This window comes from Salmo salar, chromosome 15 (assembly GCF_965601325.2).
Source record: "Salmo salar chromosome 15, fSalSal1, whole genome shotgun sequence".
Taxonomy (NCBI): domain Eukaryota; kingdom Metazoa; phylum Chordata; class Actinopteri; order Salmoniformes; family Salmonidae; genus Salmo; species Salmo salar.
Genome location: NC_138305.1, coordinates 69,959,795 through 70,103,973, shown reverse-complemented (window position 1 = coordinate 70,103,973; position 144,179 = coordinate 69,959,795).

The window sequence follows — 144,179 nt, the reverse complement described above, 5'->3', positions numbered from 1 at the left end:
TTGAATATTTGAGCATGGTGAAGTTATTAATTACCATTTGGAAGTTGTATCAATACACCCAGTCACTACAAAGATACAGGTGTCCTTCCTAACTCAGTTGCCGGAGAGGAAGGAAACCAATCAGGGATTTCACCATGAGGCCAAAGGTGACTTTAAGACAGTTACCATTTAATGGCTGTGATAGGAGAAAACTGAGGATGGCTCAACAACATTGTAGTTACTCCACAATACTAACCTAAATGAAAGAGTGAAAAGAAGGAAGCTTGTACAGAACAAAAATATTCTAAAACATGTATCCTGTTTGCAGTAGGCACTAAAGTAACACTGCAAAGAATGTGGCAAATGAACTTTATGTCCTGAATACAAAGCTTTATGTTGGCTGCAAATCCAACACAACACATCATTGAGTACCACTCTTCATATTTCAATCATGGTGGTAGCTGCATCATGTTATGGGTATGCCTATCATTGGCAAGGAGTTGGGTGTTTTTTAGGATAAAAAGACACAGAATAGAGCTTAGCACAGGCAAGATCCTAGAGGAAAACCTGTTTCAGTCTGCTTTCCAGACACTGGGAGACACAGTCACCTTTCAGCAGGACAATAACCTAAAACACAAGGCCAAATATAAACTGGAGTTGCTTACCAAGATGACATTGAATGTTCCCGAGTGGCCTAGGTACAGTTTGACTTATATCGGCTTGAAAATCTCTGGCAAAACTGTCTGTCTAGCAATGATCAACAAACAACTTGACAGAGCTTGAAGAATTAAAAAAAGAATGTGCAAATATTGTACAATCGAGGTATGCAAAGCTCTTAGAGACTTACCCAGAAATACTCACCGCTGTAATCAATGCCAAAGGGGATTCTAACATGTATTGACCCAGGGTTGTGAAACTTGTGTAAATTATATATTTCTGTATTTCATTTTCGATAGATTTTTAAAAAAAATCTAAAAACATGTTTTCACTTTGTCATTATGGGGTATTATGAGTAGATGGGTGACACAACAACATGTGGAATAAGTCAAGGGGTATGAATACTTTCTGAAGGCACTGTATGAATGAGATCCCATTCAATCGAAAATTATTATAATCATTTTTTAGCTGAGCAAGCATTAAAATTTAGGACAGCTTACACATTTTTGTCTATTACACGAAAAACATGATTTAACTAGGACAGTGATATTACAGTCGCCATTACAGGACTTTATTAATAATATAATTATTACATACTGTAGTCAATTTTAATACAGAGTTTTTCATTCATTTTTTTGATAGTACAAGTTTTCTAAATTCATTGTCTTCACATTAATCTGCTTCAAAGCATTTATTTGTTGTAATCCTATGCTCATCCTTTATAGTGTCATTAATGCGTTCTTGTCAGAGAGAGAGTTGAAACTTTTCCTCAGTAATAGGCTCACTATTGAACATTCACTGGTAACTGAACATGAATGAACTGTTCTGAAACCTGAGCTGTGTAAGTAATTTATTGTGATGGCTGTGTTTGTGGGCACGGTGTGTGTGGCGTGCTGCTGACTGTGAGCAGGCACTGTGGACGAGGCAGCTGCTGTTTCGGTGACTGAGGCTGTAATTACTCTTCTGGCCTGTAGATGGCGGTGGTGCTCTTCCTCTCTGGGAAAGACTTCCTGGTAACACCGTTGAGGTTTCAGGCAGGGTATTCAGTCAGCGCTGCCAAAGGAAAGGGTTATGGACCGTTATGGTCAAAAGCTGCAGGTAGGGGGCTCATACGGATTAAGCTTTAATGTGTGCTGCAGAGTTAAGGGACTCAATGACCAACAATGTCAGCTGTGTGTCTATTTTTGCATCGGCCAGTGTCCTACGACTCTCGCTGTCTCACCTTTTCTCTCTTTACTTTCTCACCTCTATCTCTCACTTTTCTCTCTCTCTCTTTGTCTTTTCATCCCACCTTTTCTTAGCGTCACTTGTTAATCGTGCAAGTTCTCGCTTTTATCTTTCACTCTCTCCCTCTGGCTCTCTCCCTCCCTCCCTCCCTCCCTCCCTCCCACCCTCCCACCCTCCCTCCCACTCTCTCTCTCTTTCCCTCTCTCCCTTCCTCTCTCTGTTTAGCTTGGTGTTGGGCAGAGGCCACCGACACTGACCTCACACTCAGTCACCTCACACTCTTGTCTCTTTTATCTGTCTCTGGCTGAGGTGATCATTGTGAAGGTTTGCTTTGAGCACAGATGGTGAGCTACAGGGAGCTATAGGGACTAGCCAGGCTCACAGCCAACTGCTAGCTCACTAGCTCTTCTTTGTGTGGGCAGGTAAATGTAGTGTGCGGAGATACTATGAAAACCAGCAGAGATCAAAAATACAACAATATCAACCGAATGATAAATCCTTGAGGAGGACCGAACAAAAATACAGTTATCACAGAGGAATGTTCTCATCTTATGATCCGGAAAACAAACAGTTTGATTGGGAAGTAAACAATGGTTTCATCAGCAAGACGTGATCATTTTGCAAAGAGAGTGATTAATTCAAGCAGATTGAAGGATTTTAGTTAGTTCTCAATACAATTGGTCAGGTTTGGAGCTGAAATGGGCTTGACTGTTCTGAATAAGTAGCTAATATTCTGATAAGTAGCTGATATTCTACATAGAGGAAAGACATTTTTCAATGCCATACATACTTTTTTTTTCATTTTACCCTTATTTTACCAGGTAAATTGACTGAGAACACATTCTTACTTACAGCAACGACCTGGGGAATAGTTACAGGAGAGAGGAGGGGATGAATGAGCCAATTGGAAGCTTTTAATGTGACATGAAAACATACTGTCATGATATTTTCATCTGATTGTCAAACAAATCATTTAAAAAAGTAGGCATTTTCTTCTACTCCAAAATAATTTCAGCATCCAAACTGCATGTATGCCATTTGATGAATGGAAATAGACATCGGTTGTAAAACACCAAAAAGTGTGACTAATGAGATGAATCGATTGCCATTGATTAGGCCAGTGGTTCCCAAACTGTGTGGGGGTGGGACTAAGTCCGGCTTTCAAAAATGGGTAGTGCATCAAGTTTGACTCTTGTAATGTCAGTCATTGCATACCTTATAACTGGTCAGAAATGTCCAGATCAGTAAACCCATATCAGCTACTGTTTTTCAAATATCACATGAATACACATTAGACATGGCAAAATGTATAGAATTGCAAGAAAATTTGCTTTAAAACGGCAAAATATGATCTGCACCGCACGACAAAATGTGTTAAATTGCAGGAAATAAGCTTTAAACCTGGGGGGGGTTGTGTTACCCAATGTTGGAAGGTGAACCTGAGTTAAAAAGCTTGGGAAACCCTGGATTTGGCCTACATTAATTGATGTGTCTTGCTGACAAATTTATATTATTTGCAGTGTGAAAAGTTAGGACATCTAAAATGGGTCTGAAACTGTCCCGGGAAAAACGGGATGATCACCCTAACACACAAGGTCAACTTACTAGACTAGGCTACAATGTGTATTAGGATGAGCTTCAAAAAGGCCTGATGTAGTGTTAAAAAAAAATAGGTGGGTAAACTCAGAAAAAAGTAACCCTCTATGCTTTCAATGCATTTTTTTTAAAGGTGGGTAAATGATGTTTACTTGTACACTGCTCTAAAAAATAAAGAGAACACTTAAACAACACAATGTAACTCAAAGTCAATCACACTTCTGTGAAATCAAACTGTCCACTTAGGAAGCAACACTTGATTGACAATAAATTTCACATGCTGTTGTGCAAATGGAATAGACAACAGGTGGAAACTATAGGCAATTAGCAAGACACCCCCAATAAAGGAGTGGTTCTGCAGGTAGTGACCTCAGACCACTTCTCAGTTCCTATGCTTCCTGGCTGATGTTTTGGTCACTTTTGAATGCTGGCAGTGCTTTCACTCTAGTGGTAGCATGAGACGGAGTCTACAACCCACACAAGTGGCTCAGGTAGTGCAGCTCATCCAGGATGGCAGATCAATGCGAGCTGTGGCAAGAAGGTTTGCTGTGTCTGTCAGCGTAGTGTCCAGAGCATGGAGGCGCTACCAGGAGACAGGCCAGTACATTAGGAGACGTGGAGGAGGCCGTAGGAGGGCAACAACCCAGCAGCAGGACCGCAACCTCCGCTTTTGTGCAAGGAGGAGCAGGAGGAGCACTGCCAGAGCCCTGCAAAATGACCTCCAGCAGGCCACAAATGTGCATGTGTCTGCTCAAACGGTCAGAAACAGACTCCATGAGGGTGGTATGAGGGTTCGACGTCCACAGGTGGGGGCTGTGCTTACAGCCCAACACCGTGCAGGACGTTTGGCATTTGCCAGAGAACACCAAGATTGGCAAATTCGCCACTGGCGCCCTGTGCTCTTCACAGATGAAAGCAGGTTCACACTGAGCACATGTGACAGACGTGACAGAGTCTGGAGACGCCGTGGAGAACGTTCTGCTGCCTGCAACATCCTCCAGCATGACCGGCGGTGGGTCAGTCATGGTGTGGGGTGGCATTTTTTGGGGGGGCCGCACAGCCCTCCATGTGCTCGCCAGAGGTAGCCTGACTGCCATTAGGTACCGAGATGAGATCCTCAGACCCCTTGTGAGACCATATGCTGGTGCGGTTGGCCCTAGGTTCTTCCTAATGCAAGACAATGCTAGACCTCATGTGGCTGGAGTGTGTCAGCAGTTCCTGCAAGAGGAAGGCATTGATGCTATGGACTGGCCCGCCCGTTCCCCAGACCTGAATCCAATTGAGCACATCTGGGACATCATGTCTCGCTCCATCCACCAACGCCACGTTGCACCACAGACTGTCCAGGAGTTGGCGGATGCTTTAGTCCAGGTCTGGGAGGAGATCCCTCAGGAGACCATCCGCCACCTCATCAGGAGCATGCGCAGGCGTTGTAGGGAGGTCATACAGGCACGTGGATGCCACACACACTACTGAGCCTCATTTTGACTTGTTTTAAGGACGTTAACTCAAAGTTGGATCAACCTGTAGTGTGGTTTTCCACTTTAATTTTGAGTGTGACTCCAAATCCAGACCTCCATGGGTTGATAAATTGGATTTCCATTGATTATTTTTGTGTGATTTTGTTGTCAGCACATTCAACTATGTAAAGAAAAATGTATTTAATAAGATTATTTCATTCATTCATATCTAGGATGTGCTTTTTTTTTTGAGCAGTGTATTTACCCTCAACTAGGCCTACACCACTGCAGGTAGCCTACACTCTCAGCCAAGGCAATTTTAAACACTTAAACACACGCAAAATAGGTAGCCTACAATCAATATAATACATGAGTTGAATCAAAACATGTTTTACACCCTAGTTCATGAGTTGTCCATAATTCATGAGTTAATGCTTGGAGTCTTCACAGATCGTGTGACATAAAACACTACCTTTCTTTCTTTACATGAATGACATGAGTGTTATTTGTCATTATCAAGCATTTAACAATTAAATTAGAACGTTGAACTTAAATCCTGTACAAATCATGGATCTTGGCGATCTCAGAAAATGCACTGTAAGTTTAACTACATTATGTCTGCATAACATTTCATTATGTTTTGTCGTTCTCTTGGGCACACAAATCAAAAATAATGTAGGTCTATGCCATTGCAAAATCGAATGTTTCTAACCGAAAGAGTCAGGCATCATGTCATTAACGTATACTTGTTGGATGGTATGGATGTGCACTGGTGTCTAGCTCTAAGCTAGTTATTTAGTGATATTGTCTACCATCAGGTGATCCAGCAAAGAAAACAAATATTGATAGAAACGAATCAAGCTAAATAATTTGTCTACTTCTTCTGGCCACGGATGGCACAGAGAACACCCTACACACAAAAAGCCTATTTCTCTCAAATGTTGTGCACAAATTTGTTTGCATCCCTGTTAGTGAGCATTTATCCTTTGCCAAGATAATCAATCCACCTTACAGGTGTGGAATATCAAGAAGCTGATTAAACAGCATGATCATTACACAGGTGCACCTTGTGCTGGGGACAATAAAAGGACACTCTAAAATGTGCAGTTTTGTCACACAACACAATGCCACAGATGTCTCAAGTTGAGGGAGTGGTCAATTGTCATGCTGACTGCAGGAATGTCCATGAGAGCTGTTGCCAGAGAATTTAATGTTAATTTATCTACCATAAGCCGCCTCCAACATCGTTTTTAGAGAATTTGGTCTCAACCGCAGACCACGTATATGGTGTCGTGTGGGCGAGCAGTTTGCTGATGTCAACGTTGTGAATAGAGTGTCCATGGTGGAGGTGGGGTTATGGTATGGGCAGGCATAAGCTACGGACAAAGAACACAATTACATTTTATCGATGGCAATTTGAATGCACAGAAATACTGTGACGAGATCCTGAGGCCCATTGTGAGGCCCATTTTTCCATTGCGAGGCCCATATTCACCCCATTTACTATGAAGCCCCTAAATAAGATCTGGTGCAACCAATTACCTTCAGAAGTCACAAAATTAGTTAGATTGCACAAAGGTGGACTTTATTTAAGTGTCACATGATCTCAGTATATACACACCTGTTCTGAGTGGCCCCAGAGTCTGCAACACAACTAAGCAAGCAGCACTATGAAGACCAAGGAGCTTGTGAAATTATTCACTCCCCTTGGCATTTTTCCTATTTTGTTGCCTTATAACCTGGAATTAAAATAGATTTTTGGGGGTTTATATAATTTCATTTCCACAACATGCCAACCACTTTGAAGATGCAAATCATTTTTTGTGAAACAAACAAATAAGACAAAAAAAACTGAACTTGAGCGTGCATACTATTCACCCCCCCAAAGTCAATACTTTGTAGTGCTACATTTGCATCAATTACAGCTGCAAGTCTTTTGGGGTATGTCAATATAAGCTTGGCACATCTAGCCACTGGGACTTTTGCCCATTCTTCAAGGTAAAACTTCTCCAGCTCCTTCAAGTTGGATGGGTTCTGCTGGTGTACAGCAATCTTTAAGTCATACCACATATTCTCAATTGGATTGAGGTCTGGGCTTTGACTAGGCCATTCCAAGACATTTAAATGTTTCCCCATAAACCACTCGAGTGTTGCTTTAGCAGTATGCTTAGGGTCATTGTCCTGCTGGAAGGTGAACCTCTGTCCCAGTCTCAAATCTCTGGAAGACGGAAACAGGTTTCCCTCAAGAATTTCCATGTATTTAGCGCCATCCATCATACCTTCAATTCTGACCAGTTTCCCAGTCCCTGCAGCTGAAAAATATCCCCACAGCATGATGCTGCCACCACCATGCTTCACTGTGGGGATGGTGTTCTTGGGGTGATGAGACGTGTTGGGTTTGCGCCAGACATAGCATTTTCCGTGATGGCCAAAAAGCTCAATTTTAGTCTCATCTGACCAGAGTACCTTCTTCCATATGTTTGGGGAGTCTCCCACATGCCTTTTGGCAAACACCAAACATGTTTGCTTATTTCTTTCTTTAAGCAATGGCTTTTTTTCTGGCCACTCTTCCGTAAAGCCCAGCTCTGTGGAGTGTACAGCTTAAAGTGGTCCTATGGACAGATACTCCAATCTGCGCTGTGGAGCTTTGCAGCTCCTTCAGGGTTATCTTTGGTGTCTTTGTTGTCTCTCTGATTAATGCCCTCCTTGCCTGGTCTGTGAGTTTTGGTGAGCGGCCCTCTCTTGGCAGGTTTGTTGTGGTGCCATATTCTTTCAATTTCTTAATAATGGATTTAATGGTGCTCCGTACGATATTCAAAGTTTCAGATTTTTTTATAACCCAACCCTGATCTGTACTTCTCCAGAACTTTGTCCCTGACCTGTTTGGAGAGCTCATTGCTTGGTGGTGCCCCTTGCTTAGTGGTGTTGCAGACTCTGGGGCCACTCAGAACAGGTGTGTATATACTGAGATCATGTGACACTTAGATTGCACACAGGTGGACTTTATGTAACTAATTATGTGACGTCTGAAGGTAATTGGTTGCACCACATCTTATTTAGGGGCTTCATAGCAAGGGGGTGAATACATATGCACGCACCACTTTTCCGTATTTTATTTTATTTTTTAAATTTTGAAACATTATTATTTTATTTTTTTCACTTCACAAATTTGTACTATTTTGTGTATGTCCATTACATGAAATCCAAATAAAAATCCATTTAAATTACAGGTTGTAATGCAGCAAAATAGGAAAAACGCCAAGGGGGGTGAATACTTTGCAATGCACTGTATCTGTAATAAAACCCTTTTGTGGGGAACAACTCTGCCCATAAATCCATAGATTGTTGAAATTGTTGCATGTATATTTTTGTTCAGTGTATATAGCACCTTTTTTAAATAAAATATTGTAGCCTATAGGATGGACAGCACAGCCACTGTAGAACATATTTATCACTGCATTTTAAACAAATAGGAGAATGGTTAAATTAGCATTATTTAGACCCCCCCCCCCCCCCCCCCCCATACCCCCAAAGTTCGACTTTTGTTGCATTTAGTAGAGTTAACGTCTCATTCAGGGGAGCTGAGCCCCCCCTGGCTCCCCCGTAACTCGCAAGATGATTATAAGTATGTGTGGGGGCGCGCATGTGAGGGTCTAGGCATACAGTTCATGCATGTTAGAGGGATGTAGTGAATTGAGTATGATCATCAGGAGCCACTGGACTTCACCTTTACTTCAGTGTTTTTATTGAGCTGTCTGATTTATAGTATCGTAGGTCACAGAGATACACAGCTGTGGATTCTCCATTTGGGGAAGATAATGGTTAATGGTTTTGCGTTCAGTATACTGGCTGTTGAGACAGCAGTTGAAGAGTCACTGAATGTTATGGAAATGGTTGGCAAGTTAATAGAATAATACCCCCAAATTGCCTTATTGCAGCGATCAGTCGCCGTCTCTTATCTATTATAAAAAAACAAAGAAAATCCAGCTAAACTTTTGCCAATTAATAATTGATCTCTATGCTTGCGATGTTCATTAATTGGAGTTCCTCCGAAGGTCAATGTAGCCATGAATATCCACAACTCATTGTCTGAGCTCGGTCGGCCATAACAGAGAGAAAGGGGTCAGGCAGAGACCAACATCAGGAAGACTGAAGTTCATGATGAACTTTGTGGATTTCTGATTCCCTGTCAACTCCAAGTTTGTTCCCCATCACACAGTTGAAGAGGTAATTTGCTCTTATCCGTGAGGTTCAAAATGGCAAGCAAAAAACAGCAAAAGCAACAAAGAGAGAAAATCATCGCATGAGGAGGAGATCTGTCTCTCTATATCTCCAGTACGGCATAGAGCAGCCAGCTCCTCCCTCCTCACGGTTAATGACTGCTTGACTAAGTCGGGCAATTACCAAAGATAGATTCCATTATACCATTTAAATTGCTTGAAATTTGATTACCTTGAATCTGTTCTATTTGTGGATGATGGTAGGGTAGTAGAGTACGCCAAGGCAAAGATGCACATTATGGTTGTAAGCCTGAAGGAACTCAGAGAAGCTGTGATTTATATGGGATTCATAATTAGGAACTAGTTATCTTAATTGCTGACTAAGTGTGTGGTGTTTCTGTATGTTCTCTCTTTGTTTGACCCTGGCCTATTGGCTATTTCTGTGTCTGTCTGTTCCTCTCCCTCTTTCTCCATTTTGTCAACACTGCAAATCTTTAAGATGTGTTTGAATGTCAGTCATTTCAAATTAGAGTAAGTCCATTTGAATTCAATCACATTAACACTATAGAAAACTACTAATAGGCCTACAGCTAATAAAAACTACTGCTACAACTACTAATACAACACACAAAACTAAGTACCTATCTATTATTACAGCTAATTACTGCCAACTTAAATGGTCATGTCTATGCTATTATCTATATTTATATGATTTCAATAGATTTCCTATGGACGATTGACAGCATTCAAGTCAACATTCTCTGATGTGTGGACCGTTTGAAATTAGAAATGTCTATTTTATTCCCCTTTCAGTACATTTATCAGCCAAAACACGACACCCACCCTGTATTCAAGAGCAGGTTGTTTCTCAAATTATGGCGGGCACAACATATGCGGAAATTAAGAAAAAATGGGAGTTTACGCATTTTTAGATAATTTACGTTTAAGGTAAACAAAAAATACATAATTTTCATTAAAAAAATCTAAAATAGTTTGACAACCCTGTTTGTATGCTTTTAAATTATATCAATCTCAAACGTTTCTCTTTTCCGGTGATGAAGACATGGATGTCTCATGGCATGGTGGAGTATGCAAAATAGGTTAACTTTGAGAACCTTTATCGCTTGAATGTTTTGGCAATCAGGTCCAAAAAGTCCCTTTCTGAGAAATTCTACAATGGGAAAATAAACAGAAAAAAAAGAAACGTCCCTTTTTCAGGACCCTGTCTTTCAAAGATAATTCGTAAAAATCCAAATAACTTCACAGATTTGGGGTTTGAACACTGTTTCCCATGCTTGTTCAATGAACCATAAACAATTAATGAACATGCACCTGTGCAACGGTCGTAAGACACTGAAAGCTTACAAACAGTAGGCAATTAAGGTCACAGTTATGAAAACTTTGGACTAAAGAGGCCTTTCTACTGACTCTGAAATACACCAAAAGAAAGATGCCCAGGGTCCCTGCTCATCTGCGTGAACGTGCCTTAGGTATGCTGCAAGGAGGCATGAGGACAGCAGATGTGGCCAGGGCAATAAATTGCAATGTCCGTGCTATGAGATGCCTAAGACAGCGCTACAGGGAGACAGGACGGACAGCTGATCGTCCTCGCAGTGGCCGACCACGTCTAACAACACCTGCACAGGATCGGTACATCCGAACGTCACACCTGCGGGACAGGTACAGGATGGCAACAACTACTGCCCGAGTTACACCAGTAATGCACAATCCCTCCATCAGTGCTCAGACTGTCCGCAATAGGCTGAGAGGCTGGACTGAGGGCTTGTAGGCCTGTTGTAAGGCAGGTCCTCACCAGACATTACAACATTACACCAGACAACAATGTTGCCTATGGGCACAAACCCACCGTCGCTGGACCAGACAGGACTGGCAAAAAGTGCTCTTCACTGATGAGTCGCGGTTTTGTCTCACCAGGTGTGATGGTCAAATGTGCATTTATCATTGAAGGAATGAGCGTTACACTGAGGCCTGTACTCTGGAGCGGGATCGATTTGGAGGTGGAGGGTCCGTCATGGTCTGGGGTAGTGTGTCACAGCGTCATCGGACTGAGCTTGTTGTCATTTCAGGCAATCTCAACGCTGTACGTTACAGGGAAGACATCCTCCTCCCTCATGTGGTACCCTTCCTGAAGGCTCATCCTGACATGACCCTCCAGCATGACAATGCCACTAGCAATACTGCTCGTTCTGTGCCTGTTTTCCTGCAAGACAGGAATGTCAGTGTTCTGCCATGGCCAGCAAAGAGCCCGGATCTCAATCCCATTGATCACGTCTGGGACCTGTTGGATCGGAGGGTGAGGGCTAGGGCCATTCCCCCAGAAATGTCCTGGAACTTGCAGGTGCCTTGGTGGAAGAGTGGGGTAACATCTCACAGCAAGAATGGGCAAATCTGGTGCAGTCCATGAGGAGGAGATGCACTGCAGTACTTAATGCAGCTGGTGGCCACACCAGATACTGACTGTAACTTTTGAATTTGACCCCATTTTGTTTAGGGACACATTATTCAATTTCTGTTAGTCACATGTCTGTGGAACTTGTTCAGTTTATGTCTCAGTTGTTGAATCTTGTGTTCATACAAATATTTACACATGTTAAATTTGCTGAAAATAAACGCAGTTGACAGTGAGAGGATGTTTCTTTTTTTGCTGAGTTTATGTACGGTTTCGTTCAAATCAAAAGGCGTGCTGTCAAAAAGTGTGTGAATTGAAATAGACTTATCCCTTAGAGTTAACAAACAACACCAAACTGTGGAAGACTATGGAGTTTGGAAACATTGAATGTCAGAAACAGGAGAAGCAAGCAAGTAGAGCAGCCATGATAATTTTGCTGTGCTACTTATTAGCAGTGATCAGAATAATGATGTGTGTGTAGGAGCACCCACTCCAGAGGGTTAGGCACTGGGTTAATGATTAATTATACTGAGTGCCCTCTCTGGCTGAAATATATAACAGTATTATCATATTTTTTCATGAACAAACCTACATAATCCACGTATGTGAATACTCTTCTGCCTTATTGACACAACTTCAAAAAAGGGAAAGAACATGAGGGAGTCGACTTAGTGTTGTGGCCGAGACAGCAGAATAAACTGTTATATCCTAAACACTGTTAAAGAAAACATCTGTTACCTTTAAAGCGTGAGTTCTCACCCATAATGCACCCCTGCCAAACTTCCTGTCTGTACTGTCAGACACATCCTCATTGTACTGCTCATCATATTCTATAATTACTTTTTTTTTTGCTGCTGCATCACTCAAACGTTGTGCTTTAAGTAAGTGGAGTTCAAGTGAGAGGTACCTTGTCAAAACACCTAATTGAAGGAGGTGATGGGGATTGAAGGAGTTGCTCTGACACCAGAATGGGATTTGATTACTCAGCTCTTACAGCACTGATGGGTTGTTTAGAAAAGCTCAGAGGCGGACAGACGGGCAGATCTGGTGAAAATGTTTGGATAATAGCACAGGTATGACAACACAACAGTCAGAGCTACAGCGCTCATTACAGAGAACTCAATCCCCCATGATGCTTCACTCACAGCAAAACACTGCTCACTGAACACTGAACACCACTGTGTGCTATGTTTGAATTTGCCTAAACAGGAGCAAGTCCAATCACTTCTGAAATCATAAATCTATCAAATTCGATCTGGAATACCTGACATTTAAATGCCAACCCTATTACCTCCCGAGAGAATTACCATCTGTTTTCATCGTGGCTGTTTACATTCCTCCCCAAGCCAACACCTTGCTGGCACTCAAGGAATTATACACACAAGTCTACATTATTTTGGATTTCGGAACTTTAAACAAACAGGAAGCTGCACATCCAATTGTCGCATTTATTGTGGCTGGTGACGTCAACAAAGCAAATCTTAAAAACCCTACTGAAATGTATTCCTTTCCTCTGTGAGGCCAGAGGAGGATGGATCATTGTTATTCACCCTTCCCTTCAGATCACACCTCCATCCTGGTTCTCCCCGCCAATAGGCAGACATTAAAGCTGCCTATTGACTGTTTTGACTCCATGCACTGGGAAATGTTCTGGGTCGCCTACAACCGTAACATCTACGAGTACACAGACTCAGTCAAATGGTTCATCAGGAAATGCATAGACGAAGTTGTTCCAACAGTGACAGTGTGTACATATCCCAACCAAATGAAGGATTACTTTATCCTATCCTAGGTATTCCTTAAAGAGGTGGGGTTTCAGGTGTCTCCGGAAGGTGGTGATTGACTCCACTGTCCTGGCGTCGTGAGGGAGCTTGTTCCACCATTGGGGTGTCAGAGCAGCGAACAGTTTTGACTGGGCTGAGCGGGAACTGTGCTTCCTCAGAGGTAGGGGGGCCAGCAGGCCAGAGGTGGATGAACGCAGTGCCCTTGTTTGGGTGTAGGGCCTGATCAGAGCCTGAAGGTATGGAGGTGCCGTTCCCTTCACAGCTCCGTAGGCAATCACCATGGTCTTGTAGCGGATGCGAGCTTCAACTGGAAGCCAGTGGAGAGAGCGGAGGAGCGGGGTGACGTGAGAGAACTTGGGAAGGTTGAACACCAGACGGGCTGCGGCGTTCTGGATGAGTTGTAGGGGTTTAATGGCACAGGCAGGGAGCCCAGCCAACAGCGAGTTGCAGTAATCCAGACGGGAGATGACAAGTGCCTGGATTAGGACCTGCGCCGCTTCCTGTGTGAGGCAGGGTCGTACTCTGCGAATGTTGTAGAGCATGAACCTACAGGATCGGGTCACCGCCTTGATGTTAGTGGAGAACGACAGGGTGTTGTCCAGGATCACGCCAAGGTTCTTAGCACTCTGGGAGGAGGACACAATGGAGTTGTCAACCGTGATGGCGAGATCATGGAACGGGCAGTCCTTCCCCGGGAGGAAGAGCAGCTCCGTCTTGTCGAGGTTCAGCTTGAGGTGGTGATCCGTCATCCACACTGATATGTCTGACAGACATGCAGAGATGCGATTCGCCTCCTGGTTATCAGAAGGGGGAAAGGAGAAGATTAATTGTGTGTCATCTGCATAGCAATGATAGGAGAGACCATGTGAGGATATGACAGTGCCAAGTGACTTGGTGTATAGCGAGAATAGGAGAGGGCCTAGAACAGAGCCCTGGGGGACACCAGTGGTGAGAGAGCATGGTGCGGAGACAGATTCTCGCCACGCCACCTGGTAGGAGCGACCTGTCAGGTAGGACGCAATCCAAGCGTGGGCTGCGCCGGAGATGCCCAACTCGGAGAGGGTGGAGAGGAGGATCTGATGGTTCACAGTATCAAAGGCAGCAGATAGGTCTAGAAGGATGAGAGCAGAGGAGAGAGAGTTAGCTTTAGCAGTGCGGAGAGCCTCCGTGACACAGAGAAGAGCAGTCTCAGTTGAATGCCCAGTCTTGAAACCTGACTGATTAGGATCAAGAAGGTCATTCTGAGAGAGATAGCAGGAGAGCTGGCCAAGGACGGCACGTTCAAGAGTTTTGGAGAGAAAAGAAAGAAGGGATACTGGTCCCTATATATCTACAGAGCTGAGATTGTTGAATGCCCCACATACAGTGCCTTCAGAAAATATTCAGACTTTTTCCACATTTTGTTATGTTAAAGACTTATTCTAAAATGTATTAAATTGTTGTTGTTTTTTCCTCTTCAATCTACACACAATACCCCATAATGACAAAACAAAATCAGGTTTTTAGTAATGTTTTCTAATTCATTAAAAATAAAAAACTGAAATAGCACATTTACATAAGTTTCAGACCCTTTTCTCAGTTTTCTTTTTTTTAAAATTGTATTTAACTAGGCAAGTCAGTTAAGAACAAATTCTTATTTATAATGACGGCCTACCCAGCCAAACCCTAACCCGGACGACGCTGGGCCAATTGTGCACCGCCCTAAGGGTTCCGCCAATTGTGCGCTGCCCTCAGTACTTTGTTGAAGCACCTTTGGCAGCAATTACAGCATTGAGTCTTCTTGGATATGACACTACAAGCTTGGCACACCTGTATTTGGGGAGTTTCTCCCATTATTCTCTGCAGATCCTCTCAAGCTCTGTCAGGTTGGATTTGGAGCTTTGCTGCACAGCTATTTTCACGTCTCTCCAGCGATATTCGATCGGGTTGAAGTCCAGGCTCTGGCTGGGCCACTCAAGGACATTCAGAGACTTGTCCCGAAGCCACTCCTGCGTTGTCTTGGCTGTGTGCTTAGGGTCATTGTTCTGTTGGAAGGTGAACCTTCTCCCCCATCTGAGGTCCTGAGCGCTCTGGAGCAGGTTTTCATCAAGGATCTCTCTGTACTTTGCACTGTTCATCTTTGCCTTGATCCTGACTAGTCTCCTAGTCCCTGCCGCTGAAAATCATCCCCACAGCATGTTGCTGCCACCACCATGCTTCACCGTAGGGATGGTGCAAGGTTTCCTCTAGACATGACGCTTGACAAGAGTTTAATCTTGTTTTCATCAGACCAGAAAATCTTGTTTCTTTAGGTGCCTTTTGGCAAACTCCAAGCGGGCTGTCATGTGCCTTTTACTGAGGAGTGGCTTCCGTCTGGCCACTCTACCATAAAGGCCTGATTGGTGGAGTGCTGCAGAGATGGGAAAACCTTCCAGAAGGACAACCATCTCCACAGAGGAACTCTGGAGCTCTGTCAGAGTGATCGTCGGGTTCTTGGTCACCTCCCTGACCAAGGCCCTTCTCCCCCAATTGCTCAGTTTGGCCGGGTGGCCAGCTCTAGGAAGAGTCATGGTGGTTCCAAACTTCTTCCATTTAAGAATGATCGAGGCCACTGTGTTCTTGGGGATCTTCAATACTGTAAAAAATGTTTGGTACCCTGCTCCAGATCTGTGCCTCGGCACAATCCTGTCTCGGAGCTCTACAGACAATTCTTTCGACCTCATGGCTTGATTTTTGCTCTGAGCTGCGCTGTCAACTGTGGGAGCTTATATAGACAGGTGTGTGCCTTTCCAAATCATGTTCAAACAATTGAATTTACCACAGGTGGACTCCAAGTTGTAGAAACATCTCAAGGATGATCAATGGAAACAGGATGCACCTGAGCTCATTTGAGTCTCATAGCAAAGGGTCTGAATACTTATGTAAATAAGATATTTCTGTTTTCGCTTCGTTATTATGGAGTATTGTGCATAGATTGCTGAGATTTTTTTTTAATATAATACATTTTAGAATAAGGCTGTAATGTAACAAAATATTGAAAAAGTCAAGAGTCTGAATACTTTCCGAAGGCACTGTATATAGCATTCTGTTGGCGGCAAGAATTTTGTATAATGATTTAAATTGAAAAATTGAGGTGTTGAATCAAGTGTTTTTTGTATCTGTTCATAAAATCTCTTCCCATTTATTTTGCAACCTATATGGCGCAGCTGTCAACATTTTTGGTCCCAGCTTTGATGCACCTGTACTGACCTCACCTTCTGGATGATAACAGGGTGAACAGGGCGTGGCTTTCTTGGTTGATGTCCTTGATGATCTTTTTGGCCTTCCTGTGACATCGGGTGCTGTAGGTGTCCTGGAGGGCAGGCAGTGTGCCTCCGGTGATGCGTTGGGCAGGCAGTGTGCCTCCGGTGATGCGTTGGGCAGAAGGTACCACCCTCTGGAGAGACCTGCGGTTGCGGGCTGTGCAGTTGCTGTACCAGGTGGTGATACAGCCCGACAGGATGCTCTCAAATATGTAGCTGTAAACTTTTCTGAGGATCTTTGGGCCAAGCCAAATTACTGTTGCGCCTTCTTCACCACACTGTCTGTGTGGGTGGACCATTTCAGATCGTAAGTGATGTGTACGCCGAGGAACTTGAAGCTTTCCACTTTCTCTACTGCGGTCCCATCGATGTGGATAGGGGTTGTCTCCTGAAATCCACAATCAGCTCCTTCGTTTTGTTGACGTTGAGGGAGAGGTTATTTTCCTGGCACAACTCTGCCAGGGCCCCCACCTCCTCCATGTAGGCTGCCTCGTCATTGTTGGTAATCAGGTCTACTACAGTTGTGTCGTCTGCAAACTTGATGATTGAGTTGGAGGCATGCGTGGCCACTCAGTCATGGGTGAACAGGGAGTACAGGAGGGGGCTGAGCACACACCCTTGTGTGACCTCTGTGTTGAGGATCAGCGAAGTGGAGGTGTTGTTTCCTACCTTCACCACCTGCGGGTGGCCCGTCAGGAAGTCCAGGACCCAGTTGCACAGGATGGGGTTCAGGCCGAGGGCCTTGAACATAATGATGAGCTTGGAGGGTACTATGGTGTTGAAGGCTGAGCTATAGTCAATGAACAGCATTCTGACGTAGGTATTCCTCTTGTCCAGATGGGATAGGGCAGTGTGCAGTGCGATGGCGATTGCATCGTCTGTGGATCTGTTGGAGCGGTAAGCAAATTGAAGTGGGTCTAAGGTTTCAGGTAAGGAGGTGATATGATCCTTAACTAGCCTCTCAAAGCACTTCATGATGACAGAAGTGAGTGCTACGGGTGTGGTAGTCATTTAGTTCAGTTACCTTTGCTTTCTTAGGTACAGGAACAGTGGTGGACAACTTGAAGCAAGTGGGGACAGCAGACTGGGATAGGGAGAGATTGAATATGTCTGTAAACACTCCAGCCAGTTGGTCTGCACATGCTCTGAGGACGTGGCTTGGGATGCTGTCTGGAGTGGCAGCTTTGCGAGGGTTAACACGCTTAAATGTCTTACTCACCTCAACCACGGAGAATGAGAGCCCACAGTTCTTGGGAGCGGGCCGTGTTGTGTTACTCTGTTATCCTCGTTGTGGCACTGTATTATCCTCAAAACGGGCGAAGGTGTTTCGCTTGTCTGGGAGCAAGACGTCGTCTAGTTTTCCCTTTGTCATCTGTGATTGTCTGCCACATTCATCTCGTGTCTGAGCCGTTGAATTGCGACTCCACTTTGTCTCTGTACTAACGTTTTGCCTGTTTGATTGCCTAACAGAGGCAATAACTACACTGTTTGTATTCGGCCATATTCCCAGTTACCTTGCCATGGTTAAATGCGGTGGTTCTCGCTTTCAGTTTTGCGCGAATGCTGCCATCTATCCATGCTTTCAGGTTTGGGTAGGTTTTAATCGACACCGTGGGAACAACATTCCTTATACCCTTCCTGATGTACTCAGTCACTGTGTAAACGTAAATGTTATTCTCTGAGGCTACCCGGAACATATCCCAGTCCGCGTGATCAAAACAATCTTGAAGCATGAATTTCGATTGGTCAGACCAGCGCTGAATCGACCTTAGCATGGGTACTTCCTGTTTGAGTTTCGGCCTATAGGAAAGGACGAGCAAAATAGAGTCGTGATCTGATTTGCCGAAGGGAGGGCGGGGGAGGGCCTTTTAGGCGTCTCGAAAAGGTGAGTATCAGATCTAATGTTTTTCCTAAGCGAGTACTACAGTCAATGTGTTGACAGAACATTGGCGTGTAATGTTCAGAAATGTTTTGCCTCCCAAAACTTCCGGTGAATGAGCACATCAATTTACAGAAATACTCATCATAAACGTTGATAAAATATTCAACTGTTATTCAAAGAATTATAGATACACTTCTCCTTAATGCAACCGCTGTGTCAGATTTCAAATAAGCTTCACGGCGAAAGCAAACTTTGCAATAATCTGAGTACAGCGCTCAGATATCAAAACAAGCCATACAGATACCCACCATTTTGGAGTCAACAGAAATGACAAAAATTACGTAAAAAAATATTCACTTACCTTTGATGATCTTCATCGGAATGCACTCCCAGGAATCCCAGTTCCAGAATAAATGTTAGTTTTGTTCGATAAAGTTCATCTTTATGTCCAAATACCTCCATTTTGTTCGCACGTTCAGTCGAGTAATCCAAATCCACTGTGCTCGCGCACTGAGTTCAGACGAAAAGTCAAAAGTTATATTACAGTTCGTAGAAACATGTCAAACAATGTATAGAATCAATCTTTAGGATGTTTTTTTATCATAAATCTTCCATAATATTCCAACCGGACTATTCCTTTGTCTTCAGAAATTAAAAGGAACACAGCTAACTCTCATGTGAGCGCGCGCGATTGAGCTCATGTCATTTTCTCAGTCATCTGATTCCAATGGCTCTTATTCTCTCCCCATTCACTGTAGAAGCATGAAACAATGTTCTAAAGACTGTTGACATCTAGTGGAAGCCTTAGGAAGTGCCCAATGACCCCACAGACACTGTATACTGGATAGGGAATCACTTGAAAAACTACAAACCTCAGATTTCCACACTTCCTGGTTGGATTTTTTCTCAGGTTTTTGCCTGCCATACGAGTTCTGTTATACTCACAGACATCATTCAAACAGTTTTAGAAACTTCAGAGTGTTTTCCATCCAAATCTACTAATACTATGCATATCCTACCTTCTGGGCCTGAGTAGCAAGGAGTTTACTACGGGCATGCTTTTCATCCGGACGTCAAAATACTGCCCCCTACCCCGATGAAGTTAAAATCCCCAGCTACAATACATGCGGCCTCGGGATATGTAGTTTCCAGTCTGCACAAAGTCCAGTGTAGTTCCTTGAGGGCCGTTGTGGTATCGTCTTGAGGGGGAATATACATGGCTGTGACTATAACCAAAGAGAATTCTCTTGGGAGGTTATACGGTCGGCATTTGATTGTGAACTATTCTAGGTCAGGTGAACAAAAGGACTTGAGTTTCTGTATGTTGTCACAATCACACCATGAGTAGTTAATCATGAAACATACACCCCCGCCTTTCTTCTTCCCGGAGAGTTCTTTATTCCTGTCTGCGCGATGAACTTAGAACCCAGCTGGCTGTATGGACGGGGACAGTATATCCCAAGAGAGCCATGATTTTGTGAAACAGAGTAGGTTACAGTCCTTGATGTCTCTCTAGAAGGAGATCCTCGCCCTGAGCTCATCTACTTTATTGTCCAGAGACTGAACATTAGCGAGTAATATACTTGGAAGTGGTGGATGGTGTGCCCGCCTCCTAAGTCGGACTAGAAGTCCACTCCAAAAACCTCTTCTCCGCCACCGGCGTCTTGGAGCAGCGTCTGGGATAAGTTCAATTGCCCTGGGGGGTATGAACAAAGGTTCCACTTCAGGGAAGTCGTATTCCTGGTCGTAATAGTAAATATATCAATAATACCACACAAAACATTTTCTGATAGTGATTTATTGATACAAGTGGCGCGTGCAGGCTGTCAATCACATAACCTCTCACTCCCACTCTGACCCATTCAGTGTTGTTGTTTAAGTATGTAGCTAATGAGCTAAGCTGTAGCATTAGCAATGTCTTTCAAAAGGAGACAACTCACAAATGTGGAAATTCTGGAGATTTAAAACAATTCTGAATGTCAGGAATCAGATTCTGACAGTGAGGAGCTGTCACCCAGCCTTTGAGAACCCTGAATCTGAGGACCCCTTGTCCACTGACAAAGTCCTAGTTCCATTTGAAGATGCTGGTGGTGATGGAGGCAGACCGATAGTGGATGAAGTACAGGAGTTCTGTGGTAGCTGGAAGGCTGCCAGCCATTTCACCCCTCCTGGCCCTGCTGTTTGCTTTGATGAGTCCCAGTCTGGAGTGCAACGCTCCTTGCCATTTCCATCTGAGGAAGTGCTTCAAGTTGTTTCTGACAGAGGAGCTAGTGGGAGACATAGCAGAGACCAATCGCTATGCCTTGGAGCTACAGGAGAAGAGAGCCAGGAGTGGGGGGGACAACCACAATTAGTGAAACGTATACCTTCCTGGTGACAGTCCTTCTCATGGGGATAGTAAAGAAGAACTCCCTAAGAGAATACTGGAGCAGAGATCCTATGTTTACAACTCCCTTCTTTGCCACCCTCTTTTCCCAAGACTGCTTCCTAGTTCTGCTGCTATGACTGCATTTCATCAACAACGCTACTGCCATCCTAAATGACCCGTTATACAAAATAAGAAGTGTCAACAGCTGGCAGTAAAGTGCCATGAGAAACGAGACGTCCATGTCCTCTCCACTGTCCATACAGCAACCATGTTGGCCACAGGGAAGGTGGACCACCTGACGGGAGAGAGAAACATCAAACCAGACTGCGTACTTGACTATAACCTCAAAATGGGGGGCAGTGGATAACGCGGACATGATAAACAGCTTTGCTGAATGCACTCAGAAAACGACCTAGTGGTATAAGAAGATATTTTTATATTTTTCCGGGGTAGCTTCAAAATACAACAAGCCAGTACTTCTGATGCAACTAGTATTGTTTTACAGAGCTAATATAAGAATGTAGCTAGGCACATAAGCACGATTGAATATAACACCATAAAGGTTATGAAATGAGTAACGTTACCTCGCGTGTCCGCGGTTATAAGGAATACACACAAAAACATTATGCTACAGTAGAAATGACATAACACGACATGCAGAAACTATTGTAACGTAATAAGGCACTTACTTTGATAGAAACGCACACATTTCCAAATTTGTTATTGGTAACGAAAACAACGGAAAATGTGAACACGTGTATGCAGGACGGGAGATGAGCAAATGTCTGCAGACTTGAACTGCACAAACAATTGGGAAGTGTTTGGGGAATTTTGTCTTGGTCAGAAATGTCCCAAAAATGAATTGGTCCGCAAAAGTAAAAATTACTACTTTTATGTGAATGAATGAGACGGAACACACCTCAATTCTAACTGTTATTAGAAAATAATTGAAAATTGACAAGTTGAAAACAGCCTATAAAAAAAACAGGCTGCGTGCCTTGGTGTCACGTCCTGACCAGTAAAGGGGTTATTTGTTATTATTGTTTGGTCAGGACGTGGCAGGGGATGTTTGTTTTATGTGGTTCGGGGTTTGTTGGTATATGTGTTTTGTAGAGGGGTGTTTGTTTAGATTAGTCTGGGGTTTTTGGTTAGGTTCTATGTTGTGTATTTCTATGTTAGATTTAGGGTGTTTAGTTCTATGTTTAGTTAATTGGGATTGGGCCTTCAATTGGAGGCAGCTGTTCCTCGTTGCCTCTGATTGAAGGTCCTATGTATAGGGGTGTGTTTGTTGTGGGAATTGTGGGAGGTTGTTTGTGCACAGCTATGTTTAGCCTGCATTACTGGTTAGCTGTCGTTCGGTTTTCGGTTTGTTGTTTTTGTATAGTGTGCGTCATAAAATAAAGATGAGCATTCACGTACCAGCTGCATTTTGGTCCACTTCCTACGACGGCCGTTACACTTGGCAGCGCGGATTAAATGTACTGTTGCGTAACAATCACATTATGGAATGGCGAGAACGTTCTAACATCACGTGCATAAAAAAACTCGCGCTGGGGCGACCGTTAGAGATATTTGGCACTCACGCATGAATGGGTTAAATGTATTTGGCTAAGGTGTATGTAAACTTCACCTGTATATGGAGACAGTTTAGTGCCAAAAATAAGGGGTTAAATACATGTTTTTAAAAAAATTAATAAAAAAACAAACATTTTCCTGATCTTTCTTATATCTCTCATATATAGGACACACACTTCAGAACAAACTTCATTTGGTTTTTTTGGGGGGACTATCTGTTGTTCCATGTAGTGAATCTGTTATTCAATTAGTTTGTATGGGCCAATAGCAGTAAGATGGAGACAGGTCAAATAAGGATTTTGAAGCCTTGAGACAATTGAGACATGGATTGTGAATGGGCAAGAAAAAATATTGATATGCCTTTGAACGGGGTATGGTAGCAGGTGCCAGGCGTACCGGTTTGACTGTGTGTCAAGAACTGCAGCAAAGCTGGGTGTACATATCCTTTTTATTACTATGCATATTACTTTCTTCTACTTGCTATTTTTTTTATTGACTTTTGACTATTATTGATCTTGATATTTTAACTGCACTGTTGAGGGAGCTGAAAGTAAGCATTCCGCTGCATCGTTAACACCTGCTGTAACCTGTGTACGTGATGCATACACTTTCATTTGACATTCAAATGAAACCAATTAGTCAGGGGCTTAGGACAGACTGGAGGGGAGAAGGGACTGCTTTTGCAAAAACAGCATATTCAATACCCCCTGGTAATTTAACTTGTCTCAGATTTACGCTCTCAGATATTTTATTCAAAGTTTGTTGACTAACAAATTTAGCATATGTCTAACTTTTTTGATGTTGTCAAAGTTCTATTTTTTGTTGTGCATGCAGCAGCCATTACAAAATCAACAAAGCACTCTCATGACCATACCATGACAAAACTTATTGTACAGTATGTAACCCCAACAAGCTGTGAGTTATTTCAACAGACAACATACAGCAGGTGAGCCGTATCTGACACATGGAGATAAAGGGTGAATTATTCAAGCAGTATTCCTGTCATGTTGTGTCAGAGAGGTGACATTTAACAGTGATGCGCATTGGGGAGGGAGCTCCGTTTGCTCACTGGAGATGATTAAAAGACCACTTGAGTCGGAAGAGTTATTGCTCTCGCTCCTCTGCCTAATGCTCAGCCAGAGGAGAGGAAGAAAGGAGCACAGGTAGTGTCTTTTTTTTCTACGCCCTCCCCCTCTCTTTCACACCCTCTTCCTGATCTCTAAACTCTTACGCTATTTCCATATCTCCCACTCTTCCTTTTCTACCTTATTTTATCTCTCCATCCACATCTATCATTTATTGTCCTCCCTCTGTTTCATTAATGAGGGACACAATACAGAGCACAGTTTCATCTCAGCGAGGGTGAGAGGAGGGAAGAGCAGGGAGGGTGTTAGAGAGGGAGGGAGGGAAGGAGTTAGAGAGAGGGTGGAGTAAAGACTTCAGAGCTCTGGGGATAAATAATCATATTTCTATGCACCCATGATGCTGGAAAAGCACCATCTGGGACACATGTTGGATTTGCATTACAATATAAATGGGAAGTCGCTGGAGCTGAAAGGGTGATGTGGAGTCATTCAGCCAGCCAGCCTGACAGGTCGCCTCTCCCTCCCCTCTCCCCTATGCTGGTGCGCGCTGCCTCAGCTCCCCGGAAGCAGACAGACACTAGACGCTTTGTTGGCAGGCGGCACGCCGTCATACTTCACGTCGCTCTTCTGCTTCTCCCCCACCATTCCCACTCATCCCCTGTCTTTTTTTCCACATGCAAGCTTGTCTTCGTCAAATGCCACATGTTGTGCGCAGCCCGATAGCGTGCACTTTAGAACCTTGTTCATAGATGAGGGTGTGGGGGGGGGAGGAAGGGGAGGGAGGGAGGCAGAGAGAAGGGGTGAGGAGAGGTGACAACAAAAGTGTTTTGAGGGTCCAAGAGAAATTAGGAGATGAGAGGGGGGAGAGAGGAGACCAGACACCATACCCATTCGGATCCAATTTTTACATTTTGTGCAATAAATACATTTAAGCCTAACATATTTGGAATAGCTCCAACACCAGGTAAAAGATGATGGACATGGATTATACATTATCTAGTCCAGTGGTCACCAACCTTTTCTGAGTGGAGATCAATTTCTGAGTCAAAATACAAGCCGAGATCGAGCACTCAGATTTTTTTTAATGTAAGCCTATGCAACATTAATCAACTAAAAACAGTTCCGTAGCAATGAGGTTTTTGCAGTAGGCTATAGGCCCAGTACATTATCACTAGTGCATTCGGAAAGTATTCAGACCCCTTGACTTTTTCCACATTTTGTTACGTTACAGCCTTATTCTAAAATAGATTAAAGAAAACATTTTCCTCATCAATCTACACACAATACCCCATAATGACAAAGTGAAAACTGTTTTTTAGACATTTTTGCAAATGTATTACAAATAAAAAACATACCTTATTTACATAAGTATTCAGACCCTTTGCTATGAGACTGGAAATTGAGCTCTGTATTTGTTGAGTCTCTCTCATGGTTTAAAAAGTTTTGTAATCTCACAGTATCAGCTTTGCTGTGCATTCGAGGCTTCATTTTACAGCCTATGGCTCGAGGAAATACCCCATAATGAAAAAGCAAAAAGAGGTTTTTAGAAATTTTTGCAAATGTATTATTCGATCCCAGGCTGTAGTGATGCCGCAACACCGCGATGCAGTGCGCCACTCGGGAGGCCTCAAATTTTTATTTTTTTAATCCATTTTAGAATAAGGCTGTAACGTAACAAAATGTGGACATGTCAAGGGGTCTGAATACTTTCTGAATGCGCTGTATCTGATTGGCCAGCGGAAAGCCCATAGGTGCACTTGATTTGCTCTCTGGGCCTGCCGGGTAGGTGGAGTTCTACCTTCAAACACATTAAATGGTTCAAAATGGAAATACTTTGCCTTCTCGCCACTAGGTATGCTGAATCAAGTGTAACTACCACCAACAGCGCAAAACCAATACATAAAATTGGAACGCAAGGCTTTATTGTAGGGTTTTTTACAGAAATGTTTGGCGATCAACTAGGAACGCCTTGGAGGTTGACTAGATCAGAGGTCACCAATAGGAATGAAATGTGAGCTGAATATCAATCATAGCCTCGCTTACTGTAACTCTGACTAACTTCAGCCAGGCAGTCTGCTGAATAAAGGTATTTCTGTTTTACTTTATTTTTTTTAAGGCAGAGTAGATGACAATGCAGAACAATGAGAATAGAGATGATTCACAATACAAGAGCTTTGTGCAGATGATGGATAGAATAAACGATAGAGCAGCTACGTAAATGGATATTGTGTTTTTTACAAAAAAACATCATATACTCACATGGACACATGGCTCACACACGGTCCCCCCATTATATATTCTCTACTTCAGGACTGTGCTCATTTTCACTGACTTTCTTTGCCTCTATCTCATTTTCCCCATTTGTGTCCTTCTCCCCATTCCTGTTTTCAGCTCTCCATTTTCTCACTCTTCATCCATCAAAGCCAGCTCTCCCTCCCTCTCACCCCTCCCTTTCTCGCCGTGTCCCTCTTGAAACACGTTGCATGTCTTAACTTTACTCGTTGAAGTTGCCAATCCTGACAGTATACAAACAGATTGTAAATACTTTATAGAAGTTCGCATCGTTACTGGTGATGGCATGGCACCCATGCTGGCATCCAGAATATGTGGATTTGAATGGTGCTCAGATGACTGGCTCTACCGTAGCCTTGTTCTAAAGAGGCACTGAGTCTGATGGTGATATCTCTCTAAGTGGTATATTGTGCTTACTGGTGCGCCATAAGCTGTAGTCAAATGATAATTACATTTTAAGAAGGAGCTTGTTGATTTTAACACATCACAAGCTTCTAATTTCCACTGTCAGAGTTGGGTTTTATCTTATACAGGAATAGGTCCTATACTGGTCATCCAGGATAGGATTACTAAAATATATATTTTTTATCACTACATGTATCACTTATTTTTCTCAGAGGAAACATGTAAACAACTCAACAAACTCCCACATATCACAACTCTTAGTTCTCTAATGAGGTGTTTGACCCTGTTCGTAAGGCATGTCACAATGCAGTTTTGGTAACGGAAACAGGAGACAAGTCAATCATTAGTGTATAATGTTGATGAAGTGCCACAGTTAATTGATTTCTCCTTTATGAACCCATTTTAGTCAGTCTGTCAGCATGCAACTCCAAAGTAATTCAGCGAGGAGGCACTGGGTACATTATTACTCTGGGAAATAATGGAATGCACTTACAAACTTTTGAGTGTTTGCTTGTTAGTGCTTATAGCTTTAACCTGGTAACTAGGGGACTATTTTTGAAAGGGTAACTATTCATGCTTCCTCCTCCATACATATTCTGTGAATCTGAATGAATTCAAGACTCACATTCACACTTACCTTCTTCCTGAGGCTTGTAGTGAGGGCTAAAGGACAGTATTTCACTGCGTTTAATAAGACTTATAGGAGTTGGTAACTAACCTTTTCTCACATTGGCTCAGAGGCAACGCAAGTGACTTTTCCTTTTCTATTCACCCTGTCTGTCTGTCTTCAGCGGTGGAGACCTTTCATTCAGCAGTCTCATTGTTTTCTGCTCCGAATCCGAGAAACTCTTTACCTCTGGAAAAAAGGGAAAAGAATGAAGGCTTTTGTTGGACAATCGGCGGCTTTTGAAATATCATATATTAAGGAAAGTCTGTTTTTAGAATTGTAGCAGTGCCTGAGTTTGAATGAGAGCGATAAACGTAGCGAGGGGAGATAAAACTCATTAAAGCACCACCATTCCACACTGAAAGATAATACATGCATTCACTCTCCTCCTCCCACAAAAAGAAAAATAGAAAGAAAAGAGCAGGGAGATGATGGCCATGGAAAAAAGAAAAAAAGTCACAAGCTAAAAATATGAAAATGAAATTATTCAAATTATTCACAGTTTTTGGCTCTCAAAACAATAGAAGAGAGACCAATGATTTTTCTCTGCTTTGTCTCGTCTCGCTTCCATAGATAATCTATCATAATGAAGGAACTGATTTGAAAATAATTTATCTTACATTGTTCAGAGTACATTTCTCATTTTCTTAATTCTTTTTTTCCTCATAATTGAGCTGCTTTCATACAATATGTAAGAAACTCAACATCTTGACATCATCTTTGGTGTGATTTCTTGGTCCAAAGGTTTCTGATACTTTGCATTATAAGTATATAACAGAATATTTTAATATTACTTCTCTTTGTTTCAGTAGATTTTGGAAGAGTAATGAATGCATAAATGCGTTTCTCATTTAGGAAATGTTTAACTGTGTGTGTGTGTGTGTGTGTGTGTGTGTGTGTGTGTGTGTGTAACAACTAAATGTACACATATTTACATAAAACCCTTGTTGAAACAAATGTAAACAATAATCAAATTAATTTTTATCAATTAAATGAGGGCTTATACAGTTGAAGTCAGAAGTTTACATACACTTAGGTTGGAGTCATTAAAACTCATTTTTCAACCACTCCACAAATTTCTTGTTAACATACTATAGTTTTGGCAAGTCGGTTAGGACATCTACTTTGTGCATGACACAAGTAATTTTTCCAACAGTTGTTTACAGACAGATTATTTCACTTATAATTCACTGTATCACAATTCCAGTGGGTCAGAAGTACATACACTAAGTTGACTGTGCCTTTAAACAGCTTGGAAAATTCCATAAAATTATGTCATGGCTTTAGAAGTTTCTGATAGGCTAATGGGCATCATTTGAGTCAATTGGAGGTGTACCTGTGAATGTATTTCAAGGCCTACCTTCAAACTCAGTGCCTCTTTGCTTGACATCATGGGAAAATCAAAAGAAATCACCCAAGATCTCAGAAAGAAAATTGTAGACCTACACAAGTCTGGTTCATCCTTGGGAGCAATTTCCAAACGCCTGAAGGTACCATGTTCATCTATACAAACAATAGTAAGCAAGTATACACACCATGGGACCACGCAGCCGTCATACCGCTCAGGAAGGAGACGCGTACTGTCTCCTAGAGATGAACGTACTTTGGTGCGAAAAGTGCAAATCAATCCCAGAACAACAGCAAAGGACCTTGTGAAGATGCTGGAGGAAACAGGTACAAAAGTATCTATATCCACAGTAAAACGAGTGCAATATCGACATAACCTGAAAGGCCGCTCAGCAAGGAAGAAGCCACTGCTCCAAAACCGGCATAAAAAAAGCCAGATTACGGTTTGCAACTGCACATGGGGACAAAGATCGTACTTTTTGGAGAAATGTCCTCTGGTCTGATGAAACAAAAATAGAACTGTTTGGCCATAATGACATCGTTCTGAAAAAGGGAGATGCTTGCAAGCCAAAGAACACCATCCCAACCGTGAAGCACGGGGGTGGCAGCATCATGTTGTGGGGGTGCTTTGCTGCAGGAGGGACTGGTGCACTTCACAAAATAGATGGCATCATGAAGCAGGACAATTATGTGGTTATATTGAAGCAACATCTCAAGACATCAATCAAGAAGTTAAAGCTTGGTCGCAAATAGGTCTTCCAAATGGACAACGACCACAAGCATACTTCCAAAGTTGTGGCAATATGGCTTAAGGACAACAAAGTCAAGGTATTGGAGTGGCCGTCACAAAGCCCTGACCTTAATCCTATAGACAATTTGTGGGCAGAACTGATTAAGCATGTGCGAGCAAGGAGGCTTACAAACCTGACTCAGTTACACCAGCTCTGTCAGGAGGAATGGGCCAAAATTCACCCAACTTTTTGTGGGAAGCTTGTGGAAGGCTACCCGAAACGTTTGTACCAAGTTAAACAATTTAAAGGCAATGCTACCAAATACTAATTGAGTGTATGTAAACTTCTGACCCACTGGGAATGTGATGAAAGAAATAAAAGCTGAAATAAACCATTCTCTCTACTATTTTTCTGACATTTCACATTCTTAAAATAAAGAGTGGTGATCCTAACTGACCTAAGACAGGGGATTTTTACTAGGATTAAATGTCAGGAATTGGGAAAAACTGAGTTTAAATGTATTTGGCTAAGGTGTATGTAAACTTCCGACTTCAACTGTACATTTTGTGATTGACTGAATGTTCTAGGGCGACATTAGCAGCCATATCTGTTAATGACGCTTAATGGCCTCTGGAAGTGATGACATAGACTTTTTTAACCACCATGCTCCTGGATAAACCATGAATAATGTCTATGCAGAATGCACATTATCATAACATCAGTAGCTCTAATGGTTTCCTGAGTGAGAAACATTCAGGTGTCAGGTTACTTGCTTTATTAAAAGGAGCAGGTAGCCTAGCAGTTAAAAGCATTGGGCCAGTATCCAAAAAGGTCACTGGTTTGAATCCCCGGGCTGACTAGGTGAAAAATCTGTTGATGTGCCCTTGAGCAAGGCACTTAACCCTAAGTGCTCCTGTAAGTCGTTCTGGATAAAAGCATCTGCTAAATGACTAAAATGTAAAGCTTTCATTTTCGAGAGGACTATTACTTTTACAGTCTGCTGTGCAGATTTTTGGGGGATTGTTTCGTTGGCGCCTGGGCTGTCCTTAGAACTGTATTAATTGCTAGCGCTCTCTCCCCGAATTGCTTCATTTAAAAGGTCTCTGGCTAATTTAATGGGTCATAGAATTAGCTTTCTGAAGTGCTGCCGGGTGCAAAAAATTACAGGGACTCGTCATTGGGGCTAAAAATACTTTTTGGGGAGAAGAGGAGCTTTTCTCTTGTGGTGCTGCAGTGTCTTGGCTGACGCATACAGGCGTGTGATGTTCATGTGATAAGTCAGTATGTCCCTCACACATGGACAGAATACTATTGACTTTGTTTAGATATTCTTTCGGCCCATTGACAATCACAGTCAATCCTGAATTGCTTCCATCTTCACTCCGCATCAGCCAACAGATGTGCTATCAATACTGGATTTTAAATGTCTGGAAAGTGGATAATGATTTGTGTAGACTTATGGATCACAAGTCAAAGTGTATTTACGCGTCTCCAGCCAGATTCATCCTATCTAAATTGTGCAAATAAAACAGTGGCAGGGGAGGCGCAGAAGACGGAGCAAGAAACCCAATCATTTGTTTTGAGTTGAAATGAAATCTGAGAACCGAGTGAATCGCAAAATTATTTAGAGGAGGAGAAACGTGGGCATGCACAGCCTTGAGTTGGAGTGTCAACAACACGTCAGTTCGATTTTTTTTTAAACAGGCATTTCCATGGAGTGAGTATGCCTTTGTCATTCCATGAATGTTTACTTCCTGGTACTGTCACAATGCAGACAAACATCAGTGGAAATTAACAAAGTGAATCAGTAAAGAGTCCTACTCGCAGGGACTCTATGCCCTATGTGTTTATTCCCCACAACATTTATTTCAGCACAATGCACCAATTATTTTCATGTTCTCGCTAAAACATGGCATGATTGGTCATTCGTACATTTGAGTTAACTTTGAATTTCATTACCTTGTGAGGGCACAGTGTGTAGGGAACCCAAGAAGAAAGAGAGTTTGGAATGAATTACACCTAAATGACAGTACTGCTTCCTTAGCTGAGATGTCAGAATGGTATGATTAAAGGGGAGAGAAAGTAAAGTAGTGTCAAATGGAATAACCTATCGGTTTTTTGACTGTGGGCTGTTTTTTCCTTTTCCTTACCACTTCCTATTTGTTTTCTACTCCATCCTCTGCATATCTGTATTGCCCTCCTCTTCTTGTGTGTGTGTGTGTGTTCTTGTGTGTGTAGTCTGTGTGCAAGATAAGGCTTCTTGCTCCACCACAGCGATGGTAAATGTGTTTTCTCTCACTTTGTCCTCTCCTGATGCCCCATCCTATCCTGTACTGATCAAACCTGAGGTTGGAGGATAGGACTCTACCGGTATGTACTTAGGAAAAGCTTGCTGCAGATGCATGTGAGTGTGTGTTTGTGCGTGTGTGTGTGGTGTGTGTGTGTGTGTGTGTGCATGCATTCACTGAGTATAGAAAACATTAAGAACACCTGCTCTTTCCATGACATAGCTTTCACCTGGATTCACCTGGTCAGTCTTATGATCCTTTATTGATGTCACTTGTTAAATCCACTATAATCAGTGTAGATGGACAGTTTAAAGAAGCCTTTTTAAGCCTTTAGACAATTGAGACATGGATTGTGTATGTGTGCCATTCAGAGAGTGAATGGGTAAGATAAACGATTGAAGTGCCTTTGAACGGGGTATGGTAGTAGGTGCCAGACGTACCAGTTTGTGTCAATAAATGCAACGGTGCGCTCAACAGTTTTCCGTATGTATCAAGAATGGTCCACCACCCAAAGGACATCCAACCAACTTGACACAACTGTGGGATGCATTGGAGTCTGCATGGGACAGCATCCCTGTTGAATGCTTTCGACACCTTGTAGAGTCCATGCCCTGACGAATTGAGGCTGTTCTGAGGGCAAAAGGGGTTGGGGGGGGCAACTCAATATTAGGAAGGTGTTCCTAATGTTTGGTATACTCATTGTGTCAATGTAGCCGCCTGCTGCAGTCTCTGCTCCTACGGCTCAGACTCATAAATCATTGTAGTGTTTCAGACACGGTCAACTCCCAGGCACTGAACTCCTCCTTCTGGTCTCCACCAACAGCAGATAACAGCAGATAACAGAAATATGAGCCATATGACCATGGCTGTTATCAGCATGACAACCACATCATTAGAGAAGCCAATAGCATCCCTTCCTCCCCCACACTATCTCTCTCTCTCTCTTTCACACTCTTTTCTCTCTCGTCTCGCTCTCCATTAGAATGTGACATCCTGAATCTTTTTCAACCTTGTCACTCATTTGATGATGAATTCATAAGCTTGTGACAGTGATAGCACATTCATTAAACCCTAGCATTTGCCTGTCTGTCTGTCTGTCTGTCTGTCTGTCTGTCTGTCTGTCTGTCTGTCTGTCTGTCTGTCTGTCTGTCTGTCTGTCTGTGTCACTCACTCACTCACTCACTCACTCACTCACTCACTCACTCACTCACTCACTCACTCACTCACTCACTCACTCACTCACTCACTCACTCACTCACTCACTCACTCCTTTCCATCTCTCTTGAGTGGAAAATAGGAGTGGAGAAATACAGAACTGAAGGAAAAAGTTTGTTTGTGAGGTCTCTGTTGTGCGTATAGATAAGCCTATCAGTGCCTGGCTAGTTGATAAGTGCTGTTCTGATTTCTGTGGTGCAACGCGCTGTAGCTCTGTGCAGGGCGCCTGCTTGGGTTCTTATTTCACATCAACTGTTCTGAGACACTTACTCAATGCTCTTACAATCTCATCTCCACATCAGGCAGAGTGTCACGCAAGCCTTGGTGACTGTGGGAAAATGGCAGACACTTTATGTGACAAAGATGCTTTACTACAATGGAACAACATAATTGTGCAGCATGTAGGTGTAATCCAGTTTATCGTGAGCTCGAGTCCTGAAAGGACAACCTGACCCACCTCACCTGGTCTAAGACTCTAACGTAACCCTGTCTGACCATTTCCCTCCTTTCCCATTTCCCCTCTGGGTTGATGAGAAAACTCATGCCCTCCAAAACCTTAAGACTGAATCTTCCCATTACCTGGCTGGCCAAATCTCAGAACCAACTGCTTTTCTGGGCCACTCCTGAGGAGTGGAGATGAAGTGATGGTCTGGGATAACAGCTTTCACGTGCGATCATGTGAACACACGTACATGCATACACATGTACACAAGGGCTGGCAAAATAGTTGTTTAATCGTGTAACGGACAATTATGGAAATAACAAAAATAAATAATCGTCACAATCTTCATACATTCATTTTAGGAGGGGGATGGGATTCAACTTTATTTTCAAGTAGATATAGTTTACCCAATAGCATGTTTTGGCGCTTGAGGGCGCCAGGGACAGCATCATTACGCACACCTGTCATCATCGTTACGCACATCAGCACTTCATTGGACTCACCTGGACTCCATCACTTTATTGATTGCCTCCCCTATTTCTGTCTATTCCCCAGTTTCATCACCGTGTCAGCATTAGTGTCGTTATGTTTCCCTTGCCTAGACGCTGTCCCTGTTTTGTTTCATGTTGTCACGTCCTGACCAGTAAAAGGTGTTGTTTGTTATTGTAGTTTGGTCAGGGCGTGGCAGGGGGTGTTTGTTTAGTGTGTTTCGGGGTTTTTGGTTTATGTTCTATGTTTTCTATTTCTATGTGGTTTTTCTAGTTTTTCTATTTCTATGTTAGTTTTGTCAATGACCTCCAATCAGAGGCAGCTGTTTGTTGTTATCTCTGATTGGAGGCCATATTTAGTTGTGTGTGTTTTCACTGGTGTTTGTGGGTGGTTGTTTCCTGTTAAGTCTGTGCACCTTACGGGACTGTTTTCGTCATTTGTTTTGTGTAAGTGTTTTGTTTTTCCTTCAATAAAAGAAGATGATAAATATACCTGCTGCATTTTGGTCTCTCTGACCCTACTGAAGGACTTGAATAGCCTGTGTTAAATGTAGAGAGTCTGGGAACATCAAACAAATGGGGAAAAGGAACCATATGTTGGTAATAAAACCAGTTGGAAATATGCTTGGGAACGTAATGAGTATGTATGTAAGGTTCGGTTGTCATCTGAGACATTATGACTGATGACAGGACGACATAAACTGTACCTATTTACATTACATTTACATTTTGAGATTTACATTTACATACCTGAGAAAGTATACACCCTCTAGTTATCAGAGTAACATGGAATTGTTATGCAATTGAAATGTTTGATATTGAAATTGTTTGTTAGGAGATTAAATGTAATTTTAGCTTCCAAATGAGAGAATTGGGTTTTCATAAGGAAAGTGCCCTGCTTGATCAGTGGCCCAGCCCTGTGAAGAGGAGGGGTTATAAACGATGAAACACATCCTTCCCCCCTCTCCACTATATAAGCCTGTGACGAAAAGATAACCACGTTGTTCCAGCACGTGAGGTCTGCAGCCTCTACGTTAGAAGGACACACATGTCAAGGACAGAACTAAGCCAACCTCGGCGTGAGCTATGGTATGAACTTTGAGCTTATTCACTACAGAAGTGATACTTCCTAGCCGTTGAGTTAGCAGCGGCCGCTGTAGACGTGGGCTAGGAAAGGACGGATGACGGATCCAGTCTAACAAACAGACGAAGATACCACCACGTATCCAATTTACCACCAGAGACATTCTTCCAAGTACAGGGAGATCTGTTGGCCAATCCGGCCAGCATCTACGACCAATCTACCGAAGCGCAGCTCAGAGTAAATATTTATTGCATTTTCCTTTTCCAAATGGGCGGTAATTTAGAATGCATAAGATAATGTATTTACGATAGCATAGCTGCTGTTTCTTCGTTCCTAAGTCTTCCTGCTCTTTCATTCAAGCCCACCCCCCTTTCCTTTGTGTAACCAGGTTCCGTCCACCGGGACGTTTTCTGTATGATATCATTTGTGTTCTGTGTATTTGTAATTCTGTGTGATTAGTTTAGGTATTTAGTAAATAAATAATTAAACCCAATTTTGTATTGCTGATTCAACTTGTTAGCCAGGGTTAGTGAAGATAGCCAAGAATTTACAACTTTCATTATGAGACTGAAAATAAGATAAGGGTTAATCTTGACTGCTATCGATGTAAAATATTACTAAGTATTTTAAGAGTTTATTCGGAAGATAACGGCTCTATAAACGTTCTTCCGTGGTGCCCCGACTTTCTAGTTAATTACATTTACATGATTAGCTTAATCAGGTAATATTAATTACAGAGGAATCATTTTATAAGTTAGCATGTCATATCACTTAACCTGTTAGGGCTAGGGGGCAGCATTGACATGGCTGGATAAAAAACATACCCGATTTAATCTGGTTACCACTCCTACCCAGTAACTAGAATATGCATATACTTATTACATATGGATAGAAAACACCCTAAATTTTCTAAAACTGTTTGAATGGTGTCTGTGAGTATATCAGAACTCAAATGGCAGGTCAAAACCTGAGAGATTCCTTTACAGGAAGTGGCCTGTCTGACCATTTGTTGAACTTCTTTTCCATCTCTATCATTTACTAAGGATCTCTGCTCTAACGTGACACTTCCCACGTCGTCCATAGGCGCTCAGAGCCCGGGAAAAAACAGAATGTCGTCATTCCAGCCCCAGGCTGAAACACATTATCGCCTTTCTCAAGTGGCCGATCAAGAGACACTGGCTTATGCGCGTGACCCCGACCGCCCCCGCCTTTGGGATTTTTTCCTCTGTTTGCCGAAAAGGAGATTCCCTGTCGGAATATTATCGCTTTTCTACGAGAAAAATGTCGTAAAAATTGATTTTAAACAGCGGTTGACATGCTTCGAAGTACGGTAATGGAATACTTAGAATTTTATTGTCACGAATTGCGCCATGCGCGTGACACTTCTTTACTATTTCGGATAGTGTCTGGAACGCACGAACAAAACGCCGCTATTCGGATATAACGATGGATTATTTTGGACCAAACCAACATTTGTTATTGAAGTAGCAGTCCTGGGTGTGTATTCTGACGAAGACAACAAAAGGTAATGAAACTTTTATAATAGTAAATATGATTATGGTGAGTGCTAAACTTGCCGGGTGTCTAAATAGCGAGCCCGTGATGCCTGGGCTATGTACTTAGAATATTGCAAAATGTGCTTTCACCAAAAAGCTATTTTAAAATCGGACATATCGAGTGCATAGAGGAGGTCTGTATCTATAATTCTTAAAATAATTGTTATGCTTTTTGTGAACGTTTATCGTGAGTAATTTAGTAAAATGTTAGCGAATTCCCCGGAAGTTTGCGGGGGGTATGCTAGTTCTGAACGTCACATGCTAATGTAAAAAGCTGGTTATTGATATAAATATGAACTTGATTGAACAAAACATGCATGTATTGTATAACATAATGTCCTAGGGTTGTCATCTGATGAAGATCATCAAAGGTGAGTGCTGCATTTAGCTGTCTTCTGGGTTTTGGTGACATTATATGCTGGCTTGAAAAATGGGTGTCTGATTATTTCTGGCTTGGTACTCTGCTGACATAATCTAATGTTTTGCTTTCGTTGTAAAGCCTTTTTGAAATCGGACAGTGTGGTTAGATTAACGAGAGTCTTGTCTTTAAATGGCTGTAAAATAGTCATATGTTTGAGAAATTGAAGTAATAGGATTTTTAAGGTTTTGAAAATCGCGCCACAGGATAGCAGTGGCTGTTACGTAGGTGGGACGAATTCGTCCCGCCTAGCCCAGAGAGGTTAACGGGATTTTATCCTCTAGAGGTTAACCTGTTGGGGATAGGGGGCAGTATTTGCACTGCCGGATAAAAAACGTACCCGATTTAATCTGGTTACTACTCCTGCCCAGTAACTAGAATATGCATATAATTGTTTGATTTGGATAGAAAACACCCTACAGTTTCTAAAACTGTTTGAATGGTGTCTGTGAGTATAACAGAACTCATTTGGCAGGCCAAAACCTGAGAAGATTCCAAACAGGAAGCGCTCTCTCTGACTATTTCTTGGCCTTCTTGATCATCTCTAACCAAAACAGGGGATCTCTGGCATAACGTGACATTTTCTAACGCTCCCATAGGCTCTCAGAAGGCGCCAGAACGATGAATGGTGGCTTTGCAGGCCCTGGCTGAAAAACATTAGCACATTTGGATAGTGGTCGATCTGAGGACAATGAGACTGGAGGCGCGTGCACGAGCCGACACCATGTTTACTTTCTCTCTCTTTGAACGAAAACAACGACTCCCGGTCGGAATATTATCGCTTTTTTACGAGAAAACTCGCATAAAAATTGATTTTAAACAGCGTTTGACATGCTTCGAAGTACGGTAATGGAATATTTGGATTTTTTTTGTCACGAAACGCGTCGGGCGCGTCACCCTTCTTTACCCTTCGGATAGTGTCTTGAACGCACGAACAAAACGCCGCTATTTGGATATAACTATGGATTATTTGGAACCAAACCAACATTTGTTATTGAAGTAGAAGTCCTGGGAGTGCATTCTGACGAAGAACAGCAAAGGTAATCAAACTTTTCTAATAGTAAATCGGAGTTTGGTGAGTACCACACTAGGTGGGTGTCAAAATAGCTAGCCTGTGATGGCCGGGCTATCTACTCAGAATATTGCAAAATGTGCTTTCACCGAAAAGCTATTTTAAAATCGGACATAGCGAGTGCATAAAGGAGTTCTGTATCTATAATTCTTAAAATAATTGTTATGTTTTTTGTGAACGTTTATCGTGAGTAATTTAGTAAATTCACCGGAAGTGTTCGGTGGGAATGCTAGTCACATGCTAGTCACATGCTAATGTAAAAAGCTGGTTTTTGATATAAATATGCAAAACATGCATGTATTGTATAACATAATGTCCTAGGATTTTCATCTGATGAAGATCATCAAAGGTTAGTGCTGCATTTAGCTGTGGTTTGGGTTTATGTGACATTATATGCTAGCTTGAAAAATGTTTGTCTGATTATTTCTGGCTGGGTACTCTGCTGACATAATCTAATGTTTTGCTTTCGTTGTAAAGCCTTTTTGAAATCGGACAGTGTGGTTAGATTAACGAGAGTCTTGTCTTTAAAATGGTGTAAAATAGTCATATGTTTGAGAAATTGAAGTAATAGCATTTCTAAGGTATTTGAATATCGCGCCACGGGATTACACTGGCTGTTGAGTAGGTGGGACGCAGAGATCCCCTGCTAGGTGGGATGCAAGCGTCCCACCTAGCCCATAGAGGTTAAACAGCTTGGAAAATTACAGAAAATTACATCATGGCTTTAGAGGCTTCTGACATAATTTGAGTCAATTGGATGCGTACCTGTGGATGTATTTCAAGGCCTACCGTCAAACTCAGTGCCTCTTTGCTTGACATCATGGGAAAATCAAAAGAAATCAGCCAAGACCTCAGAAAGAAAATTGTAGACCTCCACAAGTCTGGTTCATCCTTGGGAGCAATTTCCCAAATGCCTGAAGGTACCACGTTCATCTGTACAAACAATAGTACGCAAGTTTAAACACCATGGGACCACGCAGCCATCATACCGCTCAGGAAGGAGACACGTTCTGTCTCCTAGAGATGAACACACCAACTGATTGAAGAACTGCTGAAATGTTTTTCTCTTGCTTTGTCTGTTATTTTCCATATTATGTCTATCTCTGATAAGCTATCCAGGAAAGGGATAAACATAGCCCATATTAATATATGTAGCCTTAGAAATCAATATCTTGCTAACATCCAATAGCATTCATATATAAACCATTTCTGAGATTCATTTAGATATTTCCTTTGATGATACAGCAGTAGCAATACACGGAAATAATATCTACAGAAGAGACAGGAATGCCTTTGGGGGAGCTGTTTCTGTATATATTCAGAGCCATATCCCTTTAATGTTTAGAGAAGATCAATAACACTCATGTCAAGTGAATTCTACAGACGAAGAACCGTATATGTGACATTTTTCAAAAAAACGAGATATACATGAAAAATCATTATTGGACACCCTTTTTCTATAGTGAACCGGTTTCACAAGCTTTCCACGCGCTAATTAACAATATGTTTAAATTTAAAGATAGGCTCTCGTGGAATAACCGTTTATGTGCACCACTCAGAATGGACGGACAAGCGCACAAGTTTTCTGTTGCTGATGAAAATCACCGAAATGTGGGAAAGAAACGTAAAACAAAACTAAAAGAATGGAAAGACAGGCAAAGGAAGATCTTACGGGATGCGGGAAAACCCTATACAAATCGTAAGGGTCAAGAAAAAACTGGGAAAAGCTGTCCAAAAGAGGTATGTGGAAGAACCGTATATCAAACAATCAAGCTAGCTAGCTATAGAGTACAGTAACTAACATGTATGTTCTGGGTTGTCTAATTTGTAACTATAGAGAAAACATATTAGCTAAAGTTCGTTGGCTACTAACTTATACATTATCGTTACAAATGTTATTGCTAGATTATAGAAGAAACATAGCTAGCTACTTTTTGTCCATCCACCGGATGATTCGACATGGCTACAGTAGCTAGCTAGTTATATGTAACGTTACACTGTATCCTGCAGGGAAGAGCGTGTTCCACGACGTGCAGAAAGGATTGTGGAAAGTTGATTGATGAGCGCAAGCTGCATCTGTTCAACAGTTTCTACACTGTCCCATACGAGAAACAACAAGCACAACCAGCAAAACCATTCAAGGTGATGAGGATGCAATGTGAAGACTTCAGTCACCTCCCAGATTCTGTTCTCAAGCGACCAGCTGGACTACAGATCACTTCAGTGAGGTGGTTAAAAGTCACATGTATTGCACAGAGAATAGTTGACTAACATCCCATCAACATGCAACATGTTGTTCTAACAATAAAATATCCTAATGATTCCCTTTTTTTATTCATTACAATATACATCTCTGTCACCACATTTAGCATCAACTCTAAGCAGTTAATACTTATTTACTGCTGTCACCTCAGTACAGAAGGACGTTTCTTGCCTTTAGCATGGGTTTAACGCAATTCAAAACTTAATTGCAGATCATAGTGTTAAACGCAAAGAGAATGGTTTTCTGAACGTTTTGTAATATTGACCTTAGGGACCTGCATAATGGACATGCATATTGGCACATCACATTGATCCATATTTGATATGTACAAGTTGTACTTCTTTTGATTGAATTAATTTAATTGTATTCTATTTTTGTAGTTATTCTATGGTATGTTCACATTGAGGGCTTCATTTTAAATGAGACTAAGATTTCATGACTCAACTTTTAAGAAAAGTCATCGGTGCTAAAGTTGATAGACCACCTTTAAATGAACCTCCATTAAATGAATTAACTACATATTGCATTTAAGTTATTTACATGAAGGGCATCTGTACTTGAAAGTACTTAAAACATCATATCAGGTATTAAAAAAGGACATCTTACAAGTGTCATGCAAAATGTCACATATACTGTTCTTCCACAAACTGAAATCATCACTGGAGATATACTGTTCTTCCACATTCTAAAAATTAAAACGGCAATAAAAAAAGTCTTTTTTGAAATAACAAAAAAATATCAATTGTTGTTGGAAGATATGAGTATGGTGAATTATTTGTCAACCATAAAACACCCAATGTGGTACACACAATGAATAATATAAAAATAACTGATTATCTTAAAATGGAAAAATTGTCACATATATGGTTCTTCGTCTGTAGGATTCAAGTGTTATTGAAGTGTTGTGGTTGCAGGTTCACCTGCCTCATTTAAAGCCTATTATTTTAGGGTGTTGCTATAGGCCACAAAGTGCTAACAGTCAGCATCTATATAATGTGTGTAAAATGCTTTGTAGTGTTTGTGATGTAAAGAGGGCTACTTTCTTGGGGACCAGAATATTAAGTGGTTTTCATCAAGCAGTCTGCTCAAGAGGAAGCTTCTCACTGTAACCAGTGTCTGTAATCTGGTTCAGATTATTAATCAACCTACCAGGGTCTTTACAAACACTACAGGAACTATATCATTCACATGTTGATCACATTTTTACTAATACTGTAGAACTTTGTTCTAAAGCTGTATCTGTACCCATTGGATTCAGTGATCTCAATATAGTGACTATATCCAGGAAAGCTAAGGTTCCAAAACCTGGGTCTAAAATAGTGTATAAGAGATCATACAAAAGATTTTGCTGTGACTCTTATGTGGTTAATGTAAAATATATTTGTTGGTCTGATGTGAATAATAAGTGTCACGACTTCCGCCGAAGTCGGTCCCTCTCCTTGTTCGGGCGGCGTTCGGCGGTCGACGTCACCGGCCTTCTAGCCATCGCCGATCCACTTTTCATTTTCCATTTGTTTTGTCTTTGTTTTACAAACCTGGTTTCAATTCCCCAATTACATGTTCATTATTTAACAGTCTGTTTTCCCCATGGTTTTTGTGTGTGATTGTTTTATGTATGTTCGGTCCGTTATTGCGGGCTCGGTATTACGACATGTTATTGGAATATTTGAGTAAAGTTACTTGTGTTACTCATCTCTGCTGTCCTGCGGCTGACTCCTCTGCACCAGCTACACCCAGACCACTACAATAAGGAGCATCCAGATGATGCACTTGATGAATTTATGAAATTGCTTCTTCCAATTATTGATAAACCTGCACCTGTTAAGAAACTGACTGTTAGATCTGTTAATGCCCCATGGATTGATGAGGAATTTACAAACTGTATGGTTGAAAGAGATGGGGCAAAAGGAATGGCTAATAAGTCTGGCTGCACATCTGACTAGCTGGCTTACTGCAAATTGAGAAATTATGGGACTAAACTCAACAAAAAGAAGAAGAAACTGTATTAGGAAGCCAAGGAGTACTTTAAATGAAATGATGGGAAGAAAGACAAATTTAACTCCATCTTTCATCGAATCAGATGGTTTATTCATCACAAAACCATTTGATGATGCCAATTATTTTAATGATCACTTCATTGGCAAAGTGGGCAAACTTGGCAGAACATGCCAAGAACGGACAGTGAGCTATCATATTCATGCATAAAAAACTAATAATGAAAGAAAAGCATTGTAAGTTAGAATTTTGTAAATTAAGTGTGGGAGAGGTGGAAAATGATTGTTATCTATCAATAACGACAAACCTACTGGTATTGACAACTTAGATAGAAAGCTACTGAGGATGGTAGCTGACTCTATAGCCACTCCTATCTGTCATATTTTTAATCTGAGCCTAGAGGAAAGTCTTTGTCCTCAGGCCTGAAGGGAAGCCAAATTCATTCCGCTACCCAAGAATGGTAAAGCGGTCTTTACTGGTTCTAACAGCCGACCTATCAGCTTGCTGCCAGCTCTTGGGAAACTGTTGGAAAACGTTGTGTTTGACCAAATACAGTGCTATTTCTCTGTAAACAAATTAACAACAGACTTTCAGCATGCTTACAGAGAATGGCACTCAACATGTACTGCACTGACACAAATGACTGATGCTTGGTTGAAGAGTATTGTGGGAGCTGTACTGTTAGATTTCAGTGCAGCCTTTGATACTATTGACCATAAACTGTTGTTGAAAAAACGTTTGTGTCATGGCTTTTCAACCTTGTGGATTCCATCATCTCAGGCCAGAGGCACAGTGTATGAATTTATGGTTGGATCAGAATCACCTTTATAATCATTGGCCAGTATGGAGTGTTAAGTAAAACCACAAGTCCAAATCCCTATCTCCATCCATGGCTAATTTAGGAAAGGGACAATTGTAGATAGCTAGCTAGCCACCGGAGGACAACAACACAACAAGATGCAACAATTAACATTTTTTTTTCTGTCAAATTATGTTTGGCTTGTTGTGATGTCATTGGTGTGAAACCTAATCCATAAACCTTGTGGATTTAGAGCTATCTAATAGAGCACAGAGGGTTTTCTTTAATGGACGCTTCTCTTATGTTAAACATGCAAATTGTGGTGTAATGCAGGGCAGCTCTCTTGGCCCTCTACTCTTTTCTGTTTTAACCAATGACCTGCCACTGGCAGTAAACAAGCCCTGTGTGCCTTGTATGCTGATGATTCCACCTTATACGCGTCAGCACCCACAGCTAGTGAAATCACTCTTAACAAAGAGTTACTGTCAGTTTTAGAATTGGTGGCCAGTAATAAACTGGTCCTGAATATCTTTAAAACTAGGAGCATTGTATTTGGTACAAATCATTCCCTAAGTTCTCAAAACCTAAGCTCTATCTGTTAATGAACGGTTGTAACTGTTGTGGAAGTTAAGGAGACAAAATCACTTGCTGTTACCTTAGATTGCATAAACATATTGATTCAATGGTTGTAAAGATGGGGAGAGGTCTGTCCGTGATAAAGAGATGCACCGTTTTTTTGACACCACACTCCACAAAGTCCTGCATTCTCTAATTTGATCTTATCTTGATTATTGTGTAGTCATAATGGTCAAGTGCTGCAAAGAATGACCTAGTTAAGCTGCAGCTGGCCCAGAATAAAGTGGCACGTTTTTCTCTTCATCGTAATAAAAGGGTTAATATCAATACTATGCATGCCAGTCTCTCTTGGCTAAGAGATGAGGAAAGATTGACTGCATCACTTCTTGTTTTTATAAGAAACATTAATGTGACCTACTTTTTGTGTGTATGTATTGACATGTATGTGTAAATTATAGATCCATACTTACACGCACACACACACAATGTTTTTAAATGTATGTAAATTGTAAAGTATTTTGTCTGTAATGTATTTTCCATTATGTGTTGGACCCCAGTAAGACTAGCTGTCGCCATTGGCGTCGGTTAATGGGGATCCTAATAAAATAAAATAAATAAAAAAACAGCCTTCTCTATTCCCTTTACTCTGCTTATGATCTCCAAGGGTTCTGCCATGTTTCAAGACAGAGGCGAGGAGACAAGACGATGACCAGTTTGAGAAAAATTCAAGCCCCGCTTCCGAGACTGGCTGCCTGTCGACAGGAAGAACTAGCCGCAGCACCTCCTGTCTCTTGATTCTGCCTCTTCCCTCATCCTTTAATTATTTCTCTTCTCTCACTCCAGTCAAAATTCTGCATCTAGTGGAGATCTCCTCCCATTCCTTACCGCTCTCATCAACCCCTCTGATGTCAAAAATACGAAAATCTGCATCTAGTGGAGATCTCCTCCCATTCCTTACCGCTCTCATCAACCCCTCTGTTTCTAAAAATTACAGACCATTATCCTTTTTTTCTTCTTCTATGTCTTCCATTAACATTATTGCATGGATGATCAAACATTTAATTTAAACTAAATCAATAACTGTATTTTTACATACCTGATCTACCTGTAACCTGTGTGTTTGCTTGTTTACGTCTCTGTCTCCTCCATTTTTCCGTTTAACTCTGCTCCTGTTCTCCATGACCTATGGGTTCTGTCTAACACCCAGACGTGGATCCACCTGATGTCCTAACCACCCTCCAACTTTTCATTTAATCTACAGCTGTCATGTTGTCATTATCTGCTTAGAACATTTGCTTGCCGTACTGGGCATATAATATGTGAGATACACAGATACACAAAAAACACTAGCACTGCAAACACTCAGAACAAAGAGAGCAGCAGTGCCGGGACTCCGCAGTGTCCCTCTTCAAGTCCCCGTTCCGAGACTGTTTGCCTGTTGAGAACAAGTGACTGGCAGTATACAGTATATTCAACCACAAGGGTGTACTAATGAGCTATGCGAGATAGAAAATAAATAATCAGAATAGAGGACTACTAAAATAATATTATTTCAGTGTATACAAGACAATGGGAGAGAAGCTAAATGTAAAAAAATGCCAGCCAGACAAGCCAGTGTATGAATCAAATGGATTTCCATATGAATGAAGTGGGAATTAGCTGACTTTGATCTGTAAGGTAAGGGACATTAATGTGTCAAGCAGATGACACTTTTTCTTAGCTATTTCCGAAATGTAGCAACGTTTAAGACATGGATGTCATGTTGTTGAAATGTTAACAAGGTACCCAAAAGTAGTTTGAAGTAATGTTTTCATCTTATTAGCTAAAAAAACTTGTTTAAGCAGCAAATTTGTCGGGGAAAATCAGCTTTGTTCACATAGCGGTGATGAAAAGAATGTCATTTTGGCTGTAAGGATATTCAAAATTTGATGCATTAGCTCACCACACCGTTGATATAGCAACGGACGCTAATAGCTTATTGAATCCCATTGTGATGCAGGGACAGTAGCGGTGCGAGGGCAAAATCCTTGGGGAAGCCAAGCCAGGAAAAAATCCATATTGCAACCTATGTGTTGTGATAATTGCATTGTTTGCTCTATAACCTGTTAGTTCATATGTCTTGCCACCGTGATATATAGGCCTAAAGCCAAAACAACAAAAAGACACAGTGGAAGAATAAATTCAAAACCAGAGAGCAACATCAGTCCGATGGAGTCCACAAAACATATTGCATGTAACAAACAGTTACATGACCTACAGCATGGTCAAGCAAGTTAATGCTATCAACATTTTCGGATTACTAAACAACTATTGATTTAGGACCACGAGAGTTACCACAAGTCGCAAAGAAAACAGGAGCTCCACTATTTCCAGCACTATTTCAACTTCAACATTTCAAAATCATCAAATCACCTATGCTTAGTCTAATATAGTGACAACTAAAAGATTCCAAAAACAATTTAGTCCAATCAAAGTAAGCTAAATATCATGTGGCTGGCCATGGTACTGATTTCTCTCTCTCTCTCGTGTGTGTGTGTGTGTGTGTGTGTGTGTGTGTGTGTGTGTGTGTGTGTGTGTGTGTGTGTGTGTGTGTGTGTGTGTGTGTAAGTAGAAAAAACATGTTCACTCACCCTACTTGTAGAGAAACGCCAATGCCATCCGCTGTCCTACAGTACACACTTTTAGTTTTTGTTGTCCTAGGCTAACTTGCTAAAATGCTTGCTTGCTAGCCTAACTTCCTTTCATGGGCAACGATTACCCTGCTAGTTAACATTAGCCTACTACATCTAGCTACATATTGACATTTCATCCTCTCAGGCCAGAGGCACAGTGTATGAATTTATGGTTGGATCAGAATCACCTTGACCTATCTCCATCCATGGCTAATTTAGGAAAGGGACAATTTTAGATAGCTAGCTAGCCACCGGAGGACAACACAACGAGATGCAACAATTCCAAAAAAAAAATCTGTCAAATTATGTTTGGCTTGTTGTGATGTCGTTGGTGTGAAACCTAATCCAAAATGTTATTTTTTTTGATGCGCCAGGACCATTCACAGTTGAGCTCACTCAGTTTAGCTCAATGCTGATTGGCTATTATTGCCCCCAAAAAATATAAAGGGGGGCCAAATGCTCACTGGCTTCCCTTGCATTCAATGCTACGAGGCAGCAACAATATCATATATTTTTGACCAGACAGCATCTGATAAATGGGCTACACTTACAGAGAGAGAGGGGCACTGTTTCGCTCGGTCGGATGCTTTCTCCGGTGAGGTACATTCAGCATCTTGCGAATTGAAGGAAAATTATGAAATACAGAGAGACAAAATATAATGACTTTGTTTTTTTCTTTTTTTCTTGATTCTATTTTTTGGGGAAGCCTTGGCAGCAATGAATACACCCCACTGTGTGAGTGTGGGGGGGTAACTTTTTTTGTCGCTTATGCCTGCAGCCGGCCCTGGGCAGTTGTTCTGTACGACAAATGCTATATCTGAATATACTGTTGAGAAAGTAAGAAAACACCAACCCAGTATGATTAAAGATGTGTAAAGATGTAAGAAACAATGGGGATGAGAACTATTCCCTTGATTTAAACACTGAATAAAACTGACTGAGTCTTTCTTCTTCAGAGAGACAGACATTTTGATATGTGCTTTCCGACTTGGCTTACACACTTTTATCATCACCTTTTGTCTGGAGTTCATAGGAAATCACTTAACTTCATACACAGAATTGTATATGTCGGAAAAATAATGTAAGAATATATCAGAATTGCGATGGATTGCAACGGCTGCCCCGCTAAGATCTTTCCTAATTCACAGAGGTCAAAGTCTGGCTGCCATCGCGGCATAGAGGAAAGATAGTTACCTAGATTTTCGGGGAACGGGTACATGGAAGAGAGGAGAGTTTTCTCAGTGCTGATCGAACATGGAACAGAAAGTTCTCTTTGTGTCTCCAGTTTCTGTCATTTCCTTGTGAATCTGCTGCGACTGAGGTAAGTGAGAGCCACGCAGGTAGAGATGACGGCTAGATACCAGCACTTCACAGGCCGGGGGAGACATCTGGCCCATAATGGAGGGAGATTGAGCCGATATGGGTACAGATTGGAAAATGAACGGTTGTTGAGCAGATACATTTCCCTCCCTGTCTCCTTTCCCCGATCTTTAACTATTAGATATCTGCCCCTCTTTCACCATAATTCCAGGTCTCTCTCATGCCTATCTTTTTCTCACGTGCTTTCTGAGCAGCTCTACCACTTTTTCATGATCTTTCTCTCACTCCCTCACACTGTCTCCCTCTTTCTCTGGTCGTCATGTAGGCTTATTCAGGTTTAGCAGAGAAGAAAGGGGGAGGGGAGAGAAAATGAAAGATAGAGGGGGCAAGACAAGGTAAAGGAGGAGTGAAGTGGAGAAAGTGAGATGTGGAGAGAGGGAGAAAGACAGAATATGATGAACCAACTCATTATACTGATGCTTTTGTTATCAGTGAAGTTCAGTATGATCTAGTGCAGTTCCAGCTTAATGTCATACTTTTTGTAGCCAAAATTGGCATTTAAAATCAACTTTGAATGTCAGATTCTGACGATTTTAGCTTGAACATAAAAGTCACATATTGATTATTTTCCTCAAGCTAATGTTTTTCAGTGATACAGGATTTGCAGTGATTTTCATTGTGTTTCAAAGTGTAGCAGTGTGATTCATTGTATTTCAATAAAGTGTAGCAGTGTGATTCATTGTGTTTCAAAATGCTTCGGTGTGTTTCAGTTTGTTTCAGTATTTTGTAGTGGTTCACCGTTTTGCAGTGTGTTTCAGAGTGTAGTCGTGTGTTTAAGTGTGTTTCAGTGTTTTGCAGTGGGGTTTCAGTATGTTTTATTTTGTTGCAGTGCGTTTCAGTGTTTTATGGTGTTTTATTGTGCTTCAGTGAGTTGCTAGAGGAGAATAACCATGGCTCAGTCCCATCGGGGGAACATTAATGGAAAAACAGTCGGACCTGAAATGTCGCCGCGGTTCCTGTCGAAGCCATGCAAGCTCCTCAAGACTTTACGGCTTAGCTGACCAGACAGACAGACCATCACAGATAATGTTGTGCGACGAGGGGAGAAAAACTGATGGAGAGGAGGTGGATATGTTTGTGGGCGAGTTGGGAGGTGGGGATATCGAGGAAAGAGATAAGGCATAAAATGCCAGACTTGTACAGACCTGTCCAGTCTTCTGACCTTCAATGGTAGCGTGGCCATCCCTGACATCACAGAGCCATTCAGTTGCATTTCTACCTCTGAGTCATATTCTCACAGACAGAAAGGATATGTTCATTGGTATTTCACTGACAATCTCTGGTCATAAAAGCATTGTACAACTATTGATGTATGCCTGAGGCTGTATATTTCAGAGGTTTTTGAATGACCTGATTACTCAGAATACCAACGAGGGAATTTAGCGCTCTATTCTGGTTTTCATGTTCATAGAGCAAGCAGTAAATCAAGGTTGTTATACTATCCATGATGTTTTTTTAAAGAGCTGAATCAAGGTACACTTTCACCTGCTCACATCTTTACCTTTAAAGGTGGGAACATTTCAAATCAAAGTAGTTGTTTAAAAAAAAAGAAAGTTGTATCCTTCATGTGCGATCAAAGCCTCGCTGCCTACATTTGAGACGACAGATGCCTGTCTTGAAATCCTCACTGTCTGCTAACTAGCTTGTAAACCCTGAACTGAAAAACACTCTCAACCCCAGGATGATGTTATTTTGTGATTGTGGGTAAGAAATGTAGCCTTGCTTGGATCTGCAGTGCAACATGGTCAAAATGGCCTCACACAAAATCTTAGTCTGTCACCCCTTTCCCCACTATCATTCTTCTTTACATACATTTTTTCACTCATCTACTTCTTATGCACCTCTCATTCTTTCTCTCTTTCCAACACCATCTGTCCCTTCTCTCTCTTCATTATCACAACATTTCTGCCTCTTCGTGTCTTTCAATCCCTCGATTTCACACGTTCACACACATACTGTCTCTATTTTTGACCTTGTCTAGTAATTGCATTAACTACAGAAAATGGGGGCCAGTTTCTATGGAGAGAATAACTCTCATGTTGTGAATAATATATATTTGCACAGCAATTTTGCGCTCCGGTGAGCCTCAAAGTCTAAGCCAGCAAATAAATAAATAAGACAGAAATCCTCTGCTGCCAGAACAGAAGGTCAGTTTTGTTAACAGTCAGACCATGGCTGGTACCTACTAGTGATATATTTGCTATGTACCTACAATAACTTTGAACCAAAATGTAACTAATGTAGCAGCAGCCGTTTTGTATTCAATTTTACTTTTAAGGCAGTACAAACGTCTAGAATCCACTTGAGTTTGTGAGATGATGTTGCGTCAAAACTTTTAGTCCTATTCTTTCGTCCAATGTTCCAAATCATTCAACATGGCTTAAAGTTTTGGAATTACGTTTTGGAATAGTTTTAGAAGAAAATAATGTTGTGATCTTCAGAGGGATTTTCAGTTGAACAGTTTCCAGAGAAGTGGTCTGTCTGTTCATCCCAGTGTTGTTGTCACAGTCGCCACAGCAATGAGAAATCTAGCCCATAATAAGAACCCATTAACCTCTCCTCAAATTGGCCTATCTAAATTTCCTCAAGCCTGAAATTGTAGTAATTAGAAGCAAAAACTTAATGATGGCAGTGCATAATTAATTTCTTCTTGCATGTTAATTCTGCTGCGGACAGAGGGGACAAAGGAGAAAGTGTTTTTAATCGATTCTTCTGAGAAAACCTCCACTGAACAGATCAAACTATCGCAGTGTTTCTGTCAGAAGACAAACAGTCTTGTCTCTAGAGAGATATATTTGAATATTGGTTTCAAAACATTTCAGACAAATATGTTCCAGCATGTTTCACTTTTTAGAGTAATTTACATGCTCATTGTAAACTGAGTCTTTGAAAACAGGCCAATCTTGCTCGAGCACTCCTCCTTGTCCACTCACTCCAGTCCACCTCAGCCTGACTCTGCAACAGAAGTGGTGTCTCTCAGCATGTGGCATGGTACCACCCCTCACCTTCCTCTCCATTTCCATATTCCCCATCTCCCCTATAAAGCACTTCATCTGTGCCGCTGAGCAAATCCCTGTCTCCTGCCTTCTCAATGTAAATATTAATTTCATGCTTTTCAATTTCAATATCCACTTATTTTTCTCCGGGTTGCGCTGTGTTATTTCAATGGGATGAGTTTCCTGCTGTTTAAAGGCAAGGGAAATCATTAAGAGTGGGAAACCCACACACAGACGCTAATTTCCCGAAATAAACAATCGCTTTGGAAAACAAGAGGGGATTAACAAAATTAAACCCTAAAATAACATCATTTTGCCAAGCCTTTTTTGGATTGCATGGCAGGACGGTGAAGTCTCTTCTGTAAATTCTGTGATATCTTGAGGGTATTTACCTCATCAAAACCTGTATATACCATATCAGTGGCATGCTAGTGTGTACAGTGCATTCGGAAAGTATTCAGACCCCTTGATTTTCCCACATTTAGTTACATTACAGCCTTATTATAAAATGTATTAAATCATTTTTTCCCCCTTATCAATCTACACACAAAGCAAAAACAGGTTTTTATACATTTTTGCAAAATGTGTAGAAATATAAAACCGAAATATGACCCTTTTACTTACAGCCTTGATTCTTCTTGGATATGACGGTACAAGCTTGGCACACCTGTATTTGGTGAGGTTCTCTCATTCTTCTCTGCAGATCCTCTCAAGCTCTGTCAGGTTGGATGTGAGCGTCGCTGCACAGCTATTTTCGGGTCTCTCCAGAGATGTTTGGAGAGGGGTTCAAGTCCGGGCTCTGGCTGGACCACTCAGGACATTCAGAGACTTGTCCCGAAGCCACTCCTGAGTTGTCTTGGCAGTGTGCTTAGGGTCGTTGTTCTGTTGGAAGGTGAATCTTCACCCTAGTCTGAGGTCGTGAGCGCTCTGGAACAGGTTTTCATCAAGGATCTCTCTGTTCTTTGCTCTGTTCATCTTTCCCTCAATCCTGACAGTCCCTGCAGCTAAAAAACATCCCCACAGCATGATGCTGCCACCACCATGCTTCACCGTAGGGATGGTGGCAGGTTTCCTCCAGATGTGACGCTTGGCATTCAGGCCAAAGAGTTCAATCTTGATTTCATCAGACCAGAGAATCTTGTTTCTCATGGTCTGAGAGTTCTTTAGGTGCCTTTTGGCAAACTTCAAGCGGGCTGGCAAGTGTCTTTTACTGAGAAGTCGCTTCCGTCTGGCCACTCTTCCATAAAGGCCTGATTGGTGGTGTGCTGCAGAGATGGTTGTCCGTCTGGAAGGGTCTCCCATCTAGGAACTCTGAAGCTCTGTCAGAGTGACCATCGGGTTCTTGGTCACCTCCCTGACCAAGTCCCTTCTCCCCCGATTGCTCAGTTTGGCAAGGCAGCCAGCTCTAGGAAGAGTCTTGGTGGATCCAAACTTCTTCCATTTAAGAATGATGGAGGCCACTGTGTTCTTGGGGACCTTCAATGCAGCAGAAATGTTTTGGTACCCTTCCCCAGATCTGTGCCTCAACACAATCCTGTCTGGGAGCTCTACAGACAGTTCCTTTGACCTCATGGCTTGGTTTTTCCTCTGACATGCACTGTCAGCTGTCAGACCTTATATAGGCAGGTGTGTGTCTTCACAAATCATGTCCAATCAACTGAATTTACCACAGGTGGACTCCAATCAAGTTGTATAAACATCCCTAGTGATCAATGGAAACACAATGCACCTGAGCTCAATTTCGATTCTCATAGCAAAGCAAAGGGTCTGAATACTTATGTAAATAAGGTATTTCTGTTTTTATTTTTAATAAATATGCTAAAATTTCTGAACTTGTTTTCGCTTTGTCATTACGGGATATTGTGTGTAGATAGATTTTTTTTTTTATTGAATCCATTTTAAAATAAGGATGTTACGTAACAAAATGTGGAAAAAGGGAAGGGAGCTGAATGCATTCAGAATGCACTGTAAGTGCTTAGTGTGTGCGACCACAGCTAGAGAAAATAGGATACCATTATCTAAATAGTGAAAGGAACTTGAGACACAGATTCACTTTGACTTTGCTCTGCACCAATGCTTGCTTGAGTAGCACACTCATAATACCCATAAAACCTAACAGTAAAACCTGGAAATGGTTCCAATAGTTTTTCATCAAAGATCTGTGTTTAGCTAGGTGCTTTTGAAAATGTGCTAGTTAACTACCAACTGTAGTTACGTGTACCTTCCATACCTTCCATGCAAAGAAAACCAACAGAGGCTAGCATAATGACTGTTTTGACCTTTTTAACGATATGCCGGCACCATGGCAATGATAGTTGGTTGCTAGCTGTCACCACATAGAAAAGTCAGACTACACGAACGCTGAGCTAATGTTAGTTACCTGGTTGGATAACTAGTTAGGCACCTTGTTTGGCTAGTTTGCTACATTAGCTAAAGTTGGCTAGCTAGCTCACAAAGGACTTTTGGGCTCAATGTTTTCCCCATACAAAACACAGAAACGGTTTTGTTCCACGAGTACATCTGTTGTACATGACTAATAAAATGACATGTGAAGTCAGTTAGACATGTCAGCAGGGATGGAAATTAAGCTAGCCCAAGGCTAGTAGACAATGTGCCAAACTAGCCTGACACAGCAGTGAAATATTGCCTTTACAAACATCGCATGCCACAGATGTAGGACCTGAATGTAGAAATCGTGGTCTGCTGGCCAGTGCCCAAAATCCTTATGTTAGATCACTGCATGTTAGTCCCTTTCAGATGATCCCTCTATCACTGTTGGTTCTCTTCAGTGATCTCATGGCTGAGGGTTTTAACTTTCCTCTTGAGAATTAGAATCAGAAGAACAGTCGTATAGCTCATCACAATACTTAAACTCTTCAGGCAAATAGTATCCTAGACTGTCCTGATCATCTAGTTGAGAATTCCAGATAATTCCTCCATCCCAGCAGAAATGTCCCATCCACATAGTAGGATTTTAGATGTGCAGATAGACCAAGGCCCAGTCTATTTTACCGTTACTATAGTCACGTCTGTGGGTTATGGTATTTAAAATAGATGTTACCATTGTAGTAATCAACTTACCTAGCTAGCAAAAGTAAAAAACAAATATCGTCTTTCAGATGGGCGGACCAGAAATCCATTGATAACACTTGGGTCTGTAGCTGACATTTTCTGTTGGTAAAGAGAAATGGCCCTGTATTTACCAGATAAGGTGGCTCATCCACCATGGCAGAAGAGGCAGATCCAGACTGTTGATTGGGAAACAAGAATGAACATTGAGGCATGAGGATTTGATGTTTAGGGACCACTTGTCACATTGTTCAAGGTGTGTTTGTGTTATGTTAAACAATGTGTTTCCTGGACGGACAGGTCAGTAACTCACCAAATATGATACAATATTGTGTAAAACATTGTCTTCTTTTCCCCATGTTTTAGACATGGCTCACCGCATGAGAAACAGTGCATGGTCAACACCACCCTCAGCAAGGAGATCTGCTGGAAGTGATGAACTCTTTCTCTCACTCTGGGGGTAAGATATCATTTAAACATCACAGATACAGTTGAACCTTGTGAAGATGCTGGAGGAAACAGGTACAAAAGTACCTATATCCACAGTAAAACAAGTCCTATATAGACATAACCTGAAAGGCAGCTCAGCAAGGAAGAAGCCACTGCTCCAAAACCACCATAAAAAAGCCAGACTACGGTTTGCAACTGCACATGGGGACAAAGATCGTAGTTTTTGGCGAAATGTCCTCTGGTCGGATGAAACAAAAATAGAACTGTTTGGCCATAATGACCATCATTAATTTTGGAGGAAAAAGTGGGAGGCTTGCAAGCCGAAGAACACCATCCCAAACGTGAAGCCCGAGGGTGGCAGCATCATGTTGTGGGGGTGCTTTGCTGCAGGAGGGACTGGTGCATTTCTCAAAATAGATGGCATCATGAGGCAGGACAATTATGTGGATATATTGAAGCAACATCTCAAGACATCAGTGAGGAAGTTAAAGCTTGGTCGCAAATGGGTCTTCCAACTGGACAATGACCCCAAGCATACTTCCAAAGTTGTGGCAAAATGGCTTAAGGACAACAAAGTCAAGGTATTGGAGTGGCCATCACAAAGCCCTGACCTCAATCCCATAGAAAATTTGTGGGCAGAACTGAAAAAGCGTGTGCGAGCAAGGAGGCCTACAAACCTGACTCAGTTACACCAGCTTTGTCAGGAGGATTGGGCCAAAATTCACCCAACTTATTGTGGGAAGATTGTGGAAGGCTACCCGAAACGTTCGACCCAAGTTAAACAATTTAAAGGCAATGATACCAAATAGTAATTGAGTTTATATAAACTTCTGACCCACTAGGAATGTGTTGAAAGAAATAAAAGCTGGAATGAATCATTCTCTCTACTATTATTCTAACATTTCACATTCTTAAAATAAACTGGTGATCCTAACTGACCTAAGACAAGGAATCTTTACAAGGATTAAATGTCATGAATTGTGAAAAACTGAGTTTAAATGTATTTGGCTAAGGTGTATGTAAACTTCTGAATTCAGCTGTATAAATGCCCACTGTGCCCATGATAAAATGCAATTTTAATTATATTGTACTACTGAATGAAACTGAGGAAATGCACTCAGACCAGCCTTTGTAATTGAACTAATGTTAAAACTTGTTTGGGATAGGGGGCAGTATTTTGACGTCCGGATGAAAAGCGTGCTCACATTAAACTGCCTGTTACTCAGGCCCAGAAGCTAGGATATGCATATAATTGGTAGATTTGGATAGAAACCACTCTAAAGTTTCTAAAACTGTTAAAATAATGTCTGTGAGTTCAACAGAACTGATATGGCAGGAGAAACCCCGAGGACAAACCATCCCCCCCCCACCCCAAAGAAAATTCGCCCTACCACTATTTTCAATGGCTATCACTTTCATAATAAATCGAAGTGCTCCCAGATTGCAGTTCATAGGGCTTCCATTAGATGTCAACAGAGGATCAATAGCTTGTTTTTTAAAAGTAGTCTAGCAGTGGATTGTAGCCAAATAACAAGGAATAGCCCAGTGGCAGGTAGCCTAGTGGTTAGTGTGTTGGACTAACAACCGAAAGGTTGCGAGATTGAATCCCCGAGCTGACAAGGTATAAATCTGTTGTTCTGCCCCTAAACAAGGCAGTGTTCCTAGGCCGTCATTGAAAATAAGAATGTGTTCTTAACTGACTTGCCTAGTTAAATAAAAATAAAACAGTCTGGACATGAGGCAAATCTGTCAGTGAAAAAACAGCATGCAGACAAAACATTTAAAATACAATCAAGTGAAAACACAGGTTGGAAAGCAATGACTCCTGCTTAAAAGAGAAGACTCCATGCTGTCGGATACCAAAATATTGAATCCAAAACTTCCAAATATTGTTTACAAAAGAGAGGGAGATAGTCTTTTGGCACGAGCTCATCGACAATCACCAGTGTGTGAGCTGTTGCGTCTTTGGGTGAGTCAGTGAAACTGGAAAGCATTTTTAGGACTATAATTTCCTCATATTGTAGATTGCAATATGTCTCCACACGTCTAGGCCTAGGCTATTGATGGATTCAAGACAAGGTTGTTTTTATTCATCTCAGATTCTCCGGTTGTCAGTGTCAAAGTAGCCTGCCATTTCGATCATTTGTACAGTATTAAAACAGATTCTGCCGAAGTCTCCAGTCATGTAAAATGACGTAGAATTGCATGAAATACGTTTTTAAAAGGCCAACATTTTTCCGGACCCTCGGCAAACTAATAATGTTCCCCATGTGTGCAACTTCTGTAAGTGCCTCTACTCTCCTGCTGTATGCCACTATGCAAATGCGATGATATGCTTTACTATATGTGATTTTTTAAAATTTTTATCTCATGCCTTCTGGCACCTCAGAACTTCCCAGGTCACCCTGCTCTAGTACTCACTTTTTGTTCCGACACCTCCCGATTTACAAATTAAGCACTGCATTTCCCCTAACATGGCGAAGACTCGCGCGTGAGCCTTTTACTTTCGGTTTTGGTCCACCAGCTTCAAACAGCTTTAAAAAAAAACATATTTATTTTATATTGAAAATATATTTCACCTCAATTTAGAAGGTAGAATGATTCCCTACACTATTCAGTGCTCATTTTCTCACATAAACTGAAATTGAGAGAACATTGTAGAATTTTATCAAACAGGAATTGACAGAGCGATTTCTACATTGGCAGTTTAACCTGATTTCCACTAGATAACACAGCCAAAAAGTCAAAACAGTTTTTGGATTTTGACAACAGATGCTGCTCCTGCAGGAAAAATCAATAGGCGAATATCACAGCCAATCACATCACTGGCCGGTAAGTAATACTATGAAACACTATCATTCCACTATTACTGCAGATATACTATGGACATTAAATTACAATAGAAATATTATTTAAAAACATATGTGTAGCACCTTTAATAAAATATTTTGGTAGCCTACTACAGACAGATTAGTCTTCTCTTTTCAGAAGGAGCCATTTGCTTTCCAACCTGGCTTTTCCTGTGATTGTATTTCAAATATTGCGAAAGACATGTTTTGTCTGCTGTTTACAGACGGCCACAACATAACAATCAGCCTATTTTCTACACATTCCCTTCTAGGCTACGCCTTGTGATTGGGTTACTCTGTAACCTACACAAACGACAGCAATTTAAAAACAAAATAAAAAATAAACTATTGATCCTCTGTGGCTAAATTATACTTTCTGGTGTAGTATTTAGAATTTCACTTTCTGTGCAGACAGGAGTAGCTATTTCTATCATTTTGGCACATGTATTTCAATGCAGCACCTCCAGCACACTATTATTTTATAAGAACACATTTTAACTAATAGAAATATTAAATAACTGTAAATAAATGATGAAGTGCAACGCTGGAGAGATGAGAGTTGCAGGATCATGTCTATCAGAGCAGAGAATGGGAGAGAGATTATAGAAAGTGAATCTCATTCTGGTTCTGTGAGAGAGATACAGTAGAGACGCACTTGTCTCACACCAGAGCAATGGCCACACGTTGGTCTACAATGTAGAAAATAATAAAAATAACCCTGGAATGAGTAGGTGTGTCCAAACTTTTGACTGGTACTGTATATACACACTGTGCGTTCAGAAAGTATTCAGGCCCCTTCCCATTTTCCATATTTTGTTACTTTACAGCCTTTTTCTAAAATGTATTAAATACATTTTTTCCCTCATCAATCTACAAACAATTGCCCATAATGACAAAGCGATAACAGATTTTTTGAAATGTTTACACATGTATTAAAAATAAAAAAAATAAAAACAGAAATACCTTATTGACATAAGTATTCAGACCCTTTGCTATGAGACTCGAAATTGAGCTCAGGTGCATTCTGTTCCCATTTATCATCTTTGAGATGTTTCTACTGTACAACTTGAATGGAGTCCACCTGTGGTAAATTCAATTGATTGGACATGATTTGGAAAGGCACACACCAGGTGTTTAGCTTATCTGGGAGCAAGATGTCGGTGTCCCCAACGTGTCTGGTTTTCCCTTTGTAATCCGTGATGGTCTGGAGTCCCTGCCACATACGTCTCGTGTTTGAGATGTTGAATTGCGACTCTACTTTGTCTCTGTATTTACGTTTTGCCTGTTTGATTGCCTTACAGAGGGCATAACTGCAATTTTTGTATTCAACAATATTCCCAGTCACCTTGCCGTAGTTAAGTGTGATAGTTCGCGCTTTCAGTTTGGCGCAAATGCTGACATCTATCCATGGTTTTTGGTTTGGGTAGGTTTTAATAGTCACAGTGGGATCAACATCCTCTATACACTTCCTGATAAACTCAGTCACTGTATCAGTGTATACGTCAATGTTATTCTCAGACGCAACCCGGTACATATCCCAGTCTGCGTGATCATAACAATCTTGAAGCATGGATTCCGTTGGTCAGACCAGCGTTGAATAGATCTTAGTATGGGTACTTCCTGTTTGAATTTCTGCCAGTAGGAAAGGAGGAGCAAAATGGAGTCGTGATCTGATTTGCTGAAGTGATGGCCGGGGAAGGCCTTGTAGCCATCCCAGAAGTGAGAGTAACAATGGTCGAAAGTTTTTGAAGTGCAAGTACTACAGGCAATATGTTGATAGAATTCTGATAGTGTTTTTCTCATATTTGCTTTGTTAAAATACCAAGCTACAAGAAATGCGGCCTCAGGATATGTGGTTTCCAGTTTGCACAAAGTTCAGTAGTTCCTTGAGAGCCGTCGTGGTATCGGCTTGAGGGGGAATATACACGGCTGTGACTATAACCAAAGAGAATTCTCTTGGGAGGTAATATGGTCGGCATTTGATTGTGAGGTATTTTAGGTCGGGTGAACAAAAGAACTTGAATTCCTGTACGTTATTACAATCACACCACGAGTAGTTAACCTCTCTGGGATATGTGGGATGCTAGCGTCCCACCTCGACAACAGCCAGTGAAATTGCAGGGCGCCAAATTCAAAACAACAGAGATCTCATAATAAAAATTCCTCAAACATACAAGTATTATACATCATTTTAAAGATAAACTTCTTGTTAACCTCTCTAGGGTCGGTGGGACGAAATTGTCCCACCTACGTAACAGCCAGTGGAATCCTGTGGCGCGTTATTCAAATACCTTAGAAATGCTATTATTTCAATTTCTCAAACATATGACTATTTTACACCATTTTAAAGACAAGACTCTCGTTAATCTAACCACACTGTCCGATTTCAAAAAGGCTTTACAACGAAAGCAAAACATTAGATTATGTCAGCAGAGTACCCAGCCAGAAATAATCAGACACCCATTTTTCAAGCTAGCATATAATATCACAAAAACCCAAACCACAGCTAAATGCAGCACTAACCTTTGATGATCTTCATCAGATGACACACCTAGGACATTATGTTATACAATGCATGCATGTTTTGTTCAATCAAGTTCATATTTATATCAAAAACCAGCTTTTTACATTAGCATGTGATGTTCAGAACTAGCATACCCCCCGCAAACTTCCTGTGAATTTACTAAAAATGTACTAAATTACTCACGATAAACGTTCACAAAAAGTATAACAATTATTTTAAGAATTATAGATACAGAACTCCTCTATGCACTCGATATGTCCGATTTTAAAATAGCTTTTCGGTGAAAGCACATTTTACAATATTCTGAGTAGATAGCCTGGCATCACAGGGCTACCTATTTAGACACCCAGCAAGTTTAACACTCACCAAAGTCAGATTTACTATAAGAAAAATGTTATTACCTTTGGTGTTCTTCGTCAGAATGCACTCCCAGGACTTCTACTTCAATAACAAATGTTGGTTTGGTCCCAAATAATCCATAGTTATGTTCAAATATCCTCTGTTTTGTTCGTGCGTTCAAGACACTATCCGAATGGTAAAGAAGGGTGACGAGCACGACGCATTTCGTGACAAAAAAAATCGAAATATTCCATTACCGAACTTCGAAGCATGTAAACCGCTGTTTAAAAACAATTTTTATGCCATTTTTCTCGTAAAAAAGCGATAATATTCCGACCGGGAATCTGCGTTTAGGTAAAAAGACGAAAGAAAATAAAGCATGGGGTCGACTCGTGCACGCGCCTAAGCCCATTGTCCTCTGATCGGCCACTTGCCAAAAGCGGTAATGTGTTTCAGCCTGGGGCTGGAATTACATCATTCAGCTTTTTCCCGCCTTCTGAGAGCCTATGGGAGCCGTAGGAAGTGTCACGTAACAGCAGAGATCCCCTGTTTTGGATAGAGAAGATCAAGGAGGGCAAGAAATGGTCAGACAGGCCACTTCCTGTAAGGAATCTTCTCAGGATTTTGCCTGCCATATGAGTTCTGTTATACTCACAGACACCATTCAAACAGTTTTAGAAACTTTAGGGTGTTTTTTATCCAAAGACAATAATTATATGCATATTCTAGTTACTGGGCAGGAGTAGTAACCAGATTAAATCGGGTACGTTTTTTATCCGGCCGTGCAAATACTGCCCCCTATCCCCAACAGGTTAAATCAGCCACAGTGTCTGATTTAAAAAAGGCTTTACGGCAAAAGCATACCATATGATTATGTTAGGTCAGCGCCTAGTCACAAAAAAACATACAGCCATTTTCCAGCCAAAGAGAGGAGTCACAAAAAGCAGAAATAGAGAGAAAATTAATTACTAACCTTTGATGATCTTCATCAGATGGCACTCATAGGACTTCATGTTACACAACACATGTATGTTTTGTTCGATAAAGTTCATATTTATATCCAAAAATCTCAGTTTACTGAACATAACGCGCCAATGTAATGTTTTGCCTACAAAACATCCGGTGATTTTGCAGATTGCCACATCAATTTACAGAAATACTCATCATAAACTTTGATGAAAGACGAGAGTGCTCTGAAATCGAAATAGATAGCCTGAGCGAATTTACCAGCTACGTCTATCGACAGTTGTCACAGTGACATCATGAACATTCTATTGATATGGTTACTTGCTCGACATGTAGCTAGCTAGCTAAACAATTAACCATAATCTCAACTCATAACATTACATTTACATTTACATTTAAGTCATTTAGCAGACGCTCTTATCCAGAGCGACTTACAAAATGGTGCATTCACCTTATGATATCCAGTGGAACAACCACTTTACAATAGTGCATCTAAATCTTTTAAGGGGGGGGGGGGGGTTAGAAGGATTACTTTATCCTATCCTAGGTATTCCTTAAAGAGGTGGGGTTTCAGGTGTCTCCGGAAGGTGGTGATTGACTCCGCTGTCCTGGCGTCGTGAGGGAGCTTGTTCCACCATTGAGGTGCCAGAGCAGCGAACAGTTTTGACTGGGCTGAGCGGGAACTGTGCTTCCTCAGAGGTAGGGGGGCCAGCAGGCCAGTGGTGGATGAACGCAGTGCCCTTGTTTGGGTGTAGGGCCTGATCAGAGCCTGAAGGTATGGAGGTGCCGTTCCCTTCACAGCTCCGTAGGCAATCACCATGGTCTTGTAGCGGATGCGAGCTTCAACTGGAAGCCAGTGGAGAGAGCGGAGGAGCGGGGTGACGTGAGAGAACTTGGGAAGGTTGAACACCAGACGGGCTGCGGCGTTCTGGATGAGTTGTAGGGGTTTAATGGCACAGGCAGGGAGCCCAGCCAACAGCGAGTTGCAGTAATCCAGACGGGAGATGACAAGTGCCTGGATTAGGACCTGCGCCGCTTCCTGTGTGAGGCAGGGTCGTACTCTTGATGTTAGTGGAGAACGACAGGGTGTTGTCCAGGATCACGCCAAGGTTCTTAGCACTCTGGGAGGAGGACACAAGGGAGTTGTCAACCGTGATGGCGAGATCATGGAACGGGCAGTCCTTCCCCGGGAGGAAGAGCAGCTCCGTCTTGCCGAGGTTCAGCTTGAGCTGGTGATCCGTCATCCACACTGATATGTCTGACAGACATGCAGAGATGCGATTCGCCGCCTGGTTATCAGAAGGGGGAAAGGAGAAGATTAATTGTGTGTCGTCTGCATAGCAATGATAGGAGAGACCATGTGAGGATATGACAGAGCCAAGTGACTTGGTGTATAGCGAGAATAGGAGAGGGCCTAGAACAGAGCCCTGGGGGACACCAGTGGTGAGAGCGCATGGTGCGGAGACAGATTCTCGCCACGCCACCTGGTAGGAGCGACCTGTCAGGTAGGACGCAATCCAAGCGTGGGCCGCGCCGGAGATGCCCAACTCGGAGAGGGTGGAGAGGAGGATCTGATGGTTCACAGTATCAAAGGCAGCAGATAGGTCTAGAAGGATGAGAGCAGAGGAGAGAGAGTTAGCTTTAGCAGTGCGGAGAGCCTCCGTGACACAGAGAAGAGCAGTCTCAGTTGAATGCCCAGTCTTGAAACCTGACTGATTAGGATCAAGAAGGTCATTCTGAGAGAGATAGCAGGAGAGCTGGCCAAGGACGGCACGTTCAAGAGTTTTGGAGAGAAAAGAAAGAAGGGATACTGGTCTGTAGTTGTTGACATCGGAGGGATCGAGTTACTAACTTAGTTATAACGTTACTACCTTGCATGAATCTACAGGTAGCTAACCAACTAGGTTCAATATTAGCTAGCTAACATTAGCCTATAACTAGCAATATAAATTGCTCTGATATACGAATAATATAACTACACAAATCTCATACATGTAACGTTAGCTAACGAGCCAGCCAGCTAATGTTAGCTAGCTAGAATACAGTACACTTTAACTTGAAATGAAAATGACTTTCTGACAAAATTAGAAACGTGTAATATCTGAAAATTGTTAGCTAGACTCTCTTATCTGTATACATGGATGGATGCTTCTCCCTCTCTGTCACAGATGCCATGGTTTCCATTCATTTGAAGATGTAATCAAGAGGCAGGTGTTTTATACAACAGCCTTCTGTGTGTTCTCTTTTTGACTCATATTTGCAATCAAACGGCAGAATTTTCTCAGTCTCCTTAACTATCATACTCTAATTCCACTGATTTCAAAACTCGGTCCTCCAGAAAGTGGAGAGCATCACTTAGGCAGTTCTACTACGTGATATCTTTAAAAAAAAACTTGTTAGAAAGGATTACCTACACATACTGACCAGCTCATGTTATTGACAGAAGCTTGCTACATGGCAGACCAATCCGAACTCATCTCCAGCCCACTCATTATCTCAGCCAATCATGGCTAGCGGGAAGGTTGCTCACTTTTCTGGGGCTAAACCAACTAGGCTCGTAATTTAACCATTTTATTCGTATTTACAGATGGCATACACGTTTGTTATTAAGGCACATGAAAGTTATGTTCCAAAATGTACTGTACATTAAAATAGCTCTCCTGTGAAGTAGTGGCGCACGACATATGCCAAGTTTCCTGAAACGAGTCACATTTGTCTGTCCAGTGTTTATCCCACATTGGCCTTGTGTGCTCTATTTAGTGATTTCCTCAAAACAGATATTTTTATGGATTACACACACGCACGCACACACATTTGTTTTACTATCCTTGTGGGGACCAAACAAAAATCGTATTTTCTCTAACCCTAACCTTAACCCTGAACCTAAACTTGTCAGAATGTTCCTTGTTTTAGTATCCTTGTGAGGATTTCTGGTCCAAGGATAGTAAAACCAAACAAATACGGTTACATCTCTTAGTTTAAAGGATTTGTTCCCAGAGGCCTCATTAGCAGTGCTGGGCTCGAGGAAGGTTCACAGGAGCCGGAGACACACACAACATTTCCTAAACAGGCTGGAGTGCTATATCATACACACACACTCACTTCTGTCCCCTGATTCCCAGTCTGACCTGGCTTTAGTCTGCTCTGTTCTGTCCCCTGTTTCCCAGTCTGACCTGTCCCCTGCTTCCCAGTCTGACCTGGCTTTACTCTGCTCTGTTCTGTCCCCTACTTCCCAGTCTGACCTGGCTTTACTCTGCTCTGTTCTGTCCCTTACTTCCCTGTCTGACATGGCTTTACTCTGCTCTGTTCTGTCCCCTACTTCCCAGTCTGACCTGGCTTTACTCTGCTCTGTTCTGTCCCCTACTTCCCAGTCTGACATGGCTTTACTCTGCTCTTTTCTGTCCCTTACTTCCCAGTCTGACCTGGCTTTACTCTGCTCTGTTCTGTCCCTTACTTCCCTGTCTGACATGGCTTTACTCTGCTCTGTTCTGTCCCCTACTTCCCAGTCTGACCTGGCTTTACTCTGCTCTGTTCTGTCCCTTACTTCCCTGTCTGACATGGCTTTACTCTGCTCTGTTCTGTCCCTTACTTCCCAGTCTGACCTGGCTTTACTCTGCTCTGTTCTGTCCCCTACTTCCCTGTCTGACATGGCTTTACTCTGCTCTGTTCTGTCCCCTACTTCCCAGTCAGACATGGCTTTACTCTGCTCTGTTCTGTCCCCTACTTCCCTGTCTGACATGGCTTTACTCTGCTCTGTTCTGTCCCCTACTTCCCAGTCTGACATGGCTTTACTCTGCTCTGTTCTGTCCCTTACTTCCCAGTCTGACCTGGCTTTACTCTGCTCTTTTCTGTCCCTTCCTTCCCAGTCTGACATGGCTTTACTCTGCTCTGTTCTGTCCCTTCCTTCCCAGTCTGACATGGCTTTACTCTGCTCTGCCTGCCTGGGCTTAATCTTACAGGCTTTGTCTTTGTCTTGGCATAGCCACATACACATCACAGACATGGGTCCATTTGAAGGATATGTCTTGACAAAATGGGCAAACAGGTATGGTTCTGTACATTGTATATAAACCACTGGAAATAAGAGGGAGTGGGATTAGTTGCATACAGTATTACTTTGTGCATATTGATTGAGTGTGTGTGTGTGTGTGTGTGTGTGTGTGATCTTGGTCCATAAGAATACAGATTCTGAAAGAGACTGATGGAGGAAGACTGAAAAAGATGCAAAACCAGACAAAGGAAAGATCGAACAAAAGACACTTAATTGTATGTGCATCTCAGTCTGAGTATTAGATGGGTCATTCCACTAAAATAATTCCTTTTGCATCCCTTTGATATTTTAAGTAGAACTTGTACACCAATATTGAATTTTAAAAGCCTGTAATATTAAATAAAGTGCCCTTTAATAAAGATCACATGGAAATTTCAATAAATCCGATTGTTGAAGACTTGCTAATGTGCCTAAATTCAGCATGTCCCTGTGTGGGCCCTTCTAGGAAGATTTTAATCCGCTTAATCCAAACATTTCTCCACGTTTTCATCATCATTGTAAAGCCCTAGTCATTTCTGAAGATTATTATTATATCCTGTGATCAGTGCTTCATCTACGACTGTCCCTCATTTTTAGGGACAGTCGTAGAACTGAACTCTTTTTTTTAATATGGTGGAACTATTCCTTTTTAAATGTTTTATTAAAGAAAAATTGACCATCTAATATTCAAATCATAGTGTAAAAGCAGGTCAGCTGGTTCTACTGTAGTGGGGTAATAATGATCATATATGGGTATATTATACGCACAGGGCCTTCAGATAGTACTCAGATCCCTTGACTTTTTCCACATTTTCTTACGTTATAGCCTTATTCAAAAATGGATTAAAGAAGAAAATAAAATCCTCAACCACTTACGAACAATACCCCATAATGTCAAAGAGAAATCAGGTTTTTAGAAATGTTTGCAAATTTAAAAAAACAGAAATAGCTTATTTACATAAATATTCAGACACTTTGCTATGAGACTCGAAATTGAGCTCAGGTGAATCCTGTTTCCATTGATTATCCTTGAGATGTTTCTAAAACTTGATTGGATGCCAAGAGTGTGCAAAGCTGTCGTCAATGCAAAGGGTGGCTACTTTGAAGAATGTCAAATATATTTGGATTTGTTTAACACTTTTTTGGTAACTACATGATTCCAGATGAATTATTTCATAGTTTTGATGTCTCCACTATTATTCTACAATGTAGAAAATAGTAAAATAAAGAAAAACCCTGGAATGAGTAGTTGTGTCCAGACTTTTGACTGGTACTGTATAAACATAGCTTCAGATTCCTATTTAGGTGACAAGTTTCAGATAGATACCAGACATGGATACTATAGTATCATTCTATCACACATTCAATAGTCAGTCCTCAGGATACTGTAACAGAGATATCTTTTTGGCCCCTCAGAGGGGGATGGCTGTGAGAGAGAACATAAGTTAGGGCAGAGCCTAAAAATCTCCTGTGGAAAGAAGCTGTATATATATCTTGTTATGGATAGGGGGCAGTATTTTCACGTCCGGATAAAAAACGTACCCGATTTAATCTGATTATTACTCCTGCCCAGAAACTAGAATATGCATATAATTATTAGCTTTGGATAGAAAACACTCCAAAGTTTCTAAAACTGTTTGAATGGTGTCTGTGAGTATAACAGAACTCATTTGGCAGGCCAAAACCTGAGAAGATTCCTTACAGGAAGTGCCCTCTCTGACCATTTCTTGGCCTTCTACACTCTCTTTATTGAAAACTGAGGATCTCTGCTGTAACGTGACACTTCCTACGGCTCCCATAGGCTCTCAGAAGGCGGCAGAACGGTGAATGATGACTTTGCAGGCCATGGCTGAAAAACAGTAGCGCATTTGGATAGTGGTCGATCTGAGAACAATGAGACTGGGGGCGCGTGCACGAGCCGACACCATGTTTTTATTTTCAGTCTTTGAACGAAAACCACGACTCCCAGTCGGAATATTATCACTTTTTTACGAGAAAAATTGCATAAAAATTGATTTTAAACAGCGTTTGACATGCTTCGAAGTATGGTAATGGAATATTTTGAATTTTTTTGTCACGAAACGCGCCAGGCGCGTCACCCTTCGTCACCCTTCGGATAGTGTCTTGAACGCACAACAAAACGCCGCTATTTGGATATAACTATGGATTATTTGGAACCAAACCAACATTTGTTATTGAAGTAGAAGTCCTGGGAGTGCATTCTGACGAAGAACAACAAAGGTAATCCAATTTTTCTTATAGTAAATCTGAGTTTGGTGAGGGCCAAACTTGGTGGGTGTCAAAATAGCTAGCCCGTGATGGCGAGCTATCTACTCAGAATATTGCAAAATGTGCTTTCACCGAAAAGCTATTTTAAAATCGGACATAGCGATTGCATAAAGGAGTTCTGTATCTATAATTCTTAAAATAATTGTTATGTTTTTTGTGAACGTTTATCGTGAGTAATTTAGTAAATTCACCGGAAGTTTCAGTGGGTATGCTAGTTCTGAACGTCACATGCTAATGTAAAAAGCTGTTTTTTGATATAAATATGAACTTGATTGAAAAAAACATGCATGTATTGTATAACATAATGTCCTAGGAGTGTCATCTGATGAAGATCATCAAAGGTTAGTGCTGCATTTAGCTGTGGTTTTGTTTTTTGTGACATTATATGCTAGCTTGAAAAATGGGTGTCTGATTATTTCTGGCTGGGTACTCTGCTGACATAAGCTAATGTTTTGCTTTCGCTGTAAAGCCTTTTTGAAATCGGACAGTGTGGTTAGATAAAGGAGAGTCTTGTCTTTAAAATGGTGTAAAATAGTCATATGTTTGAAAAATTGAAGTTTTCGGATTTTCGAGGACTTTGTATTTCGCGCCACGCCAATCTATGGATATTGGAGCAGGTGTTCCGCTAGCGGAACGTCTAGATGTAAGAGGATATGGACAGCCTGTGTCCAATACTGGAAGAAATGGCCCGCACCACATGAGAGTTCCTTTTTGAGACTTCAGTCAAACTTATGGAACCCAACTTCTAGTACTTGGGCCCATGACATCTGGAGTGTCTTCCGGGGGATCGTTGACAATGTGGTCATGCAAATGTCCCTTCATACACATTCTTTCAACCAAGCTCAATAAAACGTCAATCTTTGTTGAGGGCAGAAAGATTACACCAGTTCAATCAGTTCTCAACATTTGATGAAACATTATTACAGTCAAGATTTACTTGGCTTTGTATGTTGGTCAGATTGGCTGGTCTGGTCAATGGTATCTTCAAAGTTTATTAAGTATGAATCAAATGGATATAAAATGGAATGAAAGGCCAATAAATGCATACTTAGTTACACTGTACTTTTCTTTGAGAAAGACAAAGTTCCGTTGAAAAAGCCTCTCCCCCTGGGAGGAAATTACCTTGAAAATATGTCAACTGGGACCCCTGAGTTGCACAGTGGTCTAAGGCACTGCATTACAGTGCTTGAGGCGCCACAGCCGGCCGTGACCGGGAGACCCATGAGGCGGCTCACAATTGGGCCAGCATCCTCTAGCAACTCCTTGTGGCGAGCTGGGCTCCTGCAAGCTGACTTCGGTCGCCAGTTGTATGGTGTTTACTCCAACACATTGGTGCGGCTGGCTTCCGGGTTAAGCGAGAAATGTGCCAAGAAGCAGTGTGGCTTGGTAGGGTTGTGTTTCGGAGGATGCATGACTCTCGACCTTTGCCTCTCCCGAGTCCGTACGGGAGTTGAAGCGATGGGACAAGACTGTAACTACAAATTCGATACCACGAAATTGGGGAGAGGGGTAAAAAGTACTAAATAAATAAATATGAAAACAAATCACCCTAAGATCAATTATTGAGTGTAGATAAATAGAAACAGAAAATAATACTAACACATCATGTTAAAGGCAAAAATCAATAAACTGTTCTGTAAAACAGTTGAATAACAATTTTAAAGGTAGTGACATACAGATTGTGTGTAGTTAGAATAAGCATAAATCAATATTAGAATGTATAAAAGTATTATATCCATGTTCCTCGCCAACAGGTCATAAAATAAAAAGTAATTTGCAACTGGTTTCTAAGCAAGCAGAGGGTCTACAAAGTAAATGTGTTATCTTTAGCAAGTAACTTTCTACAAGATGTGGATAATAGCAAAATTCTAAATAAAACTTGGGAGTGAGATCCAAAGCTCACCCACTGCTTGTGTAAATCAAATATGAATAACTCAGTAGTTTGTAAACCCAATCTGAGCCCCCCATTGAACACACACACATCCATAGATGTGGTTGTGGCCAACAGGAAGATTTAATCATATGTGCCACATCAACATGAATCTGATCCCTTGCACAACCACATAATACATTTTGTCTAGCATTGTGTGTGACAACAAAGGGAGAACAGTTCAATGTCCTTTTATGCTCTTGGTGCCATATTCTCTTTGTTAAGGAGGGTGAAGAATGGTCCCTTTGTCTTTCTCTCTTTCAATACACATCTCTTGGCCCTCAAATTGACTGACTGGTTGTTTCCTTTGTAACCCATGCAGATCACAAGACAGTCTTTTTTTCTGTCTGCTTGTCCCCTTCAGAGCTATTCAGAGTCGTAAACTGGGGAAAAGAGAGGAGTTTATTTGTCCAGTACTTAAAAAATATCCTCTCCTGTTGTCCTGGTTTCCAGTGGTTTGCAGAAGAGGATGTCTTCCTTAATTTAACCCCCCCATAAACGTACATTGCCTTGCAAAAGTTTTCATCCCCTTGGCGTTTTTCCTATTTTGTTGCATTACAACCTGTAATTTAAATGGATTTTATTTGGATTTCATGTAATTGACATACACAAAATAGTCTAAATTGATGAAGTGAAATGAAAAAAATTACTTGTTTCATAGATAATTTTTTTTTTTTTACAAAAACTGAAAAGTGGTGCGTGCATATGCATTCACCCTCTTTGCTATGAAGCCCCTAAATAAGATCTGGTGCAACCAACTACCTTCAGAAGTCACATAACTAGTTAAATACGGGAAAACGCTATGGCTGGCGCAAACCCATCACTTCTTATCACCCCGAGAACACCTCAACCCACAGTGAAGCATAGCGGTGGCAGCATCATGCTGTGGGGATGTTTTTCATCGGCAGGGATTGGGAAACTGGTCAGAATTGATGGACTGATGGATGGCGCTAAATACAGGGAAATTCTTGAGGGAAACCTGTTTCAATCTTGCAGAGATTTGAGACTGTTTTGGAGGTTCACCTTCCAGCAGGAAAATGACCCTAAGCATACTGCTAAAGCAACACTCGAGTGGTTTAAGGGGAAACATTTAAATGTCTTGGAATGGCCTAGTCAAAGCCTAGACCTCAATCCAATTGAGAATCTGTGGTATGACTTAAAGATTGCTGTACACCAGCGGAACCCATCCAACTTGAAGGAGCTGGAGCAATTTTGTCTTGAGAATGGGCAAAAATCCCAGTGGCTAAATGTGCCAAGCGAATAGAGACATGCCCCAAGACTTGCAACTGTAATTGCTGCAAAAGGTGGCTCTACAAAGTATAGACTTTGGGGTGGTGAATAGTTTTGCACGCTCAAGTTTTCTGGTTTTTTTTGTCTTATTTCTAGTTTGTTTCAGAAAAAAATATATTTTTTATCTTCAAAGTGTTGTTTAAATCAAATGATACAAAACACCAAAAAATGTTCTCATCATATTTGCGCCTCTTTGATGGTCCAACGTCCCTGTCTGTTGTTCGGTGCTTTGTTCGGTAGTAGCTCTTCGGCTGCATTAGATTCACAACTGTCAGTGTCCATGCTAGCTTGGCTAACAACAAATGTAGAATTACTGATGCTAGCATTGGATGTGCTCGTGGAAACAGAACAACTTGTGTCATCGACAGGTGCAGGTGTAGTATTGCTGGAATGTGTCTCTATGGATGCGGGCCTTGCTTTTTTTAACCATTAATCTATTTTTGAGCAAATGGAATAAGCAGCAGCTGTGATTGGCAACATACAGACCATTCCCGCGAGAGAGTAATGGTTAATGTGATTGGATGTAAATTATTTGAGTAGGCTACCTGTATTTGACATTGTGTTGGTTTCATTTTATATTTGGCAGTGAAACGAGGCTACTCAGGCCAGGAAAAAAAGTCACCCAAATGTATAGCCCCATTGGAAAATCTAAATGGACTGTTTGAAAATGTAAAATTATATAAAATAAAAATGTTAATCACATTTTTATTTGGCGTACCCCCGACTCCATTGCGTGTACGTACCCCAATTTGGAAATACCTGATCTAAGTTATTGATAGGTGTTTCCTATGTTTACATTTATTTGATTGTTGTTATAATGATGATTGACTCTTTTCTGTTACACAGCAAATACGACATGTCCGACCAATTCAATTTCAGATTTGATCTTTTTATGGTTCAACCTTCGGATGTTGATTATTTTTCTAACATTTTAGCTAATTGCTGACACTATGCAAAGCTGATTCCTTGGATGAATTTCTTAACTTCGGCTCGACGCCCCTTTTATGTGCACGATAAAAGAGAATCAAGTTGGCCTGGCTGGTTTTCCATACCAAACTCATCTCTCAATATGAAACAGTAGATTTGAATGCGTTTTTAATGGAGATTATGATTGAGAGCCTTGAGACAATTGATACATGGATTGTGTGTGTGTGTACCATTCAGAGGGTGAATGGGCAAGACAAAAGATTTAAGTGCCTTTGAATGGGGTATGGTAGTAGGTGCCAGGCGCACTAATTTAAGTGTGTCAAGAACTGCAACGCTGCTGAGTTTTTCACATTCAACTGTTATGCGTGTGTATCAAGAATGGTCCGCCACCCAAAGGCCATCCAGCCAACTTGACACAACTGTGGGAAGCATTGGAGTCAAAATGGGCCAGCCCTGCGGAATGCTTTCGACACCTTGCAGTCTATGCCCCAATGAATTGAGACTGTTCTGAGGGCAAAAAGGGGTGTGACTCAATATTAGGAAGGTGTTCCTAATGTTTTGTACACTAAGTGTATGTTTCATGTCTTACTTGTTGACTGTTTCTGTCATGTCTTGAAAATAACCCAACATTTTACTCAAGAATTATACTGACAAGCTTACTAACACACAGCTAACGTCTTGTGCTAGGTTATGCCGAAACAATTTCAACCCTTGTGCGGTGGCCACATTATTAAATTGAACTATTCTCCCTTTGTTGTCACACAATGCTAGACAAAATTGCCTATGTGGTTGTGCAAGGGATCAGATTCATGTTGATGTGGCACATATGGTTAAATCTTCCTGTTGGCCACAACCACATCTATGGATGTGTGTGTGTTCAAGGGAGGGCTCAGATTGAGTTTACAAACTACTGAATTATTCATAATTGATTTACACAAGCAGTGGGTGAGCTTTGGATCTCAGTCCAAAGTTTTAGTATTGTTAGGTTCTTATTTTTCGGAGTAAATAACTCACGGACACTAGAGAAGCTTTAACCAAGTGTAATTCTTGCCAAAGCTTCTGTACAGCTGTAATCAGACAACCCAACATTTGTCCCATCCAGATATTTATATCCCACTTAAGACACTCCTACTTCTCTTCAATCCTTACATTTTATGGCTCTACAGGAAGCTAATAAAGAGGGTAACAGGATACCAAACATTTATTACTCTCTTAAGAGAATCTGTCCTCACCTCTTGACCTCAACCCCTCCTTCACCTAATCCACAGATATCCATCTGTCTTCCCTATATCAACACGTCGCTCTCCTCTCCCCCATCAAACGCATTCCAAAGCCTTCGGGCTTTCTATGCTTATTCTGTATCATTTATTTAATATCTCAATGTTCAAAATGTCGAACCCAACAGTATTTTGCTATTATCCTCATCTTATAGAAGGTTACTTGATAAAGATAGCATAGTTTTTAATCCTTGTATGTGATTTTGTCAGGTTTGAAATTAATTTGGTTAGATATGACAGCTCTGTCTCCAGAGACAGAACAGTGACTTTGTCACATACTGTACCATTTAATCCATGTTTAAAGATACAGTTAACCTGTTAGGGCTAGGGGGCAGCATTTGCACGTCTGGATATTTTTTTTTTACCCGATTTAATCTGGTTACTAATCCTACCCAGTAACTAGAATATGCATATACTTATTATATATGGATAGAAAACACTCTAAAATTTCTAAAACTGTTTGAATGGTGTCTGTGAGTATAACAGAACTCATTTGGCAGGCAAAACCCTGAGACATTTTCTGACAGGAAGTGGATACCTGATGTGTTGTATTGACTTTAAACCTATCCCATTGAAAAACACAGGGGCTGAGGAATATTTTGGCACTTCCTATTGCTTCCACTAGATGTCACCAGCCTTTACAAAGTGTTTTGAGTCTTCTGGAGGGAGATCTGACCGAACAAGAGCCATGGAACGATGATGTCCCATTAGACACCTAGCGCGCGAGTTCATGTTGGGTACCCTCGTTCCAATACGTTATAAAAGAGTATGCATTCGTCCACCTTGAATATTATTCATGTTCTGGTTAAAAAAGGCCCTAATGATTTATGCTATACAACGTTTGACATGTTTGAACGAACGGAAATATATTTTTTCCCCTCGTTCATGACGAGAAGTCCGGCTGGCTTAGATCATGTGCTAACAAGACGGAGATTTTTGGACATAAATGATGAGCTTTTTTGAACAAAACTACATTCGTTATGGACCTGTGATACCTGGAAGTGACATCTGATGAAGAGAATCAAAGGTAATGGATTATTTACATAGTATTTTCGATTTTAGATCTCCCCAACATGACGTCTAGTCTGTATCGCAACGCGTATTTTTCTGGGCGCAGTGCTCAGATTATTGCAAAGTGTGATTTCCCAGTAAGGTTATTTTTAAATCTGGCAAGTTGATTGCGTTCAAGAGATGTAAATCTATAATTCTTTAAATGACAATATAATATTTTACCAATGTTTTCTAATTTTAATTATTTAATTTGTGACGCTGACTTGACTGCCGGTTATTGGAGGGAAACGATTTCCTCAACATCAATGCCATAGTAAAACGCTGTTTTTGGATATAAATATGAACTTGATAGAACTAAAAATGCATGCATTGTCTAACATAATGTCCTAGGAGTGTCATCTGATGGAGATTGTAAAAGGTTAGTGCATCATTTTAGCTGGTTTTATGGTTTTGGTGACCCTGTCTTTGACTTGACAAAACATTACACACAACTCTTGTAAATGTACTGTCCTAACATACTCTAAATTTATGCTTTCGCCGTAAAACCTTTTTGAAATCGTAAAACGTGGTTAGATTAAGGAGATGTTTATCTTTCAAATGGTGTAAAATAGTTGTATTTTTGAAAAATTTGAATTTTGACATTTATTTGGATTCAAATTTGCCGCTCTTGAAATGCACCTGCTGTTGATGGAGTGCACCACGGGTGGCACGCTAGCGTCCCACCTAGCCCATAGAGGTTAAGTCTCTACTTCCTGATTGGCTCTAAACACATTTCAACAGATTTACTTTCCAGAACCTCTGCTTGCTTATAGAAACCAGTTAGAAATTGCATTTCCTTTTATGTCCTGTTGGCGGAGAACATGGCTATGGTCACTTTTTTAAATGCTAATATTGATTTATGCTAATTCTAACTACACATAGACAATCTGTATGTGTCACTACCTTTAATATTGTTGTTAAACTGTTTTACAGAACATGTTATTGCTTTGTGCCTTTAACATGATGTGTTAGTATTATGTTCTGTTTCTATTTATCTACACTCAATAATTGATTTTAGGGTGATTTTGTTTTCATGAATATGGTTTTCATATTTATTTAGTACTTTTTATTACTTCTACTTCCCAATTTCGTGATATCAATTGGTAGTTACAGTCTTGTCCCAACGGCCAGTCGGAGCGTGCCAATCAGGACCTGGAGACGACTCTTCGGTGCCTCGTCTCGGCCAACCCCACCACCTGGAGCCAGCAACTCTTGAGGCAGAGGCAGTATTCCTGGAACTCATGCGTCGCTTCACCTCCGCTCTGGTCCTTACTCAGCCCAACCCAGAACTCCAGTTCATCGTGGAGGTGGATGCCTCTGACACCGGGTAGGTGCTGTTCTGTCTCAACGTTCCCCCTCTGATCAGAAGGTCCATCCATGTGCATTCTTTTCCCGTAAGCTCTCACCTACAGAGAGGAATTTTGACATCGGAAACCGGGAACTCCTGGCAGTTAAGCTGGCTCTGGAGGAATGGCGTCACTGGCTGGAGGGCTCTGTAACCCACTTCATCGTGTGGACTGACCATAAAAACCTGTCCTACATTCAGACCGCCAAACGTCTGAACTCCCGACAAGATAGGTGGGCCTTGTTCTTTGGTAGATTCAATTTCACACTCAATTATCGCCCTGATTAGCAGAATACCATGCCTGATGCCCTCTCTCGCCAGTTCACCCCCGACAACACGGGTACCGAGCCAGAAGCCATTGTGCCATCCACCTGCATCGTTGCTGCCGTCACCTGAGAGATCGAGTCCTGTATCCGCCAGGCTCAGCAGAACCAGCCTGACCCGGGTAACGGTCCAAGTAATGCTCTGTTTGTTCCAGATTGTGTTCGCTCTGTTCTTCAGTGGGGCCATTCTACCCACCTCACCTGTCACCCTGGTATGAACCGGACCCTCGCCTTCCTGCGTCAGCACTTTTGGTGGCCCAGCATGGAGAGAAACTTCCGGGAGTTTGTCTCAGCCTCTTTGGTTTGTGCCCAGAAACAAACCTCTACTAAACCCATGTACGGTCTGCTCCGCCCTCGTCCCATACCCAGTCACCCATGGTCACACATAGCTCTGGACTTTTTCACTGGCCTTCCCCATCTAACGGTAACTCCGTCATCCTCATCATTATGGACAGGTTTTCCAAAATGGCTCACTTCATTCCCCTCTCCATGCTCCCGTCCTCCAGGGAGTGCGGACCTGTTAGTATCCCATGTGTTTTGTCTGCATGGCATCCCCACTGACATCGTTTCCGACAGAGGACCCCAGTTTAACTCCCAGGTATGGAGATCCTTCTGTTCAGCTCTTGGTATCAATGTCAGTCTTTCTTCTGGATATCACCCCCAGACCAACGGCCAGACCGAACGGGCAAACCAAGAGATGGAGACTGCCCTACGCTGCGTGACTTCTGCTCACCCTTCCTCCTGGAGCGCTCAGCTACCATGGGTTGAATATTCCCATATTACGTTCTCCCCTCGGGTGTAGCTCGTCTGAGGAGGAGACGTAAATGCCTGGGCCTAAACACACCAGGTAATACAGATGAAAAGGGAAGAAATGTGGGGTGCAATGAGCGATAAATAAATCAGACCACAACCAGAACTCAATTTTAACCCTCAGGGGATGTTTAGTGAATTAGTTAAATAAACAATATAACACACCCATAAATAATTAATAAGAAACAAAACAACCACAACAAGGGAAGGTAAGAAAAGGGAAATGTTTGGGATCGGGGTCCAAGTAATGAAAATAAACAAAAGGTCCCTCCTCTTCTACACACCTAATCCTTCCTAACACACTCTAAACCCTAGCCCACTGTCCAACCTGGTTCCAAGAAAATACAAGGGTGACACCCGCCCGGCTAACCTAGTGTATAAAACAATGGGTTATCTACGTGAGAATGTACACCCATGGGCAGATCTACCTTTTCCCTTCTCCAGGACCTAGGTAGGGTGGAGCGCCTCAGGAGGACAGGCTGAAACACAAGGAAATTAACACAAATAATCAAACAAAAAACAAGTGTCCTCTCTCTCTCCCCCCTCCTCTCTTCTCTTCTCACACGGCAAACAGATATCCTCTCTGTAATCAGCTACAGCCACGCCCACCATCGTTAGCCGCAACTCGGTACACCTGTAATGCCCAAGACAAACACACTAGCAGGGGAAAAAATGGGGAACAAGAAAAACGTAACACGTAACACGCCCCCCCCAAAAAGAGTAAACCCCTGGGTTTATGATAAAACCCTTACATACATATATATATTTTTTTACAACAGCAAAGTTATCAATGCCTGGTGCTATTAGTATTTTTTTAATTTTTTACTAGGCACGGGACAAAGCATCCGCAACGATGTTTTCCGAACCCTTTATGTGCTGAATTTGTAAATTATAACCCTGTATAACCAACGCCCAACGCATAAGACGTTGGTTGTGGTTATACATGCGGCTCAAGAAAGTTAAAGGGTTGTGGTCTGTGTATACCACAACAGGCAACACACTGGAGCCAACATAAACTTCAAAAAATTGTAGGGCAAATAACAGCGCCAGGGTCTCCTGTTCGATAGTGGAATACCTTGACTGACAGCTGTTGAATTTTCGAGAGAAGTAGCAAACTGGGTGATCTAGACCATCGTGTTCCTGTAATAGTACAGCACCTGCACCCACTGAACTGGCATCCACCTCCAACTTAAATGGTTTCTGGAAATCAGGGGCAGAAAGAACAGGAGAAGTACACAATAGTGCTTTTACAGAGTCAAAAGCAGATTGACACTCAGCGGTCCACTCAAAGGATACTGAAGGACTGAGTAACCTAGTCAGTGGGGCTACAACTGTTGAGAAATTCCTACAAAATGTACGATAATAACCCGTCATGCCTAAAAATCTGCGTAATTCTCGGCGAGTGGCAGGGGCAGGAAACCGGGTGATAGCATCCACCTTAGCTGCTACGGTACGCACCTGACCCCGACCTACCTCTTTACCCAAATATGTAACAGTTGCCTTTCCAAACTCACATTTGGCTAAGTTAAGGGTCAAAGAAGCGTTGGCCAAGCGTGCAAACACAGCCCTCAATGTGCTCAGGTGATCAAGCCAGGTAGTCGAATGAACAACCAGGTCATCCAGATATGCAGTACAATCAGGAACATCAGCCAACACAATATTTACCAAACGTTGAAACGTGGCTGTAGCATTCCTCATTCCAAAAGCCATCACTGTGTACTGACAGAAACTGTCAGGAGTTACAAAAGCAGACACCTCAGAGGCACGAAGGGTTAAAGGCACCTGCCAATAACCTTTTAACAAGTCAAGCTTAGTAACATACGCAGCCGATCCAATGGTGTCTATACAGTCATCCATGCGAGGTAAAGGGAATGAGTCAGGTATAGTAACATTATTCACTTTCCTGTAGTCAGTGCAAAATCTTTGAGTCCCGTCAGGCTTTGGAATCAGCAGACAGGGGGAACTCCAAGGACTGCCACTGGGGATTGCCATCTCATTTTCCAGTAAATAAGTTACCTCTTTCTTCATCACTCCTCTCTTGATTGAATTCACACGATAAGGGTGCTGTTTGATTGGAGCAGCATCACCTACATTTATATCATGTTTCAACACATTGGTACGACTGGGAACATCCTGAAAGAGACTTGGAAAATCAGTGATTAGTAACTCAATATCAGATCTCTGCTGATCATTCAAATGCAACAACTGGGTTGGGAGAGACGCCACCATCTCAGAATTACACAAACGAGCACACTGCTCAGGAGTATTCCGCATCACCAAACCGTCCTCATCATTTAGGCTGACTCCTGGGTGAGTAACCAGGCTCACAGAAGCAACAGAGGATACAACAGGTTTTTCACTGGTAATGGGAGACTCGGTACCACCTCTAACAAGATAGGCTTTAATCATGTTAATGTGACATACCCTAAATGGTCGTCTACGGTCTGGCGTTTTGATAACATAATCAGTATCACTGAGTTTTCGGTCCACTACATATGGGCCAGAGAAACTGGAAGAGAGACACGAGCCGGGTACCGGCAACAACACCAAGACTTGGTCACCTGGTTGAAAAGAACGAAACACAGATTTAACATCAAAATGACGTTTCATTTTCTTTTGTGTGGAAGACAGATTTTCTCTGGCTACAGCACAGGCGTCATGCAACCGCTCCCGGACTTGACTAACATAGTCTAGTACATTAGTAGAGGACCCAACTGAATCATCAGCCATAAGTTGTTCTTTCAGTACCTTGAGAGGCCCTCTCACGGTATGACCAAAGATTAGCTCAGCTGGGCTAAACCCAAGAGACTCCTGTACGGTCTCCCGAATAGCAAACAGCACGTAGGGCACCCCCTCATCCCAATCTTTTCCTGTGTCCATACAGTATTTACGCAACATAGCTTTTAGCGTCTGATGCCAACGTTCCAGCGCGCCCTGACTCTCCGGGTGATAAGCGCTAGACATCTGATGGGACACTGACAAGGACTTCAACACACTTCCAAACAATTTTGATGTAAAATTTGTGCCTTGATCTGTCTGTACAATTTTTGGAAATCCAAAGGTAGAGAAATACTTAATCAGCGCCTTCACAATTGCCTTACTTGTGATTTTACGCATAGGAATCGCCTCTGGGTACCTTGTAGCAGTGCACATTATTGTTAACAAGAATTGATTACCCGACTTAGTCCTGGGTAAGGGACCAACACAATCAATGATTACCTTCTCAAACGGCTCTCCCATGACCGGAATAGGGCAGAGAGGAGCCGGGGAAATTACCTGGTTAGGCTTCCCCACCACCTGGCAAGTACTACATGTACGGCAATAGCGAGCCACATCCCGTTTCATTCCCGGCCAGAAGAAATGACGGAGGAGTCGGTCGTAGGTTTTAGTCACCCCTAGATGACCAGACCAGGGAATATCATGAGCTAGGGACAACACCTTTGTCTGAAACGGGGCAGGAACTACAATCTGGCTAACGGAACTCCAATCATTTTCTAGGTCAGCACGGGGAGTCCATTTTCTCATCAGAAGCCCCTTCTCAAGGAAATACGTGACACCTTTCCTGTTTTTGTCACTCAAAGGTAACACGGAGGAAAAACATTTGGCCAAGCCCACATCCTCTATCTGGGCAGCTATTAGCTCCTCCCGAGTAACTGGCAACCTTAAACAGTCCACCGAGGAAGCCATTGTCTTGTCTTTATTTCCATCATCATGATCAGAACTCACTGGGAACACAGGAGTAGAACACTGAATATCTTCCCCATTCAACATAGGTGCAAGCACAGAGTCAGCTAAGTCTACCATGGTACCTAAGCAACGTGACTGCGCCCGCGTAATGGCACACGCTGGAAATGCGTCGGGAAACGTAGTTCCCAAAACATCAGCACTTAACTGAGCATCAGGCTTGTCTAGTACTTCTAACACAGGCACAACTTTGCCTCCTGCTAGATCGTTACCCATGATTAGGTCAACCCCATGTACGGGAAGCTCGGACTGTACACCGATTCTGAAATATCCACTCACTAGATCAGAAGTCAAATGGACAGTATGTAACGGAACAGGCACACAACCCATTTCGATCCCCCTCAATAATACACTAGAGCCACAATAAGACTCTTCTGACCAAGGCAGAACACTCGAGAGAATTACAGACTGAGCCGCACCAGTATCTCTCAATATCAAAACTGGCTTTTGGTCTCCAGAATCATCTGTCAGGGAAACAAAGCCTTTAAATATGAACGGGTCGTACGTTTGATCAGGACGACTTAGTACAACTTCAGGACTCTCCTTTACAGAGCTCTTATTGGTTACTTTAATCAAACCCACACTTTTATGGAGTTTAGGGGTTGAAGCTGGTGACTTGTGTTTTAGAGACATACATTCTGAAATTACGTGTCCTACTTTATGACAGTAAAAACATGCGCGTTCCTCCTTTTGATTCAGCCGTGTACTTCCTGAGTAACGGGGTGAATAGTAGACAGAAGAGGATACAACCGGTCTAGTCTCACTACGGTGTGTGGGAAACACCGTTTTATGTGTTAACACAAATTCATCTGCAAGCACCGCGGCGTCAGATAACTTTAACACTTTCTGTTCATTAATGTATACAACCAACCGCTCTGGGAGGCTGTTTTTAAATTCTTCCAATAACATTAATTCACGAAGACCTTCAAAGTCATTGATTTTACTCGCTGAGCACCATTTGTCAAAGAGAGACTCCTTCTCTCTAGCGAATTCAACAAAAGTTTTTATAGAGGATTTGGAGTGCTTTCTAAACTTTTGTCTATAAGCCTCTGGCACAAGCTCATACCCACGGAGCACAGTAGCCTTAACTATGTCGTAATTAAGACTATCAGCGAGAGAAAGAGTACCCAATACCTCCTGCGCTTTACCGGACAATTTACATTGGAGTAGAAGCGGCCACACGTCCCTAGGCCAATTCAAAGCCACTGCTATGCGTTCGAATGCACAAAAGTAAGAGTCAACCTCAGACTCACGGAATTGTGGAACTAAAGCAATATGCCGGCTAATGTCAAAGGTAGAGGCAGATCCTGGGGTGGAAAACACACTATTGGAAATGGCAGGGACAGCGGCCAGCCTCGCCATCTCCGCCTCTAATTCCAATTTGCGCATTTCGAAGTCCATCTGCCTTATCTTAAGGTCCTTTTCTGCTTCCAACTCCAGTCGGCGCATCTCCAACTTGAGATGTAGCTCATCCTTTCGGATTTGTGCTCGCTCTTCTGCCTCCATCTGCAAATGTATAGCCGTAGGCACAGGAGAAAGAGGGTCAAATCGTGGCAAGCTGTCCGGGGCCTTATACTCGACCTCATCGTCGGGCCTAGACGGGGTACCCAGAGCATCCACCACCTCTCCAACCGTAGGCCGAGGCAAAACCAACACCTACTTTTCCATCAGTGCCGCTAATACCAATGCCTTTACCTCCGCCTTAGCAAAACCACCTAGGCACGGAGATATCGAAATGGTCTGCCCAAAGTCTCTAAATCCACTCTCCTACAATTCTCAAAACCCTCCCACGTTGGGTTATCCAGAAAAAACTTCAGGTTAAAGTTGGCCATATTCTAAATCCAGCACCTAACTACTACACAGCACTAAACACTACACCAAACACAACAACCACCCAATCCACCTTTACTACCCTAGTGTGCAGGCACAAGCTGGATCAAAAATATCCCGGATGAGCCCCCATATTACGTTCTCCCCTCGGGTGTAGCTCGTCTGAGGAGGAGACGTAAATGCCTGGGCCTAAACACACCAGGTAATACAGATGAAAAGGGAAGAAATGTGGGGTGCAATGAGCGATAAATAAATCAGACCACAACCAGAACTCAATTTTAACCCTCAGGGGATGTTTAGTGAATTAGTTAAATAAACAATATAACACACCCATAAATAATTAATAAGAAACAAAACAACCACAACAAGGGAAGGTAAGAAAAGGGAAATGTTTGGGATCGGGGTCCAAGTAATGAAAATAAACAAAAGGTCCCTCCTCTTCTACACACCTAATCCTTCCTAACACACTCTAAACCCTAGCCCACTGTCCAACCTGGTTCCAAGAAAATACAAGGGTGACACCCGCCCGGCTAACCTAGTGTATAAAACAATGGGTTATCTACGTGAGAATGTACACCCATGGGCAGATCTACCTTTTCCCTTCTCCAGGACCTAGGTAGGGTGGAGCGCCTCAGGAGGACAGGCTGAAACACAAGGAAATTAACACAAATAATCAAACAAAAAACAAGTGTCCTCTCTCTCTCCCCCCTCCTCTCTTCTCACACGGCAAACAGATATCCTCTCTGTAATCAGCTACAGCCACGCCCACCATCGTTAGCCGCAACTCGGTACACCTGTAATGCCCAAGACAAACACACTAGCAGGGGAAAAAATGGGGAACAAGAAAAACGTAACACGTAACATCCCACAATACCCTCACCAACGCCTCATCAGGTATGTCACCCTTCGAGTGTGCTCTGGGTTACCAACCCCCCTTGTTCCCTGCCCAAGAGGTTGAGGATGCGGTTCCCTCTGCCCAGGACCATCTGCGCCATTGTTACCTGGAGGAAGGCCTGGGCTGCCCTTCTTCGTGCCTCCGACAGGACCCAGTCCCAAGCCAACCATTCACGGGCCTCAGCTCCAGTCTACACCACGGGTAAAAAGGTATGGCTCTCATCAAAGGACCTGCCATTGAAGGTGGCATCGAAGAAACTTTCCCCCCCGAATCATTGGTCCCTTTGAAATTGACCGTGTCATTAACCCCTCTGCGGTTCACCTGAAACTCCCAGCCTCTCTCAGGATCCATCCTACCTTCCATGTATCCCTGAGTAAACCTGCCTGCTCGAGTCCCCTGTTTCTTGCAGCAGCTCCTCCACCCCTTTGGCTCATCGATGACCATCCTGCCTATACCGTCTGGTGGCTTCTGGACGTGCGCCGTTGGGCTCGTGGCTGGCAGTACCTGGTGGACTGGGAGGGATATGGGCCAGAGGAGCGCTGCTGGGTGCCCCGCCATCAAATGTTTTGGGTAGCCTTCCACAAGCTTCCCACAATAAGTTGGGTGAATTTTGGCCCATCCCTCCTGACAGAGCTGGTGTAACTGAGTCAGGTTTGTAGGCCTCCTTGCTCGCACACGCTTTTTCAGTTCTGCCCACAAATGTTCTATGGGGTTGAGGTCAGGGCTTTGTGATGGCCACTCCAATACCTTGAATTTGTTGTCCTTAACCTGTTAGGGCTAGGGGGCAGTATTTACACCGCCGGATAAAAAACGTACCCGATTTAATCTGGTTACCACTCCTACCCAGTAACTAGAATATGCATATACTTATTACATATGGATAGAAAACACCCTAAAGTTTCTAAAACTGTTTGAATGGTGTCTGTGAGTATAACAGAACTCATTTGGCAGGCAAAAAACTGAGAAGGTTTCATGCAGGAAGTGGCCTGTCTGACAAGGTGTCGTTCTTCTTGTCTCTGTTTAATGAAGAGTGAGGATCTTAGCTGTCCCGTGACACTTCCTACGGCTGCCATAGGGTCTCAGAGGGCGGTAAAAAGCTGAATCGTGGCTTTGCAGGCTCTGGCTGAAAAAAAGTAGCGCGTTTGGGTAGTGGCTGGTTACAGTACTGTGAGACTCAGGCTCGTGCCCGCGTCGACCGAAAGCTTTGTTTACTTTCCTCTGTTTAGCTAAATGGACATTCCCGGTCGGAATATTATCGCTTTTTTACGAGAAAAATGGCATAAAAATGGATTTTAAACAGCGGTTGACATGCTTCGAAGTACGGTAATGGAATATTTAGATTTTTTTTGTCACGAATTGCGCCATGCGCACGACCCTGATTTACCATTTCAGATAGTGTCTGGGACGCACGAACAAAACGCCGCTATTCGGATATAACGATGGATTATTTTGGACCAAACCAACATTTGTTATTGAAGTAGCAGTCCTGGGAGTGCATTCTGACGAAGACAACAAAAGGTAATCAAACTTTTATAATAGTAAATCTGATATTGGTGAGTGCTAAACTTGCCGGGTGTCTAAATAGCTAGCCCGTGATGGCTGGGCTATGTACTTAGAATATTGCAAAATGTGCTTTCACCAAAAAGCTATTTTAAAATCGGACATATCGAGTGCATAGAGGAGTTCTGTATCTATAATTCTTAAAATAATTGTTATGCTTTTTGTGAACGTTTATCGTGAGTAATTTAGTAAATTGTTAGCGAATTCCCTGGAAGTTTGCGGGGAATTTGCTAGTTCTGAACGTCACATGCTAATGTAAAAAGCTGGTTTTTGATATAAATATGAACTTGATTGAACAAAACATGCATGTATTGTATAACATAATGTCCTAGGGTTGTCATCTGATGAAGATCATCAAAGGTTAGTGCTGCATTTAGCTGTCTTCTGGGTTTTTGTGACATTATATGCTAGCTTGAAAAATGGGTGTCTGATTATTTCTGGCTTGGTACTCTGCTGACATAATCTAATGTTTTGCTTTCGTTGTAAAGCCTTTTTGAAATCGGACAGTGTGGTTAGATTAACCTCTATGGGCTAGGTGGGACGCTAGCGTGCCACCCGTGGTGCACTCCATCAACAGCAGGTGCATTTCAAGAGCGGCAAATTTGAATCCAAATAAATGTCAAAATTCAAATTTTTCAAACATACAACTATTTTACACCCTTTGAAAGATAAACATCTCCTTAATCTAACCACGTTTTACGATTTCAAAAAGGTTTTACGGCGAAAGCATAAATTTAGAGTATGTTAGGACAGTACATTTACAAGAGTTGTGTGTAATGTTTTGTCAATTCAAAGACAGGGTAACCAAAACCATAAAACCAGCTAAAATGATGCACTAACCTTTTACAATCTCCATCAGATGACACTCCTAGGACATTATGTTAGACAATGCATGCATTTTTAGTTCTATCAAGTTCATATTTATATCCAAAAACAGCGTTTTACTATGGCATTGATGTTGAGGAAATCGTTTCCCTCCAATAACCGGCAGTCAAGTCAGCGTCACAAATTAAATAATTAAAATTAGAAAACATTGGTAAAATATTATATTGTCATTTAAAGAATTATAGATTTACATCTCTTGAACGCAATCAACTTGCCAGATTTAAAAATAACCTTACTGGGAAATCACACTTTGCAATAATCTGAGCACTGCGCCCAGAAAAATACGCGTTGCGATACAGACTAGACGTCATGTTGGGGAGATCTAAAATCAAAAATACTATGTAAATAATCCATTACCTTTGATTCTCTTCATCAGATGTCACTTCCAGGTATCACAGGTCCATAACGAATGTAGTTTTATTCAAAAAAGCTCATCATTTATGTCCAAAAATCTCCGTCTTGTTAGCACATGATCTAAGCCAGCCGGACTTCTCGTCATGAACAAGGGGAAAAAATATATTTACGTTCGTTCAAACATGTCAAACGTTGTATAGCATAAATCATTAGGGCCTTTTTTAACCAGAACATGAATAATATTCAAGGTGGACGAATGCATACTCTTTTATAACGTATTGGAACGAGGGTACCCAACATGAACTCGCGCGCCAGGTGTCTAATGGGACATCATCGTTCCATGGCTCTTGTTCGGTCAGATCTCCCTCCAGAAGACTCAAAACACTTTGTAAAGGCTGGTGACATCTAGTGGAAGCAATAGGAAGTGCCAAAATATTCCTCAGCCCCTGTGTTTTTCAATGGGATAGGTTTAAAGGTAATACAACACATCAGGTATCCACTTCCTGTCAGAAAATGTCTCAGGGTTTTGCCTGCCAAATGAGTTCTGTTATACTCACAGACACCATTCAAACAGTTTTAGAAACTTTAGAGTGTTTTCTATCAATATATAATAAGTATATGCATATTCTAGTTACTGGGTAGGATTAGTAACCAGATTAAATCGGGTACATTTTTTTATCCAGACGTGCAAATGCTGCCCCCTAGCCCTAACAGGTTAACGAGAGTCTTGTCTTTAAATAGCTGTAAAATAGTCATATGTTTGAGAAATTGAAGTAATAGCATTTCTAAGGTATTTGAATATCACGCCACGGGATTCCACTGGCTGTTGAGTAGGTGGGACGCAAGCGTCCCACTGGCCCAGAGAGGTTAACGTGCGTCAAGATGAATGTTTCTGCATAATTTTTGACAGAAAACTTCTGATTTTGGAAATGTTACGTAAAGGGAAAAATCTGTCCTTGAAACAGTCTTGATATGTTTGTCAAAAGAGAGATCAGGGTCCAGAGTAACAGTTTTCACAGTTTTCTTTGAGACTGCTGAACAACCACCAAGATTAATTGTCAGATTCAACAGAAGATCTCTTTGTTTTTTGGGACCTAGAACTAGCATCTCTGTTTTGTCTGAGTTTTAAAGTAGAACATTTGCTGCCATCCAATTCCTTATGTCTGAAAAACAGGCTTCCAGGGAGGACAATTTTGGGGCTTCACAAGGTATCATTGAAATGTACAGCTGTGTGTCATCCGCATAGCAGTGAAAGTTAACATTATGTTTCCGAATGACATCACCAAGAGGTAAAATAAATAGTGGTCCTAAAACGGAGCCTTGAGGACCACCGAAATGTACAGTTGATTTGTCAGAGGACAAACCATCTACAGAGACAAACTGATATCTTTCCGACAGATAAGATCTAAACCAGGCCAGAACTTGTCCGTTTAGACCAATTTGGGTTTCCAATCTCTCCAAATGAATGTGGTGATCGATGGTATCAAAAGCAGCACGGAGGTCTAGGATCACGAGGACAGATGCAGAGCCTCGGTCTGATGCCATTAAAAGGTAATTTACCATAGGAGGGCCAAGCACAGGAAGCAGTGAAGTGTTGGTGGAGCCTCTCATATTCTCCCTCTAAATTGATAAGACCCTCTTGTCCTCAAAAGTCTTGTGAATGTATTGTTGTATTTGCTGGGTTAAGTACGGGAGCTCGCTTATATTGACCTGTGGAGATTCTCACCTCAATAACTGTGTTGTATTCTGTTAGCCTATACTATGCCTTACCATCATATCTGTCAACGACAATTTTCCAACTTATTTTGTCTGGTAAATGAAGCCTTGAAAATGTATTATCTGTGCCATTGAGTTCATTTACAAGTGATTGGGTCCTTGAAGTTTCTGAGCTTGATGACTTTCAAAATGAGAATAGAGTAACTGACCGTTGATTAAGACTATTGTTGATATAAGATTGATACAATGGTTAATGATTACTACTGACAGAATTAATTAACCTGTTGGGTCTAGGGGGCAGCATTTGCACGTCTGGATAAAAAAAATGTACCCGATTTAATCTGGTTACTAATCCTACCCAGTAACTAGAATATGCATATACTTATTATATATGGATAGAAAACACTCTAAAGTTTCCAAAACTGTTTGAATGGTGTCTGTGAGTATAACAGAACTCATTTGGCAGGCAAAACCCTGAGACATTTTCTGACAGGAAGTGGATACCTGATGTGTTGTATTGACTTTAAACCTATCCCATTGAAAAACACAGGGGTTTAGGAATATTTTGGCACTTCCTATTGCTTCCACTAGATGTCACCAGCCTTTACAAAGTGTTTTGAGTCTTCTGGAGGGAGATCTGACCGAACAAGAGCCATGGAACGTTGATGTCCCATTAGACACCTGGCGCGCTAGTTCATGTTGGGTACCCTCGTTCCAATACGTTATAAAAGAGTATGCATTCGTCCACCTTGAATATTATTCATGTTCTGGTTAAAAAAGGCCCTAATGATTTATGCTATACAACGTTTGACATGTTTGAACGAACGGAAATATATTTTTTCCCCTCGTTCATGACGAGAAGTCCGGCTGGCTTACATCATGTGCTAACGAGACGGAGATTTTTGGACATAAATGATGAGCTTTTTTGAACAAAACTACATTCGTTATGGACCTGTGATACCTGGAAGTGACATCTGATGAAGAGAATCAAAGGTAATGGATTATTTACATAGTATTTTCGATTTTAGATCTCCCCAACATGACGTCTAGTCTGTATCGCAACGCGTATTTTTCCGGGCGCAGTGCTCAGATTATTGCAAAGTGTGATTTCCCAGTAAGGTTATTTTTAAATCTGGCAAGTTGATTGCGTTCAAAAGATGTAAATCTATAATTCTTTAAATGACAATATAATATTTTACCAATGTTTTCTAATTTTAATTATTTAATTTGTGACGCTGACTTGACTGCCGGTTATTGGAGGGAAACGATTTCCTCAACATCAATGCCATAGTAAAACGCTGTTTTTGGATATAAATATCAACTTGATAGAACTAAAAATGCATGCATTGTCTAACATAATGTCCTAGGAGTGTCATCTGATGGAGATTGTAAAAGGTTAGTGCATCATTTTAGCTGGTTTTATGGTTTTGGTGACCCTGTCTTTGACTTGACAAAACATTACACACAACTCTTGTAAATGTACTGTCCTAACATACTCTAAATTTATGCTTTCGCCGTAAAACCTTTTTGAAATCGTAAAACGTGGTTAGATTAAGGAGATGTTTATCTTTCAAATGGTGTAACATAGTTGTATTTTTGAAAAATTTGAATTTTGACATTTATTTGGATTCAAATTTGCCGCTCTTGAAATGCACCTGCTGTTGATGGAGTGCACCACGGGTGGCACGCTAGCGTCCCACCTAGCCCCAAGAGGTTAAAGGGATCTCTATATATCAATGCTGCCCACCATTTTGATTAACTTGGATAGGATAACCAAATGAATTACAAGAATTAGATCAATTGATTATTCCAGTAATTAGTCAATAAATTATCTTCAATATCCTTAGCCAAAGTCACAGCAATACCCCTGCATTGTTTTCAATGCCCTAATGACTGAAGCATGAGCTGCTACTGCCCTAAATTGACTTGCTAGTCTATGAGGAGTGCGACATCGGCTGCGAATTCGAATATGTGGGCGGCAGACCGTGCGTTCGAGTGCGGCTGTGCTCTCCACAGTTGCCTGTAAAGCCAACACCACTATTGGTGTCTGAAATGTCAGAAGTGCCTGAATGGTGAGCCTGAAAGCAGAGCTATGTGCTCCTGTGTCTTGACATCTTTTTCTAGCACTTTACTTTGCTGCTCCAAAAGCATCATCTCTCCTTCTAAAGAGGCAACATGTACAACATTTTGCTCATGTTTCTTTTCCCAATTAATATTTTTTGAAAGCATCTCATCAGAGAAGAGTTCCAAAATGCATATATTTCCCTTCAATTCCCTGTTTTGGTGGGTGTTAAGCAAGGACAAAGGGAAAGGGGGATACCTAGTCAGTTGTACAACTGAATGCGTTCAACTGAAATGTGTCTTCCGGAGATAGTCTACCAGAAAAAAGAGCTTCTCTTTGTTCAAAACTCCTAATCTCCAAAAGGGGAGAACTGAACAATATTTATACACTGCTCAAAAAATAAAGGGAACACTTAAACAACACAATGTAACTCCAAGTCAATCACACTTCCGTGAAATAAAACTGTCCACTTAGGAAGCAACACTGATTGACAATACATTTCACATGCTGTTTTGCAAATGGAATAGACAACAGGTGGAAATTATAGGCAATTAGCAAGACACCCCCAATAAAGGAGTGGTTCTGCAGGTGGGGACCACAGACCACTTCTCAGTTCCTATGCTTCCTGGCTGATGTTTTGGTCACTTTTGAATGCTGGCGGTGCTTTCACTCTAGTGGTAGCATGAGACGGAGTCTACGACCCACACAAGTGGCTCAGGTAGTGCAGCTCATCCAGGATGGCACATCAATGCGAGCTGTGGCAAGAAGGTTTGCTGTGTTTGTCAGCGTAGTGTCCAGAGCATGGAGGCGCTACCAGGAGACAGGCCAGTACATCAGGAGACATGGGGGAGGCCGTAGGAGGGCAACAACCCAGCAGCAGGACCGCTACCTCCGCCTTTGTGCAAGGAGGAGCAGGAGGAGCACTGCCAGAGCCCTGCAAAATGACCTCCAGCAGGCCACAAAAGTGCATGTGTCTGCTCAAACGGTCAGAAACAGACTCCATGAGGGTGGTATGAGGGCCCGACGTCCACAGGTGGGGGTTGTGCTTACAGCCCAACACCGTGCAGGATGTTTGGCATTTGCCAGAGAACACCAAGATTGGCAAATTCGGCACTGGCGCCCTGTGCTCTTCACAGATGAAAGCAGGCTCACACTGAGCACATGTGACAGACGTGACAGAGTCTGGAGACGCCGTGGAGAACGTTCTGCTGCCTGCAACATCCTCCAGCATGAACGGTTTGGAGGTGGGTCAGTCATGGTGTGGGGTGGCATTTCTTTGGGGGGCTGCACAGCCCTCCATGTGCTCGCCAGAGGTAGCCTGACTGCCATTAGGTACCGAGATGAGATCCTCAGACTCCTTGTGAGACCATATGCTGGTGCGGTTGGCCCTGGGTTCCTCCTAATGCAAGACAATGCTAGACCTCATGTGGCTGGAGTGTGTCAGCAGTTCCTGCAAGAGGAAGGCATTGATGCTATGGACTGGCCTGCCCGTTCCCCAGACCTGAATCCAATTGAGCACATCTGGGACATCATGTCTCGCTCCATCCACCAACGCCACGTTGCACCACAGACTGTCCAGGAGTTGGCAGATGCTTTAGTCCAGGTCTGGGAGGAGGTCCCTCAGGAGACCATCCACCACCTCATCAGGAGCATGCCCAGGCGTTGTAGGGAGGTCATACAGGCACGTGGAGGCCACACACACTACTGAGCCTCATTTAGACTTGTTTTAAAAAGGACATTACATCAAAGTTGGATCAGCCTGTAGTGTGGTTTTCCACTTTCATTTTGAGTGTCACTCCAAATCCAGACCTCCATGGGTTGATAAATTGGATTTCCATTGATTATTTTTGTGTGATTTTGTTGTCAGCACATTCAACTATGTAAAGAAAAAAGTATTTAATACGATTATTTCATTCATTCAGATCTAGGATGTGTTGTTTAAGTGTTCCCTTTATTTTTTTGAGCAGTATATTTTGAGAATGTGGGAATGGTCCATGGACATTTAAAGAACAATCCTGTCGAAGTTATTCGATTTTGTGACATCATGAAGTACAGGAAACACACATAAATATATATCTTTATGTGTACATTTTCCAGCTGTCAAGGTTTACATCTAAATATTGTGAAACGTATGTGATTAAACATTAAACTATTTGTGAAAAGATGTAATGTGATGTTAACCTTCTAAATGAGAGTATGGATTTTCATATAAAGATGAACTAGTCATTGGCCACACCCCCGTGAGCCCAGACATCACATAAGGTGTCATATGCTGCAGTAGTTTATGTGTCGGGGGGCTAGGGTCAGTCTGTTATATCTGGAGTATTTCTCCTGTCTTATCTGGTGTCCTGTGTGAATTTAAGTATGCTCTCTCTAATTCTCTCTCTCTTTCTCTCTTTCTTTCTTTCTCTCTCTCGGAGGACCTGAGCCCTAGGACCATGCCTCAGGACTACCTGGCATGATGGCTCCTTGCTGTCCCCAGTCCACCTGGCCGTGCTGCTGCTCCAGTTTCAACTGTTCTGCCTGCAGCTATGGAACCCTGACCTGTTCACCGGACGTGCTACCTGTCCCAGACCTGCTGTTTTCAACTCTCTAGAGACAGCAGGAGCGGTAGAGATACTCTCAATGATCGGCTATGAAAAGCCAACTGATATTTACTCTTGAGGTGCTGACTTGTTGCACCCTCGACAACTACTGTGATTATTATTATTATTTGACCATGCTGGTCATTTATGAACATTTGAACATCTTGGCCATGTTCTGTTATAATCTCCACCCGGCACAGCCAGAAGTGGACTGGCTACCCCTCATAGCCTGGTTCCTCTCTAGGTTTCTTCCTAGGTTTTGGCCTTTCTAGGGAGTTTTTCCTAGCCACCGTGCTTCTACACCTGCATTGCTTGCTGTTTGGGGTTTTAGGCTGGGTTTCTGTACAGCACTTTGAGATATCAGCCGATGTAAGAAGGGCTATATAAATACATTTGATTTGATTTGATTCATAGAACCGCCCCTTCTTCCACAGAGTATAAAACCCACTTCCGTCCTCCGGGACGGAGTTCCCACGCTGACGTTGGACTGGCTACAATTCTTTAGGCCATCGAGACCATACAGCTGTCGTTTTGGCTACATGGCTTGAAATGGTTCAACTCTGAGACTAACGATCACTACAGAATAAGAGCAAATCTTAGACGTATAATTACTAGTCTGCAGCTAGAAATTACGTACAGTAAGTCTACATTTAATGATAGTCCAGGCACAACATTGGGGAATTTAATGGAATACTACACTCCAATTTAGTCCAAAGTATCCATAAGATATATCACCTCGGGTCACCATTTACTGTAGTGGGGTAATAATTATCATATATGCAACACAAAATAAGACTAAGCAATTTGCCCATTAAATGAATTAAGATAAATAGCAATATGCAAGAGACTGTAGTTAAACCATGTGCAATCAAGTATTATGCCTTTAGCTGACTAAGATCAAGAAATGGTCATAAGAAGCAAATATCAAAGCAAGTATTATTTACTAACCTTGTAAAATAAATGAATTCAAATACAAGGCATAAAGCTTAAATTACAAGGCAATACTGATATTAACAAACGTAATTCTAGAAATATAGATCCTATGGTTAACTTACAAGACAAAGCATTAACAAAGAGATGCCTACTAGGCCAAGTGTGGTAACACTTCACAAGAGGCACTGAATTGGTGGAATGACCCAGATATGTATCTGAATCTTACTGCCTCTGGCCCTCCCAAGGATCGGACCCTTTTTTTCAAGTTTCGCCTGAAATGACATGACCCAAAATCTAACTGAAATGACCCAAATCTAACTGCCTGTAGCTCAGGCCCTGAAGCAAGTATATCCATATTCTTGGTACCATTTGAAAGGAAACTCTTTGAAGTTTGTGGAAATGTGAAAGGAATGTAGGAGAATATAACACAATAGATCTGGTAAAAGATAATACAAAGAAAAAAAAAACAGTTATTTTGTATTTTTATGTAACATGATCTTTGAAATGCAAGAGAAAGGCCATAATGTATTATTCCAGCACAGGAGCAATTTATATTTTGGCCACTAGATGACAGCAGTGCATGGGGAAAGTTTTAGACTTATGCAATGAACTATTATATTTATTTTCAAAATTTTGTATCAAGACTGCCCAAATGTGCCTAATTGGTTTATTAATAACTTTAAGTTCATAAATGTGCACTCTCCTCAAACAATAGCATGGTATTATTTCACTGTAATAGCTACTGTAAATTTGACAGTGCAGTTAGATTAACAAGAAAGTAAACTTTCTGCCAATATCAGATATGTCTATGTCCTGGGAAATGTTCTTGTTACTTCAACCTCATGCTAATCGCATTAGCCTACTTTAGCTCAACCGTCCTGCGGGGGACCCACCAATCCTGTAGAGGTTAAATAATGATGATTCTGGAACTGCTTGCTAAAAGGAATGTATTTTCTAATTAGATAAATCTACTTTCCCAATTTGCAGGCTCTTTAACCATAAATAATGGCAGGGAGAGAAGCCTCAGTTGTGTTAGTGTGTGTTTGTTTGTGTGTGTGTGTATGTTCATGTCTGTAAAGACGTGTAGGTGAGAGTGGGGTGAGTGTAGCAATTTTTTACATTCAGCATCACTCCATCAAGGGAAATATAGTATCCCTTCTAACAACAATATCTACACATATTTCAAGTTGTGTATACCTGGAAATAATCAGAATTAATGTAAACATTACAGTTTTGAAAACATAGTTTGTCCCAAAAAAGTGGTAACCCCGGGATGGGGGACAGGTCATTTTAAGCCTCCTACAAATTTCTGTAAAATCAAATCAAATGTATTTATATAGCCCTTCGTACATCAGCTGATATCTCAAAGTGCTGTACAGAAACCCAGCCTAAAACCCCAAACAGCAAGCAATGCATGTGAAAGAAGCACGGTGGCTAGGAAAAACTCCCTAGGAAAAACTCCCTAGAAAGGCCAAAAACCTAGGAAGAAACCTAGAGAGGAACCAGGCTATGAGGGGTGGCCAGTCCTCTTCTGGCTGTGCCGGGTGGATATTATAACAGAACATGGTCAAGATGTTAAAATGTTCATAAATGACCAGCATGGTCAAATAATAATAATCATAGTAGTTGTCGAGGGTGCAACAAGCACGTCCGGTGAACAGGTCAGGGTTCCATAGCCGCAGGCAGAACAGTTGAAACTGGAGCAGCAGCACGGCCAGGTGGACTGGGGACAGCAAGGAGTCATCATGCCAGGTAGTCCTGAGGCATGGTCCTAGGGCTCAGGTCCTCCGAGAGAAAGAAAGAAAGAGAGAAAGAGAGAATTAGAGAGAGCATATTTAAATTCACACAGGACACCGGATAAGACAAGAGAAATACTCCAGATGTAACAGACTGACCTTAGCCCCCCGACACATAAACTACTGCAGCATAAATACTGCAGGCTGAGACAGGAGGGATCAGGAGACACTGTGGCCCCATCCGATGAAACCCCCGGACAGGGCCAAACAGGCAGGATATAACCCCACCCACTTTTCCAAAGCACAGCCCCCACACCACTAGAGGGATGTCTCCAACCACCAACTTACCGTCCTAAGACAAGGCCGAGTATAGCCCACAAAGATCTCCGCCACGGCACAACCCAAGGGGGGGGCACCAACCCAGACAGGAAGACCACGTCAGTGACTCAGCCCACTCAAGTGACGCACCCCTCCCATGGACGGCATGGAAGAACACCAGTACGCCAGTGACTCAGCCCCTGTAATAGGGTTAGAGGCAGAGAATCCCAGTGGAGAGAGGGGAACCGGCAAGGCAGAGACAGCAAGGGCGGTTCGTTGCTCCAGCCTTTCCGTTCACCTTCACACTCCTGGGCCAGACTATACTTAATCATAGGACCTACTGAAGAGATAAGTCTTCAGTAAAGACTTAAAGGTTGAGACTGAGTCTGCGTCTCTCACATGGGTAGGCAGACCATTCCATAAAAATGGAGCTCTATAGGAGAAAGCCCTACCTCCAGCCGTACTGAATTAAATATTACCACTGCCTTTTTGAAACCATTTCTATCATATTTCCCAAACACAATTCAACACAATCACAAAAACGTATTGTCTTTTAATCCTTGAAAGCATTTTTAACACAGGCTTCACACCAAACAAAAACATTGGGCTTTTTTTAAACACTGATCGTACCTCATATCCCAGGGATAATGCCTTGCATTACGTCGGTGACAAAAACACTTCAATTTGCTCAGCCATTGGCTCAACTTACCCCCTGGCCAATGGCTCAACTCACCCCAAGGCAAACATTTTCACTATATTAGCCCACACAGCTACAAGGATGCACATTCATGCTAGGTTAATAACCTCATATTGATGCTTATAGAGAGCCCAACTGATATAGAACCAAGGTTCTTAAAGTTCTATTATTTATTTTATTTTGAATTAATTTGCTAATTTCTATTTAGCTATAGTTGTTTTTACATTACAGGGGCACAACTTTGGTTTTAGAAGTGGGGGAAACATAACTTGGCAGGCGGTCTGGAGCTCTTCCCATTTTTTGGGGCATCTAAAGCTAATTTCTTCCATTTCTACACAGTCTAATATGCCCCAATCTAATATGTCTTCTAGCCATCTCTAGTTAGAACGACAAAAAGTCAGCAAAAATGCCCACAGTCATCAAGCTAGGTAAGAGATCATTATTAAATATGTTTAAGTGATTGATAAGACTGAACTAGATCAATGATAATTCAATAATCAATATTGTGTTGCACCTTTAACCAAAAGCCTAACAAATGAACAACTCATACAAATAAAATACAAAGACTTTATTAAGACATCCTCTATCAGACTGCCCAGCCAGCCAGAGCCGCCTGCATGCCCGACCCCCACCAGTATAGTCAATAACTCAACTCTTTCCCCAACACAACTTCCTTCCCATCTTCCCAACTTTTGTTTTAATGTCTCAAGGGAAAGGTTTGGAAAACAGAAGTCTTATAAAAACGCATATACACCTACACATAAACACACAGAAACCGCATTTCTTGCTTGTCCAGTGTTTGCTGCACAGTGGTAATAAAGTGTTGTATCTGCAAAAGTTCACCTCTGCGCCGTCACAGACTGGCCTTCTTGGCTGCCTGACCCTGATGAGACCCAGGTCACCATCTCATCTTGCTCAGATGAGGCGTGAAAAATAATTACCTTGGTGTACATTTATACATTACATTATCCAAGAATATAATAAGTGGTTCAAAAATGGAAACGACCATTATTCCCAGATCCCAGACTGTAGCCTACCATCAACTCAAGATGGAACTTTGTATCCATTCACTGATTGTTATAGCTAATATACTACAAAATTCTCCTGAGCTCCGTAGACTGGTCTTCCCTGGCTGTCTGACCCTGCAGGGACACCTGTCACCATCTGATCCTGCTAAGACATGATGAGCATAGTGTTGTGTACTGACTGTGCACCATGACAGTGAAGCCTGTAGAGCTGTTTATACCGTGTCAGTGTGAAAGGTAAGGAATTAGCTAGGGAAACAGAGATCAATAACATTACATTGCGCTGAAAATATGTCAGAATATCGGTCTTCAATCGCTTGGCTGCTGGTTTCATCGTTTGATTCAGATTTAATGTGATTGAGGCAAAAAAAACAGCTAAAGTTAGTGAGCCCGCTAGCTAGTTAAAATACACATTTTAGTCGTGTCCCCAGGTTTTCACTCAGTCATGTTACCCTGATAAGTCACATAATCAACAGGAAGTAGCATCATTTGAGTCTCCTGAAGGCCATGGGAAGACCAAAAGTAAGTTCTCTCACTCCCTTTTCAGTGTTTGTTATCATATTGTAAGTATGACTGAGAATGTCAATCTCAACGTACAGTCCTGAAACCTAAATCATTTCGTAGATGTTATTATGTTGTTTTTTTAAAGATCGTTTTGGTAAACCACTTGAAGGTGCTAAGTGTTCTCATGCTATTAGCATTGATGCCATGTGGCTCCATTTCATGTACTTGCTAATGCTATGCTAAAAACTCAGTCCTGTTACTCATATGAAGGGTAACAGACTGAATAAGAGTAACATGGGTGAGAAGTTTGAATGAAATAGCCATTTTAAACGTGTGTCTGGTATGTACATTGATTAATTATAATACTATTCTCTTGATTTTAAGTTTTAGAGTTGGAATTACTGAAGGTGTTCAATTTTACAATGTGAACACATTACTTACAGGGAGCCAATCGATTAAGTGCTGCAGAGAAACAGCGGCGCTGTCGCGCTCGACGCAATGCCGACCCAGAAAGGAGAGAGAGATACTTAGAGAAGGAACAGCAGAAATACAGGGAGGACATAGCATTCAGTCAATAACAGGGAAAAGCGCAGACGTCGCAAAAAGTGGAGGGAGACTTACTACAGGATCAAGTCCAGGAAAGAAGATGGCTTCATAAACAAAGTCCGAGATTTTTACACCAGGGATGATGTCAGTCGAATTACGACTGGGAAAAAACTGACCCTCACCCAGAGGAAAATCAAAAATCAGAAGAGGTTCCTTTTGGCCACAATGAAAAATCTACATGTGAAGTTTCTGGCAGAACATGATGGGTCGATCTCATACTCCCTCTTCTGCTCAATGCGTCCCTTTTGGGTTGTTCGCCCAATTCTAAGTGACCGGGAGACTTGCATATGCAAGCTGCACGAAAACCTCAGTTTTATCATACAGAAACTGCACCACCTGAAGATCATCATCACTTTCAACCCTGATGAACTTCTAAAATCCCTCACATGCAACACGGAGTGCATGAAGTGCATGTATGGAGAATGTGCAGTGTGCAAGGACCTCTCTTGTCCCGTCTCTGGACAATTCAATGATAGGATTGAAGTGACTTATGTCCAGTGGGCAACTGTGGATAAGGAGCACAAGAATGACCCCAATGGCGGAAACATCCAAAGTCACAATCAAAAAAGAGTTCCAGACCACCCAACAGCAACTGCTGGAACAGCTGAACCCGATGCTGCTCATTTTTAAGAAGCAGACTTACAACATCAAGAATCAGTTTACCCACTACAGGGCACTGAAACAAGGCTTGAAAGCACATGAATGTTTAATTCATGTTGACTTTTCCGAAAATGACCTTTGTAAGTACGGCACAGGTAAGCCTCTTTGACGTAAGCTACGGCAAGGGTGCCCCGGATGGATTGGGGGGGACCCTGAAGAGGATGGCTGACAGTCTTGTCAGCAAGGGGACAGATATCCCTGATGCTTCAGAGCTGTTTTCTGTGTTGAGCAAGACGGATACAGCAATCAAGTTGTTTTTTTTGTGGAAGAGGGAGCAGTGTCAGAGATGCCCAAGGATGTGCCACCAGTTCCATCTACGATGAAGATGTATCAGGCAGTAAACCTAGGCCAAGGAGAGCTGAACTACAGGGATGTCAGCTGCTTGTGCACTGCAAGACAACATCTGAACTGTGAGTGCTTTAATGCAAAGCATTTCACATTCAATCAACAGAAGGCTCCCACGACCACAGAAAATCAGTGGCAAAGTCCTGAGGTTGTTGGCAAATGGTGTGTGCTGAAGTACGACGGTTGACTGTACCCTGGCATCATCACAGACAAACAACACACATGTTAAGGTTTGTTGTATGAAAAGGATTGGGGCCAATAGAGTTTCCTGGCCAGCCTGCGAAGACATCCTTTGGTACCCGTTTCAAGGCATCCTGTGTACCATCCCACCAGCGAGGAAAGTCACAGCTCGTTACATGGAAATTGACAACGAAGTCTGGGTCAAACTAGAGACGGTTTCTTATAAAAGGCAAGTTTTTGTTTATTAATTGATTGCAATTCTATATGAAATACAATTGTCGTGTTGTGTTCTATATGCAGAAAATAGTATTTTCAAGTTAATATTAGGTACTGGTAGTCAATGTAGAGATCTGAGAACCTGCTTAATATGCTCAGCTTTTTGTATTTGTTATCTTTCTTGACTTGTAGAGGAAGATGGAGAACCCATACTGTGCAGAGGCAGGAGCCAGACACACATGCTGCAGGGGTAGGAGCGATACTCGCACCTTCTCTCTCCACCGCCCACCCCACCCCGCGCACGCACACACACACACACACACACACACACACACACACACACACACACACACACACACACACACACACACACACACACACACACACACACACACACACACACACACACTCATGCAAAAGCATGCACACACAATTGTTACTGCTTTTATGTTTCTATTTAGAATAAGATCTTTTTGGCCAAATATAATCACCTCTGTTTTATCTTTGTTTAATTGAAGGAAGTTCTGTGACATCCAGTTATTCTCTCACACACAAGCACTCATTCCCGTGACCAAATGTTCATTCCTGTTACTTAACTGTTTTTTATAAAAATAATACAGTTAAACCACTTATTTTTCAATTATGTTTGGTCTATCATTGAAACAATTGTTTGATAAATCACAGGATAGATTTGTGATAAAATTGAGGTTGGGGTCTCCCTTAAAAATAAAAAAATGGCTTTGTGTTTTAAAAGAAAATACATTTCGTCTGCATATGTTGTGACTTTTTAGCTGCAGATATATATTTTTTTAACATGTAACCAATTATTTCTTTAAAATACCCACTTTATTGAGGGAAAAACAAAAACTAGTTGGCATGACTTTTAATTGATATTTAAACAGTTGTAAGAGTCTTGGTAACAGGACTGAGAAAAATGCAACCATCTTCCATTTAGAAACCTTGTAAAAAATAAATAAAATTGCCTGAGATTGACCATTACACATTTTGAATAGTTAAATATGTGTGTTATTAGATACAGTGCTGAAAAAAGATAAAGAATGAAGTTTAATTTTGAAAAGTTGCAACATGCAAATGGAACCGATTAAGCGGAATAGCCCAGATACTGCTATCTGACAGATAGCTAGGTAGAGGCTAGCTAGAACTGGCAGTGGTAGCTACTAGCTAGCCAACTAGCTGCTAGTAGTTCATTCACTTCAGTCGTGAGGAGATTAAACATTAGCTACTAGCTCAGCACTGGGAATAAATAAAAATGCGAAACACACACAGACAGCAGCTGCCTCTCTTCATCTCTACCATGCTGGTCCTATACGCCAGCCTTTCAGCAGCTTTGCCTTTACACAGCCTGTCCGGAACGATTTGTGGTGTCCGTGCTGTGCGGTCATAAATCCAGCAGTCTGAAACAGTAAAACTTTACCCAACCGCTCTGGGGCGTCCGCATAGTCCGAAAGGACATCGCTGCCAGGTTTTGTATTACAGTGCAATGATAAAACTGGAATGGCCAAAAATGCAATTTCAGAATGTGTGTGGCGGGTCATGTCCCTTCCATCCCCAGTCTAGTGCCTAGACTGTTGCAAAACATATGGTGGAAGGAAACTCTCTCGCCCATATTTACACCAATCCAATACTTTTCAACGTTAGTAGTACATATAAGAAAATCAAGTTAGCCACCTAGACATTTTTTCCCTGTTAGCTAGTTATGGCTAGTGATAGTGATGCACAAGCTAGGCTTTTTTTGAAACATCGCCATCTGCTGGCCGCATTTATCCACCAGATTCAGTAGCTTGACAAACAACCCCATTAGATTTTTGCCCAAAGTTTAGAAAATAATTATAAAACTGAACATGTTCCATGATTATTTTTATTTTATTTCAGTTGGTTTTGGAGTAAAAAATAATCGTTTCAGTGTAGTTTTAGTTTTTCAAACGTGTTTCTTAATTATTTTACTTCAGTTTACTAAATAGTTTTTTATTGGTGAGTTTCAGTTTTAGTTGACTATAATATACACTGCTCAAAAAAATAAAGGGAACACTTAAACAACACAATGTAACTCCAAGTCAATCACACTTCTGTGAAATCAAACTGTCCACTTAGGAAGCAACACTGATTGACAATAAATTTCACATGCTGTTGTGCAAATGGAATAGACAACAGGTGGAAATTATAGGCAATTACCAAGACACCCCCAATAAAGGAGTGGTTCTGCAGGTGGGGACCACAGACCACTTCTCAGTTCCTATGCTTCCTGGCTGATGTTTTGGTCACTTTTGAATGCTGGCGGTGCTTTCACTCTAGTGGTAGCATGAGACGGAGTCTACAACCCACACAAGTGGCTCAGGTAGTGCAGCTCATCCAGGATGGCACATCAATGCGAGCTGTGGCAAGAAGGTTTGCTGTGTCTGTCAGCGTAGTGTCCAGAGCATGGAGGCGCTACCAGGAAACAGGCCAGTACATCAGGAGACGTGGAGGAGGCCGTAGGAGGGCAACAACCCAGCAGCAGTACCGCTACCTCCGCCTTTGTGCAAGGAGGAGCAGGAGAAGCACTGCCAGAGCCCTGCAAAATGACCTCCAGCAGGCCACAAATGTGCATGTGTCTGCTCAAACGGTCAGAAACAGACTCCATGAGTGTGATATGAGGGCCTGACGTCCACAGGTGGGGGTTGTGCTTACAGCCCAACACCGTGCAAGACGTTTGGCATTTGCCAGAGAACACCAAGATTGGCAAATTCGCCACTGGCGCCCTGTGCTCTTCACAGATGAAAGCAGGTACACACTGAGCACATGTGACAGACTTTACAGATTCTGGAGACGCCGTGGAGAACGTTCTGCTGCCTGCAACGTCCTCCAGCATGACCGGTTTGGCGGTGGGTCAGTCATTGTGTGGGGTGGCATTTCTTTGGGGGGCCGCACAGCCCTCCATGTGCTCGCCAGAGGTAGCCTGACTGCCATTTGGTACTGAGATGAGATCCTCAGACCCCTTGTGAGACCACATGCTGGTGCGGTTGGCCCTGGGTTCCTCCTAATGCAAGACAATGCTAGACCTCATGTGGCTGGAGTGTGTCAGCAGTTCCTGCAAGAGGAAGGCATTGATGCTATGGACTGGCCTGTCCGTTCCCCAGACCTGAATCCAATTGTGCACATCTGGGACATCATGTCTCGCTCCATCCACCAACGCCACGTTGCACCACAGACTGTCCAGGAGTTGGCGGATGCTTTAGTCCAGGTCTGGGAGGAGATCCCTCAGGAGACCATCCGCCACCTCATCAGGAGCATGCCCAGGCGTTGTAGGGAGGTCATACAGGCATGTGGAGGCCACACACACTACTGAGCCTCATTTTGACTTGTTTTAAGGACATTACATCAAAGTTGGATCAGCCTGTAGTGTGGTTTTCCACTTTAATTTTGAGTGTGACTCCAAATCCAGACCTCCATGGGTTGATAAATTGGATTTCCATTGATTATTTTTGTGTGATTTTGTTGTCAGCACATTCAACTATGTAAAGAAAAAAGTATTTAATAAGATTATTTCTTTCATTCAGATCTAGGATGTGTTGTTTAAGTGTTCCCTTTATTTTTTTGAGCAGTATAGTTAAGAAAGCTATAGCCTCTATTGACTAGTGCAATGTAGGAATTGCTGGCACGTGTGCCTAGTTTGTTGATCGTTTGGCCATCTGTACAGCATCTATCCAAACAAAGTGTGACCAAAATTGACTCTGTGGGTCATGTGATCGACCATCCATAACACCTATGTCAGAACACAGGTCATTGACCTCTAAACCCTTATGGGCAGCTCTGTAAATCTGAAAAAAATGCTAAATTCACAAATTACTGTTTACTAGTGACAGATGGGTTGGTACAGAGCAGGCCTACTGTAGCTCACACTAAGCAGAGATAGAGGACAGGGAGGAGAAATTGCAGTGCTGGCATTCTGTGTGTCGATCAAATGGAAGATTGAGTGATGAGAGAAATGAACAGAGAAGAGCTTTATACATTGTAGCAGACACTCCTATCCAGAGTGACTTACAGGAGCAATTAGGGCTAAGTGAATTGTTGAAGGGCACATCAACAGATTTTTCATGGGGTTGGGGATTCAAACCAGCAACCTTTTGGTTACTGGACTAATGCTTTTAACCGCTAGGCTACCTGCCACCTCAGAACTAAAGGGGAACTGTAGCGGAGTGCTTGTCTCACAGGAAAATGATGATTAGGATTTAAGACTGGTGAAAATGGTGATATGCGTACGATGTCTCAGTCTCACTCATCTCTACGCCATGTTCTACTTGAGCAGCTTTAAGTGCATACTTGTGTTTAGATCCCTTGTGTACACTGTAAATGTGCAGGATTGTGACTTCAATATTGATTTGGTGCTGCATCCATCTCCTTTTCCCCTCAGTTACCAACAGATGTCACTGCAGATGTATCATTTGGGCAAAGCTGTGCACGTATAATGTAGGTAGGCAGGCACACACTCACACACCTGTACACACATGTGCACACACACACATAACCCTCCTCAGCCCCTGAGCTTCTGTCAAGCCCCCCCACACACACAGCCTCATCCTCTATGGTTCTGTTGGGTGGGATTCGAGGATGTAATGAGAAACAATATCACACATGGACAGACACTCTTAATTACAGCTTTAGATGAGGTTCACCTCAGGTAGATTTTCATTCAGCAGGAGCAGAAAGAACATCCAGGCCTTGGGTGAATAATCAAGCTGTGATTTATTCAGTATAATAGTAGAGGCCTGCAGACACATGCTATGCAACCCAGGGCCTGAGACAAAGCACTCCCCTTTTGTCTGTCTGCTGAGATGACATAGTACTTATGAAGAGAGCTACCTTCAATTTCACTTGTTTAAACATGAAACACGCGGGAAATCGGTAATGCGTCACTCAGAAAAGCCGAGTTATTTTCCTCTTCAGGAGAAATGTTGTTTCTTAGCTTTGCATTCATGAGTTTTGAAGTAACTCTTTCAGGCTGAGTAGTGAGACATCTCTTATTGACCTAAAACACTTGTGTTAAGATTAGTCTCACCATGATATTAAAACGACATCACTTTGATTACCAGATCCCACACTGTAGTACTCGTCTCCTCAGGTGCAAACAAGAAAACAACTGAACGGAGATATGAAGGAAACAAAGTTAGGTAAGAACTGACGCAGTGTGCCTTCCAGTTTACCTCAGTGACTGTTTCACAGTGTGACGCAAAGCTCTGTCTGCCCTCTACTCAGGCCAAACAAAACGCCTGTTAGTGACAAGAATTAACCGTCAGACTCACACATAATTATAAGTTACTGTAATATTTCCATTCAGCTCTACGGTAAATAGTGACTGCTAATAAAAAGCCAATCCCGTAACCCATCATCAGGGATTCTAATGAGTTGGATTACTGCCAATGATATTTTCTCCCATTTGACGCCGTTTCAGCATAGGAGAATTTAATGACTGTGGTAATTATGCACGCCAAACATAATCTTGAATTAAAATACAAAAATGGGGAGGAAAAATGTATTTTTCCCAGGCAGCTGCTGCTGTGAGGCTGAATATGAAGTTTTCGGATCAGGATGTTCTAAATGCATTTCTTTTGGGAAAAAGCTTTTCTGGAATATAATTTTGCCCTACAATGATTTTAAATGCAAGACTAATTGCTATAATTTATAAATATTACATCATGACACTGAAAAAGGATTACAGAATTTAAACTCCATATCTCATTAATATCTATGAGAGGAGTCACTATACTTGTTATTCATAAACCATGAATTAGCTCGTTAGAATGCTAAAGAAATTAAATTAAAGATGGGGAAGTGAAAGTTAAACCGCCAGCTGTCCGTGTGCGGGATTAGGGCTCAGTCCACACTAACATCAGAGTCACAGACACTTTTGTTATTAGCAAAGTAAACAGTAACTTTTCAGTGACCTCTATTTTGTGTTTAATCAACTGCACTGTCTTACAGATGCCATAGTCATACACTAAAATGTACAGACAGAATTCCTGTTTAAATATCTACTTAATCAATGTAAACCGGGAACTGGTACACGTACAGCTGTCTAAGAAGACGCGAAAGACACACAAACAAGCGAAACAAATATCCATCACATTTGTTTCATCAACCTACAGTAGATTAAAGAGCTAATTCTTGTTTGAGTTAACAAAATGCCACACACTTAATAAACAAGCCTTAAGCACTTTGGGGAGCAGTGTCTCTCCACCCTCTTCCTTTTCCTCTCCCTCTTTCTTGCTTCACCCTCTATCTCTCCACCCCTCTACTCCTCTCTCCCTCTAGCTCCCCCCCCCCCCCCTCCCTCTCCCTTTCTCTGCAGCACAATGTAAGCTTCAGGGGGCTATGTACGGGAAAACTTTAATTAGTTTTCTAAATGACTTCAGTGAGTGGGATGACAAGCATTTGTTCTCTTTTAAGCATTGACGCCGTGGGGCACTCGCTATTGCTAGTGTGAATTAGACAAGTTATAAAAGTTACCATCACCTGTCTGGTAACCTTGGACAAACCATGTTGGACAAGTGTTAAGGGGGAAAATAAATGGTAAAATGACTGTGAAACATGAAATGACAGGAGCTTGTGGAGCTCTTCCTTTGGGAAAGAAAGGACAGCGGAGTGGTGAAACTTGTGTTGTTCTGAGTAGAGACGGTGAAGAGCAGAGCTTAGAACAGTGAAAGGTCAGTGTGGATCACCAGAGGGGACACCTTTAACTTAAAAACCAAACACAACACATGTAAGCTTCAGCTGGCTCTTTGTCAGGGTCGGCTGGTGTTTTTGTATCCTTTAAAGGGCATTAAGTGGTAAAGGAAAGGTAACACTTTAGTCCGCGCCAGTCTTTATTGACTATATTGTTAAGGTTGGCTTTTAAAGCTCGGACGGCCCTGTATAAAAACAACAACAAGCAAAACAAAGCTTTTCACTTCCTGCCTCAAATGTCAGAGCTATCTGTTCTCCCCATGTTCTCTCTTATCTTGTATCTTTTTTTATTCTGTCTAGCTCGACTTACATTGCAGTGAATCCAGCAGAAGGACAAATAAAATGGTCAGACAAGGCTAGCTAAGCCTGCCTGACATTTTAAAGCTTCTGTAAAGGCTGGCCTCCTCACGTCTCACTCTGATTCCATTGTGTTGCCCCATTACCAGATCCATTAGAGGCCCTGTGGCTAGTGGCCCTGGAACATGTGGACAGAATGGAGATGGAATCAGTGCTATATCTGCCTAGCTAATACAATAGCAACAACAATTGACATAGTTAGAATTGAAAACCTTTTTGTGTTATAAGAACACATGTTTTTGATGCATCCATCTCCATCAATATATCAGCATGTCTGGAGCTTGACCGAATATGGCCATACAAAGCTGTGATTTGGATTGGCATATCCATGCAAGAGACATTTACTAGTTAGAATGTTTTTATTTTATTTAATTTTATCTCTAACACTGATGTTCCCCAACACATAGGTAGAGGGTAGGAAGGGAAGCTCTAGTCTAGAGCGTGGAGATGAAGGGGAGCTGTCCATGGTCCTGCAGGGAAATGTCTATGCTGTCCCCTTTAGGAGAGTTCTAGTGGTGCTGAAATGGATTCAACTATAGCTAATACTGCAGCTACAATTCATACTCTCATTTTTTTTTTATCACCACTATCATTATAATTTCTACAGTGTACTATCTGTAGGGAAGGACCCAGATGGGTATTCATAGTTGGGTGTGATGTCAAGCCCAGCTTGTAATTTTCTTTACAGAATGTGCATAAGGAAGTGACTACAGGGGATTTGGGGTGGCATAGCCTTCATTATCTGTTTTCAAAAGGTATTTGGCACTCTTTTTTTCCCCTCGCTCCCAACACCTTTTCATTCCCCTTCCCTTAGTGTGGAAGTTCTGAATATGTTAATGTTTATGTGTCTGTAAATGTGATCATTTTTTATGTGGTGAGATTTGAAACAGGGTCACTCATGTTTGTGGTATTTTAAAGGGGGTCTGGCGCTCATTTCATGTTTGTGGTATTTTAAAGGGGGTCTGGCGCTCATTTCATGTTTGTGATATTTTCAATGGGGTCTGGCGCTCATTTCATGTTTGTGGTATTTTAAAGGGGCTTTGGCGCTCATTTCATGTTTGTGGTATTTTAAAGGGGCTTTGGCGCTCATTTCATGTTTGTGGTATTTTGGGCTGGCGCCACAGGGGAGGGGCTTTGGCGCTCATTTCATGTTTGTGGTATTTTAAAGGGGGTCTGGCGCTCATTTCGTGTTTGTGGGAATTTAAATGGGGTTTGGCGCTCGTTTCATGTTTGTGGTTCTTTTCTTGTCTCCTAGCTGGAAGCTAATTAAGCTGGATCCTGACAGCCCAGGGTGCTCCACTAGTTTCTCAGCTCCAGGGATTTCTCCAACATCAGGCCGTACTGTACTTCACTGTCAAATGATTGGTGAATACATACCTGCATGTACTAACAAAGTAAATCGGAAGGTCTTCAAATATAATACAGAGGATTACATTTCAGTTTATTATTCAGTAAACTGTTTCACCATTTGAGACAGTAAATGAGTGTAATATAAGTACTTAAAGTGTAAGGAGCTCTAAATAGAGTTTTAGGTATTTACTTCTGAAAAAAAATGTGCAAATGTAGCACAGGTGCAATTCCACTCCTATGAGATATAGATGTCTGTGTTTTCATAAATTGTTGAAGGTTGACAGAGATCAGATGACATTCTCCTGTCAGTCTCTCTGGCAGAACTTCTGCTAAGTTCCCACTCATGCTCACATTTCACATTTCCATCGCTTAGACATTATCACTGTTATTTCCAGGGAAAAAACAGCCTGAAATGGGGTCCTTTTCCCCTTTCCTGTTTACACAGTTTGACATCATATTTACACATTACTGAGCCACATAAACGTTCCCTCTGCAGTTAGTTTAAATACTTCTTTAGAGAGAGAGAGTGCGAGAGAGAGGGGGGAGGGAAGGAAGGAAGGAAGGAAAAAGAGCTTGACTCATTGTGCTTATGAGTCAAATAGCTCCGATTTTTTTTTTCTGTAAAAGGGAGGTTCAGCAAACTTCTACAAACACCCTCTCCCTGATGACTGATGGTGGTAAACACACACACACACACACACACACACACACACACACACACACACACACACACACACACACACACACACACACACACACACACACACACACACACACATTGGGGAATGTGTACGTGTGTGTATGTGTGTGTTTGTTTGTGTGTGTGTTAACATTGTGGGAATGTTGGAAGGTTCAATGTGTGTATGTGCGTGGGGTATGAGTTGGAATGGCCTTCCCTGTGGCTCAGTTGGTAGAGCATGGTGTTTGCAATGCCAGCATGGTGTTTGCAATGCCAGGGTTGTGGGTTCGATTTCCACGGGGGGCCAGTACAAAAAAAGAAATAAAATGCATAAAATGAAATGTATGTATTCACTACTGTAAGTCGCTCTGGATAAGAGCGTCTGCTAAATGACTAAAATGTAAAAAAAAAAAAAGTAAAATGAATGGAGAAAAGAGAAACAAACAGGACTGACAGGAGTGGATGAATTGAAAGGATTTCCTTATGTGTGATGATCACCAGGATACATAATGACCCAAAAATGCTCTTTACATCAGGAGTGCCTCTCTAAATCCTTTATAAGAGATTGCTCCTGAATGCTGATAGCTCACAACAGATCATTCTAGAGTCCCCCAGAACACTGTGGAAAAAGTAGGAAAATAAACAGAAAAAGTTCAAAGTTAGAGAACAAAAAACTCTACACCACTCCCCATTGTCTGACTGCTGCTTCCAATGCATTCCAAAACTTTGATAGTCTGGTACAAATGAACATTATAAAGTTGTTGATTTTCTTTCTTACATTTTTGTGTATGTCAGTCGTCTTGAACCATGCCAAGTTGTATAATTGACTCCCACTTAAAAGGCTGTATTTAATATTTCTAGAGGATGAAATATGCAAATCTGAGAAGTATTTAGGATTGTGTATTTGGAACAAATAGAAGAGCTTATTTTTCCCTCAGACACCGCCTGAAAGTGAAATTAGGGCATTAATAGGCTGTTCAACATTTGAAAAGTAGAAAGTGAAGTGAAAAAGTGTGATTTGTTGCTTTCCCTCCTAAATTCACAGACGGTGTTTGAGTATTTGTCAAGATACAGGCTTATCTAAAGTATTTCTGTGAATGTTTTTTCATCAATAGAAAGTTATTGATACACTTTGAAAAAACTTTTGAAACTAAGTGTTCCACTTATAATTGTAAAAGGCCATCAATGTTTTCACTTATTCAAGCATATTTCTTCTTATTCAAGTTGAGAAAACTACAGAGAATGAAGTAGTCAACAATACAAATAAACCTCACTTTCTGTCATTCTTTTCTACTGAGCGAATTGTTCTCTAAATTCTCTCTGTATGTAGCTAATGGCTGGGAGGGAAACTGAATTACTTTTCCTTTAATAGAACATTTTATAAAGTGGAGCCCTTTTGGGATGCCCTCTTAGTAACCTCCCCTACTCTCTTCCTCCTTCTCTCTATTTCTTTAAGTCTTCACCTGCTTAAAGAGCCATGAAATCTTCCCACCCCCCTCCCTGTCTTGCCCTATCTATCCTTCCCCTTCACCTGTTCCACCCCAGGCCCCATCTCCAGCCCTGCATGCTCTCTGACTGTGGCCCCACCTTCATCCTACTGCTTTTAAATCAGCATAAGCCCACTGATTACTGACCCTGTCCAACCAACTTTGTGACCGTTCCTATACCCTGTCACAGTCCACACCACTGATCTTATCTCAAACTTCGCAACCGTCCTCATCTCACAGCTGGCCTTACCATCTCCACCCCCGTACCAGCCTGGAAAACACCTGTCACCCCTTGATGGCGCAGGACGATGTAATTGAAGCACGATCTAATTGCCGATCTTCAGCTTAAACTCTGTCACATCTACCCCCTCGTCCCCTCCACCACCCCTCCCCCCTGCCCCAGATCACCCCATGGCACACCTGTCCACTCAGAGTGGTGTCTGTGGCCCTCCCCTCCTCCCTCGCCGTGCTCAGCAGCAACCTTCAGGTTGACGGGCCGGACGACAAGATGTGGTGAGATGGGGACAACCTATGACCTGGATGCGGATCAGTACCGACGGGGCACGATGCGCCACCTGAGCCAATTAACGTGGGAGCATGCGGTGGCACAGCACAGAGCGGAACCTTGCGCAGGGTGAGCTGCTGCCCCTAATCTCTTAATACCTCACCACCACCTCCAAGGTGACCTCATCAACTGGACACTGTCACTGTACTGTGTGCTGTTACACAGTGACTGGGGAAAAGAGGACTTAGAGACCAAGACCCCATGTACACAGAGACAGCAAAGCCCTGCATGGTTAAGATTATAGTGCTGTTTGTTCACTGGAAGAAAGTATTTTCTGAGTCATCTTTAAAAGTAAAGTAGTCCTGGCCTTAAGAAGCATCATGATTCAAATCAAAGTAAGAAGCTCAATATTTAGCCTGACTGAGAACCTAGTCTTGACACAAACATTTTGATGAAAGTCATATTGCCGTGAAATACATCAACACGAGAGACGGAGTGACTTTCAAATTTACAAACACTTTTGTTACAGATGCCTGACCTTCAATAGCAAACAAAGTAACAAGGGATGAAAGCAGAAAAATTAAGCCAGGCAGAATATTTTTCATTTCCCCACCAAATTGTCTTTGTTTCCTGTGTTGCTGCCTGAGTAATTACCAGATATCATTGTGAGCGATATCTCTCCACTCCGATGGACAGGCACTGAGGAAAATGGATGACTATTATCAACAGAAACCCCAAAGGTAGTCACCGTGCAAACATGGCAGATGCATCCAATCTTGATCTGAGCTAAAGGATTCACTTTGAAGAGACCTCTGCACTTTGGAGTCTGATTCCTTGTTTGAATTTACTTATTTTCACCCTCTCTCTGTGGAGATATGACCCATCCAAGGGTGCAATATCTGCTTTGTAAACATATCATTCTCTGACAAGCAGATAGTAAGAGGTTGAAGTCAGTTTTGCCCTCAGAAAAAATAGACTCAGACAGATAAACAAATCAAGGGCAGACACTGGGAGAGAAAAAGAAACACACAATTCTCCATCAACATCTCCCATATCACCAAGATATGCTCGCACTGTCCCTTTCTTCCAGTATGTCTACCCCCTTTTCATTCTCTCGCTCTCTCTCCAACCTGCTATGAACTTTTTTTGATGTCGCTCTATTCCTCTCAACTGTACAGTACTTATTCCCATTGCGCATAACAGCTGCTATCTGATAACATTACAAAGTAGCCTTCAGAACAACACAATTCGTGCTAAATAATTATGTACAAAAGGTATTTCAGCAGAATTTGTGCGTTTTTGTGTGGCTTAATTCTGTGAAAATACACACAATGTTGTGCGACTTAATTCATAGGAAAATACATTTCTTGGGGGCAAACTTCGGAACAATGTTTTTAAAGTTATTGGAGCATTGTATTTTGGGAAAAGATGTTCTATACTGCCTTTTCTTGTGTCCCAAATGTATTTATATTAAAAAAAATGTTTTAACAACCCAATATTCTTAATCAACCAGGTTGTCACCGAAATACTTATAAGTAGCCTTATGTTTTTATTAATGCCAATGCTGTTTTCTATGCTTGTTTTTGCTTTTTTACTTAGGGATACTGGTGCTATGTTGGATTTTATATGTCAGATTTTATGAGGGTTGCCAGATGGGAGTAAAAAACAGTATTTGTCTTTTTTTTGTGGTGTCGATGAAGGTATTTGATTGGAGAATGGGGACATATTTTCATGATGGGAAATGAATTAATAAATGTGGGGAAACAGAAGACCTTAAAAAAAAGGTTAAATTCCCCTGGTGCAAGTGCATGGTATTTGCAACTATAACGAGCATGGTCTATCATCAATTAAGCCATATCAATGCAGTTAAACAGATTAATGTAAAATAATAAATGATGTTGGCTTACACTTATGGCAATTCCAAGGCCGTTTCATGATGATTATTACGGTCGTGTCAATCGTGTTATATACTTAGGCTATTGTAACCTACTGCCTCTGCCCTGAGGCCTACTAGGCTTTCATGGCAACGACCGTTAGAGCTCACTTTGCCACGTATGAGCCCTGGTTAGAGTCCCTGTTGCAGCTTTCACTTCCTTCCGCTACATTGGTGGCAGCATTGGGATCACGTCCAGCTCACTTCTAGTTATGTGATCTAGTGGTGGGAAGCATTCTGTTTTTCAACATTGGTTTGGGTGTAGTTGAATTGATGTATCTAGTGAACAATGAATAAGCAACAATGGGTGTGACGGATAGAAGTAGTTACTACAGGTGTGATCAAACCTTACATCAAAGTTGCTGACCGGAAAGTGCTATGCCCTGACCAGTTATTCAGAAAAGAATCCTCTGTGATTGTCTAATTCACATAATTTAATTTACAAGTGTGGACCCAAAACAAACACATTCTAGACATTTACATACTTCCTGTTTTAAAGTATTATTACAACCCTGGTGTTCTGTGGTTACAGAAGCTTATATATCTAATTACCTGACAATGATCCACATCATATGGGTAGAATAAATAATATAAGTGTGTTATGAGGCAAAATACAACTATCCTTTTTTTAGGCTGCAAACCAGTACCACTGTTGATCCATCCTGTTCTGATCTAATGTAGGATTTTCTACGGTCTAGAATCGAGGACTTTCCAAGTCATGAAGGAACCCTCTTGGTTCTCATTGGTGAAAACTACATTGTAGAACAATTGTGAAGACATCAAAACTATGAAATAACACATATGGAATCATGTAGTAACCAAAAAAGTGCAAATATATTTAGATTTTAGATTATTTGAAGTAGCCACCCTTTGCCTTGATGACAGCTTTGCACGCTCTTGGCATTCTCTCAACCAGCTTCACCTGGAATGCTTTTTCAACATTCTTGAAGGAGCTCCCACATACGCGGACTACTTGTTGGCTGCTTTTCCTTCACTTTGCGGTCCAACTCATTCCAAACCATCTCAGTTGGGTTGAGGTTGGGTGATTGTGTAGGCCAGGTCATCTGATGCAGCACTCCATCACTCTCCTTTTTGGTCAAATAGCCTTTACACAGTCTGGAGGTGTGTTGGGTCATTGTCCTGTTGAAAAACAAATGAAAGTCTAAGCGCAAACCAAATGGGATGGCATATCGCTGCAGAATGCAGAATGCCCGAGGATTCCAACAGGCCCCTCAGGCGCGATGGAGGCTCATTCTGCTAACCGCGGCCTGCTAGCTACCTAGAGCTACTTGGAATCCTACTAATCCACGACTGGTCTATCGACGTCACCGAAAGACGCAAAAACAGACTTACCTCCATTGCAACGTCCCCCAAAGGCCCTTCTGCTAACTTGCTAGCCCCGGTCTACTAACTGCTAGCTTGCTAGCCCCGGTCTACTAACTGCTAGCTTGCTAACCCAGTCTGCTAACAGCTAGCTTGCTAGCCCCGGTCTGCTAACTGCTAGCTTGTTAGCCCCGGCCTACTAATTGCTAGCTTGTTAGCAGCGGCCTGCTAACTGTCTGAATCACTGTGTCCCCAGCCAGCCCAACCACTCACTGGACCCATATGTTCACTTGGCTACGCATGCCTCTCTCTAATATCAATATGCCTCTTCCACTACTGTCCTGGTTAGTGATTACTGTCTTATTTCACTGTAGAGCCTCTAGCCCTGCTCAATATACCTTAACCAACCATGTTGTTCCACCTCCTACATATGCGATGACATCACCTGTTTTATACATCTCTAGGGACTATAATATCTCTCATCATTACTCAATGCCTAGGTTTACCTCCAATGTACTCACATCCTACCTTACCTTTGTCTCTACACTATGCCTTGAATCTATGCTATCATTCCCAGAAACCTGCTCCTTTTACTCTCTGTTCCAAATGTGCTAGACGGCCAGTTCGTATTGCCTTTAGCCGTACCCTTATCAATGAACCTAGAGGTTAATCCAGGTCCTGCAGTGCCTAGCTCCACTCCTACTCCTCAGGTGCTCTCATTTGTTGACTTCTGTAACCGTAAAAGCCTTGGTTTCATGCATGTTAACATTAGATGCCTACTCCCTAAGTTTGTTTTACTCACTGCCTTAGCACACTCTGCCAACCCGGATGTCTTAGCCGTGTCTGAATCCTGGCTTAGGAAACCACCAAAAACCCTGAAATCTCCATCCCTAACTATAACATTTTCCGCCAAGATAGAACTGCCAAAGGGGGCGGTGTTGCAATCTGCTGCAAAGATAGCCTGCAGAGTTCTGTCTTACTATCCAGGTCTGTACCAAAACAATTTGAGCTTCTACTTCTAAAAATTCACCTTTCCAGAAACAAGTCTCTCACTGTTGCCGCTTGCTATAGACCACCCTCTGCTCCCAGCAGTGCCCTCGACACCATATGTGAATTGATTGCCCCCCATCTATCTTCTGGGCTCGTGCTACTAGGTGACCTAAACTGGGACATGTTTAACACCCCGGCCATCCTACAATCTAAGCTTGATGCCCTCAATCTCATACAAATTATCAATGAACCTACCAGGTACAACCCCAAATCCGTAAACACGGGCACCCTCACAGATATCCTAACTAACTCGCCCTCCAAATACACCTCTGCTGTTTTCAATCAAGATCTCAGTGATCACTGCCTCATTGCCTGCATCCGTAATGGGTCTGCGACCAAACGACCACCCCTCATCACTGTCAAACGCTCCCTAAAACACTTCTGCGAGCAGGCCTTTCTAATTGACCTGGCCGGGGCATCCTGGAATGACATTGACCTCATCCCATCAGTAGAGGACTCCTAGTTATTCTTTAAAAGTGCCTTCCTCACCATCTTAAATAAGCATGCCCCGTTCAAAAAATGTAGAACTAGGAATAGATATAGTCCTTGGTTCACCCCAGACCTGTCTGCCCTTGACCAGCACAAAAACATCCTGTGGTGTACTGCATTAGCATCGAATAGCCCCCGTGATATGCAACTTTTCAGGGAAGTTAGGAACAAATATACACAGGCAGTTAGGAAAGTTTAGGATAGCTTTTTCAAACAGAAATTTGCATCCTGTAGTACAAACTCCAAAAAGTTCTGGGACACTGTAAAGTCCATGGAGAATAAGAGCACCTCCTCCCAGCTGCCCACTGCACTGAGGCTAGGAATCACTGTTACCACCAATAAATCCACTATAATTGAGAATTTCAATAAGCATTTTTCTACGGCTTGCCATGCTTTCCACCTGGCTACCCCTACCCCGGTCAAATGCCCGGCACCTTCCACAGCAACCCGCCAAAGCCCCCACTATTTCTCCTTCACCCAAATCCAGATAGATGATGTTCTGAAAGAGCTACAAAATCTGGACCCCTACAAATCAGCCGGGCTAGACAATTTGGACCCCCTCTTTCTAAAATTATCTGCCGAAATTGTTGAAACCCCTATTACTAGCCTGTTCAACCTCTCTTTCGTATCATCTGAGATTCCCAAAGATTGGAAAGTTGCCGCGGTCATCCCCCTCTTCAAAGGGGGTGACACTCTAGACCCAAACTGCTACAGACCTATATCTATCCTACCTTCTCTTTCTAAGGTCTTTGAAAGCCAAGTTAACAAACAGATTATCGACCATTTCGAATCCCACCGTACCTTCTCCGCTATGCAATCTGGTTTCAAAGCTGGTCGTGGGTGCACCTCAGCCACGCTCAAGGTCCTAAACGACATCATAACCGCCATCGATAAGAGACATTACTGTGCAGCCGTATTCATCGACCTGGCCAAGGCTTTCGACTCTGTCAATCACCCCATTCTTATTGGCATACTCGACAGCCTTGGTTTCTCAAATGATTGCCTCGCCTGGTTCACCAACTACTTCTCTGATAGAGTTCAGTGTGTCAAATCGGAGGGCCTGTTGTCCGGGCCTCTGGCAGTCTCTATGGGGGTGCCACAGGGTTCAATTCTCAGGCCGACTCTCTTCTCTGTATACATCAACTGATAATAAATAAATAAATACATTTAAAATAAATGTAAAATAAATAAATAAAAATAAAAAAATGCGTGAAATGAAATGTATGCATTCATTACTGTAAGTCGCTCTGGATAAGAGCGTCTGCTAAATGACTAAAATGTAAAATGTAATGTCGCTCTTGCTGCTGGTGATTCTCTGATCCACCTCAATGCAGCTTCCAGTTCTTCTGTATACTTCTGGCCCCTCTTTGGACACTGTGTTAACTAACCTCCAGACGAGCTTCAATGCCATACAACTCTCCTTCCGTGGCCTCCAACTGCTCTTAAATGCAAGTAAAACTAAATGCATGCTATTCAATTGATCACTGCCTGCACCTGCCCGCCTGTCCAGCATCACTACTCTGGACGGCTCTGACTTAGAATACATGGACAACTACAAATACCTAGGTGTCTGGTTAGACTGTAAACTCTCCTTCCAGACTCACATTAAGCATCTCCAATCCAAAAGTAAATCTATCATTTACTTCCGATATCGCAACAAAGCATCTTTCACTCATGCTGCCAAACATACCCTCTAAAACTGACCATCCTACCAATCCTCGACTTGGGCGATGTCATCTATAAAATAGCCTCCAACACTCTACTCAACATATTGGATGCAGTCTATCACAGTGCCATCCGTTTTGTCACCAAAGCCCCATACACTACCCACCACTGCGACCTCTATGCTCTCGTTCGTTGGTCCTCTCTTCATACTCGTCACCAAACCCACTGGCTACAGGTTATCCAGAAGTCTCTGCTCGGTAAAGCCCCGCCTTATCTTATCTCTTCCAGTTCTCTGCTGCCAATGACTGGAACGAACTGCAAAAATCACTGAAGCTGGAGACTCATATCTCCCTCACTAGCTTTAAGCACCAGCTGTCAGAGCAGCTCACAGATCACTGCACCTGTAAATAGCCCATCTGTAAATAGCCCATCTATCTACCTCCTCCCCATACTGTATTTATTTATTTATCTTGCTCCTTTGCACCCCAGTATCTCTACTTGCACATTCATCTTCTGCATATCTACCATTCCAGTGTTTAATTGCTATATTGTAATTACTTTGCCACCATGGCCTATTTATTGCCTTAACTCCCTTATCTTACCTCATTTGCACTCACTGTATATAGACTTTTTTGTTTTCTTTTTTTTGTACTGTATTATTGACTGTGTGTTTTGTTTTTTCCCACGTGTAACTTTGTGTTGTTGTATGTGTCGAATTGCTATGCTTTATCTTGGCCAGGTCGCAGTTGCAAATGAGAACTTGTTCTCAACTAGCCTACCTGGTTAAATAAAGGTGAATTAAAAAATAAATAAATACTTGGACTCTGTGAAGGACTTACTTGTGCTGCAATTTGAGGCTGGTTACTATAATGAACTTATCCTCTGCAGCAGAGATAACTCTGGCACTTCCTTTCCTGTGGCGGTCCTCATGAGAGCCAGTTTAATCATATCGCTTGATTGTTTTTGCAACTGCATTTGAAGAAACTTTAAAAATTCTTGAACTTTTCCAAATTGACTTACCTTCATGTTTTAAAGTAATGATGGACTGTTGTTTCTCTTTGCTTATTTGAGTTGTTGTAAAAGACTTGGTCTTTTACCAAATAGGGCTATCTTCTGTATACCACCCCTACCTTGTCACAACACAACTGATTGGCTTAAATGCATTAATTCCACAAATTAACATTTAACAAGGCACACCTGTTGAGAGAGAATGCAAACTGTCATCAAGGCAAAGTAATTACAATATAAGGGTGGCTATTGAAGAATCTCAAATATAAAATATATTTTCATAGTTGAACACTATTTTTGGTTACTACAAGATTCCATGTGTTATTTCATAGTTTTGATGTTTTCACTATTATTCTACATTGTAGAAAATAGTCAAAGTAAAGAAAAACCCTTGAATGAGTATGTGTGTATGAACATTTGACTGGTACTGTATGTCAGACAAACTTGTTATACCCAAGAGGTTCTAAACAAACCCTTTTTAAGGTAATATAACTTGTATCAATATCTAGGGCTGTAACGGCTGTCGGGAGAGAGAGTAGACCAAGGCGCAGCAGAGTTAGTGTTCATCATGATTTTAATTTAATAAAGAACACTACACAAAACGAGAAAACTGACAGCCAACCAGTCCTGTCAGGTGTAAAACACTCAACAGAAACAATTACCCACAAAACCCAAAGGAAAAACATGCTCCTTATGTGTGACTCCCAATCAGCAATAACGATCTTCAGCTGTGCAAAGAAATACAAAAACATAGAAAAAAGGAACATAGAACGCCCACCCAATGTAACACCCTGGCCTAACCAAAATAAAGAACAAAAAACCCCTCTCTATGGCCAGGGCGTTACAAGGGCTGTGAAACCCATAGCCAAAGGACTTCAGACTGAGCATTTCTCACCATTTATTTTCGGAGAGCAATTTCCATTTTATAACAGGTAATTTCCTTTTATTTACAGTAGTGTGTTGATTAATACAGAATATGTATAAAAATGCCAAATATACCAAAATCTAAAGCAAGCAGAGATTTACAACTATTTAACAATGTTAATAATTACTTAAACATGCGAACTGCAAACATTTAACCAGTTAAAGATAAGAATACATGACAACTGGATACAAATATTTTATTAAAGATAATTAATACAGAAATCAAAAGTTGGCTATAACATGAGTACAAACAAAGTGAGTATGTGTTTGTGTGTATTATGGTGTGTATTATAATTTCCCATCATAAAAATATATCCCCATTACCCAATCAAAAACCTCAATCGATACCACAAAGAATCTGTCAACCCTCACTAAATTCAACATAGCAGTGTATAAAATGCGTTATGAAAGAAATGCTGTAATGTACACTAAAAAGTGGAGGCAGTGTAGAACAACATTGCCCATCATGCATTGCAAAAGATTGTTCTGAAGTCTGCACTCACAAAATGTATTTTTCTATGAATGAAGTAGCACAAACATGTGTCTTTTCACATGATTTAAGCCACACAAAAATGCACAAAAAAGCCCGAAATCTGCTGAAATAGTTCAGTGTGAGATTGTGTTGTTCAGAAAGACCATGCACTCCGCTGTGTGTGTGTGTGTGTGTGTGTGTGTGTGTGTGTGTGTGTGCGCACATGCATGCCTATGTGGTTGGTTGTTTGTCTGGGTGTGAGAAAAAGAAGGGGATGGGGAATCCATAGCATAGTCTTTCGATACGGATGATTTTGCCGTAGATAGTGTTTAAGTTGTCAGAGATCTGTAAGCTCTTGGGTTCCAATTGGTTTCCTATCAAATTAACCAAATTTCAAAACTGTCTGTCATCCTCCAATTCCAATCCCACCATATTTAACCAACACGGTCTCTCCTCTCGCCCCTCCTCGCCCACTAAGATACGTAATCCTCAACAACACTGCTGTGTGGGCAAATCATTAGGAGGATTTCCAGCTCTGGAACAGGAGAAAGGCAATTTAGTATCTGGGCTTCATGGACCTGAAAATGTGTTTTTACACTGCACTAATTTGATTTACTTTGCAATGCTAATTATCCAACTGTGATAAATACGAATGAAATCTACATCTCCCCATAGTTTATCATACTCATTCTATTAACTGTATGAGTCAGAATCAATTTCGGAACTCCAACAATTAATTTGTCAACATAAATCTCAGGGTACCAAACACAACAAACCAATGAGTATTAGGGAGGCATTTGAATAACCATTAGCTTGTTTGCAAAGTCGATGTATTAAAATTGATACAAATGACTTAATTGACAACAGGGCCCTGGGCATGAGCGACATAAGTGGTCACTTAGGGCTCCTGGCTGCTAGGGGGCCCCTGACCAAAACATATATATATATTTTTTTTAATAAAAAAAATGTAGGTACTCAGTAGGGGTCGCAATTTACAGTTGAGAGATACAGTAGTACAGTCGTGGCCAAAAGTGTTGAGAATGGCACAAATATTAATTTTCACAAAGTTTTCTGCTTCAGTGTCTTTTTGTCAGATGTTACTATGGAATACTGAAGTATAATTATAAGCATTTCATAAGTGTCAAAGGCTTTTATTGACAATTACATGAAGTTGATGCAAAGAGTCAATATTTGCAGTGTTGACCCTTCTTTTTCAAGACCTCTGCAATCCACCTTGGCATGCTGTCAATTAACTTCTGGGCCACATCCTGACTGATGGCAGCCCATTCTTGCATAATCAATGCTTGGAGTTTGTCAGAATTTGTGGGTTTTTGTTTGTCCACCCGAAATTCTCAATGGGATTAAATTCTGGGGAGTTTCCTGGCCATGGACCCAAGATATCGATGTTTTGTTCCCCGAGCCACTTAGTTATCACTTTTGCCTTATGGCAAGGTGATCCATCATGCTGGAAAAGGCATTGTTTGTCACCAAACGGTTCCTGGATGGTTGGGAGAAGTTTCTCTCGGAGGATGTGTTGGTACCATTCTTTATTCATGGCTGTGTTCTTAGGCAAAATTGTGAGTCAGCCCACTCTCTTGGCTGAGAAGCAATCCCACAGGATGCTTTACTGTTGGCATGACACAGGACTGATGATAGCGCTCACCTTGTCTTCTCCGGACAAGCTTTTTTCCGGATCCTCCAAACAATCGGAAAGGGGATTCATCAGAGAAAATGACTTTACCCCAGTCCGCAGCAGTTCAATCCCTGTACCTTTTGCAGAATATCAGTCTGTCCCTGATGTTTTTCCTGGAGAGAAGTGGCTTCTTTGCTGCCCTTCTTGACACCAGGCCATCCTCCAAAAGTCTTCGCCTCACTATGCGTGCAGATGCACTCACACCTGCCTGCTGCCATTCCTGAGCAAGCTCTGTACTGGTGGTGCCCTGAACCCAGCAGCTGAATCAACTTTAGGAGACGGTCCTGGCGCTTGCTGGACTTCCTTGGGCGCCCTGAAGCCTTCTTCACAACAATTGAACCGCTCTCCTTGAAGTTCTTGATGATCCAATAAATGGTTGATTTAGGTGCAATCTTACTGGCTGCAATATCCTTGCCTGTGAAGCCCTTTTTGTGCAAAGCAATGATGACGGCATGTGTTTCCTTGCAGGTAACCATGATTGACAGAGGAAGAACAATGATTCCAAGCACCACTCTCCTTTTGAAGCTTCCAGTCTGTTATTCGAACTATCAGCATGACAGAGTGATCTCCAGCCTTGTCCTCGTCAACACTCACACCTGTGTTAACGAGAGAATCACTGACATGTCAGCTGGTCCTTTTGTGGCAGGGCTGAAATGCAGGGGTAATGTTTTTTGGGGATTCAGTTCATTTGCATGGCAAAGAGGGACTTTGCAATTAATTGAAATTCATCTGATCACTCTTCATAACATTCTGGAGTATGTGCAAATGGCCATCATACAAACTGAGGCAGCAGACTTTGTGAAAATGTATATTTGTGTCATTCTCAAAACTTTTGGCCACGAATGTACAATCCTAAGGAGCCATTTGAAAGTTGGTTGCGCATCAGCAGTTTTTCTCTTGTTATGTCAGTCACTGACATTCACTCAATTACCCCATGTCAGCTAATATTTTTTAGATTGTAAGTTAGTCAGCTAGCTATCTAAACTTGCCGTAATCCATGGTTGAATTACCGCCGGGCAAACAGGACAAGTGCCCAGGGGCCCTGACCTCCAGGGGGCCCAAATAAATGCTGTTAGTCACTCTCACTCAGATATTATATTAACTTTAGTCATGGCAAAATTTGTAGGATTGCAGATAATTAGCTTTAAAAACTTGACAAATGTCTCTCCGCCCTGTGGCATAATGACTAGAATTGCATGAAATTAAGTCTAAAACGTATTTTTTCTCCACTGTCAAAATATTGCTAAGGAAGGAGGATGCGGGCAGTTCAAGTTCTATTTCACCGCATAAACGCTTTGCTCAGTCCGTGCAAAATTATTACCTCAGAATTGCTCTCCAAGGAAGGTGTTTTTGACGATAACAACATGGTGACTACCTGCTGCTTCAAAAGACTGGAAAGAGACCACTTTCTTTACCATATATTTGTCTTTATATAAGTAAATATTGTTAAATAGGAATAAATAATTTAAGCTGTTTTTAGATTGATGTTGCTAGCTACTGTACTTATTTACCTCAGCCTGCCTAGTCAGCTAGCCAGCTACAGGAGCTGTTATTGCAGCTTTCTGTTTGTATGCAGCTTGCATTTCAATGGCATCCCTCAAAGAGATTTTCTTTTATCTTTCCAACCAGGCGAAGTACTATGAAGACACCACTTATCGCGACAAGAGGCGCAACATTCAAAGAAATTCACAATTCAGGGTAACGTTAAGCAGTTAACTTCTATTAGATAACTGGACTGATTAAGCTATGTACAGCCATTTTTCAACAACCATTTTCCATCTAGCTAGTTGCTAGCTATACATACAGCTCAGTGGAGGCTGCTGAGGGGAGGATGACTCATAATAATGTTTGGAATTGAGTAAATGGAATGATGTCAAACACGTGGTTTCCATGTGGTTGATAACATTCAACCACATGGAAACCTCAGCAGCCTCCACTGATATAGTTAAGTACAGTACCAGTCAAAAGTTTGGACACATCTACTCATTCCAGGGTTTTTCTTTATTTTAACTATTTTATACATTGTAGAATAACAGTGAAGACATCAAAACATGTAGTAACCACAAAAGTGTTTATTTTATATTTGAGATTCTTCAAAGTAGCCACCCTTTGACTTGATGACAGCTTTGCACATTTTTGACATTCTCTCAACCAGCTTCATGAAGTAGTCACCTGGAATGGATTTAAATTACAGGTGTGCCTTGTTAAAAGTTAAATTGTGTCATTTCTTTCAGTCTTAATGTGTTTGAGCCAATCAGTTGTGTTGTGAAAAGGTAGGGGTGGTGTACAGAAGATAGCCCTATTTGGTACAAAACCAAGACCATATTATGGCAAGAACAGCTCAAATAAGCAAAGAGAAATGACAGTCCATCATTACTTTAAGACATGAAGGTCAGTCAATCCGGAAAATCTCAAGAACTTTGAATGTTTCTTCAAGTGCAGTCACAAAAACCATCAAGCGCTATGATGAAATTGCCTTTCATGAGGACCGCCACAGGAAAGGAAGACCCAGAGTTACCTCTGCTGCAGAGGATAAGTTCAATTGAGTTATCAGCCTCAGAAATGGCAGCCCAGATAAATGTAACAGACACATTTTATTAACATCAACTTTTCAGAGGAGACTGTGTGAATCAGGCCTTCATGGTTGAATTGCTGCAAAGAAACCACTACTAAAGGACACCAATAATAACAAGAGACTTGCTTTGGCCAAGAAACACAAGCAATATACATTAGACCAGTGGAAATCTGTCCTTTGGTCTGATGAGTCCAAATTAGAGATTTTCGGTTATAACCACCCTGTCTTTGTGAGACGTAGAGTAGGTGAACGGATGGTCTCCGCATATGTGGTTCCCACCATGAAGCATGGAGGAGGAGGTGTGATGGTGTGGGGTGCTTTGCTAATGACAATGTCTGTGATTTATTTAGAATACAAGGCACACTTAACCAGCATGGCTACCACAGCATTCTGCAGTGATACGCCATCCCATTTGCTTTGCGCTTAGTGGGACTGTCATTTGTTTTTCAACAGAACAATGACCCAAAACACACCTCCTGGCTGTGTAAGGGGTATTTGACCAAGAAGGAGAGTGATGGAGTGCTGCATTAGATGACCTGGCCTACACAATCACCCAAACTCAACCCAATTGAGATGGTTTGGGTTGAGTTGGACCGCAGAGTGAAGGAAAAGCAGCCAACAAGTGCTCAGCACATGTGGAAACTCCTTCAAGATTGTTGGAAAAGCATTCCAGGTGAAGCTGGTTGAGAGAATGCCAAGAGTGTGCAAAGCTGTCATCAAGGCAAAGGGTGGCTACTTTGATATATATTTTGATTTGTTTAACACTTTTTTGGTTACTACGTGATTCTGTATGTGTTATTTCATAGTTTTGATGTCTTCACTATTATTCTACAATGTAGAAAATAGTAAAAATAAAGAAAAACCCTTGAATGAGTAGGTGTGTCCAAACATTTGACTGGTACTGTATATGTCTGTCATATTGAGGTGTAATGGATAGGAGTAAGCAATTATGATGTCTTCTCTAGACAGACACAGAGAGGGGGGGAGGAAGAAAATGAGACAGAAAGCATGGAAGTGAGAGAGTGAGAGTTTACGTCTCTGTCTCCTACCCTGTTCCGTTTAACTATGCTGTTCTCCAGGAGCTAGTGGTTCTGCCCAACACCCAGATGTGGATCCACCTGATGTCTTCCCATTTCCAACCACCCTCCAACTTTTCATTACATCATCAACTACTGTTGTTGTCATGTTCACATTATCTGCTAAGAAAGTTTTCGTGCTCTGTCATAACAGGCGCATAATATGTGAGATACACATATTAACTAAAAACACTAGCAATGAAAACACTGAAAACACAGAACAAAGAGAGGAGCAGTGCCTGGACTTTGGAGTCTGCTTTTTCAAGTCTCCCTTCTGAAACTGGCTGCCTGTCGAGAACAAGTGACAGGCAGAACCTCCCATCCACACAGCAACCATCTCCTCTATATTCCACACACCAGAATTCAATATTATAGTCTGATTGCCATGCTAGTGCACAAAAAATCAGTGAAAATAAATGAATGACACAACTGTACCAAAAACGATCAAAGTTTATCTATTAAAATCTTAAATATTGCCAGGTTGGTTTTCACAGCTGTTTCACAAAGCTGTTCATTATTGTAAGTTGTAAGGTATCCTTTGATGATATTTATTTGTTCCACATTATTCATTGTTGTATCCTAGGACCTACAATAGATACATATATATTCAACCACAAAGGGTGTACTAATGATGTCACGGGCTGGCTCGAGGAACAACAGGAGAGGTAGAGTCAGGCGCAGGAGACAGAGAGAGTTCGTGACCACACTTCTTTATTGGAAGCACTGTACGTGGTCGACAAGGTATAGGGGCGCAGCCCTGAAAGATTCTGCGGTGGTGTACACAAATAAAAGAAACCACTGGTAGAAGGAAAAAACTCAGTCCACGTTCCTTTACGAACACACAAAACCCGGACAAGCAACACAATCACGTACAACCACATACATCCTACGCTAACCTAAATAACCTCCCCTTACTAATGACTAACCCAAAACAGGTGCGTGCCTACCTAGACCTAACCAAACGAAAGTGAAACAAAAAGGGATCGATGGTAGCTAGTAGGCCGGCGACGACGACCGCCGAGCTCCGCCCGGCCGAGGAGGGGCGCCACCATCCGTCACTGTCGTGACAAATGAGGTATGCAAGATATATCTTTTTTTCATAATAGAGGACTATTAAAATTATTTTATTTCAGTGTAGATAAGGGAAGGGCAAGAGTAAAAACATGACAGCCAGACAAGCCAGTGTATGAATCCAAGGGATTTGCATATGAATGGAGTGGAAATTAGCTGATTTCGTAATCTGTAAAGTAAGCAATTTTAATGTGTCAAACAGATTACACGTTTTCTTTGACATTTCCCAAAAAGTAAAAAAGTTTAAGACATGGATTTCATGTGGTAATGTTAACAAGGTACCCAAAAGTAGTTTGAATGAATGTTTTAATTTCCTAGCTAAAGAAATGTATTTAAATAGTGAAATTGTCGCGGAAATCTGCCTGGTTTGCATAGCGATGATGAAAAGAACGTCATTTAGGCTGTAATGATCTTCAGAATTCGAATCATTAGGTCATCACGCCGTTGAAATAGCAACGGACGCTAATAGTTTATCGAATCCCATTGTAGCGCAGAGGGGGACACTATTTGGCATGACAGGCCACAAAAAGGCTAGGTCCTTGATTGTCACAGTGTTGAAGATAGCTTAGAAAGCTTTAAGAGAATGTCATCTACAGCAATTTGCTATTTCAGTTGACATTCAATTCTGCACATTCAAAATGTCAGACTTTTTAGTTTAAAACATAGTTATTTATGTTTTATTTTGAGGAATGGTTAGACTTTCTGCCACTTGCTTGATACACCCAGAGTGATCTTGGATCTCTTCCCAGAAAAAAAAAAATAAATTCTGTGAAAGCTCCAAGAACATTTGTTAGGTCACGGAAAATGTTCTCATAATGTTCTCATAACATGATTACTGAATGTTTTTTAACGGCTTGTCTGTTGTGTGGCGGAAAGAAGCGCAGGAAGCAGCGAACACTGTGTGGTAATTTTAATAAACCACATGTACAAAATAAAAGGTTTCCCAACAACAGGGAAAAATACAATCGACAAGCACAGTCGAACAAAACTCAGTCGACACACACAAAAACAATCCCGCACAATAGGGTGCGGGCCAGCTGAACTAAATGGCCCTCTTAATTGCCTAACTCAGGGCCGGTGAGAAAACATAAAAAAAGGGAAAAACAAAAAGGGAATCGGTGGTAGCTAATAGGCCGTTGACGACGACCGCCGAGCGCCACCCGAGCAGGAGGGGTCGCCACCGTCGGTAGGAATCGTGACAGTACCCCCCTCCTGACGCGCGGCTCCTGCAGCGCGCCGACACCGGCCTCGAGGCCGACCCGGTGGACGAGGCGCAGGGCGATCCGGACGGAGGCGGTGGAACTCCTTCAACATGGATGGGTCCGAGATGTCCTCCGCCGGCCCCCAGCACCTCTCCTCCGGACCGTACCCCTCCCAGTCCACGAGGTACTGCAGGCCCCCCGCCCGGCGTCTCGAGTCCAGAATGGCCCTTACGCTGTACGCCGGGGACCCCCCGATGTCCAGGGGGGGTGGAGGGACCTCCGGCACCTCATCTTCTTGTAGGGGACCAGCCACCACCGGCCTGAGGAGAGACACATGAAACGAGGGGTTAATACGGTAATAGGAAGGGAGTTGCAACCGATAACACACCTCGTTTATCCTCCTCAGGACTTTGAAGGGCCCCACACACTGCGGCCCCAGCTTCCGGCAGGGCACGCGGAGGGACAGGTTCCGGGTCGAGAGCCAGACCCTGTCACCCGGTGCGAACACCGGCGCCTCACTGCGGTGGCGGTCAGCATTCCTTTTCTGCCTAGCACTGGCCTCCTTCAGTGAGTCCTGTACTGCTTTCCAGGTCTCCTTGGAGTGCTGAACCCAGTCCTCCACCGCAGGAGCCTCGGTCTGGCTCTGGTGCCATGGGGCCAGGACCGGCTGGTACCCTAACACACACTGGAAGGGTGACATGTTAGTAGAGGAGTGGCGAAGTGAGTTCTGGGCTAACTCTGCCCAGGGAATATACCTCGCCCACTCCCCTGGCCGGTCCCGGCAATACGACCTCAGGAACCTGCCCACCTCCTGGTTCACCCTCTCCGCCTGCCCATTGCTCTCGGGGTGATAACCGGAGGTTAAACTGACCGAGACCCCCAGCCGCTCCATAAACGCCCTCCAGACCCTGGATGTGAACTGGGAACCTTGATCAGAGACAATATCCTCCGGCACCCCGTAGTGCCGGAAGACGTGGGTAAATAGGGCCTCCGCAGTCTGCAGGGCCGTAGGGAGACCGGGCAAGGGGAGGAGACGGCAGGACTTAGAAAACCAATCCACAACCACCAGAATCGCAGTGTTCCCCTGAGAGGGGGGAAGATCTGTCAGGAAGTCGATAGACAGGTGCGACCATGGCCGTTGCGGAACGGGGAGGGGCTGTAACTTCCCTCTTGGTAAATGCCTAGGAGCCTTACTCTGGGCACACACCGAACAGGAAGAGACATATGACCTCCCGTCCTTAGCCAAGGTGGGCCACCAATACTTCCCCCTTAGACTCCGCACTGTCCTCTCTACACCAGGATGACCCGCCGCAGGTAGCGTGTGCGCCCACCGAATCAACCGATCGCGAACATCGAGCGGCACATACATGCGCCCCACGGGCACCTGCGCAGGCGCAGGTTCCAACACCAGTGCCCGCTCGATGTCCGCGTCCACCTCCCACACCACTGGTGCCACCAGCCTAGACGCTGGAATGATGGGAGTTGGATCGATGGGGCGGTCATCCGTGTCATACAGACGAGACAGCGCGTCGGCTTTAGTATTAAGGGAACCCGGTCTATATGAGATGGTAAACCTAAACCGGGCGAAGAACATGGCCCACCTTGCCTGACGTGGATTCAGTCTCCTCGCTGCCCGGATGTACTCCAGGTTTCGGTGGTCGGTCCAGATGAGAAAGGGGTGCTTAGCCCCCTCAAGCCAGTGTCGCCACACCCTCAAGGCTTTGACTACCGCTAGCAACTCCCTGTCCCCCACATCGTAGTTACGCTCCGCCGAACTGAGCTTCCCTGAGAAGAAAGCGCAGGGGCGGAGTTTTGGTGGCGCACCCGAGCGCTGTGATAGCACGGCACCCACCCCAGCCTCGGATGCGTCCACCTCTACTACGAACGCTAAAGACGGGTCCGGGTGCGCCAACACGGGTGCGTCGGTGAACAGTGTCTTCAACTTCTTGAAGGCTCCGTCCGCCTCCGTCGACCATCTCAAACGCGCCGGCCCCCCCTTCAGCAGTGAGGTAATGGGAGCCGCTACCTGGCCAAACCCCCGGATAAACCTCCGGTAGTAGTTGGCAAAGCCCAAGAACCGCTGCACTTCCTTCACCGTGGTTGGAGTCGGCCAATTACGCACGGCCTTAACGCGGTCACACTCCATCACCACCCCCGTGGTGGAAATGCGATAACCCAGAAAGGAGACGGCTCGTTTGAAAAACTCACACTTCTCAGCCCTAACGTATAGGTCATGCTCCAGCAGTCTACCAAGCACCTTGCGCACCAGGGACACATGCGCGGAGCGGGTGGCGGAATATATCAGAATGTCATCGATATAGACAATCACGCCCTGCCCGTGCAGGTCCCTGAGAATCTCGTCAACAAAGGATTGAAAGACGGCTGGAGCATTTTTCAACCCATACGGCATGACGAGGTACTCATAATGGCCTGATGTGGTACTGAAGGCGGTTTTCCACTCATCTCCCTTCTTGATACGCACCAGGTTATACGCGCTCCTGAGATCCAATTTTGTGAAGAACTGTGCTCCGTGAAATGATTCCACCGCCGTAGCGATAAGAGGTAGTGGGTAACTAAACCCCACCGTGATCGCGTTTAGACCTCTATAATCAATGCACGGACGCAGACCTCCCTCCTTTTTCTTCACAAAAAAGAAACTCGAGGAAGCGGGTGAGATGGAGGGCCGAATGTACCCCTGTCCCAACGATTCCGTGACGTATGTCTCAATAGCCGCCGTCTCCTCTTGTGACAAGGGGTACACGTGACTCCTGGGAAGCGCAGCGTATACCTGGAGATCTATCACACAATCCCCCTGTCGATGAGGTGGTAATTTAGTCGCTCTCTTTTTACAAAATGCGATCGCCAAATCGGCAGCGCGTCGGCTTTAGTATTAAGGGAACCCGGTCTATATGAGATGGTAAACCTAAACCGGGCGAAGAACATGGCCCACCTTGCCTGACGTGGATTCAGTGGACACCTGGTCTGGACTCTCCACCGACGTGGCACCTATGGAAACTCCTATACACCTCCCTGAACACTCCTCCGACCACCCCTGGAGAACCCCCTGTTTCCATGAAATGAGGGGATTGTGACCAGCCAGCCAGGGGACCCCCAGCACCACCGGAAACGCAGGTGAATCAATAAGAAAAAAGTTAATGCTTTCCTTATGATTCCCCAGCGTTACCATGTCCAGCGGCACCGTAGACTCCCTGACTAGCCCTGACCCTAATGGTCGGCTATCTAAGGAGTGCACGCGGAAGGGGGAATCTATCGGCACCCGTGGAATGCCCAGCTTAATGGCAAGGCCACGGTCCATAAAGTTCCCAGCTGCGCCTGAATCAACTAGCGCCCTATGCTGGGAAGAGGGAAAAAACATTGAAAATGAAACAGGCAAAAACACATGACCAACAGGGGGTTCTGGGCAAATCTGGTGCTGACTCACCTGAGGTGACCGAGAAGTGTTCTGCCTGCCTTCTCGAATCCCAGACTGGCTCCTCCAGCACCGGTCGGCCGTGTGTCCTCTCCGACCACAGCTGGTGCAGGAGGAGCCACCTCCTCCGGTGCCCCTTGGCACGGCCCCCCCTACCTCCATAGGGGTAGGGGCGGGGGTGCACGGGGGTGGAACGGGCAGGACCCTCTCCGAACGCCCGCGGGCAGCCAGCAAATTGTCCAACCGTATGGACATATCGATGAGTTCGTCCAGGGATAGATTGGTGTCCCTACAGGCCAGCTCCCTGCGGACGTCCACCCGGAGACTACACCGGTAGTGGTCTATGAGGGCCCTGTCATTCCACCCCGCTCCAGCAGCCAAGGTCCTAAACTCCAGCGCGAAGTCTTGAGCGCTCCTCGTCTCCTGCCTGAGGTGGAACAGCCGTTCACCCGCCGCTCTACCTTCGGGGGGGTGGTCGAAAACAGCCCGAAAGAGGCGGGTGAACTCTGGGTAGTGGTCCCTCGCCGAGTCTGGAGCGTTCCAGACCGCATTAGCCCACTCCAGAGCTCGGCCCGTCAGGCAGGAAACGAGGGCACTCACGCTCTCCTCTCCTGTAGGAGCAGGTCTGACGGTGGCCAGGTACAACTCTAACTGGAGAAGAAACCCCTTGCACCCAGCCGCCGTCCCATCGTACTCCCTCGGGAGTGCCAGGCGAAGCGCGCCAGAGCCAGACGTCGTAGGAGGAGGAGATGGTTGTATCGGGGGGGGGGGGGGGGTGTAGGTGGAGAGAGGATACCACTCCTCTCCCATCTGTCCATCCTCTCCATCATCTGGTCCATGGCGGATCCGATGCGATGCAGGACCGATGTATTATGCAGGACACGTTCCTCCATCGAGGGTAGTGGAGTGCCCGCTGCTCCCGCTGATTCCATGCTCTTTATGGTGCGGGATTCTGTAACGGCTTGTCTGTTGTGTGGCGGAAAGAAGCGCAGGAAGCAGCGAACACTGTGTGGTAATTTTAATAAACCACATGTACAAAATAAAAGGTTTCCCAACAACAGGGAAAAATACAATCGACAAGCACAGTCGAACAAAACTCAGTCGACACACACAAAAACAATCCCGCACAATAGGGTGCGGGCCAGCTGAACTAAATAGCCCTCTTAATTGCCTAACTCAGGGCAGGTGAGAAAACATAAAAAAAGGGAAAAACAAAAAGGGAATCGGTGATAGCTAATAGGCCGGTGACGACGACCGCCGAGCGCCACCCGAGCAGGAGGGGGCGCCACCGTCGGTAGGAATCGTGACATGTTTTTATAAAACATTTGCCTGATGTGGCAAGAACATTCCTAGAACATACTTTATCTGTTATTTAAAGGTTCCCAGAATGTTCCATTAGGTTGTGGGAAAAGTCTGGTGAGAACATAGTGGGGACATAACAAAATCTATGTTCCCAAAACGCAAAAACTGTCCAGTTGTGTGGATGGTTCTACAATGTTTCTTTTAGGGTGCTAAACACATTCAAATGATGTTACAAGAATGTTCCCAGAACACATTTAGTCTGTTTTTTAAAGGTTCCCAGAATGTTTCCTTAGTTCCCAAAACCAAAAATATGCTCATTTATTTTGTATTTTTTTATTTCACCTTTATTTAACCAGGTAGGCTAGTTGAGAACAAGTTCTCATTTACAACTGCGACCTGGCCAAGATAAAGCAAAGCAGTGTGACAGAAACAACACATGGAATAAACAACCGTACAGTCAATAACACATTAGAAAAAAATGAAGTCTATATACAGTGTGTGCAAATGGCATGAGGTGGTAAGGCAATAAATAGGCCATAGTAGCAAAGTAATTACAATTTAGCAGATTAACACTGGAGTGATAGATGAGCAGATGATGATGAGCAGATGATGGTGTGTACGTAGTGATACTGGTGTGCAAAAGAGCAGCAAAGTAAATAAAAACAATATGGGGATGAGGTAGGTAGATTGGGTGAGCTATTTACAGATGGACTATGTACAGCTGCAGCGATTGGTTAGCTGCTCAGATAGCTGATGTTTAAAGTTAGTGAGGGAAATGTAAGTCTCCAGCTTCAGCGATTTTTGCAATTCGTTCCAGACACTGGCAGCAGAGAACTGGAAGGAAAGGCGGCCAAAGGGGGTGTTGGCTATGGGGATGACCAGTGAGATATACCTGCTGGAGCGCGTGCTACGGGTGGGTGTTGTTATAGTGACCAGTGAGCTGAGATTAGGCAGAGCTTTACCTAGCATAGACTTATAGATGACCTGGAGCCAGTGGGTCTGGCGACGAATATGTAGTGAGGGCCAGCTGACTAGAGCATACAGGTGGTATAAGGCACATAGGTCACAAAACGGATCGCACTGTGATAGACTACATCCAATTTGTTGAGTAGAGTATTGGAAGCTATTTTGTAGATGACATCGCCAAAGTCGAGGATCGGTAGGATATTCAGTTTTACTAGTGTAAGTTTGGCGGCGTCAGTGAAGGAGGCTGTTGTGAAATAGAAAGCCGATTCTAGATTTTATTTTGGTTTGGAGATGTTTGAAGGAGGGAAAGTTTACAGTCTAGCCAGACACCTAGGTATTTGTAGTTGTCCACGTATTCTAGGTCCGAACCGTCCAGAGTAGTGATGCTAGTCAGGCGGGCGGGTGCGGGCAGCGAACGGTTGAAAAGCATGCATTTGGTTTTACTAGCGTTTAAGAGCAGTTGGAGGCCACGGAAGGAGTTTTGTATGGCATTGAAGCTCGTTTGGAGTTTAGTTAACACAGTGTCCAAAGAAGGGCCAGATGTATATAGAATGGCGTCGTCGGCTTAGAGGTGGATCAGGGAATCCCCCGCAGCAAGAGCGACATCGTTGATATATACAGAGAAAAGAGTCATCCCGAGAATTTAACCCTGTGGTACCCCCATAGAGACTGCCAGAGGTCCGGACAACAGGCCCTCCAATTTGACACACTGAACTCTGTCTGAGAAGTAGTTGGTGAACCAGGCAAGGCAGTCATTTGAGAAACCAAGGATATTGAGTCTGCCGATAAGAATACGGTGATTGACAGAGTCGAAAGCCTTGGCCAGGTCGATGAAGATGGCTGCACAGTAATGTCTTTTATCGATGGCGGTTATGATATCGTTTAGTACCTTGAGCGTGGCTGAGGTGCACCCATGACCAGCTCGGAAACCAGATTGCATAGCGGAGAAGGTACGGTGGGATTCTAAATGGTCAGTGATCTGTTGATTAACTTGGCTTTCAAAGACTTTAGAAAGGCAGGGCAGGATGGATATAGGTCTATAACAGTTTGAGTCTAGAGTGTCACCCCTTTGAAGAGGGGGATGACCGCGGCAGCTTTCCAATCTTTAGGGATCTCGGACGATACGAAAGAGAGGTTGAACAGGCTGGTTAAAAGGGTTTGCAACAATGGCGGCAGATAATTTTTGAAAAAGAAGGCTCCAGATTGTCTAGCCCAGCTGATTTGTACGGGTCCAGGTTGTGCAGCTCTTTCAGAACATCTGCGATCTGGATTTGGGTGAAGGAGAAGCTGGGAGGTTTGGGCAAGTAGCTGCGGGGGGTGCGGAGCTGTTGACCGGGGTAGGGGTAGCCAGGAGGAAAGCATGGCTAGCCGTAGAGAAATGCTTATTGAAATTTTCGATTATCATGGATTTATCGGTGGTGACCGTGTTACCTAGCCTCAGTGCAGTGGGCAGCTGGGAGGAGGTGCTCTTGTTCTCCATGGACTTTACAGTGTCCCAAAACTTTTTGGAGTTAGAGCTACAGGATGCAAATTTTTGCTTGAAAAAGCTAGCCTTTGCTATCCTGACTGACTGCATGTATTGGTTCCTGACTTCCCTGAACAGTTGCATATCGCGGGGACTATTCGATGCTATTGCAGTCCGCCACAGGATGTTTTTGTGCTGGTCAAGCGCAGTCAGGTCTGGAGTGAACCAAGGGCTATATCTGTTCTTAGTTCTAAATTTTTTGAAAGGGGCATGCTTATTTAAGATGGAGAGGAAATTAATTTTAAAGAATGACCAGGCATCCTCGACTGATGGGATGAGGTAAATATCCTTCCAGGATACCCGGGCCAGGTTGATTAGAAAGGCCTGCTCGCAGAAGTGTTTTAGGGAGCATTTGACAGTGATGAGGGGTGGTTGTTTTCACCGCGGACCCATACCGGATGCAGGCAATGAGGCAGTGATCGCTGAGATCCTGAGTAAAAACAGCAGAGGTGTATTTGGAGGGCAAGTTGGTCATGATAATATCTATGAGGGTGCCCATGTTTACAGATTTAGGGTTGTACCTGGTTTCCTTGATAATTTGTGAGAGATTGAGGGCATCTAGCTTAAATTGTAGTACTGCTGGGGTGTTAAGCATATCCCAGTTTAGGTCACCTAACAGAACGAACTCTGAAGATAGATGGGGGGCAATCAATTCACATATGGTGTCCGGGGCACAGCTGGGAGCTGAGGGGGGTCTATAACAGGCGGCAACAGTGAGAGACTTATTTCTGGAGAGATTCATTTTTAAAATTAGAAGCTCGAACTGTTTGGGCATAGACCTGGAAAGTATGACAGAACTTTGCAAGCTATCTCTGCAGTAGATTTCAACTCCTCCCCCTTTGGCAGTTCTATCTTGACGGAAAATGTTGTAGTTGGGTATGGAAATCTCAGAATTTTTGGTTGCCTTCCTAAGCCAGGATTCAGACACGGCAAGGACATCAGGGTTGGCGGAGTGTGCTAAAGCAGTGAGTAAAACAAACTTAGGGGGAGGCTTCTGATGTTAACATGCATGAAACCAAGGCTTTTTCGATTACAGAAGTCAACAAATGAGAGTGCCTGGGGACACGCTGGGCCTGGGTTAGCCTCCACATCACCCGAGGAACAGAGGAGGAGTAGGATGAGGGTAAGGCTAAAGGCTAGCAAAACTGGTCGTCTAATGCATTGGGGACAGAGAATAAAAGGAGCAGATTTCTGGGAGTGGTAGAATAGATTCAGGGCATAATGTGCAGACAGGGGTATGGTGGGGTGCGTGTACAGTGGAGGTAAGCCCAGGCACTGAGTGATGATAAGAGAGGTTGCATCTCTGGACACGCTGGTTATACAGTGTGAGGTCACCGCATGTGTGGGAGGTGGGACAATGGAGGTATCTGAGGCATGTACAGTGGGACTAGGGGCTCCGCAGTAAACTAAAACAATGATAACTATCCTAAAAACAGTATACAAGGAATATTAACATTTGAAAGAGACATAAAGCGAGGCATAAAGCAATCACAGGTGTTGATTGGGAGAGCTAGATAAGACAACAACAGCTAATCAGCTAAGACAACAACAACAGGTAAAATGGCGATGAATGGGCAGAGAGGGTCAGTTAACTACACACAGGGCCTGAGTTCGGGGGTAGGGCTGACAGAAACAAAGGTAAACAAAGTGGAGTACCGTGATAAATGAACAGTCCAGCATGCATCAGCTATGTAGCCAAGTGATCATAGGGTCCAGTGTACAGCAATAGATGGAACAAGGAAGCCGCGGGGTAGTCGTTGCTACGCTAGTACGCGGGAGACACAGCGTTTAAAGTTAGCAGACCGGGGTAGGTAGAAGCGTCTGCTCCGACGTCCGGCAAAGGCCGGTTGAAGGCACAGCTGATGGAATTACGTCTGCAGACCAGTCGTGGTGGTACGGCGGGGCGCCAGATGGCGAAAGAGGTATTGTAGTTGTGGTAATTTTGTTTTCTAGCTGGGAGATGCGCCTGTCTCAGGGCTAGCTTCGGGGCTGGGTCACTCAGTGGCAGCTAGCTAACTGTGATGATCAATGGTCCAGGATTTATGACAGGAATCCGGCTTTGTAGTAGAGAAAAACAGTCTGAGGCTGGCAGGTTAAAAAACGGCTAAAAAACGGCTGGTGCCTGTGCATAGGGTAAAGGCCGCTAGCAGTGGCTAACAATGACTAAATAGCTAGTAGCTAATTAGCTGGCTAGCTCCTGATGAAGATTATGGCTATAAGGTCTAAAAAAAATTGCGGATCCGTGTCACATTGAGTAAGGCGAGTTACCGGAAGGTATATTTAATTTAAAAATGGAAAAAGAGATTGAAAAATAAATTGGAATATATACAAAAAAGACGAAAAATACAAAAAGAAAACGAGAGGACGACAAACCACTGCTACGCCATCTTGGTTACCAGATGACACTCATACAATATTTAAGTTAGGTTGCACAGGACATTCCTATAATGTTGTAAGACTGTTGACAGAACACCTGGGCTATGTTCTTTAAAGGTTCCCAGAACATTTCATTAAATGATGATAGTTGTCTGGGATGTTGCAAGAATATTCTTGTGATATTCACATAGGTTGCACAGAACATTCCCACAATTTCCAAATAAGTCCGTTTTTATATCATATTTGATTTAGGTTTAACATGTTATTCCATTGATTTTCACGCAATATATATTTGACCTTGTATTGGAGGTCCTAATATTACCACAACATTCTTAACATGCACATTTGTAGCTCCTTAATAAGGATCAGACCCTTTTTTTCAATTTTTGCCTAAAATGACATACCCAAATCTAGCTACCTGTAGCTCAGGACCTGAAGCAAGGATATGCATATTATTGATACCATTTGAAAATAAACACTTTGAAGTTTGTGGAAATGTTTAATTAATGTAGAAGAATATAACACATTAGATCTGGTAAAAGACGATACAAAGAAAAAAACATGTGTTTTTGTATTTTTTTTTTGTACCATCATCTTTGAAATGCAAGAGAAAGGCCATAATGTATTATTCCAGCACAGGCAAATTTAGTGTATGTGCAAAGTTTTAGACTGATCCAATGAGCCATTGCATTTCTGGGGAAAAATGGTATCAAGACTGCCCAAATGTGCCTAATTTGGGCAGTTCATAACTGTGCACTCTCCTCAAACAATAGCATGGTATTCTTTCACTGTAATAGCTACTGTAAATTGGACAGTGCAGTTAGACTTTTAAGACTTTTAAGCTTTCTGCCAATATCAGATATGTCTATGTCCTGGGAAATGTTCTTGTTACTTACAAACTCACTCTAATCACATTAGCTTACGTTAGCTCAACCGTCCCGATCCTGTAGAAGTTAAAGCATAAGAAGTCAGATTGAAATGCATCCCCATTATAATTCTCTCCAAATGTAATGGAAATTCACATTTGAAGGTGATATAGAGACCCATTGCATTTATTTACGCTTCATATTTTGACAATCTGCACATTATATCATTCATAGGACATTTGGACAGCATTTAATCGTACAAACAGAAACATATGTAAAAAATGTCAAAAGGTGTGAGTACTTTCCGAAAGCACTGTACCAGTATATCCCCGGGTTTGTTGTCTAAGAAGTTTGAAACGAAAGCATGGAATTCCTGATTGACCATACTACCATGACTATATACTGAAAACATAAGTTGTAAGAGTGCTTCCCAGGTAGCGCAGAGGATAAACGACCTGGCTTGTAAACTGAACACTGCACTTTCAAACCCGACATGTGCATATTGTCAACATCTAAAGGGTAAAAAAATATGGATGTGCTTATATGATTAAATGATGTTAAGATGTCCTATGATTAAAATGCTATGTGTTGATCGCCTTGTAGTGTCCTGCAAAAAACCCCAGCATAGGTTGGTGACCAGTCTTTGTTGTGTTTCCGCTGGTGACCAGACTTTCCTGTGTTTTGGACACATATGCTGGTCACCAGCATACCAACATATGCTGGTCACCTGCAAGACCAGCATCAAGTCACATCATGATGGCTTGCAAAGTGATGATTAATTCCTATGGAATCCAGCCTAACTCGGCATATCCACAAATTTGAACATTTATTCATGCAAAATCTGCATTCAGAATGACTGCCAGGGTTAGAAAGATGAATAAATGAGACTACCTAAATGCCCACAAGACTCGTCTGAACGTCCCCTGGTATCAGTTACAAAAATTCATGGCAGTATATACGGAAACTGTTCAGTGCCAAAAATAAGGGGTTAAATACATTAGCTTTTTTATATCTCTCAGATATCGGACAGACACTTCAGAACAAACTTAGTCCCACTAAAAACTTCTAAATGATCTAGCTTAGTAGAACTTCAACATTTCCCATAAAAGACACATCAAACTGGTTAAGCTATTGAAGAATCCATGTTGAACAGGCTAATGTCTAACTTCATAAACATGCTCTTTAGTGATTTACTTTGTTAGTTATACTCAGTTTATTATGTACACCACCCCTTTCACAAACATGGTTTTCTCCTACAGAGAGTTAAGTGGCCATAGCTAGCTATATAAAGCAGGCAGACAGCCATTGAGGCAATCATTTACTGTACGATTGAATGTTAGAATGGGCAAAACGAGTGACTTAAGCATGTGCCGGTTCCAGTATCTCAGAAATGGCTGGCCTCCTCGGCTTTTCACGCACAACAGTGTCTAGGGTTTACTGACAATTGTGCAACAAACAAAAAACATCCAGTCAGCGCCAGTCCTGTGGGCGAAAACAGCTGGTTGATGAGAGGTTGAAGGAGAATGGCAAGAATCGTTCAAGCTAACAGGCGGGTCACAAACAGACAAATAACGGCGCAGTACAACAGTGGTGTGCAGAATGGCTATTACTGCAGAGGACCATAACTGGTTCCACTTCGATCAGCTAAAAACAAGAAAAAGCTGGCTCCAGTGGGCACTCAATCACCAACATTGAGGAGTGGAAAAACATTGCCGGGTTCGAGGAATGTCGGTCCCTGTTGCGTATTGCTGATGGCAGAGTCAGGATTTGGCTTAAGCAGCATGAGTCCATTGCCCCATCCGGCCTGTTGTCAACAGTGCGGGCTTGGCAGTGGTGTAATGATGTGGGGAATGTTTTCCTGGCACACGTTTGGTCCCTTGAGACAAATACCTTGTAGAAACGATGCCCCGAACAATTCAGGATGCTCTGGAGGCAAAGGGGGTCTGACCCAATACTAGCTGGGTGTACCCAATAAACTGCCCACTGAGTGTATATCACCTATGAAACTGCACATGGAATAGACTCAAAATGCGATTACTTCCTGTAGCTTAGAACGTTAACATTTTTCATTGACTTCTGCCTGAATCTTCCTTGCGCACGCGCAAATGACAGGAAGCAATGTAATCGCTAATTGAGTCTCTTGGTAGACTAGCATGCCTGATTCAAGTTTCTCCGGTGATGAAGTGATCACATTTTCCGTGACAGAAAGAAATGTGATAAACAGAGCAGACAGGATTCCATACTCTATACTTAAATCTGAGGAATTTTGTTCGCATTAAAATGTGCCTTATGTTTCAGCCCCTTCCCTTTTGTTTGGCTAAGATTCTACAAAGGCTACAATGGCGTTCTATGTAACCTGAACACACTATGTAACTAACATTATAGCAGTAAAAACTAGCTATGTTGGAGTCCAAGCATTTCGGTGGGGAATGGGCAGTGCTGGCTTTGTATTTGTGACTCAAATACCATCAGGATAGACTGAAGGTGATGCTGTTGAATGACAAAGACCTATCCAATTGTTTACCAGATCCACATAAAAGTGCAGCGCGCCAGTAGATCACGTGTCCCTTGGATACAAACCACGCGCAACACTGTATTGTCTGGAAATTCCCTCATAAAACAAAATAAATGTTTGTTTTTTGTATACATTTTCTTCTTGCCATGGGGGAGAGAGAAAACTTTGCCGTTTTAAAGCTAATTTCCTATAATAACAAAATGTAAGAAGGTTCAATGACTTGTTTGTTACAGGCCAGGAAAATAGATAACGTTTCCTGTAAAACAGGATAAATTATGAGACAAGAGAAAAATGTCTGTACTTTCATATTCTATATTCAGTCTCTTTAACAGTACATCTAGGTATTGCTATTCAGTGAATTAGTATTTGTACCAAAATAAAGGCTATTCACTTGCACATAGTGCTGGGCTAGCATTTAAAATCATCAAATTGTGTGTATATTTGTCCAACACCTATCAACAGGTTAACCACTATAGTAGCGTAAACATCAATGTTACCCAATGCCACACAATCAACCGCGATGACCCCCACTAGCTGTCCTACAGTTAACAGTAAAAAACATGAACAGCAAAGAACATACTGTAGCTAGGGCTAAGCATGAGGCTAGCCAACAAACTTTCTAACCGTTAACCAAAAATATAAATTACTAAAACATTACAAGTATTCAATAGTGCAACATATAAATATATAGATCTGTCATCCGGAGCTTAAAAATATATATTTATAACTTCCATTTTAAGCTGTGACACCAGTTTTCCACCTAGTTTAGCTTTATTACCTAACAGAACTGATTAAATATATAGTTAGCAAAACTGCAGCTCTAGCCTTTAGCTCAGAGCGGATGTTGCCTCTAATCCATGACTTTTGGTTGGGATATGTACACTACATGACCAAAAGAATGTGGACACCTCGTCGAACATCTCATTCCAAAATCATGGGAATTAATATATTCTTCCACGCCGATCTTGACAAGCCATTTTTGTATGGACCTCGCTTTGTGCACAGGGGCATTGTAGTGCTGAAGCAGGAAAGGGCCTTCCACAAACTGTTTCCACAAAGATGGAAGCACAGAATCGTCTAGAATGTCATTTGTCTGCTGTTGCGTTAAGTTTTCCCTTCACTAGAACTAAGGGGCCTAGCCCAAACCATGAAAAACAAAGACCAAACATTACAGTTGGCACTATGCATTTGACCATGTAGCATTCTCTTGGCATCTGCCAAACCCAGATTCGTCTGTCGGACTGCCAGATGGTGAAGCATGATTCATCACGCCAGAGAACGCGTTTCCACTGCTCCAGAGTCCAATGGCGGTGAGCTTTACACCACTCGGCATTGCGCATGGTGATATTAGGCTTGTGTGCGGCTGCTCAGCCATGGGACCCATTTCATGAAGCTCTCGATGAACAGTTCTTGTGCTGATGTTGCTTCCAGAGGCAGTTTGGAACTCGGTAGTGAGTGTTGCTACTGAGGACAGACGATTTTTACACGTTACACGCTTCAGCACTCGGTGGTACCGTTCTGTGACCTTGTATGGCCTACCACTTTGTGGCTGAGCCTTTGTTGCTCCTAGACGTTTCCACTTCACAATAACAGCAATTACAGTTGACCGGGGCAGCTCTAGCAGGGCAGAAATGTTACGAACTGACTTGTTGGACATGTGGAATCCTGTGATGGTGCCACAGTGAAAGTCACTGAGCTCTTCAGTACGGGCCATTCTACTGCCAATGTTTGTCTATGGAGATTGTATGGCTGTGTGCTCAATTGTTATACACCTGTTAGCAACGGGTGTGGCTGAAATAGCCAAATCCACAAATTTATAGGGGTGTCCACATACTTTTGGCCATACAGTGTATATTTTGTATAGTCATACATTACAAGCCTGTAAAACATGAGAAATTATGAGACAAGAGAAAGTTGGGTGGTTTCAGGAAAAGTTCTCTCAACAGGTATTTTGGCTTTTTATTGGGATCCTCATTAGCTATTGCAGAAGGAGCAGCTACTCTTCCTGGGGTCCACACCAAACATGAAACATGACATAATACAGAACATTAATAGACAAGAACAGCTCAAGGACAGAACTACATAAAGAAAGGCACATGTAGCCTACATATCAATACACACACATAAACTATCTAGGTTAAATACAGGAGAGGCGTTGTGCCGTTAGGTGTTGCTTTATCTGTTTTTTTAAGCCAGGTTTGCTGTTCATTTCAACAATATGAGATGGAAAGGAGTTCCATGCAATAATGGATCTATATAATACTGTGCCCCTTCTTGAATTTGTTCTGGATTTGAGGACTGTGAAAAGACCCCTGGTGGCATGTCTGGTGAGGTATGTGTGTGTGTCAGAGTTGAATATGCAAACAATTTGGGATTTTCAACACATTAATGTTTCTTATAAAAAGCAGAAGTTATGCAGTCAGTCTCTCAACTGTTAGCCAAGAGAGACTGTCATGCATAGTATTTATATCAGCTCTCTGATTACAATGAAGAGCAAGACGTGCCAAACTGTTCTGGGCCAACTGCAGCTTATCTAGGTCTTTCCTTGCAGCACTCGACCACAGGACTGGACAATAATCAATATAAGACAAAACTAGAGCCTGCAGGACTTGCTTTTTGGAGTGTGGTGTCAAAAAAGCAGAGCACCTCTTTATTATGGAGAGACCTCTCCTCATCTTTACAACCATTGAATCTATATGTTTTGACCATGACAGTTTACCATCTAAGGTAACACCAAATAATTTAGTCTCCTCAACTTGTTCAACAGCCACACCATTCATTACCAGACTCAGCTGAGGTCTAGAACTTAGAATGATTTGTACCAAATACAATGCACCTTAGTTTGAGAGATGTTCTGGACCAGTTTATTACTGGCCACCCATTCCAAAACAGACTGCAACTCTTTATTAAGGGTTTCAGTGACTTCATTATCTATGGTTTCTGATGCGTATATGGTTGAATCATCAGCATACATGGACACACATGCTTTGTTTAATGCCGGTGGCAGGTCATTGGTCAAAATAGAAAAGAGTACAGGGCTTAGAGAGCTGCCCTGCGGTACACCACACTTTACATGCTTGACATTAGAGAAGCTTCCATTAAAGAAAACCCTTTTAGTTCTATTAGATAGATAGCTCTGAATCCACGATATGGCAGAGGTTGAAAAGCTATAACGCATAAGTTTTCTCAACAACAGGTTATGGTCAATAATATAAAAGATGAATCTAACAGTACAGCTCCCACTGTCTTCTTATTATCAATTTATTTCAACCAATCATCAGTCATTTGTGTCAGTGCTTTAGATGTTGAGTGCCCTTCTCTATAAGCACGCTGAAAGTCAGTTGTTAATTTGTTTACAGAGAAATAGCATTGTATTTGGTCAAACACATTTTTTCCAACAGTTTGCTAAGAGCTTGCAGCAAGCTGATCGGTCTGCTGTTAGAATCAGTAAAGTCCGATTTACCACTCTTGGGTAGCGGAATTACTTTGGCTTCCCTCCAGGCCTGAGGACAAAGACTTTCCTCTAGGCTCAGATTAAAGATATAACAGATAGGAGTGGCTATAGAGTCAGCTACCATCCTCGGTAGAATTCTATCTAAGTTGTCAATGCCAGGAGGTTTGTCGTTATTGATAGATAACAATATTTTTGTCCACCTCTCTCCATCTAACTTTACAAAATTCAAACATTTCTTTCATTATTCGTTTCTTTATGCGTGAGTACGATGGCTCACTGTTCGTTGCTGGTATATCTTGCCTAAATTTGCCCACTTTGCCAATGTAATCATTAAAATAATTGACAACATCAAATGGTTATGTGATGAATAAGCCATCTGATTCGATGAAAGATGAAGTTGAATTCGTCTTTCTGCCCATAATTTATATAATTGATCTTGGTTTCATAAGAATGAGGAAGTGAGGTCATGATCACCAGTGTAAAGGCCAACAACCAACAGATCTGCTGGCTCCACCTAGTGGTACCAATACCTTTCAGTGCATATTAATGCATAAACATGGAAGACTCCAATAATGAATTAAAAGTTATGCCTCACAAATGATAAAACAATTTCTTAAAAATAAAAAACACATAAAATAAACACAAAACTATTTCTATTAATATCTGTGTTTTTACATGTATATTGATTGATTATTTAATCAATGAATGTATCTTATGGTACCCAATGATAAATAACACATTTTTTTTAAACCAATCCAATCTTATTGCACCCGTTACTGAAATGGTTGTTCCAGTTTAGATGGGAGTCATACCGAATGCAGATTGTGGGAATCCACTTTGGCTGGATTCCAATAGGAATTAAACGTCACTTTGCAAGCCAGCATAATGTGACTTGATGCTGGTTTTTCTTTAGCTTATGCTAGTCATCAGTGTCCAAAACACAGCAAAGGTTGATTACCAGGAAAAACACAGCGAAGGCTGGTCACTAGCAAAAACACAGCGAATGCTGATCATCAGCAAAAACACAACAAAGGCTGGTCACCAACGAAAACACAACAAAGTCTAGTCTGCCAGCATAACCAGCTAGACTATGCTGGTAGGCCAGTAGAACCAGTTAGACCATGCTGGTAAGACCAGCTTCATCAGCTAGACCATGCTTGTCAGATAAACTTGACCAGCATCTGACCAGCATAGACCAGCATGGACCTACTTGAAATTTATACGGGTCTATGCTGTTGATTTTCAGAAGGCTGGGCCTACAATACAGTCTTCACATTCAATCTGGAGATGAACATAATAGGGATGTATTCCAATCGGCTTTCTTATGCTTTAAGGAGCTAGACATTTGCATACTGAGAATGTTGTGGTAATATTAGGTGTTCTAAGGATCTCCAAGACAACATGAAATGTATATGGCGTGAACATCAGTGCAATATTATGTTCAACCTAAAACAAATATGCTATGAATGTCATGAAAACAGACTTATTTGGAGATTGTGTAACATTACGCAACATTGTGGGAATGTTCTGTGCAACCCTAGTGAATATCAGAAGAATATTCTTGCAACATTATGGGAATGTCCTGTGTAACCTAACTTAAACATTGTATGAACGTCATTACAAGTGAGCATATTTTG